This window comes from Oncorhynchus nerka, linkage group LG22 (assembly GCF_034236695.1).
Source record: "Oncorhynchus nerka isolate Pitt River linkage group LG22, Oner_Uvic_2.0, whole genome shotgun sequence".
Taxonomy (NCBI): Eukaryota; Metazoa; Chordata; class Actinopteri; order Salmoniformes; family Salmonidae; genus Oncorhynchus; species Oncorhynchus nerka.
The window spans coordinates 42,730,972-42,875,150 of NC_088417.1; the positions used below are offsets into that span (position 1 = coordinate 42,730,972).

The window sequence follows — 144,179 nt, forward strand, 5'->3', positions numbered from 1 at the left end:
CCTGGATAGCTCCTCTCTCTCGGTGGCCATCTTCCAGAGATAGTTTTCCCCCCTTCTCTGCTGGTTCCATTCTCTCTCTTATAGGGGAAGGAGAGTATGTCATTAGTACCGTCAGCTGTGCTTAATTGCCTCTGGTTACCTTGTCTCCCATGCCTTGTTGGGCTACTATCCATGAGCCCAGCCTGCCCTCTGGTGGTCCTTCCACAATAGTCTTATTTAATTCCTTTACTTAGATTTGTGTGTATTAGGTAGTTGTTGTGGAATTCTTAGATATTGCTGCACTGTCGGAACTAGAAGCATAATCATTTCACTACACTCACAATAACATCTTCTAACCATGTGTATGTGACCAATACAATTTGATTTGATTTTGACTAAGCACGCACCCCAGAGGGGCCCTAGTGTTGAGGATCAAGCGTGGCAGACGTGTTGTGGCCTACCCTTACCACCTGGGGTCAGGAAGTCCAGGATCCAGTTGCAGAGGGAAATGTTTAGTCCAAGGGTCCTTAGCTTAGTGATGAGCTTTGTGGGCAATATGGTGTTGAACACTGAGCTGTAGTCAATGAACAGCATTCTCACATAGATGTTCCTTTTATCCAGGTGGGAGAGGGCAGAGTGGAGTGCAGATCTGTTGGGGTGGTATGCGAATTGGAGTGGGTCAAGGGTATCCGGGATGATGCTATTGATGTGAGCCATGACCAGCCTTTTATAGCACTTCATGGCTACTGACTTGAGTGCTACAGGGCGGTAATCATTTAGGCAGGTTACCTTCGCTTCCTTGGGCACAGGGACTATGGTGGTCTGCTTGAAACATGTAGGTATTACAGACTCGGTCAGTGAGAGGTTGAAAATGTTTGTGATGACAATTGCCAGGTGCGTGCATGCGTTAAGTACACATCCTGATAATCCATCTGGCCCAGTTACTTTGTGAATGTTGACCTTGCTCACATCGTCTACCAAGAGCATTATCACACAGTCGTACAGAACAGCTGGTGCTCTCATGCATGCTTCAATGTTGCTTGCCTGGAAGCGAGCATAAAAGGCATTTAGCCTGTCTGGTAGGCTCGTGTCACTTGGCAGCTCATGCCTGGGTTTCCCTTTGTAGTCCGTAATAATTTTCAAGCTCTGCCACATTCAACAAGCGTAAGAGTAGTAGTAGGAGTTGTAGTAGGACTGAATCTTAGTCCCGTATTAACACTTTGCTTGTTTGATGGTTCGTCTGAGGGAGTAGTGGGTTTTCTGATAAGCGTTCAGATGAGTGTCCCGCTCCTTGAAAGCGGCAGCTCTAGTCTTTAGCTTGATGCGGATGTTGCCTGTAATTCATGGCTTCTGGTTGGGATATGTACGTATGGCCACTGTGGGGACGACGTCGTCGATGCACTTATTGATGAAGCCTGATGACTGAGGTGGTATACTCCTCAATGCCATTGGATGAATCCCGGAACATATTCCAGTCTGTGCTAGCAAAACAGTCCTGTAGCGTAGCATCTGCGTCATCTGACTACTTCTGTATTGAGCGAGTCACTGGTACTCCTGCTTAAGTTTTTGCTTGTAAATAGGAACCAGGAGGACAGAATTATGGTCAGATTTTCTAAATGGAAGGCGAGGGAGAGCTATGTATGTGTCTCTGTGTGTTTACTGAAGGTGGTCTAGAGTTTTTTTCCCCTCTGGTTGCACATGTGACATGCTGGTCAAAATTACGTAAAACGGATTTAGGTTTGCCTGCATTAACCTGTTACTCCTACCCCCTACTTTTTCGAACATTCTGTTAAAAATCTCGCAACATTTCAGCGCTCTGCTACTCATGCCAGGAATATAGTATATGCATATGATTAGTATGTGTGGATAGAAAACACTCAGACGTTTATAAATCTGGTTAAATCACGGCTGTGACTATAACAGAACGTGTGTTTCATCGAAAAGTGCAGGAAAATCAGATCACTGAAAATGGGAAAATATATCCATGCGCCACTTCAACCCATTGTTAAACGTGACCCACATTAAATGGGGCCAAGGTTGCAATACCTACAGCTTCCACACGATGTCAACAGTCTTGTCATTTGCCTACGATTTGTTTCTTGGTCAAACGGACACGAGGCAGCGCAGTTCTTCCGGTCTCCGACCGGATATTTTGGTTGAGATTTACCCGGACATTATTTCCAGACGTACAGCTATAAAATATACATCGCCTCGTGATCAATTTGATCGCTTATTAACGTTTACTAATACCTAAAGTTGCATTACAAAAGTATTTCGAAGTGTTTTGTGAAAGTTTATCGTCGACTTTTTTAATAAAAAAAATGACGTTACGTTATAAAACGCTATTTTTTTCCTTGATCACACAGTCTTCATAGATCGATATCTAGGCTATATATGGACCGATTTAATCGGAAAAAAAGACCCAATAGTGATGTTTATGGGACATCTAGGAGTGCCAACAAAGAAGATGGTCAAAGGTAATGAATGTTTTATATTTTATTTGTGCGTTTTGTGTAGCGCCGACTATGCTAATTATTTTGTTTACGTCCCCTGCGGGTCTTTTGGGGTGTTACATGCTATCAGATAATAGCTTCTCATGCTTTCGCCGAAAAGCATTTTAAAAATCTGACTTGTTGCCTGGATTCACAACGAGTGTAGCTTTAATTCAGTACCCTGCATGTGTATTTTAATGAACGTTTGAGTTTTAACGAGTGCTATTAGCATTTAGCGTAGCGCATTTGCATTTCCAGATGTCTAGATGGGACGCCTGCGTGTCAGGTAGGAGCAAGAGGTTAACTAAGAAGCATACTGTGACTGTGACTTCATCACTTTAGTCCGACGCGAAGGATATACTGCTTTCTCGGGAAAGGGCCAAAATCCCCGTCATTTGCGTGAAGAAAAGAGAAAAAGGGAGCAGAGGTCGGGCTGCCTTGTGAGAATTCGTAGGCGAGTGAGTAAACCTCCATTACCATACATTCTATTGGCCAACGAGCAATCATTGGATGGATGATATATCATCAAGACTATCCTATCAACAGGACAATAAAAACTGTAATATCTTAAGTTTCACCGACACGTGGCTAAACAACGACATGGATAATATAGAGCTAGCAGGATTTTCCATGCATCAGCAGGACAGAGAAGCTACGTCTGGTAAGACGAGTGGCGGGGTGTGTGTCTATTTGTGTCTATTTCTTGAGGTATTGCTCGCCTGAGCCAGAGCACCTTATGATAAGCTGTAGACCACACTATCTACCAAGAGAGTTCTCAACCATATTATTCGCAGCCGTCTAATTACCGCCACAAACCGATGCTGGTACTAAGACCACACTCAACCAGCTGTATAAGGCCAGAAGCAAGAAAATGCTCATCCAAAAGTGGCGCTTCTAATGGCCTGGGGACTTTAATAATTCTCCAAAGGTGGTGTCAAAGGAGTGATGAAGGCCTAGACAACAGTTGGTCATAAGTCTATTTCACTACTTCCACTAGTTCCTCATTGCATGATCGGTTGTTGGTAGTCATTCCCATGCAGCAGCATGATGGTGGCTCAGGCAGAGATCCCATTGCATGTTCTTATGCGGCGCTCCGCAGTCCTCACACACACAAACAGACTGCTGGGTGTAGAGGTCAGAACTGGAGCCAGTCTGTCACATTGCTGACAGTTGGGGGCTTGCCACACAGATCATGTGCCTTGTTACCGTCAGGTGGAGAGCCATAGCGCTATTACTTTGTGCTCTTATACAAAGATAAAAACCTTGGAAAAGGTAAAGCCCCAGTAATGGGAATTCAATATGAACGACACACTTAATTGTTATTCCGACCACCCATTATTGTTTCCCTGAACGTAGAAATTGCTTTGCTTGTGTACATTGAAAAAACAGGTCATTTTGCCTCATTCATATTTTTATTAACATTTGACCTCACTCAATTTGTTTTTGTCATATTGGGAATGCAGGTTATTATGTAGAACTATATGGGCCCCTGCAGGACGTTATGTTGATTGTATTTACCATATTTTAATTTTTGGTCAATTTCTTTAACAGTGGTTGGAAAATGTCGTTATCATTGCTGTCTAATGTGATTGCGGGCACCGAGGTAATTTTGCTGAAGACAGTTTCTTTTTCTCTCTCTCTCTCTCTCTCTCTCTCTCTCTCTCTCTCTCTCTCGCTCTCTCATCCCTTTCTTCTGATAGGTGCCAATTACTCGACCTCTGTGGTGAAGAAGCAAGCTTGCCTGTCACTATTGGCCCCCCCCTCTATCCACCTTCAATGTCAAATCTCTGTCACCAAAGTGGAGAGAATTACCAAGGCTTTTGTATACAATCAAGACCAAGGAACAGCAGCACTAGTCCTATACACAGAGCTTGACTTTTTCCCTTTTCTACAATCAAAGCTCTCTTCTTCAAGGTTATATCCTCTTTGTCTTTTTTATTTTTTGGAAAACATTGGGTCAAGAGGACAGTGGGAAGCAGGCCCTAAGGATTTTTACATTTTCTCCTCCACTGTGTGATTTTATTCTCTCCTGTGCTTGGTGCTTGTTGGAGGGGGCATAAATGAGGTGGTGTGGCTCAGGAAGCTTGGGGAGAGCAGGAACTCTCCTTGCTCTGCTGCTTCCCCTCTGGGAGCTGGGCTGCTGGGGGTTGATCTCCGCCTCTGGGGGGCAGAACCAGGCGCAGCACACTACTGTAGGCCCCTGGGAGATGCTTCGCAGGCACAAACGCAGCTGGGTATGGAACCAGTTTTTTGTCCTGGAGGAGTACACAGGCGAAGAACCTCTTTATGTTGGCAAGGTAAGTGTTTGTACTTAAGTGTTTGGACTTAATGTGTTTATATACAAGTGTGGATGAAAAACAAGCAAAAGCTGGTGTTTAACTTCACCATATTTTCAGATCTTTCTCCATTCTTATTGTTTTATACTGTTAAATTCAACTTCAACCAAAAATAATGTATTGCACTGTCATCAGTTTCTGCATTTCCTGCACTATATATATGAGGTCCCACAGTTGGGAGTGCATGTCAGAGCAAAAACCAAGCCATGAGGTCAAAGGAATTGTCTGTAGAGCTCCGATACAGGATTGTGTCGAGGCGAAGGTCTGGGGAAAGGTATCAAAACATGTCTGCAGCATTGGAAGTCCCTAAGAACACAGTGGCCTCCATCATTCTTAAAAATGGATGAAGTTTGGAACCATCAAGACTCTTCCTAAAGCTGGCTGCCCGGTCAAAAGGAGCTATCGGGGAGAAGGGACTTGGTCACGGAGGTGATCAAGAACCCGAGGGTCACTCTGACAGAGCTCTAGAGTTCCTCTGTGGAGATGGGAGAACCTTCTAGAAGGACAACCATCTCTGCAGCACTCCACCAATCAGGCTTTCATGGTAGAGTGGCCAAACAGAAGCCACTCATCAGTAAAAGGCACATGACAGCACACTTGGAGACCACGAAAAACAAGATTCTCTGGTCTGATAAAAAAAAGATTGAACTCTTTGGCCTGAATGCCAAGCCTCACATCTGGAATAAACCTGGCACCATCCCTTCGGTGAAGCATGGTGGTGGCAGCGACTGGGAGACGTATGTGGCAGGGTCTACAGAAAATCACAGATTACAAAACGAAAACCAGCCCCGTCACGGATATCGACATCTTGCTCCCTTACAAATTAAAAGACTTCTTTGCGAGCTTTGAGGACAATACAGCGCCACTCACACGGCCCGCTACCAAAGATTTTGGGCTCTCCTTCTCCGTGGCCAACGTGAGTAAAACATTGAAACGTGTTAACCCTCGCGAGGCATCCCTAGCCGGGTCATCAGAGCATGCGTAGACCAGCTGGCTGGTCTGTTAACAGACATATTCAATCAATCCCTATCCCAGTCTGCTGTCCCCACATGCTTCAAGTTGGCCACCATTGTTCCTGTTCCCAAGAAAGCTAAGGTAACTGAAATAAATGACTATCGCCCCGTAGCACTCACTTCTATCATCATGAAGTGCTTTGAGAGACTAGTCACCATATCACCCCCACCCTACTTGACACCCTAGACTCACACCAATTTGCTTACCGCTGCAATAGTTCCACGGACGATGAAATCGCCATCACACTGCACATTGCTCTATCCCATCTGGACAAGAGGAATTCCTATGTAAGAATGCTGAAACTCCCTAAATACAGGTGTGTCAGGCATGTAGTGTTATACCCAAGAAGACACAATGCTGTAATCGCTTTGCTTCAACAAAGTGAGTGACAGGGGGCGGAGCTAGGTCTGTGCCTTTGTAACAGGGTAATATTGGTGATTCCGCTTGCCACTTTATTGTTAAGCCAATGAGTTTTTGGTTTGAGTTTGTCTTGCCTTCACCTACTCAACATGGCATCTTATTGGCTGGTTTGCGTAGCTTGCTTACGAGGGGGGATGTTCCAGTTAGAATCGTCCCAGTGAACAAGCACCAAACCAGCGGTAAGTTGTTGGTTGCAAAGCACTGTACATCAAAAGTGATTTTTATACTCTCAAGTGATGATTTAAATGTACAATTTATATCAAATTGTTTGTAAATGTTATTCGAACATCACACAAGATGCAGCGGTTTTTGGAGAATATTTGTTGTGCATTTTGTTGTAAAGAATTCCTGCCAGTACTAGCTAGCAACTTACTGTGTCTGGTGGGGGGGGGTTCATATATTTTGTACAGTGCGTGAGTGCAGAGTTGGATGGTGAGACGAGCATTGCATGACGTGCAATTTTGTGTCGTTCCTATCAGGTACATTGTTAAAGATATTATATTGTATATTGTAATTGTATTATTTTGGTAACTAGCCCAGTGAACAAGCACCAAACCAGCGTGCGTGAGTGCAGAGTTGGATGGTGAGACGAGCATTGCATGACGTGCAATTTTGTGTCGTTCCTATCAGAATAAAGCTACATGACTGGTGCAGGCAGCGATCGGTTGAAAAGCATGCATTTGGTTTTACTAGCGTTTAAGAGCAGTTGGAGGCCACGGAAGGAGTGTTGTATGGCATTGAAGCTCGATTGGAGGTTAGATAGCACAGTGTCCAATGACGGGCCGAAAGTGTATAGAATGGTGTCGTCTGCGTAGAGGTGGATCAGGGAATCGCCCGCAGCAAGAGCAACATCATTGATATACACAGAGAAAAGAGTCGGCCCGAGAATTGAACCCTGTGGCACCCCCATAGAGACTGCCAGAGGACCGGACAACATGCCCTCCGATTTGACACACTGAACTCTGTCTGCAAAGTAATTGGTGAACCAGGCAAGGCAGTCATCCGAAAAACCGAGGCTACTGAGTCTGCCGATAAGAATATGGTGATTGACAGAGTTGAAAGCCTTGTCAAGGTCGATGAAGACGGCTGCACAGTACTGTCTTTTATCGATGGCGGTTATGATGTCGTTTAGTACCTTGAGTGTGGCTGAGGTGCACCCGTGACCGGCTCGGAAACCAGATTGCATAGCGGAGAAGGTACGGTGGGATTCGAGATGGTCAGTGACCTGTTTGTTGACTTGGCTTTCGAAGACCTTAGATAGGCAGGGCAGAATGGATATAGGTCTGTAACAGTTTGGGTCCAGGGTGTCTCCCCCTTTGAAGAGGGGGATGACTGCGGCAGCTTTCCAATCCTTGGGGATCTCAGACGATATGAAAGAGAGGTTGAACAGGCTGGTAATAGGGGTTGCGACAATGGCGGCGGATAGTTTCAGAAATAGAGGGTCCAGATTGTCAAGCCCAGCTGATTTATACGGGTCCAGGTTTTGCAGCTCTTTCAGAACATCTGCTATCTGGATTTGGGTAAAGGAGAACCTGGAAAGGCTTGGGCGAGGAGCTGCGGGGGGGCCGGAGCTGTTGGCCGAGGTAGAAGTAGCCAGGCGGAAGGCATGGCCAGCCGTTGAGAAATGCTTGTTGAAGTTTTCGATAATCATGGATTTGTTCCCTAGCCTCAGTGCAGTGGGCAGCTGGGAGGAGGTGCTCTTGGAGGTGCTCTTGTTCTCCATGGACTTCACAGTGTCCCAGAACTTTTTGGAGTTGGAGCTACAGGATGCAAACTTCTGCCTGAAGAAGCTGGCCTTAGCTTTCTTGACTGACTGCGTGTATTGGTTCCTGACTTCCCTGAACAGTTGCATATCGCGGGGACTGTTCGATGCTATTGCAGTCCGCCACAGGATGTTTTTGTGCTGGTCGAGGGCAGTCAGGTCTGGAGTGAACCAAGGGCTGTATCTGTTCTTAGTTCTGCATTTTTTGAACGGAGCTATCTAATATCTAGTTATCTAATATGGTGAGGAAGTTACTCTTAAAGAATGACCAGGCATCCTCAACTGACGGGATGAGGTCAATGTCCTTCCAGGATACCCGGGCCAGGTCGATTAGAAAGGCCTGCTCACAGAAGTGTTTTAGGGAGCGTTTGACAGTGATGAGGGGTGGTCGTTTGACTGCGGCACCGTAGCGGATACAGGCAATGAGGCAGTGGTCGCTGAGATCCTGGTTGAAGACAGCGGAGGTGTATTTGGAGGGCCAGTTGGTCAGGATGACGTCTATGAGGGTGCCCTTGCTTACAGAGTTAGGGTTGTACCTGGTGGGTTCCTTGATGATTTGTGTGAGATTGAGGGCATCTAGCTTAGATTGTAGGACTGCCGGGGTGTTAAGCATATCCCAGTTTAGGTCACCTAACAGAACAAACTCAGAAGATAGATGGGGGGCAATCAATTCACAAATGGTGTCCAGGGCACAGCTGGGAGCTGAGGGGGGTCGTTAGCAGGCGGCAACAGTGAGAGACTTATTTCTGGAGAGGGTAATTTTCAGAATTAGTAGTTCGAACTGTTTGGGTATGGACCTGGAAAGTATGACATTACTTTGCAGGCTATCTCTGCAGTAGACTGCGACTCCTCCCCCTTTGGCAGTTCTATCTTGACGGAAGATGTTATAGTTGGGTATGGAAATCTCTGAATTTTTGGTGGCCTTCCTGAGCCAGGATTCAGACAGGGCAAGGACATCAGGGTTAGCAGAGTGTGCTAAAGCAGTGAGTAAAACAAACTTAGGGAGGAGGCTTCTAATGTTGACATGCATGAAACCAAGGCTTTTTCGATCACAGAAGTCAACAAATGAGGGTGCCTGGGGACATGTAGGGCCTGGGTTTACCTCCACATCACCCGCGGAACAGAGAAGGAGTAGTATGAGGGTGCGGCTAAGGGCTATCAAAACTGGTCGCCTAGAGCGTTGGGGACAGAGAATAAGAGGAGCAGGTTTCTGGGCATGGTAGAATATATTCAGGGCATAATGCACAGACAGGGTTATGGTGGGGTGCGGGTAGAGCGGAGGTAAGCCCAGGCACTGGGTGATGATGAGAGAGGTTTTATCTCTGGACATGCTGGTTGTAATGGGTGAGGTCACCGCATATGTGGGAGGTGGGACAAAGGAGGTATCAGGGGTCTGAGGAATGGGACTAGGGGCTCCATTGTGAACTAAAACAATGATAACTAACCTGAGCAACAGTATACAAGGCATATTGACATTTGAGAGAGACATACAGCGAGGCATACAGTAAACACAGGTGTTGAATTGGGAAAGCTAGCTAAAACAGTGGGTGAGACAACAGCTAATCAGCTAGCATAACAACAGCAGGTGAGATGGCATTGACTAGGCAACTCGGCCGACAGATAAAACAAACAAGCAGAATGGAGTACCGTGATTAATGGAAAGTCCAGCGTGCATCAGCTATGTAGCCAAGTGATCAGAGTCCAGGGGGCAGCGGTGGATGGGGCAGGGGGGCTGGGCTGGCGAGTGTTATCCAGGTTAAGAAAACTAACAATGACTAAATAGCTTGTAGCTAGCTAGCTGGTTAGCTTCTGGAGGTTCTTGAGTGTGTTCTAAAAATAAAGATAATAGCGATTCCGTATCACATTGGGTGAGGCAGGTTTCTGGAAGGTATAAACAAATTTTTAAAAAATCGGGAAGAGATAGAGTACATGTGGGCCACTGCGTTTTTGGGACGCGGCGCTGCAGACGGTTAGCAGGCCTGTGCTAACAAGCTAACAGATTAGCAGGCCGGGGTAAACAAGGTAGTAGTTAGCGGACCTGGGCTAAACAAGCTAGCAGTTAGCATGCCGAACTAGCAAGCAAGGAGATAGCGAGGGCTAGAGAGTTAGCCTTTGGAGGACGTCGCGATGGGGTGAGTCTGTTTATTCCTCTTCATGCAGTGATATCGATAGACCGGTCGTAGTCAAGGTATTGTAGCCCAGGAGTATGCTAGGAGCTCTGGCCGGGCTAGCTTCAAGCTACGTGGGTGGAAACGCTAGCCAGGAGTAAACAACCAGGGTTGCTGTTTAGCTCGATAGCTAGTTGCGAAGATCAAGCTGAAGAATGTTCCGTTTGTGGTGGGAATCCGGGGTAAAAAAAAAAAAATAGGTCCGTTATGCTCTGGTTAGCGTTGCGTTGTTCGAACTGGTGAGAGCTTTCCGAGCTAAAGGTTAGTTGATGACCGGTTAGCTGAAGACCGCTAGCATAGCTGGTAGTTAGCAGGCTAGCTTCAGTTGAGGGGGTCTGGTTCCGAAGTAAATATAACTACTTTAGGAAAAGTAGCTACATTGGCGGGTTGCAGAAGAGTATTTGGAAGCTTAGGTTTAGCAAAATGTTTTTAAAGATATGCGAAGAAAAAATATCTAAAAATATCTAAAACGAAAAAGAGACGATATTTACAGAGAGACGATACGACAGGACACTTACTGCTACGCCATCTTGGATTAAATGCGTACATAGGTAAAATGCGTACATAGGTAATGACTGAGTTAAGGAAATGTGACTATTACATGTGAAACTGCTATTAAATGAACGTTCTGATTCAGTAACCTACAGTCAGGGGATGGCTACATTACGGGCACATTGTTGTTCTGCTGTTTTCATTTGTTACTCATATGATAAGTACGCATTTGTAGCATGAGAAATATAACAAAAAGCTTTTACTACTGCCAGTACAGGCATTGTAAAAATACAAGGGTTTCCTTCCGGGTTGGAGCGAGCGGTCGCATCCGCGCGTTGGTCTGCAGGTTGTATAACTTTTCATTACATTTCATTACATTTCATTATAGTACAACGGTTTGATTTGTCTAATCTTAGCAATTTCTTCTTAGCTAGCTACATAGCCGTCTTTGTATCAAAGATAATTGCGTAATTATCGTATTTCGTTGTCCTCCTATCTGCCCAGCAGCTAGCCAGCTAGCAAACGTTCACCGTCTACCGTAGCACTGTAGTAACTATCACACTCAACTGAACGACTCGATTAGTGTAGTGTTAGCTAGCTACATAGTTGTCTTTGCTGTCTTCGTATCCAAGATAATTGTGTAGTTTAGAGTGTGTAGTCTTAGAGTGATTATCTTAATTTACCGAGGTTAGCTAGCCAGCTATTTGTCGTCCTTAACGTAGGAGACACTGCTAGCTAGCCAACAGCTAGCCAACGTCTACTGAATAGAACTTTCGCAGTCCGGTCGCATTCCGCTTCGCTCCACAGGTAGTATCACATTTTCATTTCATTTCATTACAGTTCCAACGGTGTGATTTGTTTGATCGTAGCTAGCTACATAGCTAGCTACATAGCCGTCTTTGTTTCAAAGATAATTGTGTAGTCTAGAGCGATTTTCTAGGTTAGCTAGCCAGCTATTGTCGTTCTTTTAACGCAACGTAACGTAATCAACACTGCTAGCTAGCCAGCTAGCCCCCGAATAGCAGCATTGTAGAAACTTTACACTCAACGGAACGACTTGATTAGTGTAGTGTCAACAACGCAGCCAATGCCAGCTAGCCTACAAAGTCAACAACGCAGCCACTGCCAGCTAGCCTACCTCAGCAGTACTGTATCATTTTAATCATTTTAGTCAATTAGATTCTTGCTACGTAAGCTTAACTTTCTGAACATTCGAGACGTGTAGTCCACTTGTCATTCCAATCTCCTTTGCATTAGCGTAGCCTCTTCTGTAGCCTGTCAACTATGTGTCTGTCTATCCCTGTTCTCTCCTCTCTGCACAGACCATACAAACGCGCTCCACACCGCGTGGCCGCGGCCACCCTAATCTGGTGGTCCCAGCGCGCACGACCCACGTGGAGTTCCAGGTCTCCGGTAGCCTCTGGAACTGCCGATCTGCGGCCAACAAGGCAGAGTTCATCTCAGCCTATGCCCCCTCCAGTCCCTCGACTTCTTGGCACTGACGGAAACATGGATCGCCACAGACAACACCGCTACTCCTACTGCTCTCTCTTCGTCCGCCCACGTGTTCTCGCACACCCCGAGAGCTTCTGGTCAGCGGGGTGGTGGCACCGGGATCCTCATCTCTCCCAAGTGGTCATTCTCTCTTTCTCCCCTTACCCATCTGTCTATCGCCTCCTTTGAATTCCATGCTGTCACAGTTACCAGCCCTTTCAAGCTTAACATCCTTATCATTTATCGCCCTCCAGGTTCCCTCGGAGAGTTCATCAATGAGCTTGATGCCTTGATAAGCTCCTTTCCTGAGGACGGCTCACCTCTCACAGTTCTGGGCGACTTTAACCTCCCCACGTCTACCTTTGACTCATTCCTCTCTGCCTCCTTCTTTCCACTCCTCTCCTCTTTTGACCTCACCCTCTCACCTTCCCCCTACTCACAAGGCAGGCAATACGCTCGACCTCATCTTTACTAGATGCTGTTCTTCCACTAACCTCATTGCAACTCCCCTCCAAGTCTCCGACCACTACCTTGTATCCTTCTCCCTCTCGCTCTCATCCAACACTTCCCACACTGCCCCTACTCGGATGGTATCGCGCCGTCCCAACCTTCGCTCTCTCTCCCCGCTTCTCTCTCTCCTCTTCCATCCTATCATCTCTTCCCTCTGCTCAAACCTTCTCCAACCTATCTCCTGATTCTGCCTCCTCAACCCTCCTCTCCTCCCTTTCTGCATCCTTTGACTCTCTATGTCCCCTATCCTCCAGGCCGGCTCGGTCCTCCCCTCCCGCTCCGTGGCTCGACGACTCATTGCGAGCTCACAGAACAGGGCTCCGGGCAGCAGAGCGGAAATGGAGGAAAACTCGCCTCCCTGCGGACCTGGCATCCTTTCACTCCCTCCTCTCTACATTTTCCTCCTCTGCCTCTGCTAAAGCCACTTTCTACCACTCTAAATTCCAAGCATCTGCCTCTAACCCTAGGAAGCTCTTTGCCACCTTCTCCTCCCTCCTGAATCCTCCTCCCCCTCCTCCCTCTCTGCAGATGACTTCGTCAACCATTTTGAAAAGAAGGTCGACGACATCCGATCCTCGTTTGCTAAGTCAAACGACACCGCTGGTTCTGCTCACACTGCCCTACCCTGTGCTCTGACCTCTTTCTCCCCTCTCTCTCCAGATGAAATCTCGCGTCTTGTGACGGCCGGCCGCCCAACAACCTGCCCGCTTGACCCTATCCCCTCCTCTCTTCTCCAGACCATTTCCGGAGACCTTCTCCCTTACCTCACCTCGCTCATCAACTCATCCCTGACCGCTGGCTACGTCCCTTCCGTCTTCAGGACCCCTTCTGAAAAAACCTACACTCGATCCCTCCGATGTCAACAACTACAGACCAGTATCCCTTCTTTCTTTTCTCTCCAAAACTCTTGAACGTGCCGTCCTTGGCCAGCTCTCCCGCTATCTCTCTCAGAATGACCTTCTTGATCCAAATCAGTCAGGTTTCAAGACTAGTCATTCAACTGAGACTGCTCTTCTCTGTATCACGGAGGCGCTCTGCACTGCTAAAGCTAACTCTCTCTCCTCTGCTCTCATCCTTCTAGACCTATCGGCTGCCTTCGATACTGTGAACCATCAGATCCTCCTCTCCACCCTCTCCGAGTTGGGCATCTCCGGCGCGGCCCATGCTTGGATTGCGTCCTACCTGACAGGTCGCTCCTACCAGGTGGCGTGGCGAGAATCTGTCTCCTCACCACGCGCTCTCACCACTGGTGTCCCCCAGGGCTCTGTTCTAGGCCCTCTCCTATTCTCGCTATACACCAAGTCACTTGGCTCTGTCATAACCTCACATGGTCTCTCCTAACATTGCTATGCAGACGACACACAATTAATCTTCTCCTTTCCCCCCCTCTGATGACCAGGTGGCGAATCGCATCTCTGCATGTCTGGCAGACATATCAGTGTGGATGACGGATCACCACCTCAAGCTGAACCTCGGCAAGACGGAGCTGCTCTTCCTCCCGGGGAAGGACTGCCCGTTCCATGATCTCGCCATCACGGTTGACAACTCCATCGTGTCCTCCTCCCAGAGCGCTAAGAACCTTGGCGTGATCCTGGACAACACCCTGTCGTTCTCAACTAACATCAAGGCGGTGGCCCGTTCCTGTAGGTTCATGCTCTACAACATCCGCAGAGTACGACCCTGCCTCACACAGGAAGCGGCGCAGGTCCTAATCCAGGCACTTGTCATCTCCGTCTGGATTACTGCAACTCGCTGTTGGCTGGGCTCCCTGCCTGTGCCATTAAACCCCTACAACTCATCCAGAACGCCGCAGCCCGTCTGGTGTTCAACCTTCCCAAGTTCTCTCACGTCACCCCGCTCCTCCGCTCTCTCCACTGGCTTCCAGTTGAAGCTCGCATCCGCTACAAGACCATGGTGCTTGCCTACGGAGCTGTGAGGGGAACGGCACCTCAGTACCTCCAGGCTCTGATCAGGCCCTACACCCAAACAAGGGCACTGCGTTCATCCACCTCTGGCCTGCTCGCCTCCCTACCACTGAGGAAGTACAGTTCCCGCTCAGCCCAGTCAAAACTGTTCGCTGCTCTGGCCCCCCAATGGTGGAACAAACTCCCTCACGACGCCAGGACAGCGGAGTCAATCACCACCTTCCGGAGACACCTGAAACCCCACCTCTTTAAGGAATACCTAGGATAGGATAAAGTAATCCTTCTCACCCCCCCTTAAAAGACTTAGATGCACTATTGTAAAGTGGCTGTTCCACTGGATGTCATAAGGTGAAAGCACCAATTTGTAAGTCGCTCTGGATAAGAGCGTCTGCTAAATGACTTAAATGTAAATGTAAATGTACAATGTCTGTAGTTAACAAATTGCGTGGTTTAACAAACAAGTTGTCACTTTCTAATGTGCTTGAGTGATGTAGATCTCTCCCTATCACTAGTTGCTCCGTTTTCGAGTGCCACTCCCCCAACGAGGTATTGGGATTGAGTCACTGTCTCCATATTGATGTACGCGTTCACTCATGTATCAGTCTGTATGTGAATTGACAAAATTAATGACTGCAATTATGCCAAAATAATGTAGTGTGATTTCGTCATCATATTGAACTCTTCTGTGCCCGCAATTCTTGAGTAAGAACATCTATACACTTATAGGCTGTTCGTTATTACACAGTAAGTCACTCTTAATAATGATCTATACTGAGTCAATAGTGCCACTGTGCCAGCCATGGATAGCCATAATTTGACATCTGTTTGCAAACAATCTGACAGACCCCCTAGTGGGATCCGGACATTTTTCTAAGCAGAAACAGTATGATATATCATATAATGAGAGGGAAATAGGAAGTCATCACTTTGACCTGGCTGATTCTGCCACCACTGCATCTGCAGCCCTGCTTGGCTTTAATGCCTGGGATAAGTGCACTGTCCTGGAGTAACCTGCAGTCACAGCAAGCCGGTGAAAACATACATTAAAGACACTCAAAACTACACAGTGTCAACTGCAAATTGGTGACACGCATATTTAAGCAAGTGGGAATGGCGTCATCGGAGTAGCGCTTACACTTAACAGACGCTCGGCGGGTAAACATTACGTCAGTGATTATCGTTTTGTGCACAGGTTGATCGAGTGACAAAATATTTGCAAGTACCAGTGTGGAGTTTGGGCTGAATTATTTATCTAAGTAGGCATGCGATTCAGTATCAATTTTATGCCTAATTAGTTGTCAACTTTCATGTCTAAGCGTTACATTTTGTGTCTTGGGTGCACTTCCCTGAATGTGTACAGAACTCATATTTTTTAAGCCATTTTACAAACTTTGAAAAATGTACCCTGTGTTATACTGACGTTGATGAGAGCCTACCACGGCAGTGTCCTCTGTTCCCTAAGGTCTGTTTCAGTGTCTGTTTCAGTGGCTACAGTGCTTTTCCCATCAACCCTCAGGGCAGGCAGAGCGCTTGCTCACATCAAATGGATTGTCATAGTGCACAACCTTGTGCTGCAACTCACTTATTTTTAGAGCCCGCTTCCAAAAGCAGAAAGCCTGAATAACCATTCAAATAATGGATAAACTTCTTTCCCCTTTCTTCCATTAATGGCTGCTTTCAGGGCAGTATTATGCATGCTTTTTCCTGCCAAAGACACAACTACGGGCACGACTATAGAAGCAGGAGATTGTAAAACATCTGTGGATGAGCAGCTGGAAAGTTGAGCTTAAAGTAGGCTTGGACTGAGTTCACAACTAAGCAAAGTACACATCATGTTGTATTAACTCTATCAACAGGTAGTCTGTAACTTCAAAACAAATGGATCTGCAGCTTTGGTTTTACTGATCACCACCAGTTGCAAGATGCTTTCCACCCTTTAGTTCTTAGATGAAGCATTCCTAATCTAGTGGCAAACATACTCTGCAATAAGCCGATAACGACAGTCATTACATTTTGAAGAATTCACCCACACAATCACAATCACAATCACACACACACACACACACACACACACACACACACACACACACACACACACACACCTGTCTAAGAAATCAGCTCCCTCATTAGCATTCTGTTAGAGGTTCCCTTTCAAATGTATTAGCGTCCTACAGCCCGGCGTGCTAAAGTGTGCCTCCACTGAGAGGTCAGTCCCAATCGTATCCACTCACTCTCTCCATTCACTTACCAAAAACCCATGAGATAGTGCTGTACTGTATGGCTGCCGTCCCACCCTAACTATTTTGTGATTAATTTGGCCTTTATACCCCAGAAAATACATTAAATGTATCTACTATCATTTCTTATGATCAACAAATACTTTTGAAAATCAGATCAGCAGTTAACTTTTTATGGCTGCAGGGGCAGTATTGAGTAGCTTGGATGAAAGGTGCCCATATCAAACAGCCTGCTCCTCAGTCATAGTTGCTAATATTTGCATATTATTATTAGTATTGGATAGAAAACACTCTGACGTTTCTAAAACTGTTTGAATGATGTCTGTGAGTATAACAGAACTCATATTGGCAGGCAAAATCCAGAGTTGTAATCTGAGTTTGTATGTATTCACCAGAGTCCTCAATGAAATCCCCTTAAGATATTTAATGATGTTGCACTGCCTAGGGGTTCCACTAGATGTCAACCATCAATAGAAATTATAATGAGGCTTCTATGTTGTTGTGGGAGTGAATGACAGCAGGATATATCAGTTTCCCATCAAGCTGCCATTTTGTGATCGCACTTTTTCCTCATGGTAGTCACTTGCGTTCCATGGCTCACGTCAACAAGAAGGAATACTCTGTTTGGAACTTTATTGAAGCTATATGTTAAAAACATCCTAATGATTGATTCTGTACTTAGTTTGAAATGTTTCTTCAACCGGTATTATCACTTTTTGACCAGAATTAGCGTTTGAATATGTATACCAAACGCGCTAACAAAAGAAGGTATTTGGACAATATAACGGACATTTTCGAACAAAACAAACATTTATTGTGGACCTGGGATTCCTGAAGTGCTTTCTGATGTAGATCATCAAGAGTAAGGGAATATTTATCATGTAATTTCTTGTTTATGTTGACGCCATCTTTGCGGCTGTGGTGTTTTTACTTTTTGAGCGCCATCTCAGATTATTGCATGCATTTCTTTTTCTGTAATTAAAAAAAAAAATCTGACACAGCGGTTGCATTAAGAAGAGGTATATCTATAATTCCATGTGTATGACTATATTATCATCTACATTTATGAAGAGTATTTCTGTTGAATGATGTGGCTATGCAAAATCACTTGATGTTTTTGGAACTAGTGAATCTAATGTGCCAATGTAAACTCAGATTTTTTTAATAGAAATATGAACTTTATCAAACAAAACATGCATGTATTGTGTAACATGAAATCCTATGAGTGTCATCTGATGAAGATAATTCAAGGTTAGTGATTAATTTGATCTTTATTTATATTTTTTGTGAATGCTATATTTGGCTGGAAAATGGCTGTGCTTATTGTGGTTTGGTGGAGACCTAACATAATCGTTTGTAGTACTTTAGCTGAAAAGCCTTTGTGAACCACAATTAATTGACTGAGGTTGCAGTACCTACAGCTTCCACAGGGTGTCTAGAGTCTTGTCATTTCCCTTCGAGTTTTTTCTTGGTCAAACACATACAGGACACCGTATCTAATCCGGTCTAGGACCGGATATTTTCGTTGAGTTTCTAGCCGGACATTTTTCCAGACGGACAGCTAATGATCTTTACATCGCCTCCTGATGAATTTTATCGCTTATTAACGTTTACTAATACCTAAAGTTGCATTACAAACGTATTTCGAAGTGTTTTGTGAAAGTTTATCGTCGACTTTTTGAATTTTAAAAAATGACGTTACGTTTTGAAACGATGTTTTTTTCGTTTATCACACAGTCTACATATAACGATATCTAGGCTTTATATGGACCGATTTAATCGAAATAAAGACCCAAATAGTGTTTATGGGACATCTAGGAGTGCCAACAAAGAAGATGGTGAAAGGTAATGAATGTTTTCTATTTTATTGTGCGGTTTGTGTAACGCCGAAATGCTAATTATTTTGTTTACGTCCCCTGCTGTGCTTTTCTGTTGTAGTGTATTGGTGCATGCTATCAGATAATAGCTTCTCATGCTGTCGCCGAAAAGCATTTTAAAAATCTGACTTGTTGACTGGATTCTCGGTCTTATCTAATTCGGCTCACTGTTAACAATTGCTTGAAGTGGCGCAAGGATATTTATTTCCATTTTCTGTGATCAGGTTTTCCTGCGCTTTCCGATGTAACGCACGTTATGTAATAGCCACAGTCGTGATTTAACCAGTTTTAAAAACGTCCGAGGGTTTCCTATCCACGCATTCTAACCATATGAACGTACTATATTCCTGGCATGAGTAGCAGGGCGCTGAAATGTTGCGCGATTTTTAACAAAATGTTCAAAAAAGTAGAGGGTAGGAGCAACAGGTTAAACGTATTTTGTAAGGCATCCCAAGACGATGGCGCAGAGCACATAAAAGCCCTTTTACCAAATTCAGTTTGGACATTTGGAACAGTTGGCATGATAAAGTCCAGCGAACGAAGAGAGTACCCACCACATTTCTGAACAATAAAAATGCCCAAATAAAAAGGTAGTAAACCCAAAATGGCTTTGTAAATAAAAGTGCCTCAGCCTACGAGTGACTAGAGAAGGCCAGCCAACCCTGGTATACAAAGTGCAGCGGTGCGTAAGGGTTTTGCAGTTTAAAATACATCTCAAAGTGCCATGGTAAAGGGTGTCAATTGATCTCAAACACTGAGCGGAAGCATTCATATATAAAATATCCCCATAGTCTAGTAAAGGCATAAATGTAGCTGATACTAGCCTCCTTCTGGCTTCAAAAGAAAAACAGGCCTTATTGCTAAAATAAAATCCCAATTTCAGCATAAATTATTTTGTAAGATGTTGAATATGCAAATTAAAAGGGAGGCCGTCATCAATTAAAATTCCAATATATTTATATGAGGTTACAACCTCAATCTCCTTGCCCTGACAGGTAGTAATAGGTGAAAGGTTCAGAGGTCTATTTCTTGCTTTAGAAAACACCATTAGTTTAGTTTTGTCGGTATTGAGGATAAGCTTCAATTGACACAAGGTGTGTTGAACAGTATAAAAAGTAGTTTGCAAGTTCTGGAAAGCTTTTGTAAGAGACGAGGCACAACAGTAAATAACAGTATCATCAGCATAAAAATGAAGTTGCGCATTGGAGATTTTTGTCTAAATCATTTATATAAATAGTGAATAAGAGAGGACCAAGTCCAGAGCCTTGGGGCACACCATTAAAGACAGACAATTTAACAGACATAAGCCCATCAAATTGAGTGCACTGAGTTCTATCAGACAGATAGTTAGCAATCCATGCAAATGCATGCTCTGAAAGACCGACACTCGACAATCTCTGCCTTAGTGTAGCAAAAGCCTTAGAGAGATCAAGACACAGTGGTGTTTTTTGTCATGTGCTTCAGTGATATCATTTAAAACCTTCATGGCTGCTGTAATTGTGCTATGCTTTGTCCTGAAGCCAGATTGGTACATTGATAAAATAGAGTAAATAATAAATAAATAAATAAATAATACATCTTTTAGATGTTCACTCACAAGGGTTTCAAGTATTTTCACCAGGGGTGACAGCTTTGAGATTGGCTATAATTATTTAACCTCTCTGGGATATGTGGCTAGCGTCCCACCTGCCCAAAACCCAGGGGAAATGCAGAGCGTCAAATTCAAATAAATTACTATAAAAATCAAGCTTTAATTAAATCACACATGCAGATAGCAAATTAAAGCTACACTTGTTGTGAATTCAGCCAACATGTCAGATTTCAAAAAGGCTTTTCGGCGAAAGCAAACGATGCTATTATCTGAGGATTGCACCTCCGTAAACAAAGAGAGAAAAGCATATTTCAACCTTGCAGGCGCGACACAAAACGCAGAAAAAAAATAAAAATTCATTACTTACCTTTGACGAGCTTCTTTTATTGGCACTCCAATATGTCCCATAAACATCACAAATGGTCCCTTTGTTCGATTAATTCTGTCGATATACACTGCTCAAAAAAATAAAGGGAACACTAAAATAACACATCCTAGATCTGAATGAATGAAATATTCTTATTAAATACTTTTCTTTACATAGTTGAATGTGCTGACAACAAAATCACACAAACATTATCAATGGAAATCCAATTTATCAACCCATGGAGGTCTGGATTTGGAGTCACACTCAAAATGAAAGTGGAAAACCACACTACAGGCTGATCCAACTTGAAAGTAATGTCCTTAAAACAAGTCAAAATGAGGCTCAGTAGTGTGTGTGGCCTCCACGTGCCTCCCTACAACGCCTGGGCATGCTCCTGATGAGGTGGCGGATGGTCTCCTGAGGGATCTCCTCCCAAACCTGGACTAAAGCATCCGCCAACTCCTGGACAGTCTGTGGTGCAACGTGGCGTTGGTGGATGGAGCGAGACATGATGTCCCAGATGTGCTCAATTGGATTCAGGTCTGGGGAACGGGCGGGCCAGTCCATAGCATCAATGCCATTCTCTTGCAGGAACTGCTGACACACTCCAGCCACATGAGGTCTAGCATTGTCTTGCATTAGGAGGAACCCAGGGCCAACCGCACCAGCATATGGTCTCACAAGGGGTCTGAGGATCTCATCTTGGTACCTAATGGCAGTCAGGCTACCTCTGGCGAGCACATGGAGGGCTGTGTGGCCCCCCAAAGAAATGCCACCCCACACCTTGACTGACTCACCGCCAAACCGGTCATGCTGGAGGATGTTGCAGGCAGCAGAACGTTCTCCACAGCGTCTTATAATTTCTATTGATGGTTGACATCTAGTGGAACCCCTAGGCAGTGCAACATCATTCATATCTCAAGGGGATTTCAATGGGGACTCAGGTGAATACATACAAGCTCAGATTTCTGACTTCCTGTTTTGATTTTGCCTGCCAATATGAGTTCTTACTCACAGACATCATTCAAACAGTTTTAGAAACGTCAGAGTGTGTTCTATCCAATACTACTAATAATATGCAAATATTAGCAACTATGACTGAGGAGCAGGCCGTTTGATATGGGCACCTTTCATCCGAGCTACTCAATACTGCCCCTGCAGCCATAAAAAGTTAAACAAATATGAATGAAACAAGGTTTTCATCACTATTGACATGAATTGCTTTGAACTGAACAAATTGTAAGGACACATTTTCACATACAGTATTTTATGGAAATTATAAATGAGCCCCATTGAACACAAATTAAGGCCAGTCTACACCCCACATGAGGTACCGAGATTTATTGTGTGTGTTGCAAGTGTATTTTTTATTTTATTTTAAATTTGACCCCCTTTCCTCCCAATTTCGTGGTAACCAATTGTTAGTAATTACTATCTTGTCTCATCGCTACAACTCCCGTTCGGGCTCAGGAGAGACGAAGGTCGAAAGCCATGCGTCCTCCGAAACACAACACATCCAAGCCGCACTGCTTCTTAACACAGCGTGCATTCAACCCGGAAGCCAGCCGCACCAATGTGTCGGAGGAAACACCATGCACCTGGCTACCTTGGCTAGCGCGCACTGCGCCTGGCCCGCCACAGGAGTCGCTGGTGCGCGATGATACAAGGATGTCCCTACCGGCCAAACCCTCCCTAACCCGGATGACGCTAGGCCAATTGTGCGTCGCCCCACGGACCTCCCGGTCACGGCCGGCTGCGACAGAGTCTGGGCACGAACCCAGAGTCTCTGGTGGCACTGGAGGCTTCGGGCCATGGATCGGCACTGGAGGCTTCGGGCCATGGATCGGCACTGGAGGCTTCGGGCCATGGATCATCACTGGAGGCTTCGGGCCATGGATCATCACTGGAGGCTTCGGGTCATGGATCATCACTGGAGGCTTCGGGTCATGGATCATCACTGGAGGCTTCGGGCCATGGATCATCACTGGAGGCTTCGTGCCATGGATCATCACTGGAGGCTTCGGGCCATGGATCATCACTGGAGGCTTCGTACGTGGAGCCGGAACAGGTCTCACCGGACTGAGGAAACGTACTAGAAGCCTGGTGCATGGAGCTGCCACAGGGCTTACCAGGCTGGGGAGACACACAGGAGGCCTGGTATGTGGAACCGGAAAAGGTCTCACCGGACTGGGGAAATGCACTGGAAGCTTGGTGTGTGAAACAGGCTGGGCCGTGGAGGCACAGAGCGCACCGGGCGTTGAATGCACACTGGAGTCAGTGCGCTTCACCGGATAACACGGTGCCTGACCAGTCACACTCTCCCCACGGTAAGCACGGGGAGTTGGCTCAGGTCTAAACCCTGACTCCGCCAATCTCCCCGTGTGCCACCACCCCAAAAATGTTGGGAGCTGCCTCTCGGGTTTCCATCGTTGCCGTGACTCCTGGTCTCATCGTCGTTCCTCCCTCGCTGCTTCCACCTGTTCCAATGGGAGGCGATCCCTTCCAGCCAGGATCTCCTCCCACGTCCAGGATCCTTTGCCATCCAGGATGTCCTCCCATGTCCACTCCTCCTGGCCACGCTGCTTGGTCCGTTTTTGGTGGGATCTTCTGTTACCTCCGTTGTTAGTGATAGAATGACTCGGATCATTGCCAAGGAAAATATGTTGGCTGTGATTTGATCTTTCATGAGTAATTATGTGTTTCTAAACCAATTGGCCATTGGACACCAATGTTATTCAGTCCTGTATATATGTCTATATGTGTGTGTGTATGTTTGGGTGTGTTTGCTTGCGTGCTGGGATTGTTTATGAGCAAAGGCATAGTAATTACATAGCTACGGACAAAGGGAACTAGAGAGGATGGTGATCACAAATGCTCCAAGCAATGTTGTAAGGACTGCCACCTGATAACTATACAGTATCTCTTTTGATACACTCACAAAAGGGTTACAAAACAATTCTTAGAATGTCCCATTAGGATAAACCTTTTTGGTTTCATGGTAAAACCCTCTGTGGAAAGGGCGGTGTGTTTGGGATCATTGTCATGCTGAAAGACCCAGCCACGTTTCATCTTCAATGCCCTTGCTGATGGAAGGAGGTTTTCACTCAAAATCTCACGATACATGGCCCCATTCATTCTTTGCTTTTACACGGATCAGTCGTCCTGGTACCTTTGCAGAATAACAGCCCCAAAGCATGATGTTTCCACCCCCATGCTTCACAGTAGGTATGGTGTTCTTTGGATGCAACTCAGCATTCTTTGTCCTCCAAACATGACGAGTTGAGTTTTTACCAAAAAGTTATATTTTGGTTTCATCTGACCATATGACATTCTCCCAATCTTCTTCTGGATCATCCAAATGCTCTCTAGCAAACTTCAGACGGGCCTGGACATGTACTGGCTTAAGCAGGGGGACACGTCTGGCAATGCAGGATTTGAGTCCCTGGTGGCGTAGTGTGTTACTGATGGTAGGCTTTGTTACTTTGGTCCCAGCTCTCTGCAGGTCATTCACTAGTTCCCCCCATGTGGTTCTGTGATTTTTGCTCACCGTTCTTGTGATCATTTTGACCCCCATGGGGTAAGATCTTGCGTGGAGCCCCAGATCGAGGGAGATTATCAGTGGTCTTGTATGTCTTCCATTTCCTAATAATTGCTCCCACAGTTGATTTCTTCAAACCAAGCTGCTTACCTATTGCAGATTCAGTCTTCCCAGCCTGGTGCAGGTCTACAATTTTGTTTCTTTGACAGCTCTTTGGTCTTGGCCATAGTGGAGTTTGGAGTGTGGCTGTTTGAGGTTGTGGACAGGTGTCTTTTATACTGATAACAAGTTCAAACAGGTGCCATTAATACAGGCAACGAGTGGAGGACAGAGGAGCCTCTTAAAGAAGAAGTTACAGGTCTGTGAGTGCCAGAAATCTTGCTTGTTTGTAGGTGACCAAATACTTATTTTCCACCATAATTTGCAAATAAATTCATTAAAAATCCTACAATGTGATTTTCTGGATTTTCTTTCTCATTTTGTCTTTCATAGTTGAAGTGTACCCATGATGAAAATTACATAGGTGGCTGACTAAATACTTTCCCCCCCCACTGTATGCTTCCTTTAATTTTCCCCACAACATGAAGTGTATTACAGTACCCCACAAGTACAAAACACAGTCAGATCAACCAAGGCTGTTTCTTTAAGGGTTTATTTTGGTTTGTTTGTGAACCATGTCATCATCCCTGTGAAAACCCGTTACACTCAGTGTTCGAACCGCAGTGCTCTGTGAAACGATTCTGCAGGGCGATTGTTGATTAACGTGCTCCGGAGCAGTAGCTGTAGCCAATAGGCTGTTTGAGTGTACCAGAGCTAGTGTTGCTCACAGGATGCTTCTGGGTATGGACTGTATTTTCACTTGGCTGAAAACTGTGTACACATTGTCCATTGAATAGAAGAAAACTCTCTCGCTCTCCTCCTGAGAGATTAGTGGAAATTTAAAGCTTGAAACATGCATCTCTGATTTGATTTATTTATCATTTTCTTCCAAGGCCTCCAGTCGTCTTTGCCGTTTTCTACAAAGTATGTCAGCCAAACAGGGAGGAAGAAAAGAGACATGGACAGTGAAATAATAACCGAGCTAACACACTGTGACTGAACAGTACAGCGAAAATTAAAACCCCATTAAGCGACTCCAGAACCATTAAAAACCAAACGGACTCTCAGTGATTGTGATGAAAATGTGCCATATATCGTAATATGGATAATAACAGGTGAGAGATGGCCTTGCCGACATTGTTATTCTTTAAAGTTTTACTCTTCCAGTCTTTTTACACTCTAAGGTAAACAAGTGAACACAAAGCAAACACGATTGTCCCAGGAGGACTGTCTGCATACAAAGTGGCATCATTGATTTCACTGGAGGTTTTCTGTTCTGTTCCACTCAACCATTTGTACTCTTGCTGCATCGCTGCCGTCAGTGTCTTTAAAGTACGCTGATGTGCTAGGCTCACATCAACGGAGGCAAAGACAAGAATTACAAAAGGGATATTTACATTTTTTTAAGAGAAGCAACTATGGTGTTTGATGAAAGTTGCACAAAATAACAGTAGAAGTTTGAAGTAGCACCTGAAAATGAGCAGTGACGGTTTAAAAACAAGTTAGATTAACTGAAGGAGGCGGTATTCTACAGGGATACACTTTTTAATAGGACCTACTGTGGAACAAGTTTTATGTAATACACTAACTTCTGAATAGATTTAAAGTGAAACACTTGAAGTCCATAGGGTCACTTTTACAGCAGGTATTGAAGAAAGTGTTAAAAAAAGCCAAGCATAAAGTTAACAACTGATGTTTTGAGAGAGAGACTACATGCTGCATTTAGTTGACCTGTGACGTTTAGTTGCATGCTTTGTGGGCTGTCAGCTTTGTCTTCCCTGTCCGTGGTATTTACCTGAACACACTGCCACGGATGGATTTCTCAAGATTAAATGTTGAATCTCTACAGCGGTTGACAATTTACCTCAACATTTTTCCTGACAGCAGGGGATGGTGAATAAACATATGGCCTCCCTATTGGAGTGTCAGGAGGAGCACGCTGAGGCATGCCCATGCAACCAAACCATCATTATGCCCCAGACATGCCATTCATCAACAGCCTGATGAAATCCATTAATAAAATACTGTTGGTTTCTGGCTGAGACTCTATTGGATATATAAAACATACACTAAGCCTGCAGCGATAACCAGGCAGTCATTTGATACACCTATTGACTTGGAAACAAAAATTGATACTGCCAGACGCAGTGAAGTGCTTGAGAAATAACCCTCCTTCAAACGTACCACACTGTAATCCCTGGGCAGCTCTGGGCTTCACATCCTACAGAATTGTGTTGACTCAACGCGACGCTCCTTATTCCTGCCAGAGTGCATTTATATAGCAGACATACAGCCATGCTCAGAGATTTAAGACTTCTGTTCTCCTGTTTTACAAACAATGTGAACTTTGTTCACTTGTTCAAAGAGTTGTTCATTTTTTTGGCACCATGTTTCTGCACATGAAAACCCACCCTTTAAACTATGTTAAAATAATACAGATGAACATAATGGATTGATCATGATGGTGAAGTATATAATTGGATATGTTATTATAAGTCACCAATCCTTCTGAATGTCTCTTATCCACTGACTGGTCTCTGGTCTCTAATAACAGCTCCACTCAGACATGGACAAAGGGGATGGCAAGGTGAAATACGTGCTCTCAGGAGAGGGCTCCACCTCCATCTTCACCATCGACGAGAACACAGGAGACATCCACGCCACCAAGCGTCTGGACCGGGAGGAGCAGGCCTATTACACGCTTCAGGCCCAGGCCGTGGACCGGATCACCAACATCCCTGTGGAGCCCAGGTCAGAGTTCCTGGTCAAGGTCCAGGACATCAATGACAATGAGCCCAAGTTCATGGATGGGCACTACATGGCCGGAGTACCGGAGATGTCAGCATTGGGTGAGCCTCTTTCTCTGCAACTCCCTCTTGTTTGTCCTCTGTCCTTGTTTCTGTTGTATGTTGTCGGTCTCCCTCTCTCTCTCTTAATCTCACTCTACCCACCACAATCTTAAATATCCTTAATGTATCTCTCTCCCACTCTCATCTCTCTCACTTCGGATATTAATGAACACAGCCTATGCTTCATTATAAACATGAAACTGAATCTGTGGCATTCATTTGTCTGTCAGGCATGGTATTCATAGACACAATTGTATTAGCAAGTCGTGAGGTAGATAAATGCTGAAGAGGGTCCTTATCCACACACAGAGGTTGTTTCTACAGTGTTAACTGTTGTGGTTTAAAAACACTGGTTTTAAAAGCTCCAATATCTAATCTGACCCTCTACAAAGTAATTACTGCAACCGGTCAGTTCATTTAGGTGGTTCCATTGTATTGCAGTTTGAATGGTGAAAGCGATTAAATACCTGCTTAGACAAACAAAGACACAAAACCCCAATGTAGAGCAAGGAATTTAGCGAGTTCAGAGATGGCAGATTATTCAAATCCAATGGGACATGTAATGGAGCACCTCCCGAGGTGTTTTGCCACGGAAACAAATGCGTACCACAAGGCGCTTGGGGACACCGTGAGCCAATCCTGTGTGAATGGAAATATTGATTAAGCCTCCATTTCAAATTCATGTGACAATCTGCCAGGGAGAGGAATAACAGGCGCCAAATGCCAAGTGCCAGATAATGTCTTCCAATCTTCAGGGTTAAGTGATATGACAGTCGCAAGCACATACAGGCGCAGTATTCTCATCATGCAGTTCCAGAGACAGGCGAACATTGCATCTACGTGTCTTATCTTCCTTAGGCTGATAGGCATAGATGCAAACAAGTAGAGACATTGAGGTACAGTACAATTTGGTGTAAATAAAGTTGAAATAGAGCCTATGCTAGGCTTCTACTGGCAGTGGTAAGAGTATTTTCCAGGCCAATGCAGTGTTTTGCTCATAACAGTCATATCATAGGCTGTGAGATCTCCTTAGGATTAGGCAGCCCTGAGTCAACGGGGGTACAGTACAGGGCTCTGACTTAAGGAAGTAGAGGGCTTACACTACAAGGGCTCACACACACACAGTGAACACAAGCACACCAAGTCACACTCTGGTTTATTTACATGGCAGGGTTTCGCCAATGTCTTCAGCTGAGGTTGTTAGGAAAGCATATGAATAATGCATCCCGCTCTTTGTAAATAGCTGCTCAGGGCAATTTACAGTGCAGTAAAATAATGGAGCCGGCCAAGCACCTCGTCCTCCATAACTCCTTTATAGATGGTTTTAAATCATTAATGGGCATAGACCGGCTACCCGTGATGAATGGGTTCAATTTAGGGGAAATCATTCATTTAATTAAAGTAATTAGGCTGCGGTTGCTAGTCCTTACACACAGTAGACCTTATGGCCCAGGGATCTGGGAAGACCTTGTCTTAATCACGCCTCTGGGATGTCAATTAAAAGATGAGGGGCTTGAGGACAGTTGGTTATGTGACAGGTCCCAGGTCTACATGGCAGACAGAGGTGCCCAAGGAGCAGATGAGAGCTCATTACAAGGCATAGGGAATGTAATGTCAGATCAAGGCTTGCCTAACGTAGAAGGCATAAAAAAACACTTGAAACTAGACCCCCCCCCACACACACTGATCTTGATGCACTGTTCAAAGTAAATGTGGAGGAGTTAAGATGGAGTGGTGTCTTAACGTCCAAAAGCAGAAGTTGCGTCACAGGCTCTCCTTCCATTTCCCCTGAAAACCGGAACATCCGGTTGTTGGGTACATGGGTGAGGCTAGAACAACGCTACCGCCTAATCAAAATGTCATTAGGCTACATATGAAATAAATTATAATGAACTTCACAGGATGGTGAAAGTGCAAGGTTTTGAGCTTGATGCTCCATTCCAAAAAAAACGGGTCTTATTCTGGTGACGTGATGATCGATGCTTGGCTGCCATTTGACAAATTAAAATATAATAAATTAAAATAATCCATAATAAACTCATCATTATTCAACTCTTACCCTACGAGGTCCTGTAAGATGCTTTTAAAGGCAAACACGCTCACACAGTTCTGGGTTGCTCATCTACAGAAGGAAGTGGTCTCCTGACTGACAGAAAACAGTAGATACTCTGATCCAATTTGGCACCACATACCTATGCGAGTCAGGGTTCTCAACTCTGGCCTACTTAAAAAACAAGTACAGAAACAGCCTCAATGCTGAGCATTACCTCCGTGTTGCACTGTCAACCTGAGTCCAGAATATGCTTGTTGAAAACGTCAACCTGTGTGATTTGATCAATCAGTGTATTCCAGTTCAGAATAAACAATACAGTTATTGTATTTTAACAGCAACAGATCCAACTTAGACTTTCAACAATACTTTCTACAGTAAGATGTGCAGTAGGCCTGATCATTTTTCATCTGTACTGTTCCAACCTAGACAGATATGTGTTTTAATGAGGAAAAATAAACATGAATAGATATTTATATGGGTATTTCATTTCATTGTTATTTGTTTTTATCTATTGCATTTGTTCTAGGAATAAGGGTAATGAAATGTACTAATATCTTTGCATAATTGCATATTTTCATAAGCTTGGGTCACAGGAAAACAGAATTTCTCATTTGGGTCCCAGAAAGCGTATTCTATTGCCAACATGGTTAGTAAAGTTATAAAATAGGATCTTAGTGTTTGTCTGAAGTGCCTTTTGAAAGCCTAACATATAGTCCTTTTTGTGCTGTGATACGCTTTGGTGGTTAAAGTTAGCTTTAATCCTCAGTATATGTTACGTTATGTATTTATTGTTATCTGTGATCGTTTTGTTTGTCTTGTGTAGTTTCTTAATCATTGTACCTAAACTGTATGTGTAAATGTATATATGTATATGCAGGACCCAGCTGTAAAAGAGACCTTGGTCTGTCTGTGTTCATTGTTGAAATAAAGGTATAATAAAGTAGAGGCCTCAGAAGTCAATACTTATCTTCTAAGTCTACAAGTTGCAAGCCAAAGCAAAGCAAAACAAAAAGTTTACAGTTTGAACATTAGAATCATGTTTACTTGGAGATGAGTATTCATGGTAAGCAGTTGGATCCAGTCTTGTGTCTGTAAAGTTTTGATGAAAACCTGTCTGCCAACCAAATTACACATGCAATATTTATTTTCATTTACTGTCAGATGACAATCGTTCACCCTGAGATGTAGAATTGATTAGTAACCCCTGTTTTGTCTATCTTCACTGGAAATTAATGAAAATATGAGAATTTGATCAATCACACAAATGAAGAAAGACAAATAGTGACAGAAGACAGCTGCACCGAGTGGAACAGTGTAATACATTCTGATGTGAAGTTGTTTATCCGTTTGGACAGCCACTCTTGAAGGCTAGCTATTCTTATTTGTGACCTTGACAGCTGTAAATATTGATGTAAAATACAGAGTTTCGCAACGAATTTCCTCTATCTTGGGTATCACTGAAGATACACCACAGAAGACACAAATAGAAATCTGAGAGACCCCTTTTACACATTAGAACCATTATTCAGGGATAACCTAAATCAGTTTTTGTCACGCCCTGACCTTAGAGCTTTTTATGTCTTTATTTTGGTTTGGTCAGGGTGTGATTTGGGTGGGCATTCTATGTTCCTTTTTCTATGTTTTTGTATTTCTGTGTATGGTTCTCAATCAGGGACAGCTGTATATCGTTGTCTCTGATTGGGAACCATACTTAGGTAGCGTTTTCCAACAGGGTTTTTGTGGGTAGTTACTTTCTGTTTAGTGTTTTCACCTTACAGGACTGTTTCAGGTATTCTCCTGTTTATTTTTGTTATAGTGTTCAGTTGTAAATAAACTAGCATGAACACTTACCACGCTGCGCTTTGGTCCGATGATTCCTCTTCTTCCGACAACGAATATCGTTACAGTTTTAGCCTACTGCCACTGCAGTGATCAGAGATCGGAATGCACAAAACTCTTTAAGCATTGATTGACCTTGGTTGTTTTAATGTTGTAATATAACCTGCCAGGAATAAGAGGTGATGATATAATCTTGGGGGTCCACATAGAACTTCTTGCCTTTTTCTATATTGCTCAAATTCAGGGCCAGTGCCTGTTAATTCTGGTTTATAATGGAAATAGGGCGGTCTAATCTACAATTTCCATGATCAGTTCATTCTACAAGAGCCCGTAAAATACGGTTCATGCAAGAAAGTGGGCTTATTATAAGGGTGTTTGCTGATAAATAAAATATAACCTGCTTTGTAAGACAGCACTTTCCTTTATGTGCTACAATATGGGCCTAAAATACCGCCAGAACTGCAAGGCTATTAAAGTGAAATATACAAACATAAAGCAGCCTATTCATCTGACCATGCTCAATGGCAACAGGGCAAACAAGGTTACGTCTCCTACGTTACCGGCTGATAACTGCACATTTGTCCAGTCAGAAACGTGGCGTCAGCTTCAAGATTACCAATGACGCAAAGTCTGAGCCTTAATGTCCTTGATTCTCACACAAATAATTGAATTTAATATAACATTTTATTCTGGGTGTATTATTCTTTGTAATAAATTCAATAAAAAAGATTGGCAGTGGCTCTCCATTGAGGCCAAGTTGTTTTGCATGTCAGAATACTTGCTCAGTACACTTGGTTTTGTAGGTTACAGATAAAACTCTGGTCTCTATCAGTGGCCAGAACATACAGTGCCTTGCGAAAGTATTCGGCCCCCTTGAACTTTGCGACCTTTTGCCACATTTCAGGCTTCAAACATAAATATATAAAACTGTATTTTTTTGTGAAGAATCAACAACATGTGGGACACAATCATGAAGTGGAACGACATTTATTGGATATTTCAAACTTTTTTAACAAATCAAAAACTGAAAAATTGGGCGTGCAAAATTATTCAGCCCCTTTACTTTCAGTGCAGCAAACTCTCTCCAGAAGTTCAGTGAGGATCTCTGAATGATCCAATGTTGACCTAAATGACTAATGATGATAAATACAATCCACCTGTGTGTAATCAAGTCTCCGTATAAATGCACCTGCACTGTGATAGTCTCAGAGGTCCGTTAAAAGCGCAGAGAGCATCATGAAGAACAAGGAACACACCAGGCAGGTCCGAGATACTGTTGTGAAGAAGTTTAAAGCCGGATTTGGATACAAAAAGATTTCCCAAGCTTTAAACATCCCAAGGAGCACTGTGCAAGCGATAATATTGAAATGGAAGGAGTATCAGACCACTGCAAATCTACCAAGACCTGGCCGTCCCTCTAAACTTTCAGCTCATACAAGGAGAAGACTGATCAGAGATGCAGCCAAGAGGCCCACGATCACTCTGGATGAACTGCAGAGATATACAGCTGAGGTGGGAGACTCTGTCCATAGGACAACAATCAGTCGTATATTGCACAAATCTGGCCTTTATGGAAAAGTGGCAAGAAGAAAGCCATTTCTTAAAGATATCCATAAAAAGTGTCGTTTAAAGTTTGCCACAAGCCACCTGGGAGACACACCAAACATGTGGAAGAAGGTGCTCTGGTCAGATGAAACTAAAATTGAACTTTTTGGCAACAATGCAAAACGTTATGTTTGGCGTAAAAGCAACACCCTGAACACACCATCCCCACTGTCAAACATGGTGGTGGCAGCATCATGGTTTGGGCCTGCTTTTCTTCAGCAGGGACAGGGAAGATGGTTAAAATTGATGGGAAGATGGATGGAGCCAAATACAGGACCATTCTGGAAGAAAACCTGATGGAGTCTGCAAAAGACCTGAGACTGGGACGGAGATTTTGTCTTCCAACAAGACAATGATCCAAAACATAAAGCAAAATCTACAATGGAATGGTTCAAAAATAAACATATCCAGGTGTTAGAATGGCCAAGTCAAAGTCCAGTCCTGAATCCAATCGAGAATCTGTGGAAAGAACTGAAAACTGCTGTTCACAAATGCTCTCCATCCAACCTCACTGAGCTCGAGCTGTTTTGCAAGGAGGAATGGGACAAAATTTCAGTCTCTCGATGTGCAAAACTGATAGAGACATACCCCAAGCGACTTACAGCTGTAATCGCAGCAAAAGGTGGCGCTACAAAGTATTAACTTAAGGGGGCTGAATAATTTTGCACGCCCAATTTTTCAGTTTTTGATTTGTTAAAAAAGTTTGAAATATCCAATAAATGTCGTTCCACTTCATGATTGTGTCCCAAAAATACAGTTTTATATCTTTATGTTTGAAGCCTGAAATGTGGCAAAAGGTCGCAAAGTTCAAGGGGGCCGAATACTTTCGCAAGGCACAACAGAACAATAGAGGTAAATGGTGATTACTGGTAGCGGAGATTACTGGACTTTTGTGCTTTGATACTCAGGTGGCATCCCTCCTTCAGGTCCCAGTAAGGAAAAGGCAAACTTCTTTAGGATATATGGAACATCAACATGCTAACAGTGTCATTACAATCACTTTAAAATCAAATGCATTGTGTTAGTTCTAAGAATGGGTACATGAATTTTCCAACCTTTATTCAATCATTATTCATAGGTATTTCAATCATAGTCATCACAGTACATTCACATTCACATAAATAGCCATGTACTTTCCTTCACAGTAATATATATACTGTTTCTAACCAGTTCCTTTCGCAGGTTTCTACAAACAAAAGTTGCACCTTAAATGTAGCAAACTATCCTGATAACAAGTAGCAACCATATGACCTTGTAGAATGGTACACAAAAATAAAGGTGCAAGTTGGAACCAAATAAGGTTCTTGGAATCAATGCCATAGGGGAGCCATTATACAGTCTCTGAAAATACAAAAATGGGATGATGAGTCTTTGAAGAACCATATATAAATCCCAAACCAGAAATGTCCCTCTAGGACTGGAATTAAATAGAACTGCTGTAGGGTTAAGACTTATTTGCATATGTGACCGACCATCTCGATTCGGTCTATGTAGCAATATTTGAAATGGTGGTTTTTACATTGGATAACAGTGCTACAAAATGGTATATCGTACACTGCAATTGAGGAACAATGGGAGAGTAATTTTGCTTTGTAAGCTGATTCACTTGTAACCCCACTTTTGAGAAAATGGCCCTGAAATGTTTTGGTACGTCTACTGGAGAGCTTTTTTTGGTCTACACCCATTCAGCATCATTTACACCCTCTTAAGCCTTAGCCCCACCCATCTCTTTTAAGGATTCACATGTGAGGCCATGAGGTAAACACACGCTATATAAAATAAAATCTATGTTTACTTGTCACATGCACCAGATAAAAAAATATGTAACTAGGCAAGTCAGTTAAGAACAAATTCTTATTTACAATGATGGCCTAGGAACAGTGGGTTAACTGCCTTGTTCATGGGCAGAATGACAGATTTTTAGGCTTGTCAGCTTGGTGATTCAATCTAGAAACCTTTCGGTTACTGGCCCAATGCTCTAACCACTAGGCTACCTGAAATGGATACTTGCATAGTAACAATATCCAAAAACAGAAAGTGTCCAGATAAAAATATTTTTGAATTATTAGATTACCTAACACACTTGTCTAAATTGATGGGTCATGTGAAGGAAATGCTATAACCACCCCCAGCCACATCTAGCGAAGTGGATGGGTCACTACTGTCTAGACATGTACACATGTTCATGAAAAACAATATATGGCCTTAATCACCCCCAGACACACCTGGCTAATTTGATGGGTCATGTAATAATCCTGCCGAAGTGGAGTCTTTTGTTTAGACACATAGCTAGCTAGGTAGCTAGCTAAAGAATGCACCAGCATAATCCCAACTCATACTACTACCAATACAAACATTGTCATAGCTGTAGTATGAATCTGAAGGTAGCTAAAGCTAACAAACTAGGTTAAATGTAAACTATCTAACATTAGGCTATAAATAGCAATGCAAATTGATTTCTGATTTGAATAATAGTACTACACAGATCATACACATAACGTCAGCTAGCGAGCCAGCAAGCTAACTTTTGCTAGCTAACAGTACATTTTAACCTGCAATAAAAAAAGACTTTCTGACAAAATTAAAAATGTATATCTGAAAATGCAGCTAGACTCTTACCTGTATACATGGATGAATGCTTCACAGCAGACTGGAACCATTTAACTCTGTTTTGTTTGTAGCCAACTTAAATCTTGTTTGGCCAGCTTTGTGTCAAGTCACTCCAGTTGACACATTGACCGTGGCATGTGCAGAAAGTAGCCCATCACTCTTTCCAACTGATCTGTCGATAGCGCCTGCTAAATTCATGACATCAATGTTGTTGAGAAAAGTAGCAAAACTTTTGTTGTTCTTGATGGCTAACGTTATATCTTTCAAAAACGGCACGGTAGAAAGGACTATGAACACATTCGAAACAACTCACATTACACATTACACATACACATTACAGACCGATCAAAACTCATCTCCCGGCATGTCCAGCCCAGCCATTATCTCAGCCAATCATGGCTAGTGGGAATGTTCCTGTCTTTTTCCGTGGCTAAACCAATTAGGCTGGTAATCTAACAATTTTATTATGTTATGGATGGAATAAAAGTTTGTTATTAAGGCATGTGTAAGTTCACATGTTCCAAAAAATACATTTTGATAAAAAAAAAAGATAATCATGTTTATGTTCAAATGCCTCTTCTGCGACATACACCTAGTTTCCTTTCACATATTTGCCAGGATGTCATTTTAGTGATTTTTTGTTGTTTTTACCAGTACCACACATGACTGTGTTTGCTAGTGACAGAGACATTCATTCATTTTCAGTCCTTTTGGCCTTTACCAAGGGATCTCCTAAGTGAAAATGTTGTCATTAAATTATTGAAGACAATACTTAGAGCCTGATTTTACCCTAACACAGTGGCCTGAAACTCATAGTTATCAGGTCTGCAAGTCACAGTATGCTGGCTCACAAAGTCCTGTTATGGGGCTACCCAACAATAGGACACGTTACTCACCTGCAACCTGCATTCAGAATTACTGCCAGGGTTGGGAAGACTAAGATATGAGACTACCTTAAACATTTCAGTAACAGGTGCAATAAATCCAAATAACAGATTGGAATTGTTTAGATACATGTATATTATTTATATTTGAGTAGCATAAGATTAATGAATTAAATATTCATGTAAAATGTCACGTCCTAACCATAGAAAGCCTTTATTTTCTATGGTGGAGTAGGTCAGGGCGTGACTGGGGGGGTGTTCTAGTTTATTATTTCTATTTTGGCCTGGTATGGTTCCCAATCAGAGGCGGCTGTCAATCGTTGTCTCTGATTGGGGATCATATTTAGGTAGCCTTTTCCCACCTGTTGTTTGTGGAATCTTGTTTTTGTATTGTTGCTTTTGAGCCCAACAAGGCTGTACGTTCGTTTGTTTGTTTCGCTTTATTGTTTTGTTGCTGGTTCACATTTAAATAAAATATGATGGAACACAAATCATGCTGCGCCTTCGTCCACTCCTTATAACGATTGTTACATAAAAACAAGTGTTAATTTAACTCTTGAATCAACACTATAAATATTGCACAGAAAAATAAACACTAGTTAACACTGGCCAATTTGATGTGTTCTATGAAAGGGACACATCTACAGGCTTCCATACATTTCAAGAACCTTTCAGAATTCTGATGAACCGTAGATTAGAGCCCTGCAAGGGCATTAATTTTTAGGCCAAGACCTACCCACGCCAGTGATGTTCAGGCCCTACCCTACCCAGGCCCAATTGCTTCTGCCTAATTTAAGGCTAACTTCCTCTATTAGTAAATCCATTAGCTGCTGATCTCTGTCTGTCTGTCACTCACTTCCTGAGTGTTGCTCACTCTACATGGACTCTGCTTGTGGTAGGTCTGTGTCTGTGAGTGTCCATTACCAACGACTCCGCTTGGCTGCTCGGCTCAATAACAAGACATGAGAGAGCAGTCAGCTGTTAACTACTTTTCATCTCTCTAAACCCAGACAAAACTCAAGTAACATTATAATGTTCTGTGACATGATGACTCCTTGCTGTCCCCAGTCCACCTGGCCATGCTGCTGCTCCAGTTTCAACTGTTCTGCCTTATTATTATTCGACCATGCTGGTCATTTATGAACATTTGAACATCTTGGCCATGTTCTGTTATAATCTCCACCCGGCACAGCCAGAAGAGGACTGGCCACCCCACATAGCCTGGTTCCTCTCTAGGTTTCTTCCTAGGTTTTGGCCTTTCTAGGGAGTTTTTCCTAGCCACCGTGCTTCTACACCTGCATTGCTTGCTGTTTGGGGTTTTAGGCTGGGTTTCTGTACAGCACTTTGAGATATCAGCTGATGTACGAAGGGCTATATAAATAAATGTGATTTGATTTGATTTGAAATAATCTCTCCTGTTTTATATTTGACGAGGTTGAAGTACTTCTGACACCATGTTATGATCTTACTCAGATATGACTGTACTGCCCAGCAAAGCATGAGTGAATTGCTCAGCTTCAACCATTTAAGAACCTTAATTTGTTTCAGTGTACAGTACAAACACTGGTAACGGTGTATGGTATCCATAGGTTACAGTGTTGTGCAGCAGCGTCTGTGGAAGAAGTCAGAGCACAGTTTATGCTTGAATATTTGGCGCCTGGGAAGATTTAGACAAACATTTGAGTTTGTAAAAATCTAAACTCACTTTAACATGAAATCAAGATGTTAAATGTCATGGGTAAGACATTTCCTCTGAACACAAAAACAAGCACCAAGGATACTGGGCAGAAATGTGTTATTACAGTATGTATTGTTACAAACATATATACACACATATGCACAAATATATACATATACATATATATATATAACATCCCTAATTGTAGCCCATATAGAATAAGATGTGATTTTTACTGAATATATAACATTGACATTTGTAAGCTTTGTGGAAATGTTGTCACACATACTGCTGATGTGAGAGCTGTTTGTCTTCAAATAGCTCTGGTGGACAAAAATGGCTGATGTTGTCTTGATAACTAATTGGATGCTGTCTGTCTACAGGAACAATGGTGGTCCAAGTGGCAGCCACAGATGCAGATGATCCCACATATGGGAACAGTGCCAGGGTGGTCTACAGAATCATCAGCGGACAACCCTACTTCTCAGTGGAACCAAAAACAGGTAGGCTGCTGACTTTTGGGAATAAGAAATGACCATGCAGTCTGGACTGGTCAGACATACTGTATGACTAAATGTTATTAACTAAAAGTCTAAGCCGTTGGTCTAACAAACACCACTGTAGCTTGGCGACCATCCACCGCAGATGCGGAAGACCGACAGAGGCGGATGCGGTGGATTAAGACACAGCCCATACAAAAACTGATATCTCCATCTTAAGCTGACAGATTTTGATGGGATTTTTAAAATTATGTTTCTTAGATTGATGCACAGGTGCATAAATATACTCCTAAGGATTTTTTATGTATTTAAAAAAAAGTGCTACACTATCAAACTGCTCAAATGCCTCACATGAAAATGTCAGTTTACATTGTAGCAGAAACACATGGTAGCAGTATGTATGCTATCACACACAGAAAATTGGCCAGTAATACGTAGTGTTATTTTTCAGTGTAACATTTCTAGTGTTGATTCAGGTGTTAAATTAACTCTAAAAATTAAAGCTGCAATATGTAACTTTTTGGGGGCGACCGACCATATTCACATAGAAATGTGTGTTATAGATCTGTCACTCTCATTTGAGCAAGTCTTCGAAGAGGTTATCTGATCTATGCTTCCCTTAAAGTACATTTTCTTGTCTTTTACTTTCAGTTTTGTACACCAGCTTCAAACAGCTAAAAATACAATATTTTGTAAACAATATTTCATAGCGATGTATATGGTTCAATGATTCTCTACACTATACTTGCTTGTTTTGTCACAAACTGAAATTAAGCAAACTATTACAATTTTTGCAACCTGGAAATGGCTGAGCGATTTCTTCGGCAGGGTAGCCTAGTGGTTAGAGCGTTGGACTAGTAACCGAAAGGTTGCAAGTTCGAATCCCCGAGCTGACAAGGTACAAATCTGTCGTTCTGCCCCTGAACAGGCAGTTAACCCACTGTTCCTAGGCCGTCATTGAAAATAAGAATTTGTTCTTAACTGACTTGCCTAGTAAAATAAAGGTAAAATAAAAAAATAAAAAATCTTTAAATTAACACTCATTGGTTTGAAAATAACCCGAGTGTTGATGATAATAACCAGAGTTGAGTTTGGGAGTGTTTTACACTTTTTTTTTGCCATCCAAACCATGCCGATCATTATCATATTTCCCAGCATGCTCTACTTTAGGTGGTGTTTTTTGGAATGTTTCTTTTATATGTGTTTTTGTATGTACAATCAATCAATCTTATGCTACACAAAGATAAATAGCATACATTTTTCATAAACTAATCCAATCAGTTAGTTAGATTTATTGCACACATTACTGAAATGGTTGTTCCAGTTTAAATGGTTTAGGTAGTCTCCTTTATTACTGTTCACAATCTTGACAGCCATTCTGAATGCAGGTTGTGGGTGAATGAAAATTCCAGCTGTTCCTAACTCTGCCTGGATTCCAATAGTAATTATGCTTCACTTTGTAAACCATCGTAATGTGACTTGTAGGCCTGATGTGGTCTGTAAACAATGTGCTCCAGGCCATAGTATTATGGTAAAACTAGGTCTCAAAATAAGGCCTAATGAGATATGTAATGTATTGTCATAAAGAGCTACATTTGTATGATAATATTTACATAATAACTCACTAGATGAAGGCTAAATGACTGAACATTTATGACTTCAACAACCATTTCTCTGTCACTAACAAATACAGTCATTGGTGGTAACTCTACAATTCACTCTTAAAGGCAAGGGACACTGGGAAATTATATTGGAGGTGTGGCTTAGTGGGGGCGTGGCTTTCAGTTAGTTGTTTTTGGCCTCCTGTGAAAGTGGAAGTGTTGTACCAGTTTAGGTGGTCTATGCTTCTAAATCAGCATTGGTCGCTGTTTGGAGTTTTAGCCTGGGCATCTGCTGATGTAAAAAGGGCTTTATAAATACATTTGATTGATTATGCGGTGTTATTGTAAAACCTGATTGTCTCAAACTATATACACTTCCTAGTGTTAAATCAACTTTATAATGTGTTATTGCATAACACTAAAAGTGTAAAGTCCCTAATACTGACGAAGTGTAACAGCGTCAGCACTAAGCACAATGTTAATTTAACACTGAAAAGTGTGGACCAATATATACTGTGACCCAGTGTTAAATTTAACACTGGCAGTGTTGATTCAATGCGAGAGAATTTTCCATTCTCTAAACTCAAGAATATATATTTGTTTTTTGTTGTTTAATTCACCAAATATAAAGCAATGGAAATGCATAACAATGCTGGGATGTGAAGTAGTTGTTCTGACTGGGGTGCTTCGTTGGAGTGTACAGTTGTTGTCCTCGGCTACAGATAGCTAGTTGGCTCATTAGCCACCGCCTCACTGTGGGGGACGCTAGCCTCATGCAAAGCACTCTGGGAAGAAAAAATAAGTTTGGGCGTAGTTCCATTATTTTTGGCTTATCGCCATCTTTTTCTTCCTGCAAAACATCCAGGGGAGATCCAGGGGAGATCTGCTTACATGCTGAGGTTTTATAAGTCAGACAGACTTATAGACAATAAGTGAATAAGTTAACTTTTAATAAGTCAGACTGGGTGGGCAAGTAGCATCAAGCCAGTCCCCTGATTCAATACCATATGCTTTCAGGAAATTCAGACTAGCAGATATTGGAAGCACATTAATCTGCGCGGGGAACAAGATTGATGGAAATTTGACTACCGTAATTGCTGGACTATTATAAAAAAAGATGAATCTTGTGAAAGCGGGAAAAATCCATAAATTAGCCGCGTCATTGTATAAACCGCGAGGTTCAAAGTGTGGGAATAAAGTAGCGGCTTATCGTCCGGAAATTACGGTACTTGAATGCGTCCTCAAAATGATCTTTAACAAAGTTAGCGAGACTACTTCAGCTCCGCAATAAGTCTCAACTGAGAATTTGTGACATCAATACTAATCAGAGAGCCGACATTTGCTTAAGGTGATGTTTAAGCAGCATGTCTACCCCATAAAGCGGTTGTGATTACTGAAGTGGCTACATAGTGTAGAAAGTGCAATGAAGAAAGACTACTCTTCAGGCAGTGTAATAGTACTCTTTCACTTCCTGGAAAGCCAGAACAGACTATGTTTTTGCTGTGGATATTTCTGTGAAAATGTATTTCAAGTGGCACCTTAACTTTAGCATATTTGAACAGAATTTGTATGCACTTTACATGTGCAGACACAACATGGAGGACATACAGTACATACTGCAAAGCTAAATCAAACAAATTGTGTCTGGCACAGGACACAAGAAAATTGATTTACAATACATTTGTGGCTACCTGTGAAGAAAAGACCAGAGGTGAATGCTGTTTCTATGACTGCAAACTACTAATTAGACTAATTCATTGAAACAAGCTGTGCCTTAGCTTTGACAAAGTGCTCGTGCTGAAATGCACTTCTTGAGCTACACAGTAATACTGCACCACCAGTGATTAAGTGTTTGAGGAATAGTTGTCAGGGAGGTGGACAATGTCAAATGTGACTTGGAGGGTTTGAATCCTGGCTCACTTTGGTCAGGCAAGTCCCTTTACTGGGAGTCTTTAATCGCAAGTTGATTCCGCAAGGTGCCCTTGGGGAAAAAGGTGTTTAATCCTGAATAGCTTCAATAATTGTCAAGCTGTAAATGTAATGCATGGCTTATTAAGCCTCCATTTTGTAATGTAGCTCAGGAAATAGGACACTTGAGTTTGAAGGTGAAATCAAAAAGTGGTGCACTGCTAGGCGTTGAGGCCTGCATGTGGGTAATTGATGAAAATGCTCAAATAAGGGACAAGGCCAATGCCAGTCTAGCTGCTCCCCAACTGTTTTCTCAGCGCTAAGATACCAAATACAGAGACTGGGAGATGGTAATCCCGTTCTGATTAAGATATTGGAAGGGCCTTTTGGGAGCTTTCTACTCAAGGTGTTTTCTAATCTGTACAAGTCGACACCAACCCACGCACACACACAAAATTGTGAATCGCCTCTGACAGAGATCCTTGTACAGTACAATCCACTCCAGTGACGGGAGGCCATTACAGCTCAGGGTAGGTATAAATCTGGCCTCACATATCGTTATGCCACTTAGTGTGCAATACTATAGCTTGGCAAAAAATCCATTATCTCAACCCCTTCATCAGATTTTGCATATACAGTAGCATTTCCTCCTGTATTTCAAATATGGGGCGGCAGGGTAGCCTAGTGGTTAGAGCGTTGGACTAGTAACCGGAAGGTTGCAAGTTCAAATCCCCGAGCTGACAAGGTCGTTCTGTCGTTCTGCCCCTGAACAGGCAGTTAACCCACTGTTCCTAGGCCGTCATTGAAAATAAGAATTTGTTCTTAACTGACTTGCCTGGTTAAATAAAGGTAAAATAAAATAACAGTAATGTTACTGAAGATGAGTCACAATTATCTGTGTCTCGTAATGTTACATAATTGTTGTGTCGTGTCTTTGGCTATGCCGGATTAATTGCTATGACATGCTATTATATAAAATAATTTCTCCGTAATTAATATCACCTGATTGAGCTAATCATGTAAATGTAATTAACTAGAGAGTCGGGCACCACAAAATAATATTTATAGAGCTGTTATCTTCCGAATAAACTCTTAAAGATTTAGCAATATTTTACATCAATAGCAGTCAACATTAATCGTCATTTTACTTCAGTCTCATATTCTGAAAGTTGTAAATTCTTGGTCATCTGCAAGAATCCTGGCTAACAAGTTGAATCAGCAATACAAAATTGGGTTTAATTATTTATTTACTAAATACCTAACTAATCACACAGAATAACATATACAAAGAATGAATTATCCCTGGATAATTATTTACGTCATAGGAAACGTCCCTAGCGGGCGGAACAGATATGACAGCTTGTTACACAAAGGAAAAGGGGCGGTATTGAGTGAAAGAGCGGGACTGGGGGAACAAATGTAATGAAGCTGTGCTATCGTAAATACAGTATCTTATGCATTCTAAATTACCGCCCATTTGGAAAAGGAAAATGCAACAAATAATTACTCTGAGCTGCGCTTCAGTAGGTTGGTGGTAGGTGGAAGGCCGTGTTGCCAAACCGAGTCCTCTGTCCTTTGAATAATGTCTCTGCTGATAAATTGGATACGGGATACTCTGTCTGTTCCTTCCTAACCTGCGTTTGCAGCTGCGGTCACTAACTCAACGGCTAGGGGGTATCACTTCTGTTGTGATTAAGAGTTCAAAGTTCATACCATTCGCAACCAAACCTCATGCTGATGTTGGCTTCATTCTGTGGTCTTTTTCTGAATCATTCTGACATGGGATCGTCATCTGCGGAACAGATAGTTATGTTGTAGTCAAGATTTTATATAGGAAGGAAGAGGGGGTGTGTGAAAAGGTTACAACCTCTGTCTCTTCACGTGGGTGGGCCACTGAGTGAGCAGCCCTGTAACGGATTTCTTCCGTGGAAGGAGAGGAGGACCAAAATGCAGCGTAGTTCGTGTTCAACATGTTTAATAAAAGACGATAACGTGAACACTACTCAAATACAAAATAACAAACGTGGCAAAACCCGAAACAGTCCTATCTGGTGCAGAGAACACAAAGACAGGAAACAATCACCCACAAAATACCCACAGAATATGGCTGCCTAAATATGGTTCCCAATCAGAGACAATGATAGACAGCTGCCTCTAATTGAGAACCAATCTAGGCAACCATAGACCTACAAACTACCTAGAAAGGAAACAGCCCCATAAACATACAACAAACCCTAGACCAGACAAAACACATAAATCCCCCATGTCACACCCTGACCTAACCAAAATAATAAAGAAAACAAAGATAACTAAGGCCAGGGCGTGACAGGCCCTAACTTATGAAAACCCACATCTCACATTTTAGAAGCTAAAACCACATTTCATCCCATCACAAATAATTTCATATTCAAACTTTTAAATTGAACAACAATTCCATGTGAATCTGATAACTCTGATGTATAGACTTTCCATTGTGGAGTTTATGCAATCTTATCATTGATGAGAATGTATCAGATGACAACCGAACTGACATCATATTCATTAAGTACCACTGCATATGTTCAATTGTTCGGATTACCAGAATATAGTTAATTTCCCCCCACATTCTGACGTTCCCAAAATCTCTATGTTAACCAAGGGGTTTTGCAAATGTAACCTTAGTAGGGTAGAGAGAGGAAAAAGGGGGGAAGAGTTATTTATGACAGTCATAAACCAACCCCCAGGCCAACGTCATGACAGTTGAATGTTACACCACATCCAGACCACCAAGAGATGGGACATTTAACGTATCATACAGAGTCAAGGTGGCGAATGATGACTCAGCTGATACTAGTTCCGTCTGGGAATCTTTCACAGTATGAGTGTAATGAACACAATGGGATACAGAGAGCTGGTTTCAAGCGCAGGGCGCAGCAGGTGTTTATTGTAGGACCACATGAGGAGGCAGGTAACTCGGTCCAGGGGTAGGCAGAAGGTGTTGGTTCAGTTTTTCTGTGCTCTGCTTTTTACTTAACAAATAAGGAACACTCAAAATATGCACTTATGAATCATAACAATTTTAATCAAAATACAGCTGTAGACAGAAATCAAAGATCAAACGTCTCTCCTGAGTTCTGCCAAATAGGAAAAGTCCCAAGTTGCTTTTATCATGCTTGTAGTCAACCCCCTGTGATGTAACTGCCTACGTCATTACCTTCTACTCATGAGACCAAGCCCATGCATCCACAGCTATACAAACATAGTTTCAGCGTTATCTAAATGCTTAGCAGTAAATGTCCACTCTCCAGGTTGATTTATAGTGGTATGTCTTACTAGTCTCTTATCTCTTTCCCCTGCAGGGTTCTGTGTTTATCTTTGAGTTGCTTTTCTCACAGACCGTTTCTTTATAAGAGGCAGAGACTAGAAAATAACTGTGAAACAATGTTAATCTGTAGTCTAGGACCCTATAAATGTGGAGGAGGAGGGTCCCATAGCAACATACATAAACATAATCAATTATTGTAATATATTAAACATTTGGTGCAGCCCCTATCATGACCCCAATTTGACCCCATCAAAGGTCATACACAGGGGTCCAAAAAGGCAACAGTACAGGCAGGGAAAAGGCTAGTAATGTCGTCCGGGAGATCAGGCAATAGGTTTATAACAGGATATCCGATAGGGAAAGTACAGGCAGGGAATAGGCAAAAAGGCATCATTATTGAGGCAGGCAAAACTATCATACACGGGAGAAGTAAATTACAGGAAAAACAGAGCTCCGTATAGAGGTGTGTCACAAAACAAAGAATACCTCATGATGGGGTGCAAAGAACTAAACTAAATAGTGTAAGATAATGACATACAGGTGATCAGAATTCAGGTGATTGGGATCTAGAGAGTGAGCTGCGTTCAGGGGATCTAAGTGTTTGAGAGTCTGAGTTGGAAGCAGACGTTACAATGAGTGAGATCAATTTTTATTCAAATACGTAGCTGTGCTCTGGGTTGGAATCTTTCAAAAGATAAGAGTTAGATGTAGAGTATGCATAGAAGGTGGCTTTTCATGGACAAACTAGTTTGGAGGTTGTACAATTCCCAGTGTACTCTATATGGCCTGTTTTTATCTTACATGGAACAATTGGGTGTAAGTGGACCCCTCTGACCTACCACTCTTGTTTAAGTGTCCATCACCTTCATCGTTACCTCTCATAGCTACACGGATGGTAGGCCAGAGGGGCTCCTATCCTAGCAAAGTGCTCCAGTCCCCACACTTTTATTTCCTCTTCCCTAGACAAATATCAAGGATCCTAGGCTTTATACAGGGAGAGTGGCCTACCCCTCTGCCGCCAGCTCTGGGTAGAGGAAATGCGCGGCTGCTATAATGTGTATTTTCCGGCTGCACAGGGACACACGGTACAATGCCGATGCGGGGCCATGCCGTAACAGCCACAGAAGGATTTTAATCATCGGCTCTCCCCACGAATGACACGGTCATGGTGCGGGGTTAACAGATATGTGAAGCCTTTCTTTGCTTAGTGAGATGATTCACTTGGTTTACTGCCGGCTTCAAACACAACCTATTTTCTTACTGGCTTCATTTAAAGTTTTTTGGGAAGCCGCTCTTGTTTATTTTGGGGCGGGGTGGTTTGGTGGCCATTAGCCAACTTTTTATAACAGCCAACTTCTTCAGAAATGTTTAAGACTGTTTTGTTCTTTCAAGTTAGAACTTTGTTCTTTGTCTCTGTGTTGTCCCTAGAATTTCTAAGCACACAGCTGGAGGTAGGGCTTTCTCCCGTTTTATTAAACTAGGCAAGTCAGTTATTAACAACAAATTCTTATTTACAATGACGGCCTACCCCAGCCAAACCTGGACGACGCTGGGCCAATTGTGTGTGGCCCTACGAGACTCCCAATCAGGGACTACAGTGATGACTCTTGTTCTGAGATGCAGTGCCTTAGACCGCTGCGCTACTCGAGAGCCAGAGTGGCGCAGCTCCTATAGAGCTAAATTTTTATGGAATGGTCTGCCTATCCATGTGAGAGATGCAGACTCAGTCTCGACCTTTAAATCTTTACTGATGACTCATCTCTTTAGTAGGTCCTATGTTTGAGTGTAGTCTGGCCCAGGGGTGCGAAGGTGAATGGAAAAGCACTGGAGTGACGAAACACCCTTGCTGTCTCTGCCTGGCCTGTTCCCCTCTCTCCATTGGGATTCTCTGCCTCTGACCTTATTTCAGTGGCTGAGTCACTGGCTTACTAGTGCTCTTCCATGCCGTCCCTAGGAGGGGTGCGTTACTTGAGTGGGTTGAGTCCCTGACCTGATCTTTCTGTCCAGTTTGTCGCCCCCTCTGCCTGTGCGGTGGAATAGATCTTCGAGGGCTATACTCAACCTTGTCTCAGGGTAGTAGGTTGGTGGTCTGTTGATATCCCTCTGGTGGTGTGCGCTGGTGTGCTTTGGCAAAGTGGGTGGGGTTATATCCTGCCTGGTTGGCCCTGTCTGGGGGGCTCGTCGGACGGGGCCACCATGTCTCCCAACCCTCCCTGTCTCCGCCTCCAGTATCTATGCTGCAATAGTCTATGTGCCGGGGGGCTAGGGTCAGTCTGATACATCTGGTGTTATTCTCCTGTCTTTTCTGGTGTCCTGTATGAATTTAAGTATGCTCCCTCTAATTCTCTCTCTCTCCCTCTCGGAGGACCTGAGCCCTTGGACCATGCCTCAGAACTAAATGGCTGTCCCCAGTCCACCCGGTCATGCTGCTACTCCAGTTTCTACTCTTCTGCCTGCGGCTATTGAACCCTGACCTGTTCACCAGAAGTGCTACCTTGTCCCAGACCTGCTGTTTTCAAATCTCTCTCTACCACAGTTTTTCCAAGCCACCGTGCTCCTACATCTGCATTGCTTGCTGTTTGGGGTTTTGGCTGGGTTTCTGTATAGCACTTTGTGACATCTGCTGATGTAAAAAGGGCTTTATAAATAATTTTGATTGATTGAGAGAACAATGAATGTTTCGTTCATTTTTTACCTAGCCTGGTTTGATGGACCTCTGTTGGATTGATGGCTTGAAGCTAGCTCTCTCATGCATATCAGCAAACAGGGTTCACAGGTGTCACAGCAGCTGACACTGGAGCACTATTGATGCTCTTTAATTGGCTACAGGGTTACACAGTGGGAGAAACTAGCAACAAACCTGATGAATCGATGAATGAGTGGATGGATGGAGGAAAGGGATATACAGCTAGGATATAGGAGCAGATGGATGGATCTGATCCACACATCCACACATACAGTAGACAGATACTTTGATGAACATGAATGCATCAGGAGTTAAAAATAAATCAGCTTCTCGACTGACATGTTGATTTCTCGTCTTAAACAGGGAACTAAAGCATTGAAGAAGAGGCAGCTGTGGTTCTCCCATTAAGAAAACTTCACCCACTATTCATTAGTTTGTTCTGTATGGATATTGACAACTACTTGGCTTTATTGACTATCATTATGGCGTAGCGAGAGCATGGCAGAGGCCTCAGATAAATAGGTGGACAGCGGCGTATAATTTCACTAATTGAGCCATTTACTTAGACTGGCCAATAACACTTTTCAGCCTGAGCGCTTTAATGGCATTGATAAAGAAAGACAGAGAGAGAAAAGAAAACACTTAACAGAGTCTTAGGCAGTTGGTCTAAATACCTCAACAATGTTTTTCCTCAGTGATCCCAGGCTTAATTTGTGAATTGTATGCATCCTTTTGTCAAGTCTCCAGGCTCTGTTCACAATGTTGCTATGAGAGTGTATGCTTGTGGGTTGTCAGTGGCAATGTTCCCACAAACTATGCTTTCACCCCTTAGCTCTCCGTACAAAAATCATCCCCCTGTTGTCACCCCTCTCTCTATCCACTCCTGTCCTTCCCTCCTCTCTCTCCAATCTTGTCATCCCTTTCTCCTCTTTCCTGTCATCCCTCTCTCTATCTCTGAACCGCCCTCTTTCTCCTCTCCAGGCATCATCCGGACAGCGCTGCCCAACATGGACCGAGAGGTGAAAGACCAATACGTTTTGGTCATCCAGGCCAAAGACATGGTGGGCCAGATGGGCGGCCTTTCAGGCACCACCTCTGTCACGATCACTCTCACCGACGTCAACGACAACCCGCCACACTTCTCTCGCAGTAAGACTGAGTCCTTTATGCTCTGTGCATCACTGACACTGACAACATTCAATCTACTGTGTCTCTCTCCCTCTCAGACAATGCCCTGAACCACTGCATTCACTGTCATCTCAGTCTCACTATTGTGGCGGTTTGACATGAATCTCTAAAATCACTCTCATTCACAATGACAGTTTTGGGGAGAAAGCTTTGAGTGAAAATGTAGGCTTTACTTTATATTGCAGATTAATTTCACCACAGTACCCCTTTCATGCATATGTGTAATTTCGCTAAACATTGTGTATCTCTCCATCTGATCGGGGTGTTCACAGCACATTTATTACTTTTTTGATCGAAGGCTTCAAATGTAGGATACCCTAGGAAGTATACAACTCTCCTCCCCTCACTCCATGTCAGAGCAGGGAGTGAGGGGAGAATGTAGATACAATGATTAGGCAAATAAAATTGTCATCAGCCTATTTCACACTAATGGGTTCCAGGCCAGGTGTTGGGATTCAAAGCCGTGAGGTGCTTCTCATGATAATCTGTGGCCCCGGCAATTGCTTTACCTCTGATAGTCCTACCGACCGGCCGCTTTAACCAAGCACTGTTGTCCTACTGTCACGCCCTGACCTTAGAAAGCCTGTTTATTTCTCTATTTGGTTAGGTCATGGTGTGATTTGGTTGGGCATTCTAGTTTTCTATTTCTTTGTTGGCCAGGTACGGTTCCCAATCAGAGGCAGCTGTCTATCGTTGTCTCTGATTGGGAATCAGAGGCAGCCGGTTTTCCACCTGAGTTTGTGGGATCTTGGTTTTCCACAGTTGCTGTCTAGCCCTGCAGAACTTTATGTTTGTTTATTTTGTTGTTTTGGCGGTGTTTCAGTATTAAATATCATGAAAACCTTCCACGCTGCGCTTTGTCTCTTTCATTCAACGACGGACGTAACAGTCCCACTGGGAATGTGATGAAAGAAATAAAAGCCCAAAATAAACCATTCTCTCTACTGTTATTCTGACATTTCACATTCTTAAAATAAAGTGGTGATCCTAACTGACCTAAGAGAGGGAATTTTTACTAGGATTAAATGTCAGGAATTGTGAAAAACTTTTAAAAAGTTTAAATGTATTTGGCCAAGGTGTAACTTCCAACTTCAACTGTATTATGCACGGATCGGGGATTCTTCCATTCACTTTGGTCAAGAAATATGTTTCATGTAGCATGGATTGTGAATGTGTCAATGTGTAATACATTTTCATGTGAATACAAACAACTCCATTGTTCTAAAAGTTGTATGTTCAAGAAAAAAATATTTGCCCTTACCACCATAAATGTATTCAATGTAAAACTACTCATTGAAAATAATTAGTCACTATTTCCTCTTATAAATTGAGAAGAAAAAAAACGAATCCATTAATTTGCTGTTTTACCAGTCATTGTGAGAGAGGGAAATCAAAGGCAACTGGGGGCAATATAAATATGAGCTGCTAAGGAGTATGGCAACCACCTCATCTCTAACCACTACTCCTCTTTCATCCAGAGAACTATCAGTACACTGTGCTGGAGTCCTTGCCTGTGGCATCCGTGGTGGCCAGGGTCAAGGCTGTGGATGCAGACATAGGCCCCAATGCAGAGATGGAGTATAGGATCATTGAGGACGGACCTGGGTTGTTCAACATCACCACAGATGAGGACACGCAAGAGGGCGTCATCATCCTTCAAAAGGTACACACATGCAGAGATTTTGTATCCGTCCAAAAAATAATTTCTATGGAGCTCATACATTGATGGACAATGTTGTTTTTACGCATGCAACACTTCTGACTTTGTCCGTCAAAAGTTTAAGTCAAACTTTTTGTGGACAAAAACAGATAGTGACGAATGCATATCTTTCGTCAGTTTCCATCGATCTCTGTCTGTCCATGGCCTTGCACAGTCCAAAGATGATGACTCACTCTGAGAATGTGATGGGATGCTATGGTGAAGCAGAGTTGTGTAATATCAATGCTTTGATGTCTAACTTCAATTGCATTATAGGCATGCTTTTTTTTCAGTTGACCAATTATAATGGCTTTTATTTTATAGCCTATAGCACTCAAACTTTTCTTACTTTTTACTTAGTGGTCGAAATATAAAACATTACTGCTATGTCAATAGTTTATTTATTTGTAGACTATTTTAGTGTTTTTTGAAGGTTTAAAAAGATATCCCCAGGCCACTCAAGAATTTGAGACTGGCCGCCATGACACTTTGTAGGTGTGAGAGCCATTGTTGGCCCCAAGCCAGTTGTCACAGGGTTCAATCTGATATTTTGTTTGTTTTCACCATCACCAGTCATCGACGAGTACCACAGAGTGGAAAGTCATACAGACAATAAACGTGTCACATCAATGTCCTAGGGCTACAACTGTGAGTCAATAAGCCAAAAATACAATATACCAATCTAAACAATATCTAAACAATCTAGACAATATACCTTCTAAACACTCACATTTTTAAATGCCTTTCAACGTGATGTGTTGTGTGCCTTTTCTTGCAATCAATAGCTAGCTTTCACACTACACAAGTAATTCAATATAAAAATGTCTGGATGAAAGATGTATTTGAGAGAGTCTGATTATGTGCAAGGTTGGATAGGGTTGTTGTATTTCTTCAATATACTTGTGTACCACGAGGCCATGTTGGCATGAGCAATGCGCATACAAATACAGTATCTTTATGGCTATGCCCTCACCATTTATAGCAAATGTGGCCAATGCTTATAAACTAGCCAATCAGGACATGCTTTACCTTGATTGGAAAGTCACTCTGTTGATATCTGGAATCCGGCAGACATATACTCCTAAACTACAGTTTAAGTCGGAAGTTTACATACACCTTGGCCAAATACATTTAAACTCAGTTTTTCACAATTCCTGACATTTAATCCTAGTAAAAATTCCCTGTCTTAGGTCAGTTAGGATCAGCACTTTATTTTAAGAATGTGAAATGTCAGAATCATAATAGAGAGAATTATTTATTTCAGCTTTTATTTCTTTCATCACATTCCAAGTGGGTCAGACGTTTACATACACTCAATTAGTATTTGGTAGCATTGCCTTTAAATTGTTTAATTGGGTCAAACGTTTGGGGTAGCCTTCCACAAGCTTCCCATAAGTTGGGTGAATTTTGGTCCATTCCTCCTGACAGAGCTGGTGTAACTGAGTCAGGTTTGTAGGCCTTGCTCGCACACGCTTTTCCAGTTCCGCCACAGATTTTCTATAGGATTGAGGTCAGAGCTTTGTGATGGCCACTCCAATACCTTGACTTTGTTGTCCTTAAGCTACAGTATTTTGCCACAACTTTGGAAGTATGCTTGGGGTCACTGTCCATTTGGAAGACCCATTTGGGACCAATCTTTAACTTCCTGTCTGATGTCTTGAGATGTTGCTTCAATATCTCCACATCATTTTCCTACCTCATTATGCCATCTATTTTGGCACCAGTCCCTCCTGCAGCAAAGTACCCCCACAACATGATGTTGCACCCTTGTGCTTCACTGCTGCCACCCCTGTGCTTCATGGTTGGGATGGTGTTCTTTGGCTTGCAATCCTCCCCCTTTTTCCTCCAAACATAACGAGGGTCATTATGGCCAAATAGTTATGTGTTTTCCCATCAGACTAGAGGACATTTCTTCAAAAATTACGATCTTTGTCCCCATGTGCAGTTGCAAACCATAGTCTGGCTTAATTATGGCGGTTTTGGAGCAGTGGCTTCTTCCTTGCTGAGCAGCCTTTCAGGTTATGTCGATATAGGACTCACTTTGCTGTGGATATAGATACATTTGTACCTGTTTCCTCTAGAATCTTCAAGGTTGTTTGCTGTTGTTCTGGGATTGATTTGCATTTTCACACCAAAATACGTTCATCTCTAGGAGACAGAAGGCGTCTCCTTCCTGAGTGGTATGACGGCTGCATAGTTCCATGGTGTTTATACTTGCGTACTATTGTTTGCACAGATGAACGTGGTACCTTCAGGAATTTGGAAATTGCTCCCAAGGATGAACCAGACTTGTGGAGGCCTACAAATATTTTGTCTGAGGTCTTGGCCGATTTCTTTAGATTTTTCTATGATGTCAAGCAAAGAGGCACCGAGTTTGAAGGTAGGGCCTGAAATACGTCCACAGGCACACCTCCTATTGACTAAAATGATGTCAGTTAGCCTATTAGAAGCTTCTAAAGCCATGACATAATTTTCTGGAATTTTCCAAGCTGTTTAAAGGCGCAGTCAACTGAGTGTATGTAAACTTCTGACCCACTGGAATTGTGATATAGTGAATTATAAGTGAAATAATCAGTCTGTAACAAATGTTGGAAAAATTACTTGTGTCATGCACAAAGTAGATGTCCTAACCGACTTGCCAAAACCATAGTTTGTTAACAAGAAATGTGTGAAGTGGTTGAAAAACAAGTTTTAACGGCTCCAACCTAAGTGTATGTAATCTTCCGACTTCAACTATGTTTTTTAATATGAAATAGCTTTTTCTTTTCTCCTTTTTAATATTTGTCTCTCTTTATTGGTCTTACTTGTTCAGCCGTTAGACTTTGAGACCAAGAACAGCTTTAATGTGCGAATCGAAGCCACCAATCGGAACATCGACCCTGCGTTCGTGCACCTGGGTTCCTTCAGCGACACAACGTCGGTCAAGGTGACGGTGAAGGACGTGAACGAGTCGCCTGTGTTCTCGACACAACTCAACAGGATGGTGATCTCTGAGGATGCCAGAGTTGGCACCTCCATCGGGAGGGTCTCCGCGCACGATCCGGACACCTCCAACAGTGCCATCAGGTAGAGCCCAGCTCTCCAGTTATTACACACCATCACAGCCAATATCTCTGTTGTCCCAGCCAATTTCTGTAGTGGCACCTGTTTCCTAAAACAACTATACCCAGCTTGGCCCTATTCAAAGTCCTTTCACCAATTATTTTCAACATGTTGCTACACCGTCAGGTTGACAGGAGGTCCAAACACCTTTAGAGTAGGACTGTAAATACACGTTCACCTTCTCACATCTCAGTAGCGACACATTTATGCACCACCTACACAACACACTGACACTTAAACCACTGACACCATGAGTTTTAAACTTCCTCTGTGACTGTGTGACACGCACTAAAGCCAGATGGTATTGTGGTTTTTGAGGGAATGCAACATTTTCAAAAGTGAAATGTCATCAACAAGCGAAGGGCAATCCCCCAGAAGGGTCAACCGTCTGTACCAGCTACATGGCTTTTTTTTTGTTACATATTTTTTTTATTGGCAACCACTCATAAACGCAATCTGCCCCATGTCACTCATGAGACTCCCTCCCGTTATGTATTCATTGAAAATGAAAAGTGTTGTGTGGTGGTATTCATGCTAGGACCCTTAGTAATTTGTTCGTAATGTGAATCAGAAAATGGAATTACTCAGCCATTGTGGTTGTGGTGTGTCTCAGCATCTTTAGTAATCTGGCATAAAATGGCCCTACTAATGGTAACATTTAAATTATTGTGGAACTAATGCAACCAATTATATTGAGTAAAATTACATTGAATGATTCCCTTTGGATATAGGCTTATTGAAGATGTCATTTTGTCCAGACATGTGAGCTGCTGTATAGGAATAGATAGTGTTTGTTCTGTGTTCAGAGTTAACCCATCTGTCTAACTTCTATCTTAAAAAAACTTTGAGAGCAGTTCTTCTCTAAATCTAAACATTGAAGATGTATAGATCTCTTATTCATAGTTCAACATGATTCTTTTATCTAGCATTATAAATGGATATGAAAACTACATCATTCCACATATTGACAGCTCAGTAATGGTCTGTACCAATGGACTGAATCCACAATCCACTCTTAAATTGTTCATTTGGCACGTTTTGACGGTACAAAGTTCTTATTCCTCCAAAAGTGTTTCAAAGATACAGTTAATAATTTAAAATCAATACGAACTTTCTACAAAAAGAAAATACCTCATCATAGCTATGTCTGTCTGTCTGACTTACTGACTGTGGATCGGTGTGTCTGTCTCCAGGTACTCCATAGATAGAAACACAGACCTGGAGCGTATCTTCAATGTGGATGCTCTGAGTGGGGTCATCAGTACTGCCAAGCCCCTGGACCGAGAGGTCAACTCTGTCCACAACCTTACCATACTCGCCATGGAGAGCCGTAAGAGCATACACACACAACCTTCCACATCAGGCCTCAAAGTCAGACTAGTCAGTGTTTTATAAAGGCCCTGCATAAAGTATTGTAGTCCCTTCTGCGATGGAGCCGAATGTTAATTCTGACCTATGGCGGTCACTGTGACCTCTGGGTGTCCGTGAGTCATGGCATGTGTGAGGAGCGAGCTGCTGACTAAGGGCAGGCGCAGGCGATGGTAAATCCACTAGTGAACAATGCTAATGTGAGGAGAGGTGCCATGAAGCCTTTGACTCATCCCTCCACGGCTTCGAGGACAAAGGCGCTCGCTCATCCCCCCTGGCCCACTCTGTCCACGCAGACACAATGGGCAGCAATCATCTCACAAGCTCCATTAAACGACATACTAGTTACTCTACTAAGTAACTATAATCCGTATGAGTTTAAAACCATAATGAAAATAAAACGTACATCAAATTGTCATTGTATCAGTCTTGCACTCAATGCATAAATAGTCACAAAACCAAACATGGTAACCTTCATCACTCAAGTACATGCATTGTGATTCAAGCACAAATATAAGCCTAACACGAATGATTCCTTGTTACTCTCAATAGAGTAACACATAGTAAACATTAATAATAACTGTGCAAAATGTTTCAACAGCCCTTCACTGAGGAGACATTGGCCTCTGACACACTTCTATTCTCTTTACAGTGGAAAGCAGCAGCTATAGAATCAGACGTCCAGGCAGTCTCTCTCAGAGCCCAAGGCGCCTTATTACGCTTTTTAGAGTAAAATGGGCTTTTTGTAACAAAAGAGGGGAGAGAAGCACTTCTTCATGCATTTGAGCCACGGTCCAACTTGCTCTAAATACGCCAATGACAACAAGTCTGTGCCCCGGGGTGCCACGCTTCCTCTTTATTACCAAATCAGCCGGCCCCAAATCTCGGCCAACACGTCACCTCTGCTGTCAACGTGGCTGCCTACGCCAGGCTAAATCATTGTCCATCCAGGCTTTCAGAAGCCAGCCTTTTATTTAGTGCTGCATTTGTGTCAGAGCCTGTGGTACAGGATGGCCAGTGCTACTACACAGTCACTTACACCTAAACCAAACCGGCTGCACGCGTGCGCCATCGTGCGCTATCATGCATACATGTATTTTGCCCCACACACCAAACACGATCACGACACGCAGGTTAAAATATCAAAACAAACTCTGAACCAATGAAATTCTTTTAGAGACAGGTTAAAAAGCATTAAACATGTATGGCAATTTAGCTAGTTAGTACTCACACTTGCTAGCTAACGTTAATTTGTCCTATTTAGCTAGCTTGCTGTTGCAAGCTAATTTGTCCTGGGATATAAACATTGAGTTGTTATTTTACCTGAAATGCACAAGGACCTCTACTCCGACAATTAATCCACACTTAAAACGGCCAACCGAATAATTTCTAGTCATCTCTCCTCCTTCCAGGCTTTTCATCTTTGAACTTATATAGTGATCGCATCTAAACTTTCATTGTATTACCACTACAACCGGCAACAAAGTACGTCTTCCAATCACCCACGGCGCTATAACCAATGAGGAGATGGCACGTGGGTACCTGCTTCTATAAACGATCTGTGTCAGAAATAGGAATGACTTCTATTTTAGCCCTTGGCGTCGCAGACGCTCGTTGGCGCGCGCAAGCAGTGTGGGTGCAATAACATTGATTGTGTCCGGTCTGGTCAGCATGTTAGGCTATTCTATATACTGCACTATTTTTGACCAGAGGTGGACTCTATCAGTGGAGGCTCCTCAGAGGAGGAAGGGGAGGACCATCCTCCTCAGTGAATTTCAAAAGTTATCCTTTTAATATATTCACGTCACTTGTCATGACTTGCCCTTTGGGGCTCTCTCTTCACAGTTTTATGACGGTCATAAATACCTCCAGGAAAACGCTCTCTCCCACTCTCAGAAATTGACGCAAAATCCCTTTGTTACCACAGAGAGACGTTGCGGTAAGGTAACATCAAAAAGGTTGAATAATTAAACAGTATTTCTCTAATCCAAACATTTGGAATGGTCTGTGGGTATTTAAAGAACAATCCTGTTGAATGTATTAATAATTTGCAATATAACTAAGGACAGTAGAACAACATAACTGTATCTCTGAATGTGAATAATTCTCAGTGATCAGATTCACATTCAAATGTTGGGGAATTGACATGATTAAATACGAATCTATTTGTGAGAAGATGTGATGTTAGTCTTCAAAATTAGAGAATTGTTTTTCATATGAAGTCTTAACCAAGTGAGAGGCCATGCCTATGTGAGCACAGATATTACAAAAAAAGGAGGGAACGCCCCTTTCCCCCTAGGGACTTTTCATTGCAGTATGTAGTAATCAATGTGTAACCTATTCTGTTTGTGTTTATGTAATTCTGTGTGATTATTTAGTTAAATAAAATTAAATAATAATAATAAAATTAAATAATTAAGCCAATTTGTATATCGCTGATTCATCATTTATGCCAGGGTTCGAGCAAATATCCAAGGATTTTGCGACATTCAGAATGAGGCTAATAGAAGGTAAACAATTAATGACTAATGTCAGATATATTTATATCTAAGAGTTCATTTGAAAAACGCTAACTCTGTAAATAAACTTTTTCCCCAAGATTGCTGATGAGTTGATTGTTACAGGATTAATTTAATCATCGTAATAATTAAACATAGTTAATCGATTTGATAAAGCAATTGTCAACATTAATGATAGTCCAAAGACACGTACACCAAATAATTGATTAAAACACTGTTCTGCAATTAAGGTCTACAGTAGCCTTAACCATACTCTGTAGGGTAGCACCATGGTGTAGCCAGAGGACAACTAGTTTCTGTCCTCCTCTGGGTATATTGACTTCAGTAGAAAACCTAGGAGGATCTTGGTTCTCACGCCCTTTCATAGACTTAGACAGTAATTATGACAACTTCCTGAGGATATCCTCCAACCTATATGAGCTCTTGCAGCATGAATTGACATGTCCACCCAATCAAATAATTATAAAATGAGTCTAGGACTGAAAGCATAAGCTACAGCTAGCTAGCAGAGCATAAAATGAGTAGTTGACTCAGTGAGAGAAAGACAATAGTTGAAGAAATTAATTTGAAGGTGAAGCAAGAGAGAGAGCTATATTTCAGTGATTTCTTTTTGGTCACTTTCCTTTTCACTTACTTAGCTATCAAATGCAGCTAGCTAGTTTAGCCTACTCAAACACCCAGCTCAAACAAAGAGGGATGCCATGTTAGCTAGCTGGCTATTGCTATACAACACTGGAACTTTTCCAAGTCAAGGTAAGCTTTTAGTTTTATAAATGTATTGCCACCGTGGTCTGCCGGTGGAACTGCTTAACTGCTTGATTGTAGCAGGTTTACTAATGCGTTACTTCTAGTAGCTATGTTGACTATGGCATTGTGTATAGGCTGTGTGTAGCGGTTATGGCTTGGAAAGGTTTTATTACTCAATATTTTCTCTTGACCTGTGCACCTAAGTTGTAAACTTTCATTCATGGGCTAGGTTTTAACAACCTCATGATGGGTATCGAGAAAATATTAATGTAGTAACCTAAACCTATCAATGTTGCATTGAGCATTCAATATGCTGTAATAGAAAAAAGGTCATGCTCATAAAATATTTTTTGATCTTCCCTCATCTTAAACGACACTGACTGCCACTGCTCTAGATAGTGCACTATAAAGGGTATAGGATGCAATGTCGTACGCATCCCTAGCCATTTTCACATAAGCTGTACCTCCGCTCCAATCGTAATTAGCTGCCTGATCATGTTGGTTGATCCTCAGCAGAGCAACTAAGGATGCCAGCTGATGGTGAATGCCTTGGATATGTCATTAGAATGGGTACTTTTGGCCACATTTAGCTCATTTCGCTCAACCTTTGTGATTAATTAAAAAGACATGAGAAAGATTGATAGTAGGGTAAGTGGATGAAGGTTAAGTCAGTAAAGTACTGAAGGAACCAGCTATGATTATAAAATCTTGTTCTCTCTCTCTCCTGTCTGTCTACTTCTCTCCCTCCCTCTTTTTCAGAGGATCCAACAAAGATTGGAAAAGGTTTTGTGGCCATCACAGTGCTGGACATCAATGACAACGCTCCGGTGTTTGCCATCGCGTATGAGACCCTCCTATGTGAGAATGCAGCTCCTGGACAGGTGAGAAACTGGAGATACATTAGCTAATGGGGAAGGCAATTATTGGTACTGCATTCACCAACCTTGTTGATTCAATTCACGTTCAGATTTACCCACTGCTTATTTGCACTTAAGCATCCCATTAGATGAGAACTTTTAACATTTAAGATATTACCTCACCAACACTCACTGTTTGATTTCCATTAGCAACCTGAGAAACAAATGTAAATAAAATCTGCATCAGCCTCAGACTGTGTATCATCTCTTTTTCAAAGCTTGAGGTCAAATCGAGGGAGACACATTTGTTAGATCCACATTTTTAGATCAAATTGCAGGCATTGTATCCTTCATTAGAGATGTTAGTCATTTCTGCTGCTGCTGCTAGCTGAATAATGAAAGTGTTTGAATTTGCCAGTGGCTTGGCTCTACAATGATATCACACAATAAAATTATATTTCATGCCGGGGCAGAGTGGGTGTCTGCCCGGGTCTGATTTCTCATTCGGTGTATGTGTCTATGTGTGTGCGTGCGTGCGTGTATAGAGGATCAGTGTAGTGGGGACCAGAGAAAAAAGGAATCACAACATGATGTAAACAAAGCGGGAAGGCGATGAGTTCTGTCTCCTAGAGATGAACGTACTTTGGTGCGAAAAGTGCAAATCAAATCCCAGAACAACAGCAAAGGAACTTGTGAAGAAGCTGGAGGAAACAGTTATAAAAGTATACAGTTGAAGTCGGAAGTTTACATACACCTTAGCCAAATATATTTAAACTCAGATTTTCACAATTCCTGACATTTAATCCTAGTAAAAAATCCCTGTTTTAGGTCAGTTAGGATCACCACTTTATGTCAGAAAAATGGAAGAGAAAATTTAATTTCACCTTTTATTTATTTATGAGAATAATCAGACATTGACTATCCCTTAGCACATGGTAAAGTTATTAATTACACCTAATCACAACAAAGATAGAGGCATCCTTTATAACTCAGTTGCCAGAGAGGAAAGAAACCGCTCAAGAATTTCACCATGAGGCCAATGATGACTTTAAAACAGTTACAGAGTTTAATGGCTGTGGTAGGAGAAAACTGAGGATGGATCAAAAACATTGTAATTACGCCACAATACTAACCTAATTAACAGAGTGAAATGGCAGCTTATACAGAATAGAAATATTGCAAAACAAGCATTGTGTTTGCAACAAGGCTCTAAAGTAATGCTGCAAAAAATGTAGCAAAGCAATTAATTCTACCAATGATCAAATACCAACTTGAAAGAGCTTGAAGATTTTTGAAAATCGCTGATTCTACAAAGTATTGACTTAGGGGTGTGAGAATTATGTAAATTAGATATTTCTGTATTTCATTTTCAATAAATTTGCAAACATTTCTAAAAACTTGTTTTCACTTTGTCATTATGGGGTATTGTGTGTAGATGGGTGAGAATGTTCTTTATTATGTTTTAAATTCAGGCTATGACACAACAAAATGTGGAATAATCAAAGGGGTATGGATACTTTCTGAAGGCACTGTATCCAAATCCATCAAACATAGTTTTTTAAACGGCAAGATATTCAGAAGCAAGGACATGGACACTGGTGCCCTTCGATGGTAGGGTCTTTCTCACCTCCTGTGTGGTCTGTCTTGTGCCTCATGTCTACTGTTCAACAGCACACTAATCCGACAGGACACAGCCATGGCATGAGAAAGTCATAGAAAGCAGAATGAGCCTCAGCAGTGTGGATGAGTGATTACTCAGCCGAACCATACTGCTTACAGTGAGACACCAGGGTCCTTCAGGTGTGGCTGAGAGCCCTGGGGTGTAAAGGCTCTGCTGCTGCTGAGATGGCTATATATTATGCCTGAGATGCCTCTCTACTGCCAGACAGCCAGTTGGCTGTACATCCACCTTAACCTCACAGGTGCACACTCTTATTATAGAGCTGAGGTCCATGGAAAGCAAGGTTGCTGTTCAAAGAAAACTGTTTTAGGAAATGGTATAGCAGTTTTTTAGGGAGGTGTTTGATATACATCTGGAGTTGAAGTGTTGGATTGTTGTCTGTGGTGTTGTAGCCAGGGTTGGATAGGTTACTATCTAAATGTAATACGTTACAGTTACTATTTACCTGTCCCAAACTGTAGTCCGTAACATAACTTTTGGATTACCCAAACTCAGTAACGTAATGTGATTACCTTCAGTTACTTTTGGATAACTTTCCCCTTTAAACCTGTTATGGCTAGGGGTTCTGCTAGCCAGTTAGAAATATTTAACTTTCATACATTCACAAGTGAAATACACCAAATTAAAGATTAACTTCTTATGGCTGGGGGGCAGTATTGAGTAGCTTGGATGAATAAGTTGCCCAAAGTAAACGCCCTGCTCCTCAGTCTCAGTAGCTAATATTTGCATATTATTATTAGTATTGGATAAAAAACTCTAAAGTTTCCAAAACTGTCAAAATATTGTCTGTGAGTATAACAGAACTGATATTGCAGGCGAAACCCTGAGGAAAATCCAACCAGGAAGTGGCTTCTATTTTGAAAACTCCATGTCCCATAGCCTGCCTTTGCTCCATTTAAAGGAATATCAACCAGATTCATTTTCCTATCGCTTCCTCATGGTGTCAACAGTCTTTAGACATAGTTTCAGGCTTTTATTTTGAAAAATTAGCGAGAAAGATAACATTGTGTCATTGTATGGCCGGGTACCATCAGCGTTTTGTATGCGTAACAGAGTTTGGGCAGCCATTGCCTTTCCCTCTCTGACTGAAAAAGACAGTTGCGGTTGATATATTATCGGTTATATACAGTGGGGCAAAAAAGTATTTAGTCAGCCACCAAAGTTCTCCCACTTAAAAAGATGAGAGAGGCCTGTAATTTTCATCATAGGTACACTTCAACTATGACAGACAAAATGAGAGAAAAAAATCCAGAAAATCACATTGTAGGATTTTTAATTTATTTATTTGCAAATTATGGTGGAAAATTAGTATTTGGTCAATAACAAAAGTTTATCTCGATACTTTGTTATATACCCTTTGTTGGCAATGACAGAGGTCAAACGTTTTCTGTAAGTCTTCACAAGGATTTCACACACTGTTGCTGGTATTTTGGCCCATTCCTCCATGCAGATCTCCTCTAGAGCAGTGATGATTTGTGGCTGTTGCTGGGCAACACAGACTTTCAACTCCCTCCAAAGATTTTCTATGGGGTTGAGATCTGGAGACTGGCTTGCCCACTCCAGGACCTTGAAATGCTTCTTACGAAGCCACTCCTTTGTTGCCCGGGCGGTGTTTTTGGGATCATTGTCATGCTGAAAGACCCAGCCACATTTCGTATTCAATGATGCAAGGAGGTTTTCTGACGCTGATAGAAGGAGGTTTTCACTCAAAATCTCACGATACATGGCCCCATTCATTCTTTCCTTTACACGGACCAGTCGTCCTGGTCCCTTTGCAGAAAAACAGCCCCAAAGCATGATGTTTCCACCCCCATGCTTCACAGTAGGTATGGTGTTCTTTGGATGCAACTCAGCATTCTTTGTCCTCCAAACATGACGAGTTGAGTTTTTACCAAAAAGTTATATTTTGGTTTCATCTGACCATATGACATTCTCCCAATCTTCTTCTGGATCATCCAAATGCTCTCTAGCAAACTTCAGACGGCCTGGACATGTACTGGCTTAAGCAGGGGGACACGTCTGGCACTGCAGGATTTGAGTCCCTGGTGGCGTAGTGTGTTACTGATGGTAGGCTTTGTTACTTTGGTCCCAGCTCTCTGCAGATCATTCACTAGGTCCCCCCGTGTGGTTCTGGGATTTTTGCTCACCGTTCTTGTGATCATTTTGACCCCACGGGGTGAGATCTTGCGTGAAGCCCCAGATCAAGGTAGATTATCAGTGGTCTTGTATGTCTTCCATTTCCTAATAATTGCTCCCACGGTTGATTTCTTCAAACCAAGCTGCTTACCTATTGCAGATTCAGTCTTCCCAGCCTGGTGCAGGTCGAGCGATCGATAAACTTACACAAACGCTTGGATTCCTGTCGCTGTAAAGCATATTTTCAAAATCTGACACGACAGGTGAATTAACAAAACTGTGTTTTGCTATATTGCACTTGTGATTTAATGAATATAAATATTTTTAGTAATATTATTTGAATGTGGCGCTATGCAATTCAGCGGTTTTTGATGACAATTATCCCGTTAACGGGATGGCAGCCTTAAGAAGTTAATCTTTAGTGACTACCCATCCCGCATGCGGGGGCGTAATCATCGACTGACACGAATTAGCATAACGCAACGGACATAAATATTCCTTGAAAATATTCCTATTCATGAAAATCACAAATGAAATATATTGAGACACAGTTTAGCCTTTTGTTAATCACCCTGTCATCTCAGATTTTCAAAATATGCTTTACAGCAAAAGCTAGACAAGCATTTGTGTAAGTTTATCGATAGCCTAGCATAGCATTTTGTCCAGCTAGCAGCAGGTAACTTGGTCACGGATATCAGAAAAGCAATCAAATTAAATCATTTACCTTTGATGAGCTTCGGATGTTTACTCACGAGACTCCCAGTTAGATAGCAAATGTTCCTTTTTTCCCCAAATATTATTTTTGTAGGTGAAATAGCTCCGTTTGTTCTTCACGTTTAGCTGAGAAATCGCCCGGAAATTGCAGTCACGAAAACGCCGATATATATTCCAAATTAGCTCCATAATTTCAACAGAAACATGGCAAACGTTGTTTATAATCAAGCCTCAAGGTGTTTCTCAAATATCTATTCGATAATATATCCGTCGGGACAATTAGTTTTTTAGTAGGACCGATTGGATTAATGGCTACCTCTGTATTTTACGCGAGAGTCACTCTGGGAGCCATCAGGTGACCACTTGCGCAATGTAGCCGCTTACGGGTACTCTTCAGCATAAATGCGTAAAACTACGTCACAATGCTGTAGACACCTTCGGGAATATGGAGAAAGAGTAATCTGGTTGATAGCCCATTCACTGCTCAATAGGGACGCATTGGAACGCAGCGCTTTCAAAACATGAGGCACTTCGGATTGGATTTTTCTCAGGCTTTCGCCTGCAACATAAGTTCTGTTATACTCACAGACAATATTTTTACAGTTTTGGAAACTTTAGAGCGTTTTCTATCCTAAGCGGTCAATTATATGCATATTTTAGCATCTTGTCCTGACAAAATATCCCGTTTACTACGGGAACGTTATTTTTCCAAAAATGAAAATTACTGCCCCCTAGTCACAAAAGGTCTAGCCATCGTGTCAGATTTCAAAAGGGCTTTACAGCGAAAGCACACCATACAATTATGTCAGGTCAGCACCTAGTCACAAAGACATACAGCCATTTTCCAACCAAAGAGGAGTCACAAAAAGCAGAAATAGAGATAAAATGTATCACTAACATTTGATGATCTTCATCAGATGGCACTCATAGGACTTCATGTTACACAATACATGTATGTTTTGTTCGATAAAGTTCATATTTATATCCTCAGTTTACATTGGCGCGTTATGTTCAGTAATGTTGTGCCTTGAAAACATCCGGCAAATTTGCAGAGAGCCACATCAATTTACAGAAATACTCATCTTAAACTTTGATGAAAGATACAAGTGTTATGCATAGTATTAAAGATAAACTTCTCCTTAAAGCAACCGCTCTGTCAGATTTCAAAAAAGCTTTACGGCAAAAGCACACCATGCAATAATCTGAGTAAGGCGCTCAGACAACAAAACGAGCCATACAGATATCCGTCATGTTGTGGAGTCAACAAATTCAGAAATATCATTATAAATATTCACTTACCTTTGATGCTCTTCATCAGAATGCACTCCCAGGAATCCCAGTTCCACCATAAATGTTTGATTTGTTCGATAAAGTCCATCATTTATGTAATAATTCCTCCTTTTTGTTCGCGCATTTAGCCCAGTAATCCAAATTCATGAGGCATGTGCAGACAAAGTCAAAAAGTTCCATTACAGTCCGTGGAAACATGTCAAACGAAGTATAGAATCAATCTTCATTATGTTTTTATCATAAATCTTCAATAATGTTTCAACCGGAGAATTCCTTTGTCTGTAGAAATGCAATGGAACGCAAGCTAACTCTCACGTGAACGCGCATGGTCAGCTCATGGCACACTGGCAGACCTCTGACTCATTCAGCTCCCATTCCCCTCTCCTTCACAGTAGAAGCATCAAACAAGGTTCTAAAGACTGTTGACATCTAGTGGAAGCCTTAGGAAGTGTAATATGACCCCATAGACACTGTATATTGAAAAACTACAAACCTCAGATTTCCCACTTCCTGGTTGGATTTTTTCTCAGGTCTTTGCCTGCCATATGAGTTCTGTTATACTCACAGACATCATTCAAACAGTTTTAGAAACTTCAGAGTGTTTTCTATCCAAATCTACTAATAATATGCATATATTAGCAACTGGGCCTGAGTAGCAGGTAGTTTACTCTGGGCACCTTATTCATCCAAGCTACTCAAACTGCCCCCCAGTCCCAAAGAAGTTAAAAACTGTAATAGCTTATGTTGCTTCCGAGTCTTGGCTGAACGACGACATGTATAATATACAGTTGGCTTGGTTTTCCGTGCATTGGCAGGACAGAACAGCTGCATTCGATAAGACAAGGGGTGGGGGTGTGAGTCTATTTGTCAATAACACCTGTTCGCGATGTCTCGAGTTATTGCTCTCCTGAGGTAGAGTACCTCACTATAAGCTGTAGATCACACTATCTACCAAGTGACTTAATCTATATTTTTCATAGCTGTCTATTTACCAGCACAAACTGATGCTAGCACTAAGACCGCACTTGATGAGCTGTATAAGGCCATATGCAAACAAGAAAATACTCATCCAGAAGTGGCGCGTCTACCAGTGTGTCACTTGTGCAACCAGATGAAAAAAAACTCTAGACCACCTTTACCCTTCACACAGAGACGCGTACAAAGCTCTCCCTTGCCCTCCATTTGGAAAATCTGACCATAATTATATGCTCCTGATTCCTGTGTACAACCAAAAACTAAAGCAGGAAGTATCGGTGACTAGCTCAATACGGAAGTGGTCAGATGACGCGGATGCTATGCTACAGGACTGTTTTGCTAGCACAGACTGGAATATTTCCCAGGATTCATTCAATGAAATTGAGGAGTATACCACCTGAGTCACCGGCTTCATCAATAAGTGCATCGACGACGTCATCCCCACAGTGACCGTACGTACGTACGTACATATCCCAACTATAATCCATGGATTACAGGCAAGATGTAACACCGAGCTAAAGAGCTGCCGCTTTCAATGAGCAGGACACTAATCCGGACGCTTATAAAAAAATCCTGCTATGCCCTCAAACGAACAATCAACAGGCAAAGCGTCAATACAGGACTAAGATTAAATCCCACTAAGCCGGCTCTGATGCTCGTCGGATGTGGCAGGGCTTGCAAACTATTACAGACTACAAAGGGAATCCCAGCCATGAGCTGCCCAGTGATACGATCCTACCAGATGGGCTAAATGCCTTTAATGCTCGCTTCGAGGCACGCAACACTGAGGCATGCATGAGATCACCAGCTGTGTGATCGCGATCTCCATAGCCGATGTGAGTAAGACCTTTAAACAGGTCCACATTCACAAGGCTGCAGGGCAAGACGGATTACCAGGACGTGTACTCAGAGCATGCGCGGACCAACTGGCAAGCAGACCACCATAGTCCCTGTGCCCAGAAAAATGAAGTTAACCTTCCTAAATGACTACTGCCCCATAGCACAGGACAACAACCTCTCCCTCAATGTGAGCAAGACAAAGAGGTGACCGTGGACTACAAGAAAAGGAGGGCCAAACACGCCACCATTCAAATTAATGGGGCTGTAGTGCAGCGGATCGAGAGTTTAACGTTCCTTGGTGTCCAAAGCACCAACAAACTATCATGGTCCAAACACACCAAGGAAGTCATGAACAGGGCATGACAACACCTTTTCCCCCTCAAGAGACTGAAAAGATTTGGCATGGGTCCTCAGATCCTCAAAAAGATCTACAACTGCACAAACGAGAGCACCCTGACCGCTTGCATCACCGCCTGGTATAGCAACTGCTCGGCATCCGACCATAATGCACTACAGAAGGTAGTGGGTACAGCCCAGTACATCACTAGGCCCTAGCTTTCTACCATCCAGGACCTATATACTAGGCGGTGTCAGAGGAAGGCCCAAAACATTGTAAAATACACCAGTCAACCTGTACCCCTGCATGTTGACTCGGTACCAGATCCCCCTGTATATAGCCTCGTTGTTGTTATTTATTGTGCTGGTTATTATTTTAATTGTTTTATTTTAGTTTACTTAACTGCATTAACTGCATTGTTGGTTAAGGGCTCATAAGTAAGCATTTCACTGTAAGAACATTATCAGCTCACTTTGGTAGCTATGAGTAACTTCTGTTAGTTTTCATTCTTCAGTCAATACAGGAACCCAACAGAAAACTAACCTGTTGTATTCGGCGCAAATTTGATTTGACAAAGGCGGCATAACCTTGGTGAGAAATTATTCTTGTCTTGGTTGAGGTGTTGGAAATTATTACTTTGTTTTATTGAGATGTTGGATTATACTGTTGGATTATACTGTAGAGCACAATTGTGAAACTCTATGGAGGGCCAGGTGTCTGTGGGTTTTCACTTCTCCCTTGTCCTTGATGAATTAAGGTAACTCCCCACACCTGGTTGCCTTGGACTTAATTGAAATGAAAAAAAACTGCAGATAATAGCCCTCCATGGAATGAGTTTGACACCCCTGCTGTAGAGCATTCCATTTCTGTCCATGCCTTTTGAAAATCTGTGTTAATAAGACACTACTTTTTAAAATTTTAATAGAGAGCTCTCTGCTGCCCTTTACCCTAGCGTATACGTCACATGCATTTGCCCTTGTCACATCATGATACATGGGGAAATTGCTAAGCCTTTACGTGCCATCACCCTCCTTACTTGTTCTCATACACTACAGTGTTGTGTCAGAAGCAAAACTAGGGCCGTAAACATAAAGTGTCTCAGAGTAGGGGTGCTGATCTAGGATCTATGCAAATGTTCACCTAAGAACATTTTAAAAAGGAGAAAAGGTTGACATTAAACAACTATTTGAATAACAAGGAGCAGTCAAGCCGTCTATTTGCTATCAGGATGGGTGGACATTGTGGCTGTACAAGGCAAGGCAGAGCCTTCCTACATTTGAATTAACATTTTTTTCTCTATACGTCCACCCTTGGGGATGGAACAGCAAAGAGCACATAAACAAACTCCTATAGACCCTATCTGCACATCCGCCTCTTTCCCAGCAACTTAGTTAAAAACCCACAGCCGCCCACTGAAAGACCTGAAAGACGAAATTATAAAGTATGCCAGTAGTTCGGGCACCGTGGCGCTTTAGCGCAGATTATCCGGAAGCCTGGTGGTTGGAATAAACCTGCCATCGTTCAGGCTTGATTAGGGGCGGTCTCATGGCACTAGCTCTCTCCAGAGACGCCACTTGTTACGGAACATCGATGCATCTGTCTACTACCATAATATTAATTTATATTACGATGGAGTGGAGGGGAGGGGAAAAGCAGGGATGTCACACGCTTCTAATCATTTCCATCACTGTTGCCATTACATACGTGAGTGGACTTTCTTGGCATTCCACTGCCCCCAATCTTTCAACCTGCGCCAAATAGACATAGACCCACCAAGCATCCCCTGACTTTACAGTGTGTTCATTTTAGTTTTCTGTTGGGTTCCTGTATTGACTGAAGAATGAAAACTAACAGAAGTTACTCATAGCTACCAAAGTGAGTTGATAATGTTTTTAATGATTATTTAAATCTGTTGTTCAGAAATGTAAATATTTAGTTATTTTCTAAGGATCTCAGCTATTAACATATTAAGTTTGTCTTGCCGCGGAGGGGCATTACGTGCCCTGTCCCCTCCCAGTGTCAACACCACCCCGTGGTGACAACAAGCCATCTGCCCCGTCTCCCATCGCCATGGTAACAGTCTCTGTTGTCGCCCATTTGAAGGCCGATTATTTATACTCTGGATTCAAATTTCAATTACCACTTGTAATCTTGTTGTGTGAAAACATCCTCATCGTCTGTAAATGGAGAGACTGAGTGATGTAAATGTCAAAATATAGGCCAGTCAAATTAATGAGCCTGATGGTCTGTCCGTGCTGCTGACGTGCTGCAAATGTGTAATTTCATCTACGTATAATAAAACTTTAAAAAATGTCCTTTATGCATGTTCTAGAGATGTGATGATAATGAAATCCAGACTAGAGCTATGTGTGTAGTTGCTGTATGGCCTTAAAAAATAGGCAGCAATCACAGTTGTTGTTGCAGTTAAAAAACAAAAGATGAGATATAAAATGTAGATCTCATTCTACAGCCCTGCCTAAACCCAGACACTTTGAAAGTAATCATTTATTAGGCTTTCTTTTGCCTTATCTTGTGTTGGCTCAGAAAAGTTAGGAGCCCATCTAACTTTAAGCAGGGATCATTTATCTTTAATTCCTCCCTAATTAGCTTGTGTAACAATAGGACCTGTGTGTGTGTGTGTGTGTGTGTGTGTGTGTGTGTGTGTGTGTGTGTGTGTGTGTGTGTAAGCAAGCGTGTGTGTGCATGCACGTTACTCTGAATGAGCAAACATTCCCTGCCTGCCTTTGTGTTTATTCGGCTTGCTGTAAAGGCACAAATGAAGACAAAGGCAGGCTCTTTTATATCTATTTGATCTGACACCCAGCCGCGTGTAAACTAAAAATCCTTTTAATTCTGTGATTTATCTGACTCCTCAGTCTTACACCGTTCGGCTGAGGCTGTTAATGTCTCTTTGAGAATTTATGTCTACATCAGTGTCTTTCCCCTTCCGTCTTCTACTTGAACCGTTAGAGGACTTGTCACTGAAGAGCTTCCAAAATGGTTTGCGTCAGAGGCCCAATAATGAAAGTCATTATAAATTACAAAGTGGTTTGATTTAACATTGATTTACTGTCCTTCTCCCGGCGAGCAAGGAATGGAATTGATACCTTCCTTGAGATAAGCTTATTGCGATATTCAAAGTACATCATAGAGTTCCCATCTGCTTCATCGTTGGGGAATAAGGCAAGCTCCATAGAGAGATGTCTGTATTTATATTGAAATGTATTTTTTGCTACACAGGCATGTTATATGAAATAATATATATATAGTATATATTGTACCCCGTGAAGAAATTGTGTCTTTCATGTTGCACAGCTGTGCATATACAGTGCATCCATGTTCAAGGTATAACGTGCTTTATATTTGCTATTACACTATCTACCGAAACACACAAATCCAAAACATTTTTTTTCCATTTTTTTTTCACCTTTATTTAACCAGGTAGGCAAGTTGAGAACAAGTTCTCATTTACAATTGCGACCTGGCCAAGATAAAGCAAAGCAGTTCGACAGATACAACGACACAGAGTTACACATGGAGTAAAACAAACATACAGTCAATAATACAGTATAAACAAGTCTATATACGATGTGAGCAAATGAGGTGAGATAAGGGAGGTAAAGGCAAAAAAAGGCCATGGTGGCAAAGTAAATACAATATAGCAAGTAAAACACTGGAATGGTAGATTTGCAGTGGAAGAATGTGCAAAGTAGAAATAAAAATAATAGGGTGCAAAGGAGCAAAATAAATACAGTAGGGAAAGAGGTAGTTGTTTGGGCTAAATTATAGGTGGGTTATGTACAGGTGCAGTAATCTGTGAGCTGTTCTGACAGTTGGTGTTTAAAGCTAGTGAGGGATGTAAGTGTTTCCAGTTTCAGAGATTTTTGTAGTTCGTTCCAGTCATTGGCAGCAGAGAACTGGAAGGAGAGGCGGCCAAAGAAAGAATTGGTTTTGGGGGTGACTAGAGAGATATACCTGCTGGAGCGTGTGCTACACGTGGGAGATGCTATGGTGACCAGCGAGCTGAGATAAGGGGGGACTTTACCTAGCAGGGTCTTGTAGATGACATGGAGCCAGTGGGTTTGGCGACGAGTATGAAGCGAGGGCCAGCCAACGAGAGCGTACAGGTCGCAATGGTGGGTAGTATATGGGGCTTTGGTGACAAAACGGATTGCACTGTGATAGACTGCATCCAATTTGTTGAGTAGGGTATTGGAGGCTATTTTGTAAATGACATCGCCAAAGTCGAGGATTGGTAGGATGGTCAGTTTTACAAGGGTATGTTTGGCAGCATGAGTGAAGGATGCTTTGTTGCATCCTTAGGAAGCCAATTCTAGATTTAACTTTGGATTGGAGATGTTTGATATGGGTCTGGAAGGAGATTTTACAGTCTAACCAGACACCTAAGTATTTGTAGATGTCCACGTATTCTAAGTCAGAGCCGTCCAGAGTAGTGATGTTGGACAGGCGGGCAGGTGCAGGTAGCGATCGGTTGAAGAGCATGCATTTAGTTTTACTTGTATTTAAGAGCAATTGGAGGCCACGGAAGGAGAGTTGTATGGCATTGAAGCTTGCCTGGAGGGTTGTTAACACAGTGTCCAAAGAAGGGCCAGAAGTATACAGAATGGTGTCGTCTGCGTAGAGGTGGATCAGAGACTCACCAGCAGCAAGAGCGACCTCATTGATGTATACAGAGAAGAGAGTCGGTCCAAGAATTGAACCCTGTGGCATCCCCATAGAGACTGCCAGAGGTCCGGACAGCAGACCCTCCGATTTGACACACTGAACTCTATCAGAGAAATAGTTGGTGAACCAGGCGAGGCAATCATTTGAGAAACCAAGGCTGTCAAGCCTGCCGATGAGGATGTGGTGATTGACAGAGTCGAAGGCCTTGGCCAGATCAATGAATACGGCTGCACAGTAATGTTTCTTATCGATGGTGGTTAAGATATCGTTTAGGACCTTGAGCGTGGCTGAGGTGCATCCATGACCAGCTCTGAAACCAGATTGCATAGCAGAGAAGGTATGGTGAGATTCGAAATGGTCGGTAATCTGTTTGTTGACTTGGCTTTCGAAGACCTTAGAAAGGCAAGGTAGGATAGATATAGGTCTGTAGCAGTTTGGGTCAAGAGTGTCCCCCCCCTTTGAAGAGGGGGATGACCGCAGCTGCTTTCCAATCTTTGGGAATCTCAGACGACACGAAAGAGAGGTTGAACAGGCTAGTAATAGGGGTGGCAACAATTTCGGCAGATAATTTTTGAAAGAAAGGGTCCAGATTGTCTAGCCTGGCTGATTTGTAGGGGTCCAGATTTTGCAGCTCTTTCAGAACATCAGCTGAACGGATTTGGGAGAAGGAGAAATGGGGAAGGCTTGGGCAAGTTGCTGTGGGGGGTGCAGTGCTGTTGACCGGGGTAGGTGTAGCCAGGTGGAAAGCATGGCCAGCCTTAGAAAAATGCTTATTGAAATTCTCAATTATGGTGGATTTATCATTGGTGACAGTGTTTCCTATCTACAGTGCAGTGGGCAGCTGGGATGAGGTGTTCTTATTCTCCATGGACTTTACAGTGTCCCAGAACTTTTTTGAGTTAGTGTTGCAGGAAGCAAATTTCTGCTTGAAAAAGCTAGCCTTGGCTTTTCTAACTGCCTGTGTATAATGGTTTCTAGCTTCCCTGAACAGATGCATATCACGGGGGCTGTTCTGAGTGTTAATTCACCTATTTCCATACATGTTTCAGTTAAGAAATGTATCTTACAAGGGAGTTGTTTAATCTAACTGCTGAACTATTTTTCTGAACATGGCATTGTAGTTTTGTTTTTGTTTTTACACAGGCAATATCTGATGTGTAGAGACATTTCACTGCAGCTAATGTAGAAGGAAAAGCTGTGTACATTTGGAAATACTGTGCCAAATCATATGTGAAGAAAGCAACAAAGATGCAGAATCATCTGGCCAAGTGCATAAAGTTCCATCAGCACTCACAACAAGCAACCTCTGACAAAAGTCCCTTTACTTCTATTCGAGGTGAAAATGATGAATCAGACACCTTATCGATAGCAACAGCTCATGGTCCTCCTGGAATCAGAGTTTTTTTTACTCAATGGAGGATCGTGGTCAGAGAAATGCTGGTGAATGTCTTGCTTGAGCTGTGTATGCAACTGGTTCACCTCTGCTCACAAGCAATGTGTATTAGAAGAGATTTCTGAATATTCTTCGCCAAGCATACACCCCTCCAACTAGATTTGCTTTATCTACTAATTTGCTGGATTCAGAGTTCAACAGAGTTAAGGTGAAGGTCAAGCAAATCATAGAGAAAGCAGACTGTATTGCAATCATCTCTGATAGGTGGTCGAATGTTCGTGGTCAAGGAATAATTATCTACATCACCTCCACCCATCAACCAGTATTCTACAAGAGCACAGACACAAGGGACAACAGACACACCGATCTCTACATTGCAGATGAGCTGAAGGAAGTCATCAATGACCTTGGACCACAGAAGGTATTTGCACTGGTGATAGACAATGCTGCAAACATGAAGGCAGCTTGGTCAAAAGTGGAGAAGTCCTACCCTCACATCACACCCATTGGCTGTGCTGCTCATGCATTGAATCTGCTCCTCAGGGACATCATGGCACTGAAAACAATGGATACACTCTACAAGAGAGCCAAGGAAATGGTTAGGAATGTGAAGGGACATCCAGCTATAGCAGCAATCTACCTCACAAAGCAAAGTGAGAAGAATAAGAGCACCACATTGAAGGTGCCCAGCAACACCCATTGGGGTGGTGTTGTCATCATGTTTGACAGTCTCCTGGAGGGGAAGGCAAAATGGCCATATCACAGTCTGCCGATATTGACAGCCCCATGAAGAGGATCCTCCTGGATGTATTTTGGGAAAGGGTGGTAAGAAGCCTGAAACTCCTGAAATCTATAGCAGTAGCCATTGCACGGATTGAGGGAGACAATGCCATCCTGTCTGATGTTCAGACTCTGATTGCAGATTGTAAGAGAAGAAATCCGTACTGCCCTGCCCACTTCACTGTTGCTCCAACCAGAGGAAACTGCAGTTCTGAAATACATCAGAAAACCTGAAGACTTCTGCCTGAAGCCCCATACAAGCCACAGCATATACTGTATGTTGGACCCCAAGTATGCTGGCAAGAGCATCCTGTCTGGTGCAGAGATCAACAAGGCCTATGGTGTCATCAGTACCATGTCTCGCCACCTTGGCCTGGATGAGGGCAATGTTCTTGGCAGTCTGGTGAAATACACCAGTCTCAACGTCAACAATGAAGAGGCGACTCCGGGATGCTGGCCTTCTAGGCAGAGTTCCTCTGTCCAGTGTCTGTATTCTTCATCTTTTTTTATTGGCCAGTCTGAGATATGGCTGTTTCTTTGAAACTCTGCCTAGAAGGCCAGCATCCCAGAGTTGTCTCTTCACTGTTGACATTTAGACTGGTGATTTGCAGGTACTATTTAATGAAGCTGCCACTTGTGGACTTCTGAGGTGTATGTTTCTCAAACTAGATACTCTAATGTACTTGTCCTCTTGCTCAGTTGTGCACCGGGGCCTCCCACTCCTCTTTCTATTCTGGTTAGAGCCAGTTTGCGCTGTTCTGTGACGGTAGTAATACACAGCGTTGTACGAGATCTTCAGTTTCTTGGCAATTTCTCGCATGGAATAGCCTTCATTTCTCAGAACAAGAATAGACTGACGAGTTTCAGAAGAAAGACCTTTGTTTCTAACCATTTTGAGCCTTTAATCGAACCCACAAATGCTGATGCTCCAGATACTCAACTAGTCTAAAGAAGGCCAGTCAGCACAAAAGTTTTCAGCTGTGCTGACATCATTGCAAAAGGGTTTTCTAATGATCAATTAGCCTTTTAAAATGATCAACTTGGATTAGCTAACACAACATGAGATTGGAACACAGGAGTGATGGTTGCTGATTTACATTTTTTTATTTGACCTTTATTTAAAACTTGTTAAGCCCATGGGTTCCCCTACAGGAACTACACCCCCCGTTCAACTGAAACGGTGGCGCAGGGAATGCAAAAATATTCTTAGAAATATTTTACCTCCACACATTAACAAGTCCAATAGCTCAAATGAAAGATAAACACCTTGTTCATCTACCCAGCGTGTCAGATTTTTTAAATGTTTTACGGTAAAAACACAGCATATATTTATGTTAGACCACCACCAAAACAAAGAGAAAACGTAGCCATTTTGTACCACAAAATATAAAATGACAAAAGCAGGATAAAAAAAAATCATTCACTAACCTCTTGAAAATCTTCATCAGATGACAGTCATATGACATGTTACACAGTACATTTATGTTTTGTTCGATAATATGCATTTTATATCCATAAATCTCGGGTTTACATTGACGCCATGTTCAGAGAATTCTCCAAAATGTCCGGAGGAATTATAGAAAGCTACGCCAGATAACAGAAATACTCATCATAAACTTTGACTAAAGATACATGTTCTACATATAATTAAAAAGATACACTGGTTCTTAATGAAAAAGCCTAACATTGCAATAATCTGAGACAGCGCTCAGACGTAACAATATTTCTCCGCTATGTTGGAGTCAACAGAAATACAAAATTACAACATAAATATTCCCTTACCTTTGATGATCTTCGATCAGAATGTAGCGCAAGGAGTCCTAGTTCAACAAAATAAATAGTTTTGTTTCATAATGTTCAATTCTAGTGTTCATGTAGCAGCATCTGCTACCACTTTCAGCTCAAATGCCCAAAAAATTACTTCTGGTCCAGGATAATTTTGCATCAAAACTTCCAAATTACATGTTACAGGTCAACGAAACTGGTCAAACTAAGTGCAGAATCAGTCTTCAGGATGTTATAATCATACACATCGAATAGCATTCCAACCGGGACATCCTAGTTCATCTGGGGCTGATTGGAACAGACGAAGCACTCCAACGCATACGCGCCTTCAAGCACATGAATCTTTTGCGACACTCTAGCACATTCCTTCCCATTAGGTCAAAGTTCACAGCAAATGCTCCATTACACTTTCTACTGAATGAGGACATCTAGTGGAAGACATAGGAAGTGTTTCCAGATCCATACTTGTTGGGAAGGGAGGGGGCGATGACGTCAAAGTTGCCCCAACTTTCAGGATTTCAAAACTAGTTTGCAAGATTGCCTGCCCTGTGAGTTCTGTTATACTCACAGACATAATTCAAACAGTTTTAGAAACTTTAGTATGTTTTCTATCCAATATTAATTATAATATGCAAATATTAGCAATTTAGGACAGATTTTGATGCAGTTCACTATGGGCACGCAATTCATCCAAAGGGGAAATACTGCCCCCTATCCTTAACAACATCCTTAGGCAAGTCAGTTAAGAACAAATTCTTATTTTCAATGACAGCCTAGGAACAGTGGGTTAACTGGCTTGTTCAGGGGCGCACAGAGGAGTAGGGTTGATTCAAGCATTCTGACCCAAGCTAACTGGCTAACTTTTCCTAGCTTGCTAGCTACTTCCGAAGTCACAAATGAGAGAACAGCTCACCCTATCAGAGCTGGTTAGGCTGTTTTAATAAGGTTTCAGGTATGACCCAGATGCAGACAGTGTCGAAGAAACAAAAATGTATTTCTAAAACAGGGGCAGGCAAACGACAGGTCAAAGGCAGGCAGAGGTCAGTAATCCAGAGAGGGTGCAAAAGGTCCAGAATGGCAGGCAGGCTCAGGGTCAGGGCAGGCAGAATGGTCAAAACCAGGAAGGACTAGAACACAGTAGCAAGAACAGACAGGAGCAAGGGAACAAACGCTGGTAGGTTTCACAAAACAAAACAAACTGGCAACAGACAAACAGGTATAAATACACAGGGGATAATGGGGAAGATGGGCGACACCTGGAGGGGGGTGGGGACAAGCACAGGTGAAACAAATCTTGGTGTGACAGTTTCAATGTATTCCAGTGGGTTCGTGACTGCAACTGTGCTGCTGTCAACAATTTAATTACATTTTTTGCCACGCATACTGACATCAGCCACATTCAACGGGTGTTGAGCGTTCATAAATTTGTCAGTTATTCTGCGCTCTGGAAAACACAGACAAGAGTTCTCTGAAATCGGAGTAGACATCCAGGGCGAATTTACCAGCTACTGTTATTAACAGTGACATCATAAACATTCTATAGAAATGGTTACTTAAATAGTGGAGTTGTTTTGTTTAGCTATGTAGCTAGCTAGCTAAACAATGAACCATAATCCCAACTCATAACGTTACTACCGTGCATGAATCTGCAGGTAGCTAAACAACCAGGTCCAATATTAGCTAGCTAGCATTGGGCTATAACTAGCAATGTAAATGGCTCTGAGATAAGAATAATATTACTACACAGATCATAGATGTAACTAGTGAGCCAGTCAGCTAACGTTGAAAAGACAAAATACAGCAAATGAAAGATAAACATCTTGTTAATCTAGCCATCATGCCCGATTTAAAAAATGCTTTAACAGCGAAAGCACAACATATGATTATGTAAGGGAAGACCCCCCTGTATTGGACAAAAATGAATGGGAAGTCATTGGCATCGGACAAACCATATACACATTGTCCAATACCACCCAATTCGGCGTTGATTCATGCAAAGTGTATTGCAAATGCCATATGGTAATTGCCAGTTGTAACACTTTAAAAATTCAACAGGTGGCGAATCCGCTCCACCATGGTTTTTCATATTGGAAATGTAACCCAATTCAACGTCCAAAAGCAACATTTTGAAAAAATGTTTTTTTTGTCAAAAACGTATCACCCCCTAAAAAAGTGCTTTCTGGACCGTTTTTCGAAATTCTTTCGATTTTTTGGTCAATTACACATGTGTAAGAACTGTATGAATATACTTTTGTCCAATTTTATTATCATTTTTTTTTTTTTTTGACATGCGCATAAGTAATATGTTTTGTCCATTTTCAATATGATTTCATAGGAAGTCAAAAGTCAAAAATGTCAAAATTGTGTAAAAAACTTCACACACCCTTAAAAAAGTTCTTTCTGGACCGTTTTTCGAAATTCTTTCAAATTTTGTGTCAATTACACACGTATAAGAACTATATCAACATACTTTAGTTGTATTGTATTATCATAATTTTAAAAAAAAATTAAATTGTGCATAAGGAATATGATTTGTCCATTTACAATATGATTTCATAGGAAGTCAAAAGTCAAAGTCAAATGCCGTAAGAAATTTGACATGCTCAAAAATCCTGCAGAAATGCAAAATTGACTGGCCTGATGAACTCGGGATGGCCGGGCAGTGATAGTTGTTCCTTTCCATCACTCAGGGCCGTCCTGAGTGCTTTATGGACTGTTTAAAATAGTCTGATGGATACGCATTGTTGTGCAACTGGTGATTGAAAATAGGCACCTGGTAACCCAAAAATAAAAATATGGTTGTAAATGCATTTACCGGTCATTCTGATATTAATGCTCGCTATGGGAACACAGGATGGCCGGGCAGTGATAGTTGTTCCTTTCCATCACTCGTTGTGTTGATTTCATCATGTCCATTTTGTGATGTTTTTTCACTGTTGAATCATATTGCAAGTGCACGTGCATTTGCAATATGTTTCAATGGGCATTTACCATATGAAATTTGACATGCTCAAAAATGCTAAATTGACTGGCCTGATGAACACAGGATGGTCGAGCAGTGATAGTTGTACCTTTCCATCACTCGTTGTGTTGATTTCATCATGTCCATTTGTTTATGTTTTCTCACTTTTGCAAAGTCACTGTGCATTTGCAATATGGTTCAATGGGCAGGTACCATCACGAGTTTGTCATGCTATAAAAATCCTGCAGGAATGTGAAATTGACTGGCCCGATGAACTCGGGATGGCTGGGCAGTGATTCTGGTTCATCTCATTGGCTCGTTAGGGTTGATTTCAGAATGTCACTTTGGTGATGGTACCTCACTGTTTAAACATATTGCAAATGGACAAGAGTCACCAGCAAGTCACTGTCCATCAGTCAATTAGATGTCATTCTGACACCAAACTGATACAAACTGACACCAAACCCACTTTTTCCAACTCGTTTAGTAGCCAACTATCACATACTTCAGAGCTGGCCCAAAATTCACAACGCCTTCGGTTCAAACCATAAAAAAAAACATAAAACACGTAGTTACGTTCTAGCTGCGGGTCCATTTCTTATGTTACGTGTAAGGCCTAGCTGAGGCGACCCCGAATCCCAAGTTTCGGCTCGATCGGTCATTTGGTGTCCGAGCAACACCCTAATTGGTGCTGAAAATCCACTTTTTTCCATGACTTGCTACGGGGTCCTTGAATGAGCTATCGGACAGAAACGTTGGGGTCTGTCTATATGGGCCGAGACGGTCGCAATGCACCTAGTCTTGCGACTCTGGGACATTTCTAAATGTCACCATTTTCGTGATGCAAAAATGAATTGAAGTCATTGCAAATGTACGAAACTGTTTCTCGGTCCGAGAACCTTCTAGAGCCATCTAACTCACCACGCACTATCGACCTGAGGTCTAGAACAGGTTTCTAAAGTTTCGGAACTCTAGGTCTGACGGTTCTTTTTTAGCTCGAACAAAGCTAACTATTGGAGGCACTGTCAGTCTCTACGCACCCCAATACGTCCCTCCTTCCAAGTTGTGTGTCTGTGTGATTTAGTTTTCCTTTGAAATTTTATGGGAAAAATGACTGATTTACAGTTCATGGGGGTTGCCTAATCACACATATGAAGTTTTGGACAGATCTGACTTTTTTAACCCCTCGAAACAGCCCCTGAGACACCAATTATGGCACTTCCGGTTGGCACAGGAAGCTATAAGTCAACACATATCCTCATTGGGGTATGCTTTTACAGAATCCTGAGTTAAGTCTTTACGTTAAGAATTGACTGATTTACACAGGGTTGAATGCACTATGTCTATCAAACTGCAGGCAGGGTATGGACATACACTTTTAGGGTGATTTTAACAACTTCCGGTTGGTCCAGGAAGCTTAGAATCAACACAGGTAGACCTCATACTGGCCTGATGGACTGTTACCAAAGACAGGTTCATACGGCATTCATAACCCATATAGGCTTCAGGTTGAATTTAGGTGTGCAGGCAATGTATTCCTATGGGGAGAGAAGTCAATGCAAACTCTTTGAAGTAAACACCTTCTTTGAACTATTAAGGGTTAATGCCACACGGTCAAGGTTATGCTTGCACGGATCGGGAGGACCTTAGGAACGTACCTGAGGTCGAATTGTGCTTCTCACCCTAACGGTTCTCTCACTGTCACCCAAAAGCAAATGACGTTGTGGGGCAGGCTTCATTTTGGGCCTACTTTTCTAATGGTCGCTGCGCTTAGACCGAGCAAGCTACGGTCAAGCGGGATATCTCGTTGAACTCGGCATGGCCTAGAGATTATGGTAATGCCATTGCCTGCTCTCTGTGTCTTTAAGCACCGCACTTTTTAACTCCATCCTTGCTGTGTGTGCGTGTGAGAGCTTTTCTTTGACATCTGTTGGGAGAAATGACTGATTTACAGTTCATGAGGGTTACCTAGTCACACATATGAAGTTTAGGAAAGATGTGACTTTTTTAACCCTTCAAAACTGACAGTGTGACCCAATTAAAGACACTTCCGGTCGGCACAGGAAGCTATAAGTAAACACATGTCTTGATTGACATAGCCACTTACAGAATCCTGAGTTTTAAGTCTTTAAGTTAAGAATTGACTGATCTACGATCTACACAGGGTTGAATGTAGTCATTTTCACCTTTGAAGGTTATGTACATCAAAACACCTTTTGGGTCAATTTAACCACTTCCTGGTTGCTCCAGGAAGCTTAGAATCGACACAGGTAGACCTCATAGTGGTCTGATGGACTGTCATAGAAGACAGCTTCATAAGGCATTCATAACCCACATAGGCTTCAGGTTGAATTTTGATGTAAACACCTTCTTTTAACTGGTAAGGGTTAATGCCACACGGTCAAGGTTTGCACAGATCTGGAGGACCTCAGGTACGTTCCTGAGGTCGAATTGTGCTTCTCACCTTAACGGTTCTCTCACTGTCACCCAAAAGCAAATGACATTGAGGGCCAGCCTTCATTTTGGGCCTACTTTTCTAATGGTCGCTGTGCTTAGACCGAGCGAGCTACGGTCAAGCGGGGCATCTCGTTGTACTCGGCACGGCCTAGAGAATATGGAAATGCCATTGTAGGCTTTGTGTGTCTTTAAGCACCGCACTTTGTCACTCCATCCTTGCTGTGTGTGTGTTTCTGTGTGTGTGTGTGTGAGAGAGAGCTATTCTTTGACATCTGTTGGGAGAAATGACTGACTTACAGTTTATGGGGGTTGCCTAATCACACATATGAAGTTTTGAAAAGATCTGACCTTTTTAACCCTTGGAAACTGCCACTGTGACACCATTTAAGGCACTTCCGGTTGGCACAGGAAGCTATAAATAAACTCATATCCTGATTGGGGTATGCCTTTACAGAATCCTGAGTTTTAAGTCTTTACGTTAAGAACTGAGTTATTTACGGAGGGTTTAGTGAGTGTGTGTTATTTCAGAAAATCATAGAAAATCACAGAAATCTCGCAGAGCTCCGCAGCACACTTTAAAAAGATTCGTAAGAACACCCTGCAACTGGATCTGTAACCATTGAAAAAAAAACACCTATCCGTGAACATCACCAATCTGTCGTTGTACGATTTCTCTTAAATGACGATAGATAAATGGCTGGTTCTTTTTTTATTGACACCGGAGGCTCCTTGACTTTGACGTGAAGTGGATAAATAATTTCTCTATTTTCATGTTGGACCTTTAATCCCAGATAAATGGCCATAACTCAAAAACCGTTGAGGCCTAGACGCCATCTTGTTCGGGGCCAACTGCCCATTATGCCAAACCTACGCTCACCGAGTTTCGGCTTCGAAATATTTTCCGTTTTCGAGATAAGGCCCCGTCGTGAATCGTGATGTTTTGTCCAATAGCAATATGATTGCTTATGCCCTCTTGTGGGATATTCCGGGACAGCGGAAAAATGACCAAAATCGTATTATTTTTGTAAAACGGAAACCGAATGTCCGACAAAATTCATTTGATGACTTCCTGGTAGGTCCGGCCCTGCCGCTCGGCCCGATTTCGGACGTCTAGTAAGGGACCGTACATTTGCAATATGGACTTTCTCACTAACCATACAGCAACTGCCGAAATCTTCCCTTAAGGTATGTTAGGTCATAGCCATGTCAAAAAAAAACACAGCCATTTTCCCAGCCAAAAATAGGAGTCACAAAAAGCAGAAATATAGATCAAATTAATCACTAACCTTTGATGATCTTCATCAGATGACACTCATAGGATATCATGTTACACAATACATGTATGTTTTGTTTGATAATGTGCATATTTATAACCAAAAATCTCAGTTTACATTGGCGCCTTATGTGCAGTAATGTTTTGATTCCAAAACATCCAGTGATTTTGCAGAAATACTCATAATAATAAACATTCATAAAAGATACAAGTGTTATTCACAGAATTAAAGATAGACTTCTGCAACCGCTGTGTCAGATTTTTTAAAAACTTTACAGAAAAAGCATAATCTGAGAACAGTGTTGAGAACCCAAAACAGCCATAGGAATATCCGCCATTTTGGAGTCAACAGAAGTAAAAAATAACACCATAAATATTCACTTACCTTTGATGATCTTCATCAGAAGGCAATCCCAGGAGTCCCAGTTCGACAATAAATGACTGATTTGTTCCATAAAGTTCCAAAAAGTCCATCATTTATGTCCAAATAGCCACTTGTTGTTAGCGTGTTCAGCCCACTAATTCATCTTCATGAGGTGCAAGCACTTCATCCAGACAAAAACTCGAAAAGTTCCATTGCAGTCCTTTAGAAACATGTCAAACGATGTATGGAATCGATCGTTAGGATGTTTTTAACATAAAACATCAATAATGTTCCAACCAGAGAATTCCCATGTCTGAAGAAAATCACTGGAACGAGAGGTAACTCTGTCGGGAGCGCGCGTCATGACACCAAGGCATTCTGCCAGACCACTGACTCAGAGGACTCATGAGCCCCTCTTTTAAAGTAGAATCCTCATTCAAGTTTCATTCAAGTTTCTAAAGACGGTTGACATCTAGTGGAAGCTGTAGGAAGTGCAACTTGACTCCATAGACACGGTGTATTCGGTAGGCCAAGCTTTGAAAAACTACAAACCTCAGATGTCCCACTTCCTGGTTGGATTTTTCTCAGGTTTTCACCTGCCATTATACTCACAGACATCATTCCAACAGTTTTAGAAACTTCAGTGTTTTCTATCCAATACTAATCTTAATATGCATATATTAGCATCTGGGACAGAGTAGGAGGCAGTTCGCTCTGGGCACGCCATTCATCCAAAAGTGAAAATGTTGCCCCCTATCCCAAAAAGGTTTTAACTTGAAATGAAAACAACTTTTTGACAAAATTAGAAATGTATAATGTCTGAAACTGTAGCTAGCTAGACTTATCTCTCCCTCTTTCTCATGGATGCCATGGTTGCCCTTAGTTTGAAGATTTAATCCGGAGACAGGTGTTTTATACAACAGCCTTGTGTGTTCTCTTTTCAAGTCTGTTTGCATATATACAATCAAACGCAATAATTTTCTCCATCTCCTTAGCTATCATACTTTATTTCCACTGATTTCAAAACTCGGTCCTCCAGAAAGTGGAGATCAACACTTATGCAATCCTACTAAGTGATATCTTTAGATATCACGTAGTAGAATTGCATGAGTGTTGATCCATTTCTACGTTAGAAAGGATTACCTACATGTATTGACCAGATCATGTTATGGAAAGAAGCGTTGAAACTCATCTCTTGGCATTCATTATCTCTGCCAATAATGGCTAGCTGGAAGGTTGCCCTCCTTTTCCGTGGCTAAACCAACTCGGCTCAAAATGTAACAATTGTATTGGTATTTCCAGATGGCATACAATTTTGATATTAAGGCACATGGAAGTTCACATGTTCCAGAAGGCATTCCTATAAAAAAAGCATTTATAATAAAATGAAACAAATTTACGTTCAAAGGGCTCTCTTGTGTTTACAGGAAACTCATTCAACAATTGTAGATGAAGCTGTGTGGAAAAAGGACTGTGGGTGGGGGGGGGGGGGGATATACTTCTCCCATGGGCGTAGAAATTCAAAATGGGTGATGATATTAATTAACAATAACTTTGATCTGAATATACAAATTACAAATATACAAACAAATCCTAAAGGTAGATGGCTGATTTTAAATATGTTATTGGACCATAAACAGATTTGGCACATTAATCTATACCGTACATGTCACGACTTCTGCCGAAGTTGGCTCCCCTGCCTGTTCGGGTGGTGCTCGGCGGTCGTCGTCACCGTCCTACTATCCACTACCGATCCCTTTTTCGTTTGTCTGTTGGTCTTATCAGTTTCACCTGTGTGTATTTTAGTTTAATTAGCGTCCTTATATATAGTAGGTTGTCCCGCCGTTGTTTTGTGCGGGATTGTTTTTGTTACTCTGTTGTATGGTGGTTTTCGTGTGGTTATTCTCCGGACTATTTTGGTCCTGTGTTTGGGCTGGTCAATTGTATGCGCCCTGTGTGTTGGGGTGACCGTTTTTGTGCGCCGGAGAATAAATTGACAATCTACTGAACCCTGCTCTCTGCGCCTGATTCCACCCACCACTCCTAGTAAATCGTGACAGAATCCTGCACCTGAACAATGGAATCAGCAGGAGCAGCCACGTCTCCTCTCCCATCGATGGAGGAGAGGGTCCTCCATCACACCAGCGTGCTTCACAGGATTGGTTCGGCCATGGACCAAATGATGGAGAGGATGGATCGATGGGAGAGGAGTGGCCTTCCCACATCTCCAGCACCCCCTCCTTCAGCACCTCCTGTTCCTGCAACCACATCTGGCTCCGGGGCTCTTCGGCTGACGCTCCCACGGGAGTATGACGGAACGGCGGCTGGGTGCCAGGGTTTCCTTCTCCAACTGGAACTATACCTGGCTACCGTGCGTCCTGCTCCCTCCGGAGAGGAGAGCGTGAGCGCCCTCGTCTCCTGCTTGACTGGGCGAGCCCTCGAGTGGGCCAACGCAGTGTGGAATGGTCCGGACTCGGCGAGGGATAATTACCCATAGTTCACCCGCCGATTCCGAGCTGTGTTTGACCATCCACCAGAGGGTCGGGCGGCGAGTGAACGGCTGTTCCACCTGCGTCAGGAGACGAGGAGCGTACAGGACTTTGTTCTGGAGTTCAGGACCTTGGCCGCAGGAGCAGGGTGGAACGACAGGGCCTTAATAGATCATTTCCGATGCAGTCTCAGGGAGGACGTCCGCAGGGAGCTGGCATGTCGGGACACCACCTTCACCCTGGATGATCTCATTGACTTGGCTATCCGTCTCAACTGCCCGCGGGCGTTCGGATCAGGTCCTGTCGTTTCCACTTCCCAGCCCTCCTGCCCCTATGGAATTAGGCGGCTTCGAGGGGGATCGGAGGAGGAGTGTCCTCCTGCACCAGTTGTGGTCGCCGAGGGCACACGGCCGACCGGTGCTGGAGGAACTCGTCTGAGAGTCGGGAGGGCAGGCGGCGCACTACTCGATCACCCCAGGTGAGTAAGCACCAGACTCACCCAGAGCTTCCTGTCGGTCATATGTATGTGTTGACTTCTTTCCCTGTTTTTTTCCCCTCTCTACAGCATAAGGCGCTAGTCGATTCAGGCGCAGCTGGGAATTTCATGGATCGTGGGCTCGCGTTAAGGCTAGGGATTCCCCTGGTGTCGTTAGACCTACCTTTCCCCGTGCACTCCTTAGATAGCCGACCATTAGGGTCAGGAGTAGTTAGGGAGGCTACGGTGCCGCTGGACATGGTAACGCAAGGGGATCATATGGAGCAGATTAGTCTGTTCCTTATAGATTCACCTGCGTTTCCAGTGGTGTTGGGAATTCCCTGGCTAGCTCAACATAACCCGGTGATTTCCTGGCGACAGGGGGCTCTTAAGGGGTGGTCAGAGGAGTGTTCAGGTAGGTGTATCGGAGTTGCCGTTGGTGCGACTACGGTGGAGAGTCCAGACCAGGTTTCCACCGTGCGCATTCCTTCTGAATATGCCGATTTGGCTATCGCCTTCAGTAAAAAGAGGGCGACCCAATTACCACCCCATCGTCGAGAGGAATGCGCGATAAACTTTCTGGAGAATGCTGCACTTCCGAGGAGTCACGTGTATCCATTGTCCCAGGAGGAGACGGTAGCGATGGAAACATATGTTGCTGAATCGCTGGGACAGGGGTACATTCGGCCCTCCGCATCACCCGTCTCCTCGAGCTTCTTTTTTGTGAAGAAGAAGGATGGAGGTCTGCGTCCGTGCATTGATTATAGAGGTCTAAATTCCATCACAGTGGGGTTTAGTTACCCACTACCTCTCATCGCTACGGCGGTGGAATCATTTCACGGGGGGCGCTTCTTCACAAAACTGGACCTGAGGAGCGCGTATCCGGGGAGGAGATGAGTGGAAAACCGCATTTAGTACTACATCTGGTGATTATGAGTACCGCGTCATGCCATATGGGTTGAAGAATGCTCCAGCCGTCTTCCAATCCTTCGTAGATGAGATTCTCCGAGACCTGCTCGGGCAGGGAGTGGTAGTGTACATGGATGACATCTTGATCTATTCTGCCACCCGCGCGGCGCATGTGTCTCTGGTGCGTATAAGGTACTTGGGCGACTGCTGGAGCATGACCTGTATTGCAAGGCGGAGAAATGTGAGGACATTGTTTCTGATCGGGGTCCCCAATTCACGTCCAGAGTGTGGAGGCCGTTTATGGAGAGACTGGGGGTCTCGGTCAGTTTAACCTCAGGTTTTCCCCCCCGAGAGTAATGGGCAGGTGGAGCGCGTAAACCAGGATGTGGGCAGGTTTCTGCGGTCCTATTGCCGGGACCGGCCTGGTGAGTGGGTAAGGTATGTTCCTTGGGCTGAACTGAAATAAATTGACAATCTACTGAACCCTGCTCTCTGCGCCTGATTCCACCCACCACTCCTAGTAAATCGTGACAGTACAAATAATGATGATCCGTGCTTCTTTGAAAATATATATAACCATTTATCAAACCTGCAAGCAATATAAGACTATTATTATGATGTGAGATTATAATAGCGTTTTAAATACCTCAATAGGCCGTAAATAAACTGATATCAATCACCCTTATGTACTTAAAGGAAATCACGAATGTCATGGAGGCTTAATACCTTGAGGTTTTGCTTGCCTGAGGTAGAGTGTATCATGATACTCTATTTACCAAGAGTGATTTCATATTTATTCTTCTTAGCTGTTTATTTGTCACCACAAATCAATGCTGGCACTAAGACCACACTCAATGAGCTGTATACGGCCGTAAGCAAACAGGAATACACTCATCCAGAGGCGGCGCTCCAAGTGGCCGGGGACTTTAATGCAGGGAAAATTAAATACATTTTATCTCATTTCTACTAGCTTGTTAAATGTGCAACCAGAGGGGAAAAAGAGTCAAGCCCACCTTTACTCCACACACAGGGACACATACAAAGCTCTCCCTCACCCTTGGCAAATCTGACCATAATTCTATTCTCCTGAGTCCTGCTTAGAAGCAAAAACTAAAGCAGGAAACACAAGTGACTCGGTCAATAAAAAAGTGGTCAGATGAATCAGATGCTAAGCTACGGTACTGTTTTGCTAGTACAGACTGGAATATGTTTGGGGATTCGTCCGATGGCATTGAGGAGTACACAATATCAGTCACTGACTGTCTCAATAAGTGCATCGATGACATCGTCCCCACAGTGATTGTACATACATACCCCAACCAGAAGCCATGGATTAGACAATATCCGCACTGAGCTAAAGGCTAGACCTGCCGCTTTCAAGGAGCAGGACTATAACCCGGATGCTTATAAGAAATCCCGCTATGCCCTCCGACGAAACATCAAACATCAAAAAGCATCAATGCAGGACTAAGATTGATGCTCGTCGGATGTGGCAAACTATTACACACTTCAAAGGGAAGCACAGCTGCAAGCTGCCCAGTGACAGGAGCCTACCAGACGAGCTAAATTACTTCTATGCTCGCTTCGAGGCAAGTAACACTGAAACATGCATGAGAGCATCAGCTGTTCCAGACGACTGTGTGATCATCCTGTCCGTAGCCGATGTGAGTAAGAAATTTTAACAGGTCAACATCCACAAGGTCGCAGGGCCAGACGGATGACCAGGACGTGTACTCAGAGCATGCACTGACCAACTGGCAAGTGTCTTCACTGACATTTTTAACCTGTAATACCAACATGTTTCAAGCAGACCACAATAGACAATCTGGACCCCCTCTTTCTAAAATGATCTGCCGCAAATGTTGCAAGCCCTATTACTAGCCTGTTCAACCTCTCTTTCGTATCGTCTGAGATCCCCAAAGATCGGAAAGCTTGGAAAGCTTTCTCCCCCTCTTCAAAGAGGGTGAAACTCTAGACCCAAACTGTTACAGACCTATATCTATCCTACCCTGCCTGTCTAAGGTCTTTGAAAGCCAAGTTAACAAACAGATCACCGACCATTTCGAATCCCACCGTACATTCTCCGCTATGCAATCTGGTTTCCAAGCCGGTCATGGGTGCACCTCAGCCATGCTCAAGGTCCTAAGCGATATCATAACCGCCTTCGATAAAAGACAATACTGTGCAGCCGTATTCATCGACCTGGTCATGGCTTTCGAATTTATCAATTTACCACATTCTTATCGGCAGACTCAACAGCTTCGATTTCTCAAATGACTGTCTCGCCTGGTTCACCAACTACTTCTCAGACAGAGTTCAGTGTGTCAAATCGGAGGGCCTGTTGTCCGGACCTCTGGCAGTCTCTATGGGGGTGCCACAGGGTTCAATTCTCGGGCCGACTCTTTTCTCTGTATACATCAATGATGTCACTCTTGCTTCTGGTGATTCTCTGATCCACCTCTAACCAGACAATACCATTCTGTATAATTCTGGCCCTTCTTTGGACACTGTGTTAACTAACTTCCAGACCAGCTTCAATACCATACAACTCTCCTTCCGTGGCCTCCAACTGCTCTTAAATGCAAGTGAAACTAAATGCATGCTCTTCAACTGATCGCTGCCTGCACCTGAACGCCCATCCAGCATCACTACTCTGGACGGTTCTGACTTAAGTATTTGTAAATGTCTACATATTCTATGTGTCTAGAATCGGCTTCCTATTTCGCAACAAAGCATCCTTCACTCCTGCTGCCAAACAGTCCGTTTTATGAGGGTATATCTTACCGATCCTTGACTTCGGCGATGTCATTTATAAAATAGCCTCCAACACTTTACTCGGCAAATTGGATGCAGTCTATCACAGTGCCATCCGTTTTGTCACCAAAGTCTCAGATACTACCCACCACTGTATGCTCTCGTTGGCTGGACCTCGCTTCATATTCGTCGCCAAACCAACTGGCTCCAGGTCATCTATATGTCTTTGCAAGGTAAAGCCATTATCTCAGCTCACTGATAGCAGCATCCACCCGTAGCACGCGCTCCAGCAGGTATATTTCACTGGTAACCCCCAAAACCTATTCCTCCTTTGGCCGCCTTTCCTTCCAGTTCTCTGCTGCCAATGACTGGAACGAATTGCAAAAATCACTGAAGCTGGAGACCCATATCTCCCTCACTAACTTTAAGCACCAGCTTTTAGAGCAGCTCACAGATCACTGCACCTGTACATAGCCCATCTGTAAATATCCCATCCAATTACCTCATCCCCATATATATATATATTTTTAAATTTGCTCCTTTGCACCCCAGTATCTCTACTTGTACATTTATCTACTGCACATCTATCGCTAAATTGTAATTACTTCGCCACCACGGCCTATTTATTGCCTTACCTCCCTAATCTTACCTCATTTGCACACACCCTATATAGATTTTTCTCTATTGTATTATTGACTGTACGTTTGTTTATTCCATTTGTAACTCTCTGTTGTTGTTTGTGTCGCACTGCTTTACCTTATCTTGGCCAGGTCGCAGTTGTAAATGAGAACTTGTTCTCAACTGGCCTAGCTGGTTAACTTCTTGCGTCAAGCCATCCCGGATCCGGGATCGTGACTACAGCCTCAAGCCCATTACCGTAACGCAACGTTAACTATTCATGAAAATCGCAAATGAAATGAAATAAATATGCTAGCTCTCAAGCTTAGCCTTTTGTTAACAACACTGTCATCTCAGATTTTCAAAATATGCTTCTCAACCATAGCAAAACAAGCATTTATGTAACAGTATTGATAGCTAGCGTAGCATTTAGCGTTAGCATTCAGCAGGCAACATTTTCACAAAAAACAGAAAAGCATTCAAAGAAAATAATTTACCTTTGAAGAACTTCGGATGTTTTCAATGAGGAGACTCTCAGTTAGATAGCAAATGTTCAGTTTTTCCTGAAAGATTATTTGTTTAGGAGAAATCGCTCCGTTTTGTTCATCACGTTTAGCTACGAAAAAAACCTGTATCCAGGAGTGTAATTCTATTCGCAAGCTCATTAGCATAACACAACGTTAACTATTCATGAAAATCGCAAATTAAATGAAATAAATGAGCTAGCTCTCAAGTTTAGCCTTTTGTTAACAACACGGTCATCTCAGATTTTCAAAATATGCTTCTCAACCATAGCAAAACAAGCATTTGTGTAACAGTATTGATAGCTAGCGTAGCATTTAGCGTTAGCATTCAGCAGGCAACATTTTCACAAAAACCAGAAAAGCATTCAAATAAAATCATTTACCTTTGAAGAACTTCGGATGTTTTCAATGAGGAGACTCTCAGTTAGATAGCAAATGTTCAGTTTTTCCTGAAAGATTATTTGTTTAGGAGAAATCGCTCCGTTTGGTGCGTCACGTTTGGCTACCAAAAAAAACGAAAATTCAGTCATCAAAAAGCCAAACTTTTTTCCAAATTAACTCCATAATATCGACTGAAACATGGTAAACGTTGTTTAGAATCAATCCTCAAGGTGTTTTTCACATATCTCTTCGAGGATATATCGTTCGTGGAAGTCTCCTCTCTCCCCTGAATCACATGGATGAATGCGTGCAGCTTGCAGATTACGCAGCAATTTCGACAAAGGACACCGGGTGGACACCTGGTAAATGTAGTCTCTTATGGCCAATCTTCCAATGATATGCCTACAAATACGTCACAATGCTGCAGACACCTTGGGCAAACGGCAGAAAGCGTAGGTTCGTTCAGGGCACATTCACAGCCATATGAGGAGACAATGGAAAACAGAGCCTCAAAAATTCTGCTCATTTCCTGTTTGAAGTTTCATCTTGGTTTCGCCTGTAGCATCAGTTCTGTGGCACTCACAGATAATATTTTGCAGTTTTGGAAACGTCAGAGTGTTTTCTTTCCAAAGCTGACAATTATATGCATAGTCGAGCATCTTTTTGTGATATATTGCGCTTAAAACGGGCACGTTTTTTTTATCCAATAATGAAATAGCGCCCCCATAGCTTCAAGAGGTTAAATAAAGGTGAAATAAAATTGTAAAAAATAGTTCCTGTGCCCAAAAACACTAAGGTAACCTGATTAAATGACTACTGACCCGTAGCACTCACGTCTGTAGACATGAAGTGCTTTTAACTTCTTTGGGCTAGGGGGCAGTATTCAGAAGTTTGGATGAATGAGGTGCCCAAAGTAAACTGCCTATTACTCAGGCCCAGACGCTAGGATATGCATATAATGGTAGTATTGGATAGAAAACACTCTAAAGTTTCCAAAATGTTTTAAATAATATCTGTGAGTATAACAGAACTGATATGAATGTAATGCTTTTGTGTGCGGGGTGCAGTCCTCAGATAATCGCATGGTGTGCTGATCCTCAACACGGGGGCCCCTCAGGGGTACGTGCTCTGTCCCCCCCTGTACTCCCTTTTCACTCACGATTGCATGACCAGTCACGACTCCAGCACCATCATTAAGTTAGCCGACGACACAACAGTGGTTGTCCTAATCACCGACAATGATGAGACAGGCTGTTTTCAATATTATTTGGAAGGGCAAGCCAGACAAAATTAAACTGGCCTATTTATATAATGAAAATGAATTTGGAGGGCATGAATGATTAAATATTAGTAAAGGCATCAGTCATACAAATGTTATACTTAAATCCGAACTGGTTTTCTAGCAGATTGGTAAGAATGTATCACCACATGTTAAAGAATGTCCCTTTTCCCTTTGTTCAGATTACAACCTCTCACTTTCGGTTATTTGAAAATAAACTTATCTCCAAAATATCACTATTTTTAAAACAAGCCATAGAAAGTTGGTTGCTATTTCAGTTTAATCTACCAGAAAATACAGAAAAAAATACAACAAATATTGTGGTTGAACTCAAATATACTAATTTATTTAAAAAAACATAAATTGGACTATCAATCTACACACAATACCTCATAACGACAAACAGAAACAGGATTTTAGATTTTTAAAATAATTTATATAAAAAAAACGTCAACACCTTATTTATTGCTATGAGACTCGAAATTGAGCACAGTTACATCTGTTTCCATTGATCATCCTTGAGATGTTTCTACAACTTAATTGGAGTTCACTTGTGGTCAATTCAATTGATTGGACATGATTTGGAAAGGCACACACCTGTTTACATAAGGTCCCACAATTGACAGTGCATGTCAGAGGAAAATCTAAGCCATGAAGTCGAAGGAATTGTCCGTAGAGCTCCGAGTCAGGATTGTGTCGAGACACAGATCTTGGGAAGGGTACTAAAAAAAATCTGCAGCATTGAAGGTGCCCAAGAACACAGTGGCCTCCATCATTCCTAAATGGCAGAAGTTTGTAACCATCAAGACTCTTCCTAGACTTGGCCACTGGGCCAAACTGAGAAATCGGGGGAGAAGGGCCCTAGTCAGGGAGGTGACCATGATCCCGATGGTCACTCTGACAGAGCTCCAGAGTTCCTCTGTGGAGATGGGAGAACCTTCCAGAAGGACAACCGTCTCTACAGCACCACCAATAAGGCTTTTATGGTAAAGTGGCTAGGTGGAAGCAACTCCACAGTAAAAGGCACATGACAGCCAGCTTGGAGTTTGCCAAAAGGCACCTAAAGGACTCAGACCATGAGAAACAAGATTATATTGTCTGATGAAACCAAGATTGAACTCTTTGGCCTGAATGCCAAGCGTCACGTCTGGAGGAAACCTGGCACCATCCCCACGGTGAAGCATGGTGTTGGCATCCTTATGCTTTGAGGATGTTTTTCAGCGGCAGGGACTGGGAGACTAGTCAGGATCGAGGGAAATATGAACAGAGCAGAGTATAGAGAAATCCTTGAAGAAAAAAGAGAGCTCAGGACCTCAGACTGGGGCAAAGGTTCCCCTTCCAACAGGACAACAACCCTAAGCAGACAGCCAAGACAATGCAGGAGTGGCTTCGGGACAAGGCTCTGAATGTCCTTGAGTGGCCTAGTCACAGCCCGGACTTGAACTCGATCTAACATCTCTGGAGATACCTGAAAATAGCTGTGCATCGACACTCCCCATCCAACCTGACAGAGCTTGAGAGGATCTGCAGAGAAGAATGAGAGAAACTCCCCAAATACAATTGCTCCAAGCTTGTAGCGTCATACCCAAAAAGACCCAATGCTGTAATTGCTGCTAAAGGTTGTTTAACAAAGTACGGATTAAAAGGTCTGAATACTTATGTAAATGTCATATTTCAGTTATTTATTTTTAATACATTTGCAAACATTTCTAAAAACCTGTTTTTGCTTTGTCATTATGGGTTATTGTGTGTAGATTGATGACGGAAAAAAACAATTTAATCCATCCCTATAATGTTTCAGAGAATCTCATCCCTATAAGGCTGCAGTAGGCTCCTCTTGCCAAAAAAAGCACTTACTGCAAGTGTTAAGTGATGTAAAATAATAGCTAACGTTATAAAATAAATATTTCCTATTAATCAAAATCAGCTTTATTAGCACCATTTTAGTTACGCTATTGCATTGGCCTTGTGTTAAGCGAGATTTATGCTAGTTTGTAAATGAATTCAAACCTGTGAACGCAATTAGGCACCATGTTCAACCAGCACAGTTAATTCTTATGGAGATGCCAGGCTAAAACAAAGAAACTACAGATATGGATTTATGACCTTTTAGTGGCAACAATTAGGCAATTGTATCAATCAAACAATCAATCAATTGATCAGCTTCACAATTTGGTTGTGTCATTAGAGGTTCAGACAATCATAGTGGATGTGTGAGGTCATGTGTTCCACAGGTCATCCAGACCATCAGCGCAGTGGACAAGGATGAATCTCCCAGTGGTCATCTCTTCTACTTTGCCCTACCTGCGTCTGTGGTTAGCAACAGCAACTTCACTCTCCGAGACAACAAAGGTAGGTGTTTCCTCCTTGTCAAATTACTCCAATTATCTCACAACAGTCCATTACTGACAACAGAGAAGAATGTGAGGAACATTTTTAATGTAAGAGATCAGGGTTTGTAAGGTATGTAAGATCAGGGTCAACCATGGCCAAGTGTGGATTGAGAAGTGTTCTTTGTAAATATTGGATTTTAAAGCATTAGACATTTCAAAACCTTTTTGATTGAAAGTAGTTGCTGAAATAAACTTTCTGAGGATGATTCTGATGGCTCATTCATGTTTCTTTCACCTTTAAATCCATTCAATGGATAAGAATATCTATGAATGTTAATTGCAGGTTTAGAAGTGTGCAGGCAAAAACAGGTTTTGAAATGTAATGACACAATTTGAGTATAAGTATAATTTAATCACTAACGGTATCCTGCCCATTTGCAAAAATATTTTCCTCCTATGTACATTTTTTTCTGGACTACCCTGACATTATGCCATTATGCTTTCTCTTCTATTCCTCAGTTGTTACTATTCATATGTCACTGCCCAATTGAAAAAATAATATTGTGTGTATATAAACTATCGTAGGAATACTATAGTATACTGTAGTATTTACAGTTTACTATAGTATAAATACTAGTGAAAAAAAGTGTACTACATACTGTAGTAATTTCTCTAGTGTTTTTGCTGACTAGTATACTGTAGTATTTACTGTTGTGTTTTTGCGGACTGTAGTATACTGTAAGTATTTACTGTAGTGTTTTTGCGAACTGTAGAACAAAGCATAAAAAACAAAGCATAAAAACAAAACAGTATAAAGTTGTCTCTGCAGCTATAGTATATGTGATTTGTGAGATAAAGAAATCTCCTATATTAAGGTTGTTTTAAATTAGAGATGATATCAATCATTATAGGGTTGGTCCACAGTCTGTAGGCTCATCACAGACTATGCAGGATTTGATCTCTAAATACTCTTCCCCTTCTTCCTGACTGATCATGTTCATGACCCTCTCTTCCAGACAACACGGCGTCTATCGTAACGAAACGTGGAGGGTTTCGTAGACAGGAGCAGATGCTGTATCGACTGCCCGTGTTGATTGTCGACAATGGAAGCCCTGCCCTCAGTAGCACCAGCACCTTATCAGTGAACGTGTGTGACTGTGACTCGGACGGTGTGGCCCAATCGTGTGGAGCCATGCCCTACACACTTCCTGCTGGCCTCAGTACAGGGGCCCTGGTCGCAATTCTGGGATGCATCATTACACTGCTGGGTATTTTTTATTTAACCTTTATTTAACTAGGCAAGTCAGTTCAGAACAAATTATTATTTACAATGATGGCCTAACAGAAGGGAAAAGGCCTTCTGCAGGGACGGTGTCTGGGATTAAAAATAAAATAAAAATATAGGACAAAACACACATCACGACAAGAGAGACACCACAACACTACATAAAGAGAGACCTAAGACAACACATGAAAACACAGCATGGTAGCAACACAACATGACAACAACATGGCAGCAGCACACAACATGGAAGCAGCACAAAACATGGTACAAACATTATTGGGCACAGACAACAGCACAAAGGGCAAGAAGGTAGAGACAACACTACATCAAGTGAAGCAGCCACAGCTGTCAGTAAGAGTGTCCATGATTGAGTCTTTGAAGGAAAATATGGAGATAAAACAGTCCAGTTTGATTGTTTTTTTGCAGCTCCTTCCAGTCACTAGTTGCAGCGAACTGAAAAAAGGAGCGACCCAGGGATGTGTGTGCTTTGGGGACCTGCAACAGAATGTGACTGGCAGAACGGGTGTTGTATGTGCAGGATGAGGGCTGCAGTAGGTATCTCAGAGGGGGGAGTGAGGCCTAAGAAGGTTTTAAAAATAAGAATCAACCAGTGGATCTTGCAACGGAATTACAGAGATGACCAGTTTACAGAGTAGTAGAGAGTGTAGTGATGTGTCCTATAAGGAGCGTTGGTGGAAAATCTGATGTCCGAATGGTAAAGAACATCAAGCCTCTCAAGAGGACCCTTACCTGCAGATCTATAAATTATGTCTCCGTAGTCTAGCATGGGTAGGGTGGTCATCTGAATCAGGGTTAGTTTGGCAGCTGTGAGGAAAGAGGATGGATTACGATAGAGGAAACCATGTCTAGATTTAACCTTAGCCTGCAGATTTGATAGGTGCTGAGAGACGGATAGTGTACCGTCTAGCCATACTTCCAAGTACTTGTATGAGGTGACTACCTCAAGCTCTAAACCCTCAGAGTTGGTAATCACACCGGGGCATTCTTCTTACCAAACAACATGTCCTTTGTTTTGGAGGTGTTCTGAACAAGGTTAAGGGCAGAGATAGCTTGTTGGACACTAAGAAAGCTTTGTTGTAGAGCTGAGTATAAGCTGAGCATAAGACTGTTTCATCTGCATGTAAATGGCTGAGAGAGCTTCCTACTGCTTCAGCTGTGTTGTTGACGTAAATTGAGAAGGGCATGGGGCCTAGGATCGTGCCTTGGGGTACTCCCTTGGTGACAGCCAATGGCTGAGACATCAGATGTTCTGACTTTATACACTGCACTCTTTGAGAGAGGTAGTTAGCAAACCAGGCCAAATACCCCCGAGTGACACCAATACTCCTTAGCCGTCCCACAAAAATGGAATGGTCTACCGTATCAAAAGCTTTGGCCAAGGTTGCAGTGACACATCCATAACCTGACCGGAAACCAGATTGCATACCCAAGAGAATATTATAGACATCAAGAAAGCCAGTCAGTTGATTATTAACAAGTTTTTCCAGCACTTATGATAAACATGGAAAAATATAAATCCGCCTATAACATTTAAGATCAGTTTGATCTCCCCCTTTAAATAAAGTATGCACTGTGGCTGCCTTCCAACCAATGGGAGCCTCCATAGAGAGGAGAGACAGGTTAAAAAGGTCAGAGATATGCTTGGGGAAGATCAACCATGAAGATCAACCCTCTATGGGTAGTATTCTCATGTTATCTCCATGTTCATGAATGTCTATTTTCAACATTTTTTGAGAACTTACTAATGTGATTGTACAGTGCATTTTTAAAGTATTCAGACTTTTTTTTTTTTGCGTTACAGCCTTATTCTAAAATTTAAAATGGGGTATTGTGTGTAGATTATTTAATCCATTTTAGAATAAGACTGTAACGTAACAAAATATGGAAAAAGTCAAGGTGTCTGAATATAATATAGCAAACAAGGGATGTCCTGAGGACATTCGGCGACATTCCCATCAGGTTGTTTAAGGGTTTCAGCGCAACATTATCCCACTGAAATTCTGAGAACATTCTAAGAATGTTGTGTGATGGTCCCAAGTGAACGTTCTCTGGGGGACCTTTGTCTAGTTCCCTGTAAATTCACAGGACATCACTGAGGACCATGTCAGGACCTTTTTAGGACATTCTCAGGACTTTCCATTTACTAGTCCTTTGGACATTGCATGATGATTCCAAGGGAACATTCTCTGGGGGACCTTTTTATAGTTCCTGGTTTGACCTGTGGACATCTTTAGGACGCTCTTGGGACATTGTGTCATGGTGACCTGAACATTCTTGGGACGTTGTGTTATGGTCCCTTGGAGGTTTTATCTTGATACTGGAATGTCCCTGGGACGTCCTGGTGGATGTTTTTAGGACGTTCTTTGGATATTGTGTCATGGTTCCCTGAAGGTTTTGTCTTATCCACGGTTTGTCACGGGGACATCCCAGAGCACCTTTTTTTAGCATGTTCTTGGGAAATTTTGTCATGGTCACCTAAAAGTTTTGTCTAGTTCCAGGGACATTTTAAGGACTTTCTTGTGACATTGTGTCATGGTCCCCTGAATGTTCTTTGGACTTTGTCATAGTCCAATCAAGAGTTTTGTCATGTAATGGTCCCAGGTGTTCTAAACCATAAGTAAAGAAATGGTAAGGGGGTTTTAAGGCAAGTGGAATCCTGTTCAGCTAAAATAGTGTACACGTCTTTAATCATTGACAATGTGATTACATACAACATGACTTGATCGCTACTGACTTTTCTATATGACCCCACCTGAGGTTAATTAACAACCTCTGGATTTGGGGATATGCTATCTTTCTGCTGCGCCACAAACTAGAATATCAGAAGTCCCCTGCACATTTATTACCTACAATACATCGCTGCACTTAGCAAAAGAGAGCCATCTGCAATGCTATTTTAGTTATCAGTTAATCTGACTCTTCTCTAATTGATTTATTTCAGCAATTTGAGTTTGGGTTTTCAGTATAGTTGTCTAATATTGGTGGGTCATATTATTCTGTTTTAATGTTGCTCCTGAATCACCACAATAAATGCAATATTTTTTCTTCAGTATATTTTTAACAGAGCTGTAAGGGTTTTCCTGTGGTGAAGGAGAGTCGGACCAAAATGCAGCGTGTAGATTGCGATCCATAATTTAATAAACAAACGTAACACGAATCTAAATACAAACACTACAAAAAAACAATAAACGTAGCGAAAACCGAAACAGCCTATACTTGTGTAACCTAACACGTAGACAGGAACAAGGACACTAAGGACAATCACCCACGACAAACTCAAAGAATATGGCTGCCTAAATATGGTTCCCAATCAGAGACAACGATAAACACCTGCCTCTGATTGAGAACCACTCCAGAAAGCCATAGACTTTGCTAGATCACCCCACTAGCTACAATCCCAATATATACATACCACATACAAAAACCCATGCCACACCCTGGCCTGACCCAATACATGAAGATAAACACAAAATACTTAGACCAGGGCGTGACAAGAGCTGAGATTGATTTTGAAGTGGAAAGTGTTGAAATAGGCATACATGTGAAATCATTCATTGAGTATGTTTATTAATGGACAGTAATAATTAGATATTAAACTGATTATGGCAGTAGGCAGATTATGCAAAAGTAATCTAAAACATCTTACTCTGCTTAACTTAATAATTAATCAACATCTGTTCAAAATTAATGTAAGCGTAGGCCGATTAAAATACCTGGTTTTCTGAGAAATCTTTCAAATTATTATGACATGCATACATTCAGTTGCTCCGAATTCACTTCACTCAAGCTAAAGAGGGAGACTTACACCGCTGGAATGCCGATTATTTGATCTGCGCATTTGCTAGCACCAGCCGAGCAAGTCTCCCTCTTTAGCTTGAGTGAAGTGAATTCGGAGCAACTGAATGTATGCATCATTGAAGTAGTTTTCACAGAATCAAATATGCTTCCCAAAAATAACATGGTCGCTGTGGTAAAACATTTATTTTGATTGGCGATTTTCTGCATGTATCAGAGTGCCATTATGTAGCCTGATTTCAGTGGTGTAAACAGGATTATTAGGAAAATCGTTGTTCTTGCAAAGCATGTAAACGTTTTAATAAAATTATTATATTAAGCTGACTATCCACAATAATCACATTATTGTAACCGTACTCATTGATTCAGACATGGTGCCTTAGCAGGATGATTAGAATGCTGTGAACCAAGAGGTCGGGAATTCAAATCCCAGGTGAGGACATGTTAAATAATAATGACTGTATGAATACACATACATGGTGTAGTCATGTACTGTGTTTCAACTATGTATCTTGAAAACACATTGTCAAAGGCACTGTTTGTGTGTGGGTGTCCCTACCATTGCCAAAGAGCTGTGACTGGATCAGTGGTTCATGAATCAGGGCCTTGATGGACTTGGCAACAGTAACAAAGGGTGATGTGTAATGAAACTAGGGTGCGCGTACCATGGTTAGATTTTCTGTTTTTGGGGGGAGAACGTTTCTTAGCGACCATCGGGTGACGTCCCTGGGACAAACCGGGAACTAGACAAAAACCTTGAGGGAACCATGTCCCGACATCCCAAGAAAGTCCTAAAAAACGTCGTCGGGGAAGTGCCCGGGACAAACCGGGAACTAGACAGAACCTGCGGGGGGAAACCGCCTGTCGACTTCAAGCGACCATTTCGTGACGTGCTGGGGACGTCCTAACGACTCTTTGTTTGCAGGGTTTGAGCATGCCTTTGTGGATATAGGGAGAAGGTACAGTATGTGTAAAGGATTCTCACTTTTTGACAGGTTGTGTCTCTCATGATTATAACGCTTTTTCTATTAATGATTGCACTTGCAAATGAGATTTAATTAACTAAGCCACAAACAAAATACAACAGTGAACCATCACCAATGGTCTTCATTATTGCCCATTAAATCCAGAGACAGGGTTTTTACACCACAGCACAGTCAGAAGAATAGTTTAATGCGCTGGTAAACTTAATTGAACATTGAGATGGAGTCTTAAAAGGATCGGTGTCCCGCTAGTGGAACAACTTCCGGTGAAACTGGAGGGAGCATAATTCAAATAAATTCTATTAGTTATTATGGGTTTTAAACATTTAGGTATATATAAGTGTCTAATACCGTCTGATAGCTTAAATTCTTGTTAATCTAACTGCACTGTCCGATTTACATGAGCTATTACAGTGAAGGCATGCCATGCAATTATTTGAGGACGGCACCCCACATCAAATTATTTTTCCACTGGCACAGGTTACATAACAAAGAAGAAATAATCACTTACTTTTTGAAAATCTTCATCTGATTTGTCATCCAAAGGGTCGGGTCGCAGCTATAACATGTCGTTTTGGAAGAAAAACATTTTTTATATCCCAAAACCTCAGTTTAGTTGGCGCCATCGATTTGAGTAATCCACTGCAGAGAAAGGAATCCGAAAATCTACCCCTAAACTTTGTTTCAACAAGTCAAAATATGTTCTATTTACTCCTCAGACACCCTAAAATGTAATCAAACTATAATATTTATTTTGGAAAGAAGTATGTTCAATAGGAAACCGATTTTAGCAGGTGCACAACTTCAACATGGCGCGCAAAAACACGGATTTCTAAGACTGTGTCCTCATGCAAAAACTGTTATTTCTTATTTGTTTTTGAAGTTACAAGCCTGAAACCTTGAACATGGACTGCTGACACCCTGTGGAAGCCATAGGAATCCAGGGAGCTATTTTACAATGTGACCTTTCGCTTGCATTTCTAAGAGGATGGTCTCTGGCTGGTTGGTTTTTCTTTGGATTTCCTCCTACCATATATATTTTGTTATATTATCCTACGTTATGTTAACATTCTTACAAAGTTCAAGGTGTTTTCTTTCCAATGGTACCAATTATATGTATATCCTGGCTTCAGGGCCTGAGCTACAGGCAGTTTACGTTGGGCACGTCATTCAGACAGAAAAGGAGAAGAAAGGGGCCTAGCTCTACAAAGTTTTAATGGGATATACAATAGGGCCTGCCAACACTCACTTACATTTTAGTTTGCAAAAGTAAACCTTTTTATTGCAAATGAGAATACTTTTTGTAATAAATGAGAAGATGAAAAGAGCAACAGGGGAAAGAGGTAGTGGTGGAGTTCTGAACCCAGCATTGCCAATGAAAATAAATTAGAAGTTATGAGGCTTAGAGACTTAGAATTTATGGCTTCCAGTCCAAGCCCATGTCTGTTTTTGTGTGTATTTGTGTGCGTGTACATGAGCTGCTCCGTGGGTGGATGAGTCCTCATCTGCCTTCATCAGTCTGTGCTGCTTAACTTTATATCCTTCTCTCTCTCCTCCACTTCTTCTTCTCTGCTCTCCCCTACCCCTTCTCCCTGCGTGACCCTCCCCCACCCCTAGAGGAAAAAGAAATGCACACCTATTTAGGCGAGATGCTGGCTAGCAGAGTGGAAAACTTGAAAATAGAGGAGAGCCACACACTAAGAGCTCAGATGCAAAAATATAATGTCCAACGTTTCGACAGGCAAGCTGTCGTCATCAGGGTATAATCACAAACACTGCAGGGTGACTCGTTTATATAGTGTCGAAAGACACACACAGGTGTCTGTAATCATGGCCAAGTATGTCCTAATATCATTGGTTAATTCTCAAATATTAAAATTGCATACAAAAAAACATACAAAAACCAAATGGATAGCATACAATCATAGATTCAATTTAGACTACATAAGCCTACAAACAATTACAAAGTCACAATAATCACAAGAATGGCTTCAGATCAAAGTCTACGTTGAGGCCGAAGGGAGCAAGGGTCCTCCTCCACCCCTCCTGCCTCCCCCTCTTGCATTAATACTCTGTGCACAACCCTTTTCTCTCTCCTCTCTGTCCTTGCTCCCAGATCTGGCATCTCCATCAACGCATGTTTGAATCTGCGGCACTGCAATTGGGGGCGTGATTGCATTGTTTTGACTGAGAGGAGAGCCCAGAGGAGAGAGTCCAGGGGAGAGAGTCCAGGGGTGTTGCTGCTTCTGCGTCCTCAGGTGCTGTCAGCTCAGGTGTCCCTCCAGCCATACTAGAGTAGAACAGGGACTTGTTTTCCAAAAGCCTTCGTAGCGTTATGATTATCGTTAGAACCTTCTTACGATGCATCGTTAGTATATGAGGTGTTTCCCAGAGCCTTCGTTAGTAATGTGTTCTCTTAAAAACATTTGCACATCTACTAGTGATCCAGATCATACGTAGAGCAGTCAAAGTGATCATTAAATGCTTTATTCACAAAAGATCTCAATTAAACATAGAATCAAGATGTTCAGGCTGTCTGACTATGACTGCCGATAACTTCAGAACAATTTTTTGGACCTTCCTCTGACACCGCCAAGTATATAGGTCCTGGATGGCAGGAAGCTTGGCCCCAGTTATGTACTGGGCTGTACTCACTACCCTCTGTATCACCAGGCGGAGATGCAACCAGTCGGGATGCTGTAGAACATTTTGAAGAACTGGAGATCCACACCAAGTCTTTTCAGTCTCTTGCGGAGGTTAAGGCATTGTCCTGCCCTCTTCATGACTTTCTTTGTGTGTTTGGCCCATGATAGTTTGAACTTGAAACTCTCGACCCGCTCCACTACAGCCCTGTCGATGTGAATGAAGTGTGTCCGGCCCTCCTTTTCCTGTAGTCCACGATCATCTCCTTTCTCTTGCTCACGTTGAGGGAGAGGTTGTTGTCCTGGCACCACACTACCAGGTACTCTGACCTCCTCCCTATAGGCTGTCTCATCATTGTCGGTGATCTGGCCTACCACAGGTTGTGTCGTCAGCAAACGTAATGATGGTGTTGGAGTCGTGCTTGGCCACGCAGTCGTGGGTGAACAGGGAGTACAGGAGGAGACTAAGCATGCACCCCTGAGGGTGACTAAGCATGCACCCCTGTAGAATATGCGTCATTTGACCACTTCAGTATTGAGTGAGTCACTGGTACTTCCTGCTTTAGTTTTTGCTTGTAAGCAGGAATCAGGAGGACAGAATTATGGTCAGATTTGCCAAATGGAGGGTGAGGGCTAACTTTGTATGTGTCTTTGTGTGTGGACTGAAGGTCGTCTAGAACTTTTTTCCCCTCTGGTTGCGCATGTGACACGCTGGTAGAATGAGGTAAAAAGTGTAATATTATTGTTCTTGTCTCCCGACCTGGCTTTGATGAAGCATTGGACTGTAGCAGATGAGCTACATGAATGTTGACAAGGCGATGACCAACTTCAATTCGGTAAGTCAAATTACCTCTGCAAGATCGCACCTGAGTTCCACAGGCGATTGAAATTAAATACCATCACCCTCTCTCCCTCTTTGAATTCTCTGACAGTCTTTGAGTGTCTGTCATGAGCTCTCTTCTGCTGTAGCTTGTGCTTTGCCACAGTGTTTGACAAGTCTGGTTTCAACAATGTCAACAATGTGGTTGGCATTTCAGAAACAGTTCAGCTGGTGTACATTCCTTTCTTGTGTGTGGTGTGGTACTGTGTGTTGTGCCTTTGGTAGGTGGGCACCAACTGAACCCCGAATTTAGTCCAGGCCCTCTTATTAAAGGTTTGCACGGCTCTCTCCACTGCTCCGTTTTTTGCCGGATGCTAAGGTGGTCATCATTGTAAATAAGAATTTGTTCTTAACTGACTTGCCTAGTTAAATAAAGTTTAAATAAAACACAATACAAAATACTCTGTTGTTCTTCAAAATCGTTTGAGATGAAAGGAGGGCCATTGTCCGAGACAAGCTCTTTGACTAGTCCAAAGGATACAAACAGGTGTCTGAGAATATTCATGGTCTTCTCAGCTGTGGTCAGTTGAGTAGGGAACGCTTCCATCCACTTGGAATGTATATGGTCAACAACAAGGAAATGTTGCTTGTCAATCTCGACGTAATCCACATGGATGCGTTCGCATGGTGTAGCAGCCCAGGACCATGTATGAAGAGTTGTAGTAGCAGGCTTGTTGCAAACAGCTTCACAGTGTGAGTAGTGTCCCAGAGCTGAGGTAATTTTTGGGGCCTTGCTCCGCTCCTGAACTAATACGGAAAGTTTATGGCAAATGTGTCCACAATGTTGCATCCGCTTCATCAACAGGTGCAGGCTGATACAAAGTGTAATTGGTCTCCACAATGTGAATAAGCATTCAAGACTTGCAAACAGCGTCTGCTAAAGAGCAAGTGGCTTGCCCACTACGACACAGAGATGAAGCTGAGACTCGCGTGTGATGCATCTCCATATGGATTAGGAGCCCGTCATCTCACATGTTCTACCATCAGGTGAAGAACACCCTATCGCATTTGCATCATGGACTCTGTCACCAAGTGAGAAAAATTATACTCAAATTGAGAAGGAAGCCCTGAGAATAATATTCGGAGTGAAGAAGTTTCACAAATACCTCAATGGAAGGAAGTTCCGACTGCTGACAGATCATGAGCCTCTGTTGGCCATCCTTGGATCAATATCAGCCATACCAACCCTGGCTGCACTTTGGGCTCTGATATTGCTAGCCCACGGCTATGAGATTGAGTACAGGCGATCCAGTGATCTCTCAAATGCCGATGCACTATCAAGCTTACCATGCAAAAATGACACCGAACAGTGAAGATGATAGAGCAGTATTGCAGATCTCTCTCATCGACGGACTGCCCATATCTGCTTCAGACATAGCGGAGGAAACGAGGAAAGACCCTGTGCTTTCAAAAGTTTTGGATTTAACATTGGCCGGCTGGCCAACCTTCGTAAACGATGATAACCTTCACCCATGCATAGAAAATAAAGACCAGCTGTCTACTGATCAAGGATGTGTTCTGTGGGGATCAAGGGGGGTGGTGCCTCACAAATTCAAGAGAAGACTTATCTGATCTGCATGAGGTACATCCAAGGATCACTCAAATTAAAACCCTCGCCCGCAGTTATCTGTGGTGGACTGGACTGGAACAGGACATTCAGCAGCATGTAGGCCACAAGGTGCTCTTCGATGGTTGATGCTGACACAAGGATGTCATCCACAAAGCACACAACATTGTCTATGCCATCCAAGACCTGATCCATTGTGTGTTAGAATAACGCTGAAGCTGTCGAGATTCCATAGGGCAAGAGATTGAATCTGAAAAGCCCATTGTGTGTATTGATGGTTAGATACTGTTCTGACTCTGCATCCAGCTTCAGTTGCTCATAAGCGAATGACAGGTCCAGTTTACTGAAAACCTTCCCACCAGCTAGAGTGGCCTTGAGAGTTTCAGTCAGTTCTGCATAGGTCAACTCCACTGCTTTTACTGGTTCAACGAGATCTTTCAGCAATCCATACTCGGTTGGACCCAAAACACTGAGAAATACGCCTGTTTTTTTTTTTCATTTTTGATTTCATTTGCAGCCAGCCAACGCTCCAAACGCTCTAAATAAGAATCTAAATCCTCTTTTGTATTCTGGTACTTGACCAATGGTTGACATTTTCACAGTTAATAGTTCAGTTTTCACATTTCTTGTATTCATTTTCAGAATTTTCATCAAATTCTTCACTTTCTCCAGTTCAGAAGATTCTGCAATTTCTTCATTAGCTGCAACCATTTGTAATAATGTACACATTGTTCCGGTTACTAGTCCAACACTCTAACCACTAGGCTACCCTGCCGCCTTCTTTATATGGTGGCAATCAGAAGACATTCATTTACTCAATAAATTATCCTTTTGTTCGATAAAAAGTCTCTTTATATCCAAAAACCTCAGTTTTGTTCGCGCATTTTCTTCAGTAATCCACAGGCTGAAACGCAGTCAAAACAGGCAGATAAAAAAATCTAAATTGTATCCGTAAAGTTCATAGAAACATGTCAAATGATGTTTAAATTCAATCCTCAGGTTGTTTTTAGCCTAAATGATCTATAATATTTCAACCGGACAATAACGTTGTCAATATAAGAGATAAACTGTCAGGATTTGGCCAGGGTTGTTCCGGTTTTTGGTCACTAGATGCCCCCATTGTGCCTTTTGACCTTTTGTTTTCCCTTGATCCCCATTATTATTTGCACCTGTGCCTCGTTTCCCCTGATTGTATTTAAACCCTTTGTTTTCCTCAGTCCTTTGCTCTGTGTTTGTATGTTAGCACCCAGCCCTAGTATTCTGTGAACTCTTGTTGATCCCGGTGGACGCTCTTGTGGAATTCTGTTTTTTGTTCTTGTTTATTTATTTTTGAGTTTCTTTTGAGGCTTTTTGTGCTATACCTACCACCTTGTGGATTTACCTTTTTGTCTTGGAGGATTACCTTTGTTCTTGTGGAATTCCTTTTGAGGTTGTGGAGTTACATGTGTTCCTGAAGGACTTCACTTTTTGACTTCATTAAATACACCGTCTCAAGTACTGCTGTGTCTGCCTCATCTTCTGGGTTCTGCCGACTATTCGTGGTTCAGTTGGTTAAGTGACTGTTTCTCACTCCGGAGACCCGGGTTCGTAACCGGGTCCTGACATAAACAAGAAATGCACTCTCTCGGGATTGCACATGAAAAATCTCTGCGACGCGGTAGGGTCCACTCATTCAGACTGGTCTTACTCCCTCATTTATAAGAATACAAGCCTGAAAACAATTTCTAAAGACTGTTGACATCTAGTGGAAGGTATAGGAACTGTAAATTGAGTCCTAAGTTTATGGATACTGTAATGGCATTGAATAGAAAACTACAAAACCAACAAAAAAACTACTTCCTGAATGGATTTTTCTCAGGTTTTCGCCTGCCAAATCAGTTCTGTTATACTCACAGACACTATTTTAACAGTTTTGGAAACTGTTGTGTAGTGTTTTCTATCCAACTCTACCAGTTGTATGCATATCATATCTTCTGGGCCTGAGTAGCAGGCCGTTTAATTTGGGCATGCTTTTCCTCCAAAATTCCGAATGCTGCCCCCTACCCTAGAGAAGTTAAGGCGAAAGCATTCCATGCAATTATCTGAGGACAGCACCCCGCTTACAAAAGCATACAAACATACAAATAGCAATAAAAATAATCACATACGAAGATCTTCATATGGTTGCAGTCACAAGAGTCCCAGCTACACAAATGTTTGTTTTGTTCGAAAAAGTCCCTCTTTATATCCCAAAAACTCTGCTTTGTTGGCGCGTTTTGTTCAGTAATCCACTGGCTCAAAGGCGGTCAAAACATGCAGAAGAATACATCCTAATAGTACTGGTAAAGTTCGTAGAAACATCTCAAACAATGTTTTATAATTAATCCTCAGCTTGTCAATTGTCTAAATAATTGATAATATTTCCACCGGACAATAGCATATTCAATAGAAATGAAAAACAACAAAGGGCACGTACTCGGTCATGCGCGCAAACCAGCACTGCATGATTCTACAGTCCACTGACAGAAAGGTCTCATTTGTCTTCATTTATTTAGAAAACAAGCCTGAAACAATGTCTAAAGACTGTTGACATCTAGTGGAAGCCATAGGAACTCCAATCTGGGTCCTAACCCATTAGATACTCTATAGGCATTCAATTGAAAATACCCACATCAAAATTGTCAAAATACCCACATCATTTTCCTCAGGTTTTCACCTGCCATATCAGTTCTGTTAGACATAGATATTATTTTAACAGTTTCTATCCAAATCTACAAATGATATGCATATCCTAGCTTCTGGGCCTGAGTAACAGGCAGTTTACTTTGGGCACGCTTCTCATCCAGACATCGAAATACTGGCTGGGTCAAGAAAATTAAGAGACTTGACCCGAAGCCGCTCCTGCGTTGTCTTGGCTGTGTGATTTGGGTCGTTGTCCTGTTAGAAGGTGAACCTTTTCCCTAGTTTGAGGTCCTGAGCTTTTGGAGCATGTTTTCATAAATTTTCTGTCTGTACTTTTCTACATTCATCTTTCCCTCATTCCTGAGTAGTATCCCAGTCCCTGCAGCTGACAAACATCCCCATAGCATGATGCTGCCATCACCATGCTTCACCGCGGGGATGGTGCCAGGTTTCCTCCAGACGTGATAGTTGGCATTTAGGCCGAAGAGTTTAATGTTGGTTTCACCAGAGCAGAGAATCTTGTTTCTCATGGTCTGAGAGTCCATTAGGTACCTTTTGGCAGACTACAAGTGGGCTGTCATGTCCCTTTTACTGAGGAGTGGCATCCATCTGGCCACTCTACCATAAAGGCCTGATTAGTGGAGTGATGCAGAGATGGTTGTCCTTCTGGAAGGTTCTCCAATCTCCACAGAGAAACTATGTAGCTCTGTCAGAGTGACCATCAGGTTCTTGGTCACCTCACTGACCAAGGCCCTTCTCCCCTATTGCTCAGTTTGGCCGAGTGGCCACTTTGGTAGTTCCAAACATCCATTTAAGAATGATGGAGGCCACTGTGTTCTTTGAGACCTTCAATGCTGCAGACATTTTTTGGTAACTGTAAGGGTCCTTTGTGTAGAGTCATGGGGAAGTTCCAACTAGAGTCATGTAGGACAGCAGAATAGAGTAATCAACGTTCTTTACTCAAAAATACAAATATACAAAGTAACATTACGAGCCCACAGACGGACTGAATTACAATAAACAATCACTCACAAACACAACATGGGGAACAGAGAAAAGTGGATGCGCGGTGGCTAGAAAGCCGGTGACGTCGACTGCCGAACACCGCCCGAACAAGGAGAGGGAATGACTTCGGCGGAAGTGGTGACAGTAACCTTCCCCACATCAGTGCCTCGACACAATCCTGTCTCCGAACACTACGGACAATTATTTTCAACTTAATGGCTTGGTTTTTGTTCTGACATGCACTGTCACCTGTGGAACCTTATATAGACATGCGTGTGCCTTTGCAAATAATTTACAATCAATTGAATTGACCACTGGTGGACTCCAATCAAGTTCTAGAAACATCTCAAAGATGATCAATGGAAACAGGATGCACCTGAGCTAAATGTCAAGTCTTATAACAAAGGGCCTGAATATTTATGTAAATAAGGTATTTCAGCTTCGTATTTTTAATACATTGGCTAAAATGTCTAAAAAAGTGTTTTCGCTTTGTAATTCTGTTGTAAGGTTCTGTGTTTATTTTCTTAGTCAACCTTGTGTTCTGTTTCGTTGTGTTCTTGAACGTAGCCCTGTTTCTTTGTATTCTGTTCTTGAACGTAGCTATGTCTTCATTTTTGATCATTGATTTCACCTGTGTTAGTTACTCACCTGGTCTCATTATTTAGTTCAGTTCATTCTGTTTGTGCCTTTGAGGTATTGTTTGTTTAGACTCTACTAAGCCTTTTCCTAGCTCGTTTGTGAGAACCAGTTATAGCCTTCAGTCCTAGTTTCAATTCATCTGCTTGTTTGCCTACCTGTGTATGATGAAATAAACACCTGCTGTGCGCTGCGTGTGAATCTACACCTTTTTCCCCCTGTGTTTTCATTACAACTGTACCTTCTATGTCCTCTGTTTGCTTGTGTTTTTACCCTACCATGTTGATTGCTACCTAATTTCAGACTTTTGTGTTCCAGTTCCTTATATTTGAAGATGTAGTTCAATAATTATCCTTTTTTCTAATGCGTTTTTTTTCTCGAATATTTATAAATACGATAAATAGAAAGTAAACTTTGTTCAGATGTAGCCTAGTGCGTAGAGCGTTGGGCCAGTAACCAAAAGGCTGCTGGATCAAATTCCCGAGCTGATGAGGTAAAAATCTGTTGTTCTGCCCCTGAACAAGGCAGTTAACCCATTGTTCCCTGGTAGGCTGTCATTGTAAATAAGAATTTAGGGCACTTAAATAAATTAAGAAAGAGGCCTACCTTATTTAAGTTGCCATTGCCTAATATATTTTATTTATGCTCATTGCATATTTATAAAACACAAACTAGACAGCTGGTTTGACAGTCTGTGGCTAGCGCTAACCGCGTGTGACAGAAACTGAGCATACATTTTCCAGAATCAATATTCATTGATACTCCTGTTTTAGTAATATCTGCTCTTTGTGCAGTTTGAGGTTCAATTATTGTCTATTACAGTAAAACAATGTCTCAATGTGTTTCGGTGTCCATAAAACTGTTTCTGTTGGATCAAACCTCAAATGCAAATAGCAAGTTGAAACCGCTTGTTGTTAGGAAGAGGAAGAAGTTAAATGTAATCTTTGTTCTTGTAAGTGGCAGAGGGAGGGGTTTGGTGTGTGTGTGTGTGTGTGTGTGTGTGTGTGTGTGTGTGTGTGTGTGTGTGTGTGTGTGTGTGTGTGTGTGTGTGTGTAAATGGGAAGGTGCACAGTCACAGCAGAAGAAGGCTTCATGGTCATTATATAAATAGGCCGATTTCCTTGCCCAAGCGTAAATTAGCATAATAAAAAAACTCACAAAATCACCTGTAGCCTCCGAACTGTTGAAATGGAAAGATGAGAATCTCACGAACACAATGGTGTTCTCCGTTTTGCTCTACGACCCCCACAAGCGTCTTGGGACTTATCTGAAGTCGGTACAGCCGATCTGCCAACTTCTGTCTGTGGCAACCAAACAGTTTGGCTACACACTAATAATGCCTCTATGGAAAGGTGACACTCCCACTAACATGTACATGTACATGTTGGTTGTTCTACTCTAGGATGCCCACAGGCCTCACAAGACTCGTCTGAAGGTCCCCCGGTACCAGTTGAAAAAAATGAATGGACCTACAGCGATATCGGAAAGTATTTTGTTAAGTTACAGCCTTATTCTAAAATTGAATATATATATATATATATATGTAATTGCTGCCAAAGGTGCTTCAACAAAGTACTGAGTAAAGGGTCTGAATACTTATTTAAATGTGATATTTCAGTTTTTTATGAAGTAGCAAACATTTGTTTTTACTCAGTCATTATGTGGTATTGTGTGTAGATTGATGAGCAGAAAAAAAACTATTTCATTTTAGAATAAGGCTGAATACTTTCCGAAGGCACTGTATAGGTATATTTGTGTGTATGTATGTATATATTTAATTATTTTTAACAGGCGGTGCTGCAGCACCCCAAATTCCCATGGCTACGGATACTACCTATAGAAAAAAAGAGGATGACACAGACAGAGATGCTTTTTCCTAAGAGAAAGAAAGAGAGAAAAGTGATCAGACAGAAAGAAAAACAGCAGGGAACCATGCTGTCAGAAAGTGGTCACCAAACAGCAGTCAGAAGAATCTCCATTCATCTGTGTCTTCCCCACCCCTACATTTGCTCTATTATTACAAGGTGTGAAGCGGTGTTAGCATTCGCTTTCCTGGTCGCTTCACACTAAACCGCGGAATCCAGACACAGTTAGGGGAAGAAATATGGGTCCACAGAGCGATATTTCACTGGCACCAGTGCGACATTGATGGATGACGGATCATTAGACATTTGCCAGTTTGCTTTGAGAGTTATTTTCAGCAATAATATATGGGACTAGGGATTGGATGGGAAGTTCAGAAATTTTGTTTTTGGGACGTAGAAGTAGCGCGCAAAATGGAGGATAGAGGAGAGAAATGTATTGATGCAAGGATATATTCATCTGAAATTATTCAACATTTCATTTTCACATTCATCAAATATGGGCTACTATTTAATGTAGATGTATCAACCTAAATGTACTATGCCTTTATATTTATATTAAAGAAAAGGTCCTTGCAAGTATTCTAAACTCCTTTCTCTCTCTCTTCTCTTCCGTTGTTCAGTGATGGTGCTGATGATCATGTCGATGCGTCAGAGGAAGAAGGAGCCATTGATTCTGGAGGAGGAGAGGGACGTGAGGGAGAACATCGTCCGCTACGACGATGAAGGTGGAGGAGAGGAAGACACTGAGGCCTTCGACATGGTAGCCCTCCGCAACCTCAACGTCATCAGAGACCCCAAGGTCCGGCGAGACGTCATCCCTGACACCCACACCTTCTTCCCCTATCCAACGTCCTCCTCCTCGCAGCCTGTCCACAAAACCCTGCCAGACAATGTGGTGTTCAGAGAGTTCATCTGGGACCGCCTGAAAGATGCAGATGTTGAGCCTTCAGCTTCGCCATACGACTCTTTGCAGATGTACGCCTTTCAGGGGAGTGGCTCGGTAGCTGAATCCTTAAGCTCCTTGGAGTCGCTAAGTACAGACTCAGAGCAGAACTACGACTATCTCAGCACCTGGGGGCCACGTTTCAAGAAGCTAGCCGACCTGTATGGCAACAGCGACGGCAATAGCAATGGCAACAGCATGTTGTCATAGCCAAAACTTTCCTGAACTTAGACAACAAATATGTTATGATAGTCTTGGGTGAGAGTCTGTGAAAACAAAGTGAGATAGGAAAAATACAAGTGACTTCAAAGGTTGGGTTTGTTTATGTGCCTTGGATTTGGGATTTTCAAAAGGGGTGACTTGGCAAGTTTTGACAAGTCATTTCAAAAGTGAGTTGACTGAAGAGCAAAAACATTAAAAGGTTTCATAGTTGAGCTGAGGTCCAGCGTACATGATAGGCTACAGTATATTTATGTGGAGAAACCTGTTCTCTCAATCCTGACATGGGCACAGACCCAGCAGTCTTGCATTGATGCATTCTCTTGCTCTTTTTGTTTAAAAAAACAAACTTTTCTCCTGAAGTGCCCAGTCCCGGCTGGCTAATCGGTAGAGTAGTCACTCAACTATTAATTTGAAAGTCATGAAGAGTGTCAATATTTTGTTTTTGTTCTGTGTTTTTCACAGAGACTATGAAGAAAATGTATTAAGTCAGACTCACAGAGACAAAAACAATCATCAAATCAAATTTTATCGGTCACATACACATATTTAACAGATGCGGGTGTAGAGAAATGCTTGTGTTCCTAGCTCCAACAGTGCAGTAATATCTAACAAATCACAGCAATACACACAAATCTTAAAGTAAAATAATAAGGACAAGCAATGTTGGCGTGGCATTGACTAAAATACAGTAGAATAGAATACAGTATATACATATGAAATGAGTAAAGCACTATGTAAACAGTATTCAAGTGATTAGCATTCCATTATTCAAGTGACCAGTGATTCCATGTCTCTGAATATGGGGCAGCAGACGGCTAGTAATGGTTATTTAACAGTCTGATGGCCTTGAGATAGCAGGTTGAACAGGCCATTGTTACAGGTGGTTGATGTCCTTGATGACCTTTTTGGCCTTCCTGTGACAACGGGTGCTGTAGGTGTCCAGGAGGGCAGGCAGTGTGCCCCCGGTGATGGGTTGGGCAGACCGCACCACCCTCTGGAGAGCCCTGCGGTAGCAGGCGGTGCAGTTGCTGTACCAGGCGGTGATACAGCCTGACAGGATGCTCTCAATTGTGCATTTGTAAAAGTATGTGATGGTCTTAGGGGCCAAGTCAAATTTCTTCAGCCTCCTGAGGTTGAAGAGGCGCTATTGCGCCTTCAACACCACGCTGTTTGTGTGGGTGGACCATTTCAGATCATCAGTGATGTGTACACCGAGGAACTAGAAGCTTTCCACCTTCTCCGCTGCGGTCCCGTCGATTTGCATGGTCCCTCTGCTTTCTACTAAAGTTCATGATCAGCTCCTTAATTTTGTTGACGTTGAGGGAGATGTTATTTTCCTGCCACCACTCCGCCAAGGCCCTCACCTCCTCCCTGTAACCTGCCTCGTTATGGTTGATAATCAGGCTTACTATGTTTGTGTAGTCCACAAACTTGATGATTGAGTTGGAGGCGTTTGTGGCCACGCAGTCATGGGTGAACAGGTAATACAGGATGGGGCTGAGCACGCACCCTTGTGGGGCCCCTGAGTTGAGGATCAGTGAAGGGGAGGTGTTGTTTCCTACCTTCACTTGGAGAGTTCTATCGTGTTGAAGGCTGAGCTATAGTTAATGAAAAGCATTCTTATATAGGTATTCCTCTTGTCCAGATGGCATAGGGCAGTGTAATAATCTGTGGATCTATTTGGGCAGTAAGCAAATTTAAGTGGATCTAGGGTGTCAGGTAAGGTAGAGGTGGTATGATCCTTAACTAGCCTCTCAAAGCACTTCATGACGACAGAAGTGAGTGCTACGGGGTGATAGTCATTTAGTTCAGTTGCCTTTGCTTTCTTGGGTACAGGAACGATGGTGGACATCTTTGAAGCAAGTGGTGACAGCAGGCTGGGATAGGAAGAGATTAAATATGTACATTAACACTCCAGCAAGTGGGTCAGCGCGCATGCCCTGAGGATGCAGCTAGGGATGCTGTCTGGACTGGCAGCCTTGAGAGGATTAACACGCTTAAATGTGTTACTCACGTCAGCCACGGAGAATGAGAGCCCACTGTCCTTGGGAGCAGGCTGCGTCGATGACGCCTGCCCCTCAAAGGTGGGGGAAGAAGGTCTTTAGCTTGTCCGGGAGCAAGACGTCGGTGTCCACGACGTGTCTGGTTTTCCCTTTGTAATCCGTGATTGTCTGTAGACTCTGCCACATATGTCTTGTGTCTTAGTCCCCGAATTACGACTCCACTTTGTCTCTGTACTGATGTTTTACCTGTTTGATTGCCTTACAGAGGGTATAACTACACTGTTTGTATTCAACCATATTCCCAGTCACCTTGCCATGGTTAAATGTGGCGGTTCATTGCTATTTGTGTCAAGTAGTCAGGTGTACAGATCTTTAATTTCCTGAGAGAAATCTGTGTACATTTTCTCCTCTTAACATTGCATTTAACAGATGTTAGAATGTGGTGTTTGCCTTTGAAGTCTGTTTCCCTTAGGCTCAATCAAGTCCACTTTTATGTAATAATGATGTAATAACAATGATGTAACATTATGGTTCAGATAGAAAATCCATATCCATCTGGTTTGAACCTTTAAATAAAGAGTTTTTCATTATTTGCAAAGGAATTCGGAATTCACAGTCGATGTTGGATACTTGCAACTTTGACTTGAATAAAGTGAAGGCTTTTTTGAATGGGTTTCAATGCTGGGCTGAAATTGAATTCTATACCTTTATTTAACTAGGCAAGTCAAGAACAAATTCTTATTTTCAATGATGACCTAGGAACAGCGGGTCAACTGCCCTATTCAGGGGCAGAAAGGCAGATTTTTACTTTGTCAGCTTTGGGATTCGATCTTGCAAAAATGTTCGGTTACTAGTCAAACGCTCTAAGCACTAGGCTACCTGCAGCCCCATGGGTTACACAACTAAAATACAATGTTCTCCATGTAGCTCACAGGAAATGCAGCAAATTTGTTTGTCCAAAAATTATTTTGCAGAATGAATCATTTCGTTAATTGATAAGTGACACTGTCACTAATTCCCCCGAAGTTGGTGCCTCACCTTGTTCGTTCGGCGGTCGACGTCACCGGCTATCTAGCCTCCACCGATCTACATTTCTTTTTCCATTTCTTTTGTCTATATTGTACACACCTGGTTCCCATTACGTTTGAATTAATTCCCTATTTAACCCTCTGAAGCCATCATGGTTTTGTGCGTGTTTATTGTTGTCAGTTGTCTCGTTTATGTGATTCTGGATTTTCGTTCTCCTTGTTGGAAGATTATTTTTGAGTAAAGATACTATTATTACTCATCTCTGTGTCCTGCGCCTGACTCCGCCTTACCCACATCACCTAGACTCAAACACACACTGTATGGTGAGAAAACAGGAGGCAAAGGAAATATTTTCTTTGAAACAAAATGCCTTTTAAACAGTTCCCATTGGAAGTCAGCATGTTAATCAAACATTATTCTTATTTATTTTGAAGAATCATAAATATGTGATGTTTGCGGATGTTTTTATTATTTTTGTGAACAATAAAAATGACATTCAGTTCCTCGAAAGACTGAGGGGAAAAAAATATATGATATGTCAGTGTCTTATCAAGGTGAACCAGATAGGCTATGTGTAATGCTCCGGGTGTCGTGGGTGTGGAGTCAAACGCAGGAGACAGAGAGTGCAATGCTGTGCGTCTTTAATAGCACCAACGCACCACAGGGTGCTCACAATAGTAACGGCCCCAAACACAGGGAATGAAAATGTACAACGGAAAAGTCACGACCAGGCACTACCACGTACCTCTACAATACAACAGAGCCGAAGGTTACACTGAAATAATCCCGCACAACAACCAGGCAGGCCGGCTGTCTAATAAAGACAAACTAATCATACATAAACAGGTGCTACCAATAAACATACAAGGAGGGGGAGGAAAGACAATCATTGGCAGCTAATAGGCCGGTGACGACGACTGCCGAGCGCCACTCGTGACACTATGAGAAAAAAAATGAGGGCTGTTTTGAAGAGATGGCGATGCAGAGCTGCCTTTTTGTCTGCAATGAATATCAGCAGGCCTAAAACGCAGACATACAAACATACATTTTCTTTGCCTTTGCACAACTCCGGGATCCAGATGGGAGGGGAGAGAAAGGGAATGAAAGCGAGGGGTACAGAGGGAGGAGGAGAGAAAGTTTTCTGTTTGTTTCACGTCTCCTCTAGATGAGGCTTTGTACATGAAAGGCCAGTCGGAAACAAAGCAGGCTTCAAACTCTGCAGAGGTGTGATGACTGGCTTGCACGCTCTTGGACCTCTTAAAGAGCCTTTTGCAAATTAGCCAGACGCTCCTCCTGTGGTGATCAGCCTCCTAGCTGTGTGTGCTAATAGTTCTGGTCAGATCATGTGAACAGTGGCATTTACACATACAGTGGGGCAAAAAAGAATTTAGTCAGCCACCAATTGTGCAAGTTCTCCCACTTAAAAAGATGAGAGAGGCCTGTAATTTTCATCATAAGTACACTTCAACTATGACAGACAAAATGAAAAAAATATATATATTTGCAAATTATGTTGGAAAATAAGTATTTGGTCACCTACAAACAAGCAAGATTTCTGGCTCTCACAGACCTGTAACTTCTTCTTTAGGAGGCTCCTCTGTCCTCCACTCGTTACCTGTATTAATGGCACCTTTTGAACTTATCAGTATAAAAGACACTTGTCCACAACCTCAAACAGTCAAACTTCACTATGGCCAAGACCAAAGAGCTGTCAAAGGACACCAGAAACAAAATGGTAAACCTGCATGAGGCTGGGAAGACTAAATCTGCAATAGGTAAGCAGCTTAGTTTGAAGAAATCAACTGTGGGAGCAATTATTAGGAAATGGAAGACATACAAGACCACTGATAATCTCCCTCGATCTGGGGCTCCACGCAAGATCTCACCCCGTGGGGTCAAAATGATCACAAGAACGGTGAGCAAAAATCCCAGAACCACACTGGGGGACCTAGTGAATGACCTGCAGAGAGCTGGGACCAAAGTAACAAAGCCTACCATCAGTAACATACTACGCCGCCAGGGACTCAAATCCTGCAATGCCAGACTTGTCCCCCTGCTTAAGCCAGTACATGTCCAGGCCCGTCTGAAGTTTGCTAGAGAGCATTTGGATGATCCAGAAGAAGATTGGGAGAATGTCATATGGTCAGATGAAACCAAAATATAACTTTTTGGTAAAAACTCAACTCGTCGTGTTTGGAGGACAAAGAATGCTGAGTTGCATCCAAAGAACACCATACCTACTGTGAACCATGGGGGTGGAAACATCATGCTTTGGGGCTGTTATTCTGCAAAGGGACCAGGACGACTGATCCGTGTAAAGGAAAGAATGAATGGGGCCATGTATCGTGAGATTTTGAGTGAAAACCTCCTTCCATCAGCAAGGGCATTGAAGATGAAACGTGGCTGGGTCATTCAGCATGACAATGATCCCAAACACACCGCCCGGGCAACGAAGGAGTGGCTTTGTAAGAAGCATTTCAAGGTCCTGGAGTGGCTTAGCCAGTCTCCAGATCTCAACCCCATAGAAAATCTTTGGAGGGAGTTGAAAGTCCGTGTTGCCCAGCAACAGCCCCAAAACATCACTGCTCTAGAGGAGATCTGCATGGAGGAATGGGCCAAAATACCAGCAACAGTGTGTGAAGACTTACAGAGAACGTTTGACCTTTGTCATTGCCAACAAGGGGTATATAACAAAGTATTGAGAGAAACTTTTATTATTGACCAAATACTTATTTTCCACCATAATTTGCAAATAAATTCATTAAAAATCCTACAATGTGATTTTCTGGATTTCTTTTCCTCTGTCATAGTTGAAATGTACCTATGATGAAAATTACAGGCCTCTCATCTTTTTAAGTGGGAGAACATGCACAATTGGTGGCTGACTAAATACTTTTTTGCCCCACTGTACATATTTTTGCCCTACCTATGGTGTGTGTGTGTACTTTGCATGTGCATGCCTTGCGTGTGTCTGTGTGTTGAGAGAGAGAGAGCAAGCACGTGCCATGGGATTGCATACTTTTGTGTATGAATATCTCACCGCATGGTTTCATCTGTTTTGATTAAGTTTTGTGATGCAATATGCAGAAGAGGCAGCTTCTCAGGCTCCTTCTCGACAGCTTGCCAAGGTGCATGAAAACAATTGACAGTACTGTAACTCATCCTGATGCAACAGCATGCAATGAGGTTGCTATGCATCTTTACTCTGGCCGGTAAATATGCTCCCTCTCCTTACAGGTATTGACATAGGTTCCAAACTTTGGGGAGAACATCTGAAGAGTATGAACCATGGGGCATGAGGAGCAAAGGTAAGCATGTGTACTAATTAATACTGACACTACTGTGCCGTATTGGCCACTCAAGAGTTGTCATGCGAAGAAACAGGAACAGTTGTCGTAACTTGAGCCAACTTTTTTTCAAATCAAATCAAAATCAAATCAAGTCTATTGATATAGCCCTTCTTACATCAGCTGATATCTCAAAGTGCTGTACAGTAACCCAGCCTAAAACCCCAAACAGCAAGCAATGCAGGTGTAGAAGCAAGGTGGCTAGGAAAAAATCCCTAGAAAGGTCAAAACCTAGGAAGCAACCTAGAGAGGAACCAGGCTATGAGGGGTGGCCAGTCCTCTTCTGGCTGTGTCGGGTGGAGATTTTGGCAGAACATGGCAAAGATGTTCAAATGCTCATAAATGATCAGCATGGTCAAATAATAATAATCACAGTAGTTGTCGAGGGTGCAGCAAGTCAGCACCTCAGGAGTAAATGTCAGTTGGCTTTTCATAGCCGATCATTAAGAGTGTGTCACGTTCTGACCTTAGTTCCTTTTTTTTGTCTTTTGTTTTCAGTCTTTGTGTGTCTGCACCAGACAGAACTGTTTCGGTTGTTTCTTTGTTGTTTTGTTATTCAGTGTTCAGTTTACTTTATTAAAAAGATGAACACATACCACCCTGCACATTGGTCCTCACCTTCTTCCACAGACGACGACCGTTACAGAACCCCCCACCACCAAAGGACCAAGCAGCGTGGTAACGGACAGCAGCAGCAGCGATCGCAGGACTCCTGGACATGGGAGGAGATTCTGGACGGCAAGGGACCCTGGGCACAGGCTGGAGAATATCGCCGCCCCAAGGCTGAGCTGGAGGTGGCGAAAGCCGAGAGGCGATGGTATGAGGAGGCAGCACGGCGGCGCGGTTGGAAGCCCGAGAGGCAGCCCCAAAAATGTATTGGGGGGAGGCACACGGGGAGTGTGGCTAAGTCAGGTAGGAGACCTGAGCCAACTCCCCGTGCTAACCATGGAGAGAGAGGGACCAGGCAGGCACCGTGTTATGCCGTGAGGCGCATGGTGCCTCCGGTGCGTGTGCATAGCCCGGTGCAGTACATTGCAGCACCTCGTATCGGCCAGGCTAGAGTGGGCATCGAACCAGGGGCCATGAAGCCGGCTCAGCGCAACTGGTCTCCAGTGCATCTCCTCGGGCCGGTGTACATGGCACCAGCCCTTCGCATGGTGTCCCCGGTTTGCCAGCACAGACCAGTGCGGGCTATTACACCTCGTAGCACTGGCCTGGCTACGGGGAGCATTCAGCCAGGTAGGGTATGGCAGGCTCGGTGCTCGAGACCTCCAGTGCGCCTCCACGATCCGGTCTATCCGGTGCCGCCTCCACGCACCAGCCCTCCGGTGGCAGCCCCTCGCACCAGGCTGTCTCTCCGTCTCCTCCCTATAGGTGCTCCCACCTGTCCAGCACTGCCAGAGTCTTCCTCCTGCCCAGCGCTGCCAGTCTCCCGTCTGTCCCGAGATGCCAGTCTCCCGTCTGTCCCGAGCTGCCAGAGCCTCCCGTCTGTCAAATCAAATAAAATTTATTTATATAGCCCTTCGTACATCAGCTGATATCTCAAAGTGCTGTACAGAAACCCAGCCTAAAACCCCAAACAGCAAGCAATGCAGGTGTAGAAGCACGGTGGCTAGGAAAAACTCCATAGAAAGGCCAAAACCTAGGAAGAAACCTAGAGAGGAACCAGGCTATGTGGGGTGGCCAGTCCTCATCTGGCTGTGCCGGGTGGAGATTATAACAGAACATGGCCAAGATGTTCAAATGTTCATAAATGACCAGCATGGTCAAATAATAGTAGGGCAGAACAGTTGAAACTGGAGCAGCAGCATGGCCAGGTGGACTGGGGACAGCAAGGAGTCATCATGTCAGGTAGTCCTGGGGCATGGTCCTAGGGCTCAGGTCAGTTGAAACTGGAGCAGCAGCATGGCCAGGTGGACTGGGGACAGCAAGGAGTCATCATGTCAGGTAGTCCTGGGGCATGGTCCTAGGGCTCAGGTCCTCCGTGAGAGAGAAATAGAGAACGCACACTTAGATTCACACAGGACACCGAATAGGACACGAGAAGTACTCCAGATATAACAAACTGACCCTAGCCCCCCGACACAAACTACTGCAGCATAAATACTGGAGGCTGAGACAGGAGGGGTCAGGAGACACTGTGGCCCCATCCGAGGACACCCCCGGACAGGGCCAAACAGGAAGGATATAACCCCACCCACTTTGCCAAAGCACAGCCCCCACACCACTAGAGCTGCCAGAGTCTCCCATCTGTCCCGAGCTGCCAGAGTCTCCCGTCTGTCCCGAGCTGCCAGAGTCTCCCATCTGTCCCGAGCTGCTAGAGTCTCCCGTCTGTCCCGAGCTGCCAGAGTCTCCCGTCTGTCCCGAGCTGCCAGAGTCGCCCGTCTGTCTGGAGCTACCAGAGTCGCCCGGTCAGCCAGGAGCTGCCAGAGCCGTCGGTCAGCCAGGAGCTGCCAGAGCCGTCGGTCAGCCAGGAGCTGCCAGAGCCGTCGGTCAGCTAGGAGCTGCCAGAGCAGTCAGTCAGCCAGGAGCTGCCAGAGCCGTCAGCCAGGAGCTGCCAGAGCCGTCCGTCACTCCAGCGCTGCCGGAATCGCCCTTCACTCCGGAGCTGCCGGAGTCTCCCGTCCGTCCGGTGCCGCCGGAATCTCCCGTCCATTCGAGACCCGTAGCTTGGGTCCGAGGTCGGCGGCGAGGGTCGCCACGTTAAATAGGCCCCGGAGGCGGGTAGAGAGGCGGAGAACGACTATGGTGGAGTGGGGTCCATGTCCAGCGCCAGAGCCGCCACCGCGGACAGACACCCACCCAGACCCTCGCCTATAGGTTTAGGTTTTGCGGCCGGAGTCTGCACCTTTGAGGGGGGGGGTACAGTCACGTTCTGACCTTAGTTCCTTTGTTTTGTCTTTTGTTTTCAGTCTTTGTGTGTCTGCACCAGACAGAACTGTTTTGGTTGTTTATTTCTTGTTTTGTTATTCAGTGTTCAGTTTACTTTATTAAAAAGATGAACACGTACCACACTGCACATTGGTCCTCACCTTCTTCTTCCACCAACGACGACCGTTACAGAGTATCTCTACCGTTCCTGCTGTCTCTAGAGAGCTGAAAACTTCAGGTCTGGGACAGGTAGCACGTCCGGTGAACAGGTCAGGGTTCCATAGCCGCAGGCAGAACAGTTGAAACTGGAGCAACAGCACGGCCAGGTGGACTGGGAACAGCAAGGAGTCATCATGCCAGATTGTCATGAGGCATGGTCCTAGGCCTCAGGTCCTCTGAGAGAGAAGGAAAGAGAGAAAGAGAGAATTAGAGAGAGCATACTGAACCTCTATTTTCAAAATATGCGTTACAGCCAACGCTAGACAAGCATTTGTGTAAGTTTAGCATGGCATAATGCTATGCTAGGCTGTGCTGGCAGCAGGCAACATTTTCACAAAAATAAGAAAAGCAACCAAATTAAATCATTTACCTTTGAAGAACTTCGAATGCTTTTCACTCAGGAGACTCCCAGTTAGATAGCAAATGTTCCTTTTTTCAAAAAATAATATTTTTGTAGGCGAAAAACATCACGTTTGTTCATCCTGCTTGGCTGAGAAATCGAAAATACTTAAACTATAACGCCAAACTTTTTTCAAAATTTGCTCCATAATATCGACAGAAACACAACAAACGTTGTTAGGATCCATCCTCAAGGTGCTTTTAACATATGTATTCGATAATATATCCGTGGAGGCAGTTGGTTTCTCATAAGAAACGATTGGAAAAATGGCTACCTCAGTATTTTACGCAAGGTTTTCTCCGGGAGACACCATGCGTCCACTCGCCCTATATGGTCTCTTACAGCCATTCTCCAATGGAAATGCCTAAAAAGAAACAATGCTGCAGACACCTTGGGGAAAACGTGGAAAACGTAAGCTGACTCCTAGCTCCTTCACAGCCATATAAGGAGTCATTGGCATGATGCGGTTTCAAAAAATGCGGCACTTCCTGATTGGATTTTTATCTGGGTTTCGCCTGTAACATCAGTTCTGTGGCACTCACAGACAATATCTTTGCAGTTTTGGAAACGTCAGAGTGTTTTCTTTCCAAAGCTGTCAATTATATGCATAGTCGAGCATCTTTTCGTGACAAAATATCTTGTTTAAAATGGGAACGTTTTTCATCCAAAAATTAAAATAGGGCCCCCTATATCCAAGAAGTTAAATTCACACAGGACACAGGATAAGACAGGAGAAGTACTCGAGATATGACAAACTGACCCTAGCCCTCCCGACACATCAACTACTGCAGCATAAATATTGGAAGCTAAAACAGGAGGGGTCAGGAGCCACTGTGGCCCCATCCGATGATACCCCCGGACAGGGACAAACAGGAAGGATATAACCCCACCCACTTTGCCAAAGCACAGCCCCCACACCACTAGAGGGATATCTTCAACCACCAACTTACCATCCTGAGACAAGGCAGAGTATAGCCCACAAAGATCTCCTCCACGGCACAACCCAAGGGAGGGGGGCGCCAACCCAGACAGGAAGATCACATCAGTGACCAACCCACTCAAGTGACGCACCCTTCCTAGGGATGGCATGAAAGAGCACCAGTAAGCCAGTGACTCAGCCCCTGTAATAGGGTTAGAGGCAGAGAATCTCAGTGGAGAGAGGGGAACCGGCCAGGCAGAGACAGCAAGGGTGGTTCATTGCTACAGAGCCTTTACGTTCACCTTCATACTCCTGGGCCAGACTACACTCAATCATATGACCTACTGAAGAGATGAGTCTTCAGTAAAGACTTAAAGGTTGAGACCCAGTCTACGTCTCTCACAGACCATTCCATAAAAATGGAGCTCTATAGGAGAAAGCCCTGCCTCCAGCTGTTTGCTTAGAAATTCTAGGGTCAATTAGGAGGCCTGCGTCTTGTGACCATAGTGTACGTGTAGGTATGTACAGCAGGACCAAATCAGAAAGATAAGTAGGAGCAAGCCCATGTAATGCTTTGTAGGTTAGCAGTAAAACCTTGAAATCATCCCTTGCCTTAATAGGAAGTCAGTGTAGGGAGGCTAGCACTGGAGTATTATGATCAAATTTTTTGGTTCTAGTCAGGATTCTAGCAGCCGTATTTAGCACTAACTAAAGTTTATTTAGTGCTTTATCCGGGTAGCCGGAAAGTAAAGCATTGCAGTAGTCTAACCTAGAAGTAACAACAGCATGGATACATTTTTCTGCATCATTTTTGGACAGAACGTTTCTGATTTTTGCAATGTTACGGAAAAAAGCTGTCCTTGAAACAGTCTTGATATGTTTGTGATATATTACACTCAACTGAACGACTTGATTAGTGTAGTGTTAGCTAGCTACATAGTTGTCTTTGCTGTCTTCGTATCCAAGATAATTGTGTAGTTTAGAGTGTGTAGTTTTAGAGTGATTATCTTAATTTACCGAGGTTAGCTAGCCAGCTATTTGTCGTCCTTAACGTAGGAGACACTGCTAGCTAGCCAACAGCTAGCCAACGTCTACCGAATAGAACTTCCGCACTCAACAACCCGGTCGCATTCCGCTTCGCTCCACAGGTAGTATCACATTTTCATTTCATTTCATTACAGTACAACGGTTTGATTTGTTTGATCGTAGCTAGCTACATAGCTAGCTACATAGCCGTCTTTGTATCAAAGATAATTGTGTAGTCTAGAGCGATTTTCTAGGTTAGCTAGCCAGCTATTGTCGTTCTTTTAACGCAACGTAACGTAATCAACACTGCTAGCTAGCCAGCTAGCCCCCGAATAGCAGCACTGTAGAAACTATTACACTCAACGGAACGACTTGATTAGTGTAGTGTCAACAACGCAGCCACTGCCAGCTAGCCTACAAAGTCAACAACGCAGCCACTGCCAGCTATAGCCTACAAAGTCAACAACGCAGCCACTGCCAGCTATAGCCTACTTCAGCAGTACTGTATCATTTTAATCATTTTAGTCAATAAGATTCTTGCTACGTAAGCTTAACTTTCTGAACATTCGAGACGTGTAGTCCACTTGTCATTCCAATCTCCTTTGCATTAGCGTAGCCTCTTCTGTAGCCTGTCAACTATGTGTCTGTCTATCCCTGTTCTCTCCTCTCTGCACAGACCATAAAAACGCTCCACACCGCGTGGCCGCGGCCACCCTAATCTGGTGGTCCCAGCGCGCACGACCCACGTGGAGTTCCAGGTCTCCGGTAGCCTCTGGAACTGCCGATCTGCGGCCAACAAGGCAGAGTTCATCTCAGCCTATGCCTCCCTCCAGTCCCTCGACTTCTTGGCACTGACGGAAACATGGATCACCACAGATAACACTGCTACTCCTACTGCTCTCTCTTCGTCCGCCCACGTGTTCTCGCACACCCCGAGAGCTTCTGGTCAGCGGGGTGGTGGCACCGGGATCCTCATCTCTCCCAAGTGGTCATTCTCTCTTCCTCCCCTTACCCATCTGTCTATCGCCTCCTTTGAATTCCATGCTGTCACAGTTACCAGCCCCTTCAAGCTTAACATCCTTATCATTTATCGCCCTCCAGGTTCCCTCGGAGAGTTCATCAATGAGCTTGATGCCTTGATAAGCTCCTTTCCTGAGGACGGCTCACCTCTCACAGTTCTGGGCGACTTTAACCTCCCCACGTCTACCTTTGACTCATTCCTCTCTGCCTCCTTCTTTCCACTCCTCTCCTCTTTTGACCTCACCCTCTCACCTTCCCCCTACTCACAAGGCAGGCAATACGCTCGACCTCATCTTTACTAGATGCTGTTCTTCCACTAACCTCATTGCAACTCCCCTCCAAGTCTCCGACCACTACCTTGTATCCTTTTCCCTCTCGCTCTCATCCAACACTTCCCACACTGCCCCTACTCGGATGATATCGCGCCGTCCCAACCTTCGCTCTCTCTCCCCCGCTACTCTCTCCTCTTCCATCCTATCATCTCTTCCCTCTGCTCAAACCTTCTCCAACCTATCTCCTGATTCTGCCTCCTCAACCCTCCTCTCCTCCCTTTCTGCATCCTTTGACTCTCTATGTCCCCTATCCTCCAGGCCGGCTCGGTCCTCCCCTCCCGCTCCGTGGCTCGACGACTCATTGCGAGCTCACAGAACAAGGCTCCGGGCAGCCGAGCGGAAATAGAGGAAAACTCGCCTCCCTGCGGACCTGGCATCCTTTCACTCCCTCCTCTCTACATTTTCCTCTTCTGTCTCTGCTGCTAAAGCCACTTTCTACCACTCTAAATTCCAAGCATCTGCCTCTAACCCTAGGAAGCTCTAGGAAGCCTTCTCCTCCCTCCTGAATCCTCCTCCCCCCTCCTCCCTCTCTGCAGATGACTTCGTCAACCATTTTGAAAAGAAGGTCGACGACATCCGATCCTCGTTGGCTAAGTCAAACGGCACCGCTGGTTCTGCTCACACTGCCCTACCCTGTGCTCTGACCTCTTTCTCCCCTCTCTCTCCAGATGAAATCTCGCGTCTTGTGACGGCCGGCCGCCCAACAACCTGCCCGCTTGACCCTATCCCCTCCTCTCTTCTCCAGACCATTTCCGGAGACCTTCTCCCTTACCTCACCTCGCTCATCAACTCATCCCTGACCGCTGGCTACGTCCCTTCCGTCTTCAAGAGAGCGAGAGTTGCACCCCTTCTGAAAAAACCTACACTCGATCCCTCCGATGTCAACAACTACAGACCAGTATCCCTTCTTTCTTTTCTCTCCAAAACTCTTGAACGTGCCGTCCTTGGCCAGCTCTCCCGCTATCTCTCTCAGAATGACCTTCTTGATCCAAATCAGTCAGGTTTCAAGACTAGTCATTCAACTGAGACTGCTCTTCTCTGTATCACGGAGGCGCTCCGCACTGCTAAAGCTAACTCTCTCTCCTCTGCTCTCATCCTTCTAGACCTATCGGCTGCCTTCGATACTGTGAACCATCAGATCCTCCTCTCCACCCTCTCCGAGTTGGGCATCTCCGGCGCGGCCCACGCTTGGATTGCGTCCTACCTGACAGGTCGCTCCTACCAGGTGGCGTGGCGAGAATCTGTCTCCTCACCACGTGCTCTCACCACTGGTGTCCCCCAGGGCTCTGTTCTAGGCCCTCTCCTATTCTCGCTATACACCAAGTCACTTGGCTCTGTCATAACCTCACATGGTCTCTCCTATCATTGCTATGCAGACGACACACAATTAATCTTCTCCTTTCCCCCTTCTGATGACCAGGTGGCGAATCGCATCTGCATGTCTGGCAGACATATCAGTGTGGATGACGGATCACCACCTCAAGCTGAACCTCGGCAAGACGGAGCTGCTCTTCCTCCCGGGAAGGACTGCCCGTTCCATGATCTCGCCATCACGGTTGACAACTCCACTGTGTCCTCCTCCCAGAGCGCTAAGAACCTTGGCGTGATCCTGACAACACCCTGTCGTTCTCAACTAACATCAAGGCGGTGGCCCGTTCTTGTAGGTTCATGCTCTACAACATCCGCAGAGTACGACCCTGCCTCACACAGGAAGCAGCGCAGGTCCTAATCCAGGCACTTGTCATCTCCCGTCTGGATTACTGCAACTCGCTGTTGGCTGGGCTCCTGCCTGTGCCATTAAACCCCTACAACTCATCCAGAACGCCGCAGCCCGTCTGGTGTTCAACCTTCCCAAGTTCTCTCACGTCACCCCGCTCCTCCGCTCTCTCCACTGGCTTCCAGTTGAAGCTCGCATCCGCTACAAGACCATGGTGCTTGCCTACGGAGCTGTGAGGGGAACGGTACCTCAGTACCTCCAGGCTCTGATCAGGCCCTACACCCAAACAAGGGCACTGCGTTCATCCACCTCTGGCCTGCTCGCCTCCCTACCACTGAGGAAGTACAGTTCCCGCTCAGCCCAGTCAAAACTGTTCGCTGCTCTGGCCCCCCAATGGTGGAACAAACTCCCTCACGACGCCAGGACAGCGGAGTCAATCACCACCTTCCGGAGACACCTGAAACCCCACCTCTTTAAGGAATACCTAGGATAGGATAAAGTAATCCTTCTCACCCCCCTTAAAAGATTTAGATGCACTATTGTAAAGTGGCTGTTCCACTGGATGTCATAAGGTGAATGCACCAATTTGTAAGTCGCTCTGGATAAGAGCGTCTGCTAAATGACTTAAATGTAATGTAATGTTCGTCAAAAGAGAGATTTAGCGTCAGAGTAACGCCGAGGTCCGTCACAGTTTTATTTGAGACGACTGTACAACCATCAACATTTATTGTCAGATTCAACAGAAGATCTCTTTGTTTCTTGGGACCTAAAACAAGCATCTCTGTTTTGTCCGACTTTAAAATTAGAAAGTTTGCAGCCATCCACTTCCTTATGTCTGAAACACAGGCTTCTAGCGAGGGTAATTTTGGGGCTTCACCATGTTTCATTGCAATGTACAGCTGTGTGTCATCCGCATAGCAGTGAAAGTTAACATTATGTTTTCGAATGACATCCCCAAGAGGTAAAATATATAGTGAAAACAATAGTGGTCCTAAAATGGAACCTTGAGGAACACCGAAATGTACAGTTGATTTGTCAGGAAAAACCATTCACAGAGACAAACTGATATCTTTCCGACAGATAAGATCTAAACCAGGCCAGAACATGTCCATGTAGACCAATTTTCACAATCCAATTAACTAATTTAGAAAGATTTGTTCAAAGACTATACCTAACTGTGACTAATAAGCAGTCTTATATGCCCTTGATTCCTTTGATTATGGTTTCTACAGTAATATACCATTTGACAGACAATACATATTTTCAAGGATGTGGTATTCACATCAAAATGCTACTCCATCATATTCTTGTTGACTTTAAGATTATATTTGAATTCTTTCTGCTGGATGCTTGAACTCATTGACTGAGGCAGTCTCGTCGTCTATTCCTACCTACACACACAGTACCATCCTGACACCAAGCTTGTTTGCATGTGGAACCAGGGATAATTAATTGTCATGTCACACAAGTTCATAATTAGGCTTTTGTGTCTTTCGTCATCCTAAAACAATAATCCTGCCATTATAATAAAACCTTACTCTTTGACATCCATGCTTACTAATGACACAAGTATCCTATTGTTTTTGATAGAGATGGTCTTGAGGTTTAGAGTAGTTTCAAATATCAGCCTTGAATGCGTTTTTGATTGTTGATATTGACCGTACTACACCTGTCAATCAAAATCAGGCAAAGGTTTCTCCAGCACCCAGAGCCTGGGGATACTTAGGAGCAGTCAGGGATTCGCTGTTATCAGGGACTCAATCTGTACCGGGGCAGATTACTCCCTACTGGCCCCGGAGGCTTGGTGTTTTGGGGGATAACTTCAGGCCCTAGACATTCCACGTTATAACTATATCACCAACAAATTGCTCTGATGAGGACGGGGCCCTTTTTAGAGACAAGGGAGGGTAGAGGGACATCTTATTCCATACATTGTCTGGTGGAACAGGCTGCCTGCAGTTGGAATAATTTCCTGTAATGGCCTTCATTTCACAGCCAGGCAGTGGGACCGGGAGGAGGCGAAGGTGTACAACAGGTTTCTCAGTAATCATTCACTGTCAATTTTGTTCTAATATTCTATGTGGTTGAGTACATTCAAGACAATACAATGTACACACTTGTATTTTCAATGTAACATTTTTCCAACAGTACGGTATGTATTTCCCAAATCCTCAGAGACCACTGTTTCTGGCTGGCTGTTATTCTGTTGTTTTTAAAAATATTTTATTTAACTATGCAAGTCAGTTAAGAACAAATGAATATTTCCAATGATGGCCTACCCCACTCAAACCCTAACCTGGAACTTAACCAGGGTCTGTAGTGACGCCTCTAGCACCGAGATGTAGTGTCTTAGACCGCGGTGCCACTCGGGAGCCCGTTGTCAGTCTCTCTCTCTGTAAGGATAAGCAAAGTGTCAATGCATACCACATTTGTTTTCCTTCAGTGCCTCTCGCTCTACAATGCACAGGAAGCGAAACTAGGATTTGAGGTGAGGGAAAACGTTGGGTAACAATTTCACAATCAAAATGTAAAACAATTTGAGAGAGTGAGAAACTGTACACAACATCTCACACCTTTTCATTACATACAGCCTAGAAACTTCCTGGCAGACAGTTTTTGACCATTCCCCATAAAGTAATAATACAAAAGGAGTGTGAAGAGAGTTTACTCATCTGCAAACCTACTTTGAGGTCCGTTTGCAAGGAGCAGAGACACTTATTTCACTTGAAGGGTATACAGTGCATTCAGAAAGTATTCAGACCCCTTCATTTATTCAACATTTTGTTAGGCTACAGCCTTATTTTAAAATTGAGTAAAAAAAAATGTTTTCCCTCAATCTACACACAATACTCCTTAATGACATAGCAACAACAGGTTTAGACTTTTTAGAACATTTATTATAAACAAAAAACTGAAACATTACATTTACATAAGTATTTAGACCCTTTACCAAGTAATTTGTTGAAGAACATTTGCCAGTGATTACAGCCTCGAGTCTTCTTGGGTATGATGCTTGTAACGCCTACTCCCGTTCACTCTCTCCGGCACTCAACTTCGTCAGTCTACTAACCACCGGTCCTGGCAACCTTCATTACGCATAACTGGCAACCATTCTTCGAATCAAGTTCGGTAAGCATCTCCTGTTTTGTTAATGTGCTTATTCTCAATATTAAACTCACCTTCTGCACCTGCTTCCTGACTCCTAGCACATACATTACAACGCAACAACCATTCTTCCTCACAGATCCTCTCAAGCTCTGTCAGGTTGGCTGGGGAGTGTCACTGGGCAGCTATTTTCAGGTCTCTCCAGAGATGTTCGATCGAATTCATGTCCGGGCCACCCAAGGAAATTCAGAGACTTGTCCCGAAGCCACTCCTTGGCTGTGTGCTAAGGGTCATTGACCAGTCTGAGGTCCTGAACACTCTGGAGCAGGTTTTCATCAAGGATCTCTCTGTACTTTGCTCCGCTAATTTTTCACTATCTCCCACTCCCTGCTGCTGAAAAGCCTTCCCACAGCATGATGCTGCCATCACCATGCTTCACCGTAGGGTGGGTGAGCGGTGCCTGGTTTCCTCCAGATGTGAAGCTTGGCATTCATCAAACCAGGAAACCTTGTTTCACATGGTCTGAAAGTCCTTTAGATGCTTTTTGGCAAAGCCCAAGCTGGCTGTCATGTGACTTCCATCTGGCCACTCTACAAGGCCTGTTTGGTGGAGTGCTGCAGAGATGGTTGTCCTTCTGGAATGTTCTCCCATCTCCACAGAGGAACTCTGCAGCTCTGTAAGAGTGACCATCGGGTTCTTGATCAACTCCCCGACCAATGCCCTTATCACCCGATTGCTCGGTTTGGCTGGGCGGCCAGCCAGTCTTGGTAGTTCCAAACTTCTTCCATTTAAGAATGATGGAGGACACTGTATTCTTGTGGACCTTCAATGCTGCAGAAATGGTTTGGTACCCTTCCCCAGATCTGTGCCTCAACACAATCCTGTCTCGGAGCTCTACGGACAATTCATTCTAACTCATGGCTTGGTTTTTCTCTGACGTGCACTGTCATCTGTGGGACCTTATATAGACAGGTGTGCGCCTTTCCAAATGATGTCCAATCAATTGAATTTAACACAGAGGGACTCCAATCAAGTTGAAAAAACATCTCAAAGATGGTAAATGGAAACAGGTTGCACCTGAGCTCAATTCCAAGTCTCATAGCAAAGGGTCTGAATTCTTATGTAACTAAGATATTCCTGTTTTTTTTTTTTAAAAATAATTTGCAAACATTTCTAAAAACCTGTTTTCGCTTTGTCATTAAGGGGTATTGTGTAGATTTAATAGGGGGGGAAGTATTTAATTCATTTTAGAATAAGACTGTAACGTAACAACATTTGGAAAAAGTGAAGGGGTCTGCATACTTTTCGAATGTTCTGTACTTTTCAGACGAGACTGTAGTTTCAACTCTGCAGCTATCTGGGGAGTCAGTCCTCACTAATGTAAACCAGTGAATATTTATTTCCAAGTTTAACCAGCATTAAACAAAACTTCATAATTAAGTATTCTACTTTTTTCATTTTCACCAACAAAACTTCTCACCTAGAAGTCTGACCATCCGTCCCAGCGTGCTGGTAGCAGGGAGTGACTTTGTGACTTTTCTCCCCTCACTGCTGTTTTTTTTAACAAGAGAAAGGGGGGGAAAGAAAGATCAAAGGACTCTGCCTTCAGCAAGAGAAATGTCAAGCCTGAGTGCTGTGTATGGTTCCACCCAAATTAGACTGGTCCCAGATCTGCACAATATAAATACTTATATTGTGAGCTGTGAGTGCAACAGCTTACTCCTTGCGTTAGAGAGGACTCCACAAAAGTAGGCCAAAGATGTAGAAGCAGCAAGAACATTTGAAACATCTTCACAAAGATTTTAAATAAACAAAAAACTTCAAGTTGATTCAAATTTGACCCATTATTGAAACATGACTTTCCATGTAAAATTATGCCTTATAGCAATTTAAGATATAATAACATCACAGAGTTGTGTGGAGAGGGCACTAAAGAGGGGAGCAGGAGAAATTAGAAGCATTTTATTCATCAAGCCTAACTATCGTTCGGTTACAGTATTTGTGATGGCTAACAGTATGCTGTCAACAACAATAAATTATTGGTAAGTAGTAGAGTGACATAGATTCACTATTAAAGTTCAATATTCAGTGAGTAAGGTTACAATACGTGCAATCTACCAATATGAACATGTTGAATGAATGGTTTGGGGAGAAAACAAACTTGTAATAATTAATGTTGAATCCAAAATGATTAACCTTTAGGGCAGGAATGTCAAATAAATCATTAACTCTTAACTGTTTCATTGTTATAATTTACATATAAATGGCTAAACAAAATACCAGTAGTTATTAGATTTCCACTATTTTTGTTGATTGGGCATGATCAGAATATCTCTACACTGTTCCCATTCAAAGGCTTCTTCCACAGAGAAAATATGAATATCTGCTAATCTCTTTATACATTTTGTTACTTAGTAGAAATGACGGGATATAACTTGTTGCATAATGTAGAATGAAGTACACTATACAAGTACCATGTCTTGAACAGAAAACTTGTCCTTGTTTTTGACATTCGCATAGCATCTACAACAGTAAAGACTTGGAGTAATGAGAAGACGATGCATGGGAAAACTTCTATACATCGGCAAAACATGTCAAAGCAACATCGGTATTAATGAGCCATAATCAACAAAGGTCTAATTAGCACCACTTTGTCCTCTTATGTATGTTTGTCATCATAAGCCAAGCTCGGGATGGGATGTGTGGGTGTCGTGTGTGAGTTTATCATGTAAACATGGAAAATTGTTACACACAACATGGAACCACTGTTCAATCAATGTGATCTATTTGAGTGTGCCACCTGCCATGAAGAGGGACTGTAGGAAAGCTTGTTCTTAAATAGACTTGGAGAACTGACTTGATGAATCAGGGCACATCCAAGGTGCGAAATTCAAGTTTTGGGTCTCGATTCAATCCGTATCGTGGAAGTCCCTCAGTATAGCGTGATTTATATTTAAAGGTAATGTTCTGCCGTTGGATTCACGGTATATGCTGCATATGTCGGCTCAATCGGAAATTACCTTAACATTTTAATTGCGCTATAATGAGGAACTTCTGCCATACAGATGGAATCAAGCCCTAAGTGTCTAGTCTATTTGCACTGTCAGTACACAAAAACAGCACAATGCTAACAATGGCTAGCTGTCATCAGCAGGGCGCACTTCTCCAGCTAGCCTAAGGGATCCAATTTCCTCCATTCTATTACACATACCATTTGTGTTTTGAACTAAAAGTTTCTCATCTATGTTTAACATCAGTTGAAAAGCAGGGACATTGCACCTTAGAGAGAACATTTTATGCTGCCAAATGAGCCTTCTGGAGCATTAGGACGAGTGAGTGAGTGACAGTACTTGTGTTTACTGAATATGGCATAACACTCAACACGAACTGTCACTTAACACTTTCTGTACTTTTGAAACTGTTTTTAGAGACTGATCCTTCAAATGTTTCATACTCTATTTCGGTATTTATTTCATATATTCTGAAGTAGATACATAGTTTCTCATTCCTCAGTAGAAACTGCCCAGTGGCTCAATTCAGTTTTTTCAAAATGATGCCACATCCAGAGTGTATTTCTATGATAAAACCATTGGGAACAATGAAAAGTTGAAATTATCCTGGTGCTATTTAATGACCAATTCCACGGATCTAGATGTGTTTGCCTAATCTCCCTGTAGTGGTGTTGTCTCGCTCTCTCCCTGGGAGACAGCGGAGGCCGATAAACTTTGCAGCTTGCTCGTACCTGCACACCACAACCTCTGCATTATTCATAGGACGGCGACTGGAGCATCTTCAAATGGCCTGTCATTTCCTTTTACCCTACATCACAATGACCATATGCCGCAGACACTAGAAGATGGATGGGGGAGGCAGTTTGAGTGTGAGCCTGAATTCCCAGACACTAACACATGGATACATACACAGGTTTACCCATAGGACGCTTGGGAACTCAAATCTGCCATGGCAGATTTCAATCTTGTGCTGTTTCGCTGTCTCCTCCCACGGTTTACACCCCCACAAAGCTATCACACATCGGAAAGTAAACACAGTATGGTGGATGTAGCAGTCTTCCTCCAAAACAGAAGTGAATTTTCAGAAGTGTTGGAAAGTTTATGCGGGGGAAAAATACACAAAAGTTTAGTTTTTAACTAGTTATTTAGACTACACATCTGAGAATAAAGATCATTAGATTATTAGGTCATGAAAACTAAAGATTTAGATATAGAATAGGTCTTAAATGCACAGCACCAGCTTGTATATAAAATGAAAATACATGTACTGTGCAGTAAATGAGTAGCTACAATAGTTACAATTTTGAGTACACTGACATTGTTTTTTCTGCTGCTATTTTAATTTGCAGCTCTTTGACATCTTGTCAGCTATCTTTGAGACTTACCTAACAGGATGGTGTCCATTGTGTCATTTGTATTTAACCATTATTTTACCAGGTAAGTTGACTGAGAACACTCATTTACAGCAACAACCTGGGGAATAGTTACATGGGAAAGGAGAGGATGATTCAGGCCAATTGTGAGCTGGGGATGATTAGGTGATAATGATGGACAGCTTGGGAATTTAGCCAGGTTACCAGGGTTAACACCCATACTTTTACAGTAAGTGCCATGGGATCTTTAATGACCACAGAGAGTCAGGACACCTGTTTAACATCCCATCTGAAAGACAGCTTTCAGATGGGATGTGTCCCCAAGCACTGCCCTTTGGCATTGGGATATTGATTTTGACTTAAGGAAAGAGTGCCTCCTACTGACCCTCCAACACCACTTCCAGCAGCATCTGGTCTCCCATCTTGGAACTGACCGGGACCAATCCTGCTTAGCTTCAGAAGCAAGTCAGCAGTGGGATGCAGGGTGGTATGCTTGCTGGGCTTATTTGTGTGACAAAACCTCACAAGGCATTTCCCTTACAGGTAATTGGGATTGCTGTCATTGGGCATCCCTAACGTCTCAATGTCGACATTACCATATCATTAGCTCTTTCTGGGCCCGATCACTTAGAAAATGACTGGTCTCCAAAGGTCTCAAATCTATCTCATTCAGAGCTCCAGATGAATACATATTTCCTCAACTACAATTACTCCATCAGCAGTAATTTTTCTGTCAAATGTACAATCATCTTGCGATAAATGCAGATTACAAATTTCAACAACTGCCGTGTGTCACGTATGCTCCCTCTCTGGCCTCTAGGTCACCAGACTGCTGATTATTACGCACACCTGCCACCATCGTCACGCGCACCAGCGCTTATTGACACTCACCTGGACTCCAATCACCTCCTTGATTACCTGCCCTATTTATGTTGCTCCTTTTGGTTCCTTCCCCAGGCATTATTGTTTCGGTTTCATGTCAGTACGCTGTTCGTGTTTCTTGTTTTGTTCACATTTGTTTATTAATTAAAATGTATTCACTCCCTGAACTTGCTTCCCGACTCTCAGCGTACATCGTTACACCGTGTTTCTCCTATCCCAGATTTCCCCTTTAATAATTACTAAGACACCTGCCAAATTAGAAATTATTTTACTGAAAATGCTGTTTGATGCCAAATAAAATGCATTATTATTCCCATACCATTATTACAGAGTAATGTAGTAATTTATTATTTTGGTATCATAATTGCTTGTAGTCTATACCTATTTCTTCCAACAAAATTAAATAAAAACAACTCTGCAAGTGTAAACAGCATTTATCTAAATCATTTGTTAGCATTTACATTACAGCACAGAATACAGTAGTAATAACATGGTAATAGTATGTTTAACAAAGACAGCTGTAAGGATGAACTGTTGTTGTTTCATTGTCATTCACTGAATACATCTCAAATTGGGACAGGTGTCTCAAAATGGGACTCTTGTTTAAAGGCCACTGAATGCCAGCCGGCTGGAGTAATACAAAAGATGCTCTCAAATGACATTCTGCACTATAAATGATTTATCAATGTAGTCTAAATATGTTGTGCAGATGAAGGGCAATAAGTAATAATTTGCACAATTTGTCTTGTTTTCAATCATTAAAAAGGTTTGATAATTGTTGATTCATAACCATGCTAACATGACATATCCGGTTTACCTACATGTTATCTATCTATTTTAAGTTGACAAAACGTTGACTTAACTAAACTATGAAAAGCTACTAAGGCACAACACTTTATTCAGGAATGAAAAGGGCCTTCCTTTGAGAGATACAGTGGGGAACATATGACTGATCTCTCTGCAGCTGCATTTCGAAGTTGTCGGACTAGGAAACTGATCTATTTCCTCACATCCTGCTACACATGGATCTGCACTTTGATGAAGCAGCAACCTAGCAGGCTCTCTGATTCTCCACCGCCACTGACAACCGCTGGTGTGTGTGTGTGTGCACTTGCCTGTGTGTGTGAGTGAGTGAGGGAGTTTTGAGAGCAACTCAGATTGAAATTCATCAGGAGAGCAGCCTGATTTACATATTTTGAGACTTTTTGGACAGTCTGAAGGATTTGGGAAGAAAAAATATTTGGGTAGAAGGCTGTTTATGATGAGTAAGATGAAATTCCACATCTTTTAAAGCAGACACCCTTCAAATACTCATAAAATGTTCACTCAAGGTAAACTCATACTCATGTATTTGCATTGAAGTGGTAATTGGTAGCTTCAATACAGCCACTACAATATTCGAGATGCCATTTTGATTGTCATGTAAAGATATTGGTCTATAGAAGTACAGTGTAGTCAGTGGAGGATCTTCAGTGTAGGGAGGGGAAGACCTTCCTACACAGAAATTCACAGAAAAATAAAGAAACAATTTTTATTTTTTAGATAAAACTAAAATAAAGAAACTATTTTTATTTTTTAGATAAAACTATACTAAATATGTTCACGTCACCAAAATACCTGCAATGAATGTCTACAGTAGTCTCAATAGCATCCTCTAGGGTAGCTCCATGGTGTAGTTGGAGGACAGCTATTTTCCGTCCTCCTCTGGGTACATTGACTTCAATACAAAACCTAGGAGACTCTTGCTCCTCACGCCCTTTCATAGACCTAGATGGTAATTATGATGACTTCCAGAGACTTCCAACCAATCAAAGCTATTTACAGTCTTTCCATTCAAAGGATCAGAGAATGAACCTTGTACTATTCATGTGTGATTTAGAAGCTTGGTGGGTTGGTTACATTGTAGAATAGATTTAGATCGTGAGTAGTGATAGTTGAGCATTTTTTGGATATTATTCAAATGTAACTATATATACAAAAGTATGTGGACACCCCTTCAAATGTATGGATTTGGCTATTTCAGCCACACCCGTTGCTGACAGGTGTATAAAATCGTGCACACAGCCATCCAATCTCCATAGACAAATACTGGCAGTAGAATGGCCTCACTGAAGAGCTCATTGGCATTCAACGTGGCACCGTCATAGGATGTCACCTTTCTAACAAAGTCAGTTCGTAATATCTCTGCCCTGCTAGAGCTGCCTCAGTAAACTGAGTGCTGTTATTGTGAAGTGGAAACATCTAGGAGCAAGAACAGCTCGGCCATAACGTGGTAGACCACACAAGCTCACAGAATAGGACCATAGCGGGTAAAAACATCTGGACGAACAGCCGCACACAAGCCTAAGATCGCAATACCAAACGTTGGCTAGATTGGTGGAAAGCTTCCCCCTCAGTAGAAACGCGTTCTCTGCAGTGATGAATCACACTTCATCATCTGGCAGTCTGATGGATGAATCTGGGTGTGGGGGAAGCCAGGAGGACGCTACCTGCCCGAATGCATAGTGCCAACAGTAAAGTTTGGTGGAGGAGGAATAATGGTCTGGGGCTGTTATTCATGTTTTGGGCTAGGCCCTTTAGTTCAATTGAAGGTAAATCTTAACGCTACAGCATACATTGATACACGATTCTATTCTTTTTTTTAATATATTTTTTTATTTTTTATTATTATATACGATTCTATTCTTCCAACTTTGTGACAACAGTTTGGGGAAGGCCCTTTCCTGTCACAGCATGACCCCATGCACAATGACTCTGTGCACAAAGCGAGGTCCATACATTAATGCTTTGTCGAGGTCGGTGTGGGAAGAACCTTTGGGATGAATTGGAACGCTGACCGCGAGCCAGGCCTAATCCCCCAACATCAGTGCCCAACCTCACTAATGCTCTAGTGGCTGAATTGAAGCAAGTCCCTGCAGGAATTTACCAATCTAATGGAAAGCCTTCCCTGAAGAGTGGAAGCTGTTACAGCAGCAAAGGAGGGACCAACTCCATATTAATGCCCATGATATTGGAATGAGATGTTCGACGAGCAGGTGTCCACATACTTTTGGTAATGGAGTGTAGTTTCTTCAAATACAGGAGACGGAGGTAGATATATAACGATATATATTATTTTCGTGGTTTAAGAACGTTGTTTGTGTCAAGTCAGTGCCATTCATAAAAATGTGCCCTGCTAACTTTATTAGCAAGTAGAGAGCTACCGCCAGAATGGCTAGCTAATTCTAACGACAATGTAGCTGATTTTTTGTTGAAGAACCCCTTTCATTGCCCAAAATCAAATTCAAGCTTCCTGGAAAAAGCTACATCTATCATGTAATGAACGAAGTCCTGCTTATTCAAACTGTGCAACCAAATGAGAAGATGAGAAGAAACATCGATACTGCATTTTTGAACATGTAAGAGCTGGCTTTTAGGGAGTACGTTGCTTTGTCTCGCAACAAGCCATTGTAAACACGATGAGAGGGAAAGTTCCGCTAACAAGGGCAACTACAAGGAGCTTGTAGAGGTAATTGCACGTTACAATGCTTTACTTGCATATGGACATTTCTACTGTCTTCTCTGGGATGTCTACATCAATTCAGAATATTTAAATAGCTTCCTTCGCATCATCCATTAAAAGTGCAATGAAAAGTTTGACACAGCGCATTTTTTCGCATGGCAAATGGATAAAAGGCCCAAAGGCCTCAACTGTAGCTCATGGTTTTAGTTATCGTCAGGTATGTGGATAATCAGGGCTTTATTCAGAAACGTTTCTTGGGCTACTTTGATATGGTTAGTGGGCATGATTTGCAGTCTGTGACATGGTAAATTATGAGATGTCTGAGTTTCATGGAGAAACTTGTTGTGCAAACCTATTGTATGATGGCGCTGCTGTAATAGAATGTATCTGCTATTTGTATTTATAGGTAAGTCCCATCCCATTCCTTGATTAAGAGGGGATGACCACTCCACCACCAGTGTCAACTCTCTCCTGATATGAACTGAAGACATGTCTCATGTGCCCTCTCATCCAGTGGCACATTGAATGTTTCCTCTCCAAGCACTGTAAGTAGCGTCAATCACATACACAAAGACATTATTACACATCAATGTGATTTCAATTCTTGCTTGTAATAACTCATTCATAGCTATTTTGTCTAACTGTTATTGTTTTTTGTCTTCCCAGTCAAATCCTGTCCTGTCCTCGGCAGCAGAATTGAGCTCTTCTCAATCACTACCCATCCACAATGAGCCTGTCCTACACCAAAGCCTTTGAATGCCTCATACCCTCATTCAATCACTGCTGTGATCCCTTCCCAACACTGTAAGTAGCCCTCTCATACCCATTCCCCATAATATTTTACTATAAATATATTTATGAAATATTTTAGGTTAAAATAATTTGTTCTTGACGATTTTTTTCAACTGATTTGTCGTCTCTGTGCGGTCCACAACTATACCGTGGGTCTTCCATCCAATGTGTCCAGGCACCAGGTGTGTCCAATGTGTCCAGGCACCTCCACTGAGTATAGGATATAAGCAGGTGGTAAGTATTTCCCTGCCCCTGTTTCGAGACAGTTGTCTGATAATGGTCCATTCTAAAACAAAACAAATTTCACACATATACTAAATAAATATATGTAAAGACATGATTAAATCAAGAATATGGGTGTCAATATTAGCCTATCACATGTGAAGGATATATTATCACTTGTGAATTGATGCCCACTTTGTGTGCAGTAAGGAAAGCCAGACTATGGTTTGTAACTGCACATTGGGACAAAAATCGTACTTCTTGCAGAAAGGTCCTCTTGTCAGATGAGACAAAAATAGAACTGTTTGGCCATAATCACCATTGTTATGTTTGAAGGAAAAAGGGGGAAGCTTGCAGAAAGGTCCTCTGGTCAGATGAGACAAAAATAGAACTGTTTGGCCATAATCACCATTGTTATGTTTGGAGGAAAAAGGGGGACGCTTGCAAGCAAAAGAACACCATCCCAACCGTGAGGCACGGGGGTGGCAGCATCATGTTGTGGGGGTGCTTTGTTGCAGGAGGTAATGGTGCACTTCCCCAAAAATATGGCCTCATGAGGAAGGAAAATTGTGGATATACTGAAGTAACATCTCAAGACATCAGTCAGGAAGTTAAAGCTTGGTTGCAAATGGGTCTTCCAAATGGACAATGACCCCAAGCCTATTTCCATAGTTGTGGCAATATTGCTTAAAAAGAGCTTGTGCTTGTCCACCATCTTGCAACTTTCTGAGCAAGCTGCTGTGTGTTGTTCAACACTCCCATCGCTATATACATTTTCGCCCTTTGACAGCAGGATACTGGAAGCATTTTGAGGTAGTTGTTATGTCAGATCTGTAAGACATAAGATCAGATTGATTCTGCAGGGTAATGACATCAAATAATACATTCAGTGAGCTAAGTTTCTTGTTAGGAGCTGTTGAAATGTGTCATTTATGTAGATGCTAACTAACATATATCCTGGTCATACAGCAGTTAATGTAGCTAGCTTGACCAGTATGAATAGACCCCACAGGTTATCTGCATACTTCAATTTCTGTCTTCTAAAATACGATTCTGTTAGAGGCAAACAGCAGTTGAAACAATAACAAAGCCTTCTCTTCACCACTGTTTGTTTTCCTAAAAAGCTGAGGGATGGGGCAAACATGTTTTGAAGCTATACGGTGTTTGAGAATATTTAATTTGTTTACAAACATTGGAGTAAAACAAGCTTATATGTTGGGTTTTGATGGGGTACGACAGTTGAACTAAGCTCACGAGGGATGTATAAGTTATATTCTTCAACAACCACATTTCGTTGACATACTGTGTCTAGCTAACCTTAGCTAGCTACAGCAACCGTTCTGTCATCAAGAGAGCTTGCGCTCTGATTTAATCTGAACATGCATCAGTCAATAATTATTTTATTTAAATGTTATAGTCTACCTGGATAATATTTTACAGTACTTTAGCTAGCCATTATTGTACTAGAGAAAGAGCTGATGGACCACATTCAGCCACATTGGCTTGTTGAATGTCGACATACTCTACAGCAAAGTAAATGGACAAACTTTATTTCGCGATTACCGTACTACATGTAAGACAAGGCAAACAAAAACAGACAATCTAGGAGAAAAAGAAACGCACACCTATTTAGGCGTGGTGCTGGCTAGCGGAGTAGAACACTTGAAAATAAGGAGCTAGGATGCTCAGATGCAAAAATGTAATATCCAACGTTTCGACAGCCAAGCTTTCTTCATCAGGGTATAATCACAAACACTGCGGGATGACTCGTTTATATAGTGTCAAAATACACACAGGTGTCTGTAATCATGGCCAAGAGTGGCCTAATAGCATTGGTTAATTCTCAAATATTAAAATGGCATACAAAGAACAGCATACAAAAAAACAAATGGATAGCATACGATCATAAATTCATTTTAGACTACACACGCTTACAAACAATTACAATGGCAAAGTCACAATAATCACAAGAATGGCTTCAGATCAAAGTCTACGTTGAGACCTACGAAAGAGCTGCTTGGTTAATCTATCAATTCAGTCACATTGGCTTGTTGAACATTGACATATTGTACAGCAAAGTAAATGGACAAACTTTATTTCGCGAATACCGTACTACATGTAAAATAAGGCAAAACAAAACAGACAAACTGCAGATTGCTCTACGATTAGACAGGCCACTTGTTTCTATTTTCGATGCACCATCCTATTAAACTTATTAAATGAAGATACAATGTAGTAATCAATCAGTAACAAGGCCTATATATGGATGAAAGTAACAAAGATATTACACTGTGCTAGCAATACTGTCTTCTATTCGCCATTTCAGGGGCATTACAATGTAGCAGCAGGGCGCTCAGAGTGCGCTCTAGGCGTTCGTAAATTCAGAGCGTTTCGCTCTGAGTTCAGAGCGCACAATGGACGCACTGGCAGGGGAGTAGGGTTGAACCGAGCGTTCTAGGCTCACAACGGCAGTCAAGCACAACTGGCTAAAGTTAGCTAGCTTGCTAGTAACTTCCAGAAAAAAATTAGAGAACACCTCAGTCTGACCATTTTACTCGCCCCGCAGAGCTGATTAGGGGGTTTTCATGTTATCCAGAGCGTTGGTGACTGTAACTGTGCTTCTGGCAACAATTTAATTACGCTTTTTTTCCCGACGTTTAATGACACCGGCCATATTCGAAGCATGTTGATGGTCAGTTATCCTGCGCTCTGCCACGCTCAGACGGGAGTGCTCTGACATCGGAGTAGACAGCCAGAGCGAATTTACAAACGCTCCCTTAGATTGAAGCACGTTGATGTTGATGTCGCAATCAAACCGCGACAGTTGCCCAGCAACTGTTGCCCAGGGAACTTGTCAAACAAAACATTCCAGAAATTGGAATGTAGAGCCGGCTAGAGGTGACTAGCTAGCTATTATTTGCTTCTCAGAAAAAAGTGCATATTCCAGAAATATGTCGACCACTATGTATCCAACAGAAAGTATTTTCAACCTTATTCCAAGGGAGGAGGTTAAAATAGAGAAACCACAAAGGTATGACTGCAAACGTAGCTAGCTAACAATGTAACTGTATGTAGGCTACATTGTAGCTAGCTAAACTTATTTGCACCGTACACAGCCGATGGCATTTTTACTGTACCCAGCTAGCCACATATATTTATGTAGCCTATGTT

The 144,179-nt window shown here is 42.8% G+C and overlaps 2 protein-coding genes across 2 annotated transcripts in view; both read left to right on the forward strand.

Annotated features, from left to right (window-relative positions):
• The first annotated feature begins 4,531 nt into the window (after positions 1 to 4,531).
• LOC115105205 (cadherin-7-like) lies at positions 4,532 to 115,913 on the forward strand. The gene is made up of 11 exons (XM_029626947.2): positions 4,532 to 4,768; positions 26,856 to 27,150; positions 38,203 to 38,322; positions 48,800 to 48,967; positions 50,485 to 50,669; positions 53,518 to 53,771; positions 55,001 to 55,137; positions 59,201 to 59,322; positions 94,635 to 94,752; positions 95,750 to 96,001; positions 112,694 to 115,913. The coding sequence occupies exons 1-11, from the start codon at positions 4,532 to 4,534 to the stop codon at positions 113,224 to 113,226; spliced, it is 2,421 nt and encodes an 806-aa protein (XP_029482807.1). The 3' UTR covers positions 113,227 to 115,913.
• A 27,911-nt stretch (positions 115,914 to 143,824) lies between these two features.
• Positions 143,825 to 144,179, forward strand: part of enkur (enkurin, TRPC channel interacting protein) — a 3,435-nt gene continuing 3,080 nt past the window's right edge. Inside the window, exon 1 of the mRNA XM_029625974.2 lies at positions 143,825 to 144,039. Within this exon, the coding sequence (XP_029481834.1) occupies positions 143,960 to 144,039 (80 nt within the window). The 5' untranslated portion in view covers positions 143,825 to 143,959. The remainder of the gene's footprint in view (positions 144,040 to 144,179) is intronic.

Bases quoted from the DNA above. Each gene is read 5' to 3' on its own strand.
- LOC115105205 (XM_029626947.2), top strand. From the start codon at position 4,532: ATGAGGTGGTGTGGCTCAGGAAGCTTGGGGAGAGCAGGAACTCTCCTT. The intron at 4,769-26,855 runs GTAAGTGTTTGT...CTCTAATAACAG, and splicing joins AACCTCTTTATGTTGGCAAG to CTCCACTCAGACATGGACAA. The intron at 38,323-48,799 runs GTAGGCTGCTGA...TCTCCTCTCCAG, and splicing joins CTCAGTGGAACCAAAAACAG to GCATCATCCGGACAGCGCTG.